At 45.6% G+C, this 135,700-nt stretch overlaps 3 protein-coding genes across 10 annotated transcripts; all 3 read right to left on the bottom strand.

Annotated features, from left to right (window-relative positions):
* Nucleotides 1-14,917: 14,917 nt before the first annotated feature.
* On the bottom strand, nt 14,918-34,218 carry CDC6 (cell division cycle 6). Of its 2 annotated transcripts, none has more exons than XM_083708765.1 (12): nt 34,154-34,218; nt 31,926-32,111; nt 30,659-30,919; nt 29,606-29,805; nt 27,100-27,275; nt 26,277-26,383; nt 25,073-25,212; nt 23,994-24,094; nt 20,902-20,966; nt 19,641-19,858; nt 18,532-18,672; nt 14,918-16,034 (listed from the first exon to the last, which is right to left on the bottom strand). In XM_083708765.1, the coding sequence occupies exons 2-12, from the start codon at nt 32,101-32,103 to the stop codon at nt 15,948-15,950; spliced, it is 1,674 nt and encodes a 557-aa protein (XP_083564891.1). In that variant the 5' UTR covers nt 32,104-32,111; nt 34,154-34,218; the 3' UTR covers nt 14,918-15,947. The 2 variants fall into 2 exon arrangements, with proteins under 2 accessions (XP_083564891.1, XP_083564892.1); XM_083708766.1 differs by having other exon boundaries at nt 34,120-34,205.
* A 2,409-nt stretch (nt 34,219-36,627) lies between these two features.
* WIPF2 (WAS/WASL interacting protein family member 2) lies at nt 36,628-67,344 on the bottom strand. Of its 5 annotated transcripts, none has more exons than XM_083708814.1 (9): nt 67,210-67,322; nt 60,196-60,382; nt 50,612-50,724; nt 50,348-50,480; nt 48,322-48,435; nt 46,064-46,726; nt 44,638-44,850; nt 43,411-43,512; nt 36,628-42,079 (listed from the first exon to the last, which is right to left on the bottom strand). In XM_083708814.1, the coding sequence occupies exons 3-9, from the start codon at nt 50,666-50,668 to the stop codon at nt 42,039-42,041; spliced, it is 1,323 nt and encodes a 440-aa protein (XP_083564940.1). In that variant the 5' UTR covers nt 50,669-50,724; nt 60,196-60,382; nt 67,210-67,322; the 3' UTR covers nt 36,628-42,038. The 5 variants fall into 5 exon arrangements, with proteins under 5 accessions (XP_083564940.1, XP_083564939.1, XP_083564937.1 ...); XM_083708813.1 differs by lacking the exon at nt 60,196-60,382 and adding an exon at nt 65,816-65,910 and having other exon boundaries at nt 67,210-67,317; XM_083708811.1 differs by lacking the exon at nt 60,196-60,382 and having other exon boundaries at nt 67,210-67,344.
* A 1,586-nt stretch (nt 67,345-68,930) lies between these two features.
* RAPGEFL1 (Rap guanine nucleotide exchange factor like 1) lies at nt 68,931-124,448 on the bottom strand. Of its 3 annotated transcripts, XM_083708743.1 has the most exons (16): nt 124,320-124,356; nt 123,014-123,705; nt 100,927-101,005; nt 98,389-98,542; nt 98,067-98,164; nt 96,797-96,909; nt 96,085-96,252; nt 95,121-95,218; nt 93,756-93,878; nt 92,477-92,655; nt 88,142-88,232; nt 83,027-83,077; nt 81,221-81,308; nt 80,445-80,509; nt 74,923-74,977; nt 68,931-72,657 (listed from the first exon to the last, which is right to left on the bottom strand). In XM_083708743.1, exons 2-16 carry the CDS (start codon nt 123,429-123,431, stop codon nt 72,533-72,535), a joined length of 1,905 nt encoding a protein of 634 aa, XP_083564869.1. In that variant the 5' UTR covers nt 123,432-123,705; nt 124,320-124,356; the 3' UTR covers nt 68,931-72,532. The 3 variants fall into 3 exon arrangements, with proteins under 3 accessions (XP_083564869.1, XP_083564868.1, XP_083564870.1); XM_083708742.1 differs by having other exon boundaries at nt 123,014-124,445; XM_083708744.1 differs by lacking the exon at nt 80,445-80,509 and having other exon boundaries at nt 123,014-124,448.
* Nucleotides 124,449-135,700: the final 11,252 nt, after the last annotated feature.

The following is a 135,700-nucleotide window of genomic DNA, read 5'->3' as shown; positions in this document are numbered from 1 at the left end:
TGGAGGAAAAGGGAAAATTGGGAGGTAGAGTGTGGTGAAGTATCTAGCGCATTGTATGTGTGAGAAAGTACAGAGCAATCTGTAGCTGACCTGAGTGTGGAGTGGGCAGTACTTCGGTTCTTAGTAAGGCGACTTCACTAGGCAAGGAAACCCACAAAGCGTGTGTGTGAGTGACTGAGTGGATACTTCACAGGGCCATACAATGGGAGTTGGGGGTTCAAAGGGGGAAAATACACCTCTTGAGTGTATGTTAAATAATTTTAAGAAAGCCTTCTCAGGGGCATATGGAGTCAAAATGACGCCAGAGCGCTTGAGAACGTTATGTGAACTAGAATGGCCGAAACAAAGTACTGAATGGCCATCTCAGGGAACTTTTGATATAAATTTAGTAAGCAAACTTTGGTCTAATATCGCCAAAGAAACTGGAGGGTGCCCAGAACAATTTCCATATATAGATTCCTGGCTGAGCACATTAAATAAAAATCCTCCATGGATAAGGGAATGCAAAGTCAAACGATGCAAATTATTGGCTGTAAAAGCTGAAGCTAGGAAAGGAATCTTGCCAAATAAACTCAAACCCATTTTTGAGGGACCAGAGGAAGAGGTGCTTCCACCTCCACCCTATGCTCCACATCGAAGGGAGCTTAATTCAAACACTCCGCCAGTTGTAACCCCAAGGCAAGAAAGTGGAATGAATAATGGGAGTGGAGTCACAGAGCTTGATTCCTTGATAGATTATGATAAATATCTTCAGGAGGCATTGGAGTCCTATAATAAAGCCCAAGCAGAAGTGGTTATTCCACCTGTGACTCCTAATAGACCTGCATCTACAGTCTCCTTTAGTGGAACAACTGATTGCCCACCCCAAACCCCTGTACATCCAAGTCCTAGAGAATTATTACAGAAGTTACAGGGAGACCTTAATCGGTCAGCAAGCAATACAGCCAGGCGTATAAAGCTGCTAAAAGAACGCCTTGGGACAAATACCATCCCCTATGATTTGAGGCCCCTAGAGCAAAGCGAAGAGAAAGATCACGTAGTAGCCCCTCTTAGAAGAGTATTTGATGCACTTGAGGAGCCTGCGCTGGTTAACGGGCAACCCGGACCACGGCCACCTCGAACTTCGACCCTGCAATATATTCCATTCACAACTACAGATTTGATGAATTGGAAAACACACACCCCATCTTTTGCAGAAAAACCTCAGGCTATGATGGACTTGGTGACTTCAATAGTAAATACTCATAGCCCTACTTGGACAGATTGTCGCCAGCTCCTAAATACTCTTTTCACCACTGAGGAAAGGAGAGACATAATTGAAAAGGCACAGATATATTTGCGTGAGCAGGCCAGAGTGGGAAATATTTTTAATATTGACCGTCATCTCCAAGATAACTTTCCCTTGGAAGATCCTAATTGGGATCCAAACAATGGAATTCATCTGGCCAGACTTACCACCTACCGCCAGACACTTGTGCAAGGTATCCGCAGGGCATGCCAGAAGCCCACTAATATGTCTAAAGTCTCAGAAGTAGAACAGAAACCAAATGAGAGTCCAGGAGACTTTTTAGAGAGGCTGCAAGAAGCCTATCGTATATGGACTCCTTTTGACCCTGAAGCCCCTGAAAACAGCAGAATGATTACTGCTACATTTGTGGCCCAGTGCGCTTCTGATATTCGTAAGAAAATTCAGAAATCAGAAGGATGGGAAGGGATGCTGATGAGCCAAATTATGGCCATTGCACGCCGAGTTTATCGGAATAGGGATGAGGCTGAGAAGCAAGAGAAGAAGAAGTGGCAGAAGGAAAAGATGGTAATGCTAGCCACAGCAGTGAAGCAAGACCACCGCCCCTTAAATGGAGGGAGAGGGCGAGGAAGGAATCCACCACTGGGAAGGAATCAATGTGCAAATTGCAAGAAGGAGGGTCATTGGAAGCGGGAGTGTCCTGAACCCCTGAGGTTGGAAGAAGTACGCCCAGGCCCAGGCCCAGGCTCCGGCCCAAGAAACCAGGGACGGGGACGGGGAATGATCCGAAATGGAAGATATCAGAGACCAGGACAAGGACAGAATAGAGACAATTTCATTGGACTGGCAGAAGAGGATTTTACTCAAGACTAGGAACGACCGGACTCCATAAAGTTAGGCTTCCAGGAGCCCACGGTCACGATTCAATTAGGGAGCCATTTAATAGACTTTATGATTGATACTGGGGCTGAATACTCAGTACTCCCAGAACTATTGCAGAAAAAGGCATCCAAAAGTGTAGTCATTAAAAGTGCCACTGGACAGTCAGCTAAGAGGTCTTTCCTCCAACCTTTGGAATGCCAGATTGGGGGACATCGTTTAACCCATCAGTTTTTGTATATACCTGAGTGTCCAATACCTCTCTTAGGCAGAGATATGCTGTCCAAATTGCAGGCCCAAATCACCTTCACTCCTCGAGGTCCAGAAATGAAACTGCCATCAAAAGCAGCAGGAATAATTACCCTCTCAGTACCTAAGGAACAATCATGGCGCCTAATGTCAGCCCTGCAAGTCCAACCCACATTGGATACAGAATTAAACAAGCTCCTCCGAACTCTACAGGTGCCACCAGGAGTATGGGCCGAAAATAGCCCACCAGGAATGGCTAAGAATATAGCTCCAATTGTAGTAACCCTAAAACCTATGGCTACCCCCGTATCTGTAAAGCAATATCCCTTACCCCGGCGAGCAGCAGAGGGCATCCAGAAACATTTGGACCGCCTATTAAAATATGGTCTGCTTAAGCCTTGCCAATCAGAATGGAACACACCCCTTTTGCCTGTTCGAAAACCTGGGACAGATGAATACAGGCCAGTGCAGGACTTGAGGCTCGTAAACCAGGCTATCGAGACCTTGCACCCAAATGTACCAAACCCATATACCTTGTTGAGTTTGATCCCACCAGAAGCAACATTTTTTACTGTATTGGACTTGAAAGATGCATTCTTCTGTTGCCGGCTGGCACCACAGAGCCAACCTATATTTGCCTTCCAGTGGGAAGACCCTTTGACAGGAACAAAAGGCCAGCTAACCTGGACAAGATTGCCCCAGGGATTTAAAAATTCCCCAACTTTATTTGGCACTGCCTTGGCGAGGGATCTAACAAGTTACCCCTCAATACCGGGAGAAAAGGTGGTTCTGCAATATGTAGATGATCTTATACTAGCGGCAAAGGATTTTAATACCTGTAAAGAAGGGACAGAGGAACTGCTCCACTTGCTCTGGGAAGCTGGCTACCGAGTTTCCCAGAAAAAGGCACAGTTATGTTTAGAAAAGGTCAAATATTTGGGCTTTGACATCTCACACCAACAACGAGCATTGAGACCAGAGAGGAAAGAAGCTATTTGCCTTATCAAGGAACCTACCACAAGAAAACAACTTAGAGGATTCCTGGGAACAGCAGGGTTTTGTAGACTATGGATACCTGATTTCAGCAGTCTGGCCAAGCCCTTACATGAAAGCACTCGAGGTGCAGAAAAGGACCCATTCGTATGGGGACCTGAGCAGAAACAAGCCTTTTTAGTTATCAAACAACGACTTATGGAGGCCCCAGCCCTTGGATTGCCTAATTCGGAAAAACCCTTTCAGCTGTATGTACATGAACAGAATGGGATTGCAGCTGCAGTCCTGACCCAGAGATTAGGAAGTTGGAACCGCCCAGTAGCTTATTTGTCTAAACAATTGGACTCAGTAGCAAAAGGATGGCCTCCATGCCTAAGGGCAGTAGCGGCCACTGCAAGCCTTGTCAAAGAAGCTGATAAATTTACCTTCGGCCAGACGATGTATGTGAATGTACCTCATGCTGTTCTGACACTCATGGAATATAAGGGTAGTTATTGGCTAACGAACCCAAGGATGGCTAGATACCAAGGCCTATTGTGTGAAAATCCCAGGATTCATCTACGAGTAGTGAATATGCTCAATCCAGCGACTTTGCTGCCCCTACCAGAGGTAGATGATGAGGAATCACATGATTGTCTCCAAGTAATGGATGAAGTTTATTCCAGTAGACCTGATCTGAAAGATGAACCATTGAAAAGTCCAGATGTTGTATATTATACGGATGGTAGCAGTTACCTTCATGAAGGTGCCAGACGAGCAGGATATGCTGTGGTCACCAATGAGGAAGTTGTGGAAGCTGAAGCTTTGCCTGCTGGCACATCAGCACAAAAAGCTGAACTTATAGGCTTAACTAGAGCTCTGCAATTGGCAGCTGGATGTAAGGCAAACATCTATACTGATTCTAAATATGCCTTCTTAACCCTGCATGCACATGGAGCTCTATGGAAAGAAAGAGGTCTAATAGGAGCCCACGGGAAGGCCTTGAAATATGGACCTGAAGTAGAAATCCTGTTAGAAGCAGTATGGGCTCCAGAACAGATTGCTGTAATGCACTGCAAAGGTCATGGACGAGGAAGGGATCCAATAACCAGAGGAAATCATGCTGCTGACAAAGCAGCCCGAGAGGCAGCCCAAAAGCCTGTGGGAGGATTTATAGCAGCCCTCATACCAGAGGTAGTTCCAGAAGAAGTTAAACCTCACTATACCCCAGAAGAGAGGAAGTGGGCTGAACAGGAAGGAGCGGTTATGAAGGACGGTTGGATGATCCTGCCGGACAATAGGATTTATGTACCTCATCATCTAGCAGGCACAATTGTAAGAAATTATCATGAATCTACTCACCTTGGCGGTACTGCAACCAGAGAGAGTCTCAGTCGGAAGTTGTATATTATTAATCTATCACAATTAGCAACTTGCATTTCACAGAAATGTGTTCTTTGTGCTAAAAACAATCCCAGGCAGGGACCAGTACAACCTCCTGGAATTCAGCATGTGGGATATGTCCCCATGGAAAGCCTAATTGTGGACTTCACAGAGCTGGTCCCTTCTAAGGGATTTAAGTATCTCCTTGTGTTTGTAGATACTCTTACCGGATGGGTTGAAGCTTTTCCCACCCGAACTGAAAAGGCACGAGAGGTAACTAAGAGACTCCTCACTGAATTGATCCCAAGGTTTGGATTACCTAGATGCATTGGAAGTGATAATGGGCCAGCGTTCATTGATCAAGTAGTACAAGATGTATGTCGAGTCCTACAAGTAAAATGGAGACTGCATGCAGCATATAGGCCTCAGAGTTCAGGGAAAACTGAAAGAATGAATCGGACTCTGAAAACCCAATTGGCAAAATTAACCCAGGAAACGGGATTGGGATGGGTAGATGTGTTACCCATAACACTGTTTCGTGTTCGGTGTGCACCCACAAAAAGACTTAAGTTGTCACCTTTTGAGCTCCTGTATGGGAGACCGCCCTCCTTTGTTCAGGATATTCCAGCTGACCTTAAACAAATAGGAGATCATGTGACACAGGGACAAGTGCAATCTCTCTCCCGTGTTTTTGTTTCTCTTAACAGGTGGGCCCTCGAACGCACGCCGTGCAGCATTGCCGAGCCGATTCATCAGTTCCAGGCTGGCGATAGCGTATGGGTGAAAGAGTGGAAACGTGATCCACTTGCACCAAAGTGGCGTGGACCTTACACCGTCTTGCTCTCTACTCCAACAGCGGTGAAGGTAGCTGAGGTGACCCCCTGGATTCATCACTCTCGTTTGAAGAAGTCCGAAGGCAGTTGGACGTGCAAAGGTGACCCCTCTAATCCTTTAAAACTAACTCTCTCCAAAAACCCCTGTATCTAGCCCTACCGGGAACGGGCTAGGTCACGGGCAACATTTGACGACCGGCCTGCTGCAGCCACAACCTGGAAGCTGGCTGACCTGCGCACGCCTGAAGCTTGAGGAGCGTCTGAACCAGCAACTGTGAACGGAAAGATTCTCTAATACAATTGATTGACTGCCCCCTTGTGGAACAATTATCAGAGATATTACTCATTGGGGATCCTCGGGATATATGTTTTGGTCTTGGTGGTTCCCCATTTCTGTCACTGGGGGAATTATATTGGGGCTAATAATTATTTGCTATCACAATAAGGTAATCTTTTGTGGAAGGAATGCATATACTAGACATCAACATGATTTTATTATTAATCCTGATCCCTTGGGAAGGGGAAGGGTCCTTGAATCTGACCAAATTGGCTAAATATGGATTCAGCCATGACCACAATATGTGGGTAGGCTTAGCTGAGATGGTAGCCAATGTTGCAAATAGGACCAATTGCCTTGTTTGCTCTCTTGGGCCAGATGATTCAGAGGGAGGTATGCCCTTATTACCGATACCATTAGATGCCATTGGTATGGTAAGCGAAATGCCACACCAAACAGAAATACAGAATTTCCCCGGATGGAACTCAACTAAACCATTACGAGTTATACCTGTACAAGGGGAATTCTGTGTACATAAATCATCAGATGCAGCTGATTCTCCCATGATAGGCTCTTCTCATTGTCACTATACTTGGGATTATATTAAGAATAGTCATACCTGGGCACACGGTACTACCTATCGAACTCGGAATACCTTGCCCTGTGCACCTCCTTTTATTCACGCATGGAAAGTGGTGTGGAACATAACTGTGACAGAAAAAGGCAATCTAACATACTGCACTGTGAACTCTCTACCTCTTTTGGTATTTCGCCTTCTGTACTCCACGTACCAAAAACCTCAGACCCGATGGTTGTGGTGGATATGTGGAGAATGGGCATACAAAAAGCTCCCTTCCAAATGGAGTGGGACTTGTTTCTTGGGTTGGGTATTACCACCAATGTGGATTATGCCCACTAGTTCGGCCAGGCGAACACGAAGGAATGCTGATATTTCTCATATAGCAGGAGGAAGTACCCAAAGTTGGAGCGGTACTGATGATTGGCCGCCAGAGCGCATTATAGCCTATTATGATCCTGCCTCCTGGAATCCTGGTGAGCTCATACAAGGGGCACGGGATCCTATTTATAATCTAAACAGAATAATTCGATTGCAAGCAGTAGTGGAACTTGTAACCAATGCAACGGCCCAGAGTTTGAGACTTATTGCACAACAGTTGGATGAAAGTAGAGCCGCCATTTTGCAGCTGAAAATGGGAATGGATTATGTACTTGCCAGGCAGGGAGGCCTATGTGGAGTCTTGAACTTGACAGGGAATGCCTGTTGCTTTAACATTTCTGATAATGGTGAGGCAATCCGTGTGTTGGCCACAAAGATGGAGAATATAGCACATGTCCCAGTACAAACATGGGAAGGATGGGATATGGGATGGCTCACCAATTGGTTACCTAATGTCACAGGACTCAAAGGGATACTATTGTCTTGCTTGTTTTTCTTGACAGTAGTGGTAATGGTTTTGTGTATGATGCCATGTATCATTTCATGTTTTAGAAGTACAATTAGCAAGATGGTTTCAAATGAAACTCTACCTCATATCATGGCCCTATACAGAGCTTTACCTCAGGAATATGATGAAGGTCAAGCTATCAAGGACACTTGGGATGAAGGTCCTTGAGCTTGAAAGGGGGGAATGTGGCATTTGAATATAGACTGCATTTTTAATCAAGACTTATATTGGCTTATATCTTGATCAGGTTCCTAAATTAAATGGGCTTAGATTTTCAAATGTTTCATGCCAGGCAGAAAGAACCTTGGCAAGAGGTTTTTCTCCTAAGACAAGGGGGCCCCATTGATTTATAGTAGAAAAACAATTCTCAAAGTCATAAAAAGGGAGAATTACATATGCTGCCCTTGCAGACTGAGAAAACACAATTAAAGGCAAGGGTAAATAGTAAAATAATACCAATGTGCCTCCCAGTAAAATGAGCCAGATCTTCTTTCCAAGGTTAAAAAGGCCAAGAGCAATGGAGAGGCATCTAGCTGGCAGAAAAAGAGAGCATTTTAAAGAAATCTTTAAAAGCTGTTTCTTTTTCTTAAACTGAGAGAGTTAAAAAGGTTAAATGTTGGGAAAGGCAACTGGCTTGGCTGGAGAAGAAGCATCTAGCTGGCTGGGAAAGGAGGGGGAAAGGGGGGAGGTGTAAACTGAAGAGGCTTCTTTTTAAAAGCTGTTTTTTACTGAGTTCCTTTTTACTTTACAAAGGCTTTATTCTTTTAAAAGGCTACCTATGATAAGTGAATGAAATATATTAGCTTAAATATATTGGCTTAAATGTAATTATGCAAAGGATTTAAGGAATGCTAGATTCTTATTTCATATGGTTGTAAGAGTTGTATTTATCCTGAAATTAAGTCAGCCACCAGCCTAGCCCCCCTGCTAGACAGAAGACGCCATCCAAGCACTCTTGATATATAAGGTTGTCAGGCATTTGTTTAGAAACTTTCAAATGAAGGAAATCTTTCAATATTGATGTGAAATTCAAGATCCTTGACATCTGTTGAACATAAAAATGTAAGATTAAACATTTGTTTTAGAAGGCAATAAGGGCAAGGAGGGCAAGAGGTGAGCTGGTAATTAAGATTCCATGTAAGATATATTATTACTTATTTGTCATTTATATATAGCTCTTTGTCTCCCTTATAAGGGCAAGGAAGTGGGTGTATCTTTTGTGGGTGTATCTTTTGTGATTGGTTCTACCAAACAGCCAATAGGAATTTCAACCAGGCTGATTGGACAGAGGCAGCCACAGGAGGAGCAAAGGGGGCTGGATTAAGGGAATATAAGTGCTGGCCAGGATGGCAAGAGGCCAGGCCAGAGCTTGGTAACCATATACCACTGAGCCTCTCATTTATTTGTCTGACAAATAAATTATTATTTTAATTTCTCTATTGCTGCGTTGAATATTTCATTCCAGCTAAGCGTTAACCACAAGCAGGGTGCTACACAAGCTCCTTGAAGCGGGACCGTTTCCATTTCCCCCTTTCGTTTATTGTGCAAAGCACCGCATGCAACCATGTTGGCAGCGTTATAGAAAAGAATACCAAGATGAGAAACGTTCCTTCAGGGTCAGAACATCCCATCAACTTACCTCTGGTCAAGCCGTCGGGGGGCCTCGTGTATCACGCTCCGATCTCCGCATGATTGCGCTGAAGGTCCAGCGTGGATCCAGTTCAGGGACTGAAGGTCTTGCAGCAATTGGACACAGATGCAAGAAAAACAACCACCAAGAGCCCCGTGCAACCACACCCTCGGCACTTCTTGTTAAAGGAAGGATTCAGCCCGTTCTCCCCCTCTGGGCTTTTAGTAATCAGATTCAGCTCCTTTCTTTTTTTAATGTCTGGCAGATGGAAGGATTATTTTTTCTAAAAAAGGTTGTTATTTTTTTCGCGTTTGAACTCTGACTTGAAATGAGGTGAGAGAGTTTAAGTTTGGTATCTCTGGGGGGGAAAGATCACATTGCTCCTCTCCCTTAACGCACCCCCCCCGAGGTATTCCCTTACGTTGGCTCAGAATTAACTTCTGGGATGAAATTCAACATGCGGGATTTCAGCTGGCAAGTTTTAATTAGCAGCAACAACAATAATAATAATAATAAAGGAGAGAGTGGTGAGCCCCCAATTTGTGCAGAAGCCACCTTCTGAATCCCAGGTGTGTGAGGAGAGCTCTGGGCACCGCAGTGAGAGAAAGGCTAGGTGACAGAGCAACCTGGACCTTGGCAGGAGGATGGGTGAAGCTGACATCATCCCATCCAGTTTCTACCACTTTTCTTTGCCTGCCCACCTTGGCTCTTCTCCTGCCTGTAACAGCTGGAATTAAGGCATCCCTAAATCCTCTGCCCTCTCCCACCAGGGCACATAGTGATAAAAAGAAAGAGAGACAGCAGTCAAGGGACGTTCTGTGTCAGACTAGGAGTGCAATACAGTGGTACCTCAGGTTACATACGCTTCAGGTTACAGACTCCGCTAACCCAGAAATAGTGCTTCAGGTTAAGAACTTTGCTTCAGGATGAGAACAGAAATCGTGCTGCGGTGACACGGCAGCAGCAGGAGGCCCCATTAGCTAAAGTGGTGCTTCAGTTTAAGAACAGTTTCAGGTTAAGTACGGACCTCCGGAACGAATTAAGTACTTAACCTGAGGTACTACTGTAATCTGGAGACAAATAAAATGCATAGGACCAGCAGCTCTTAAAATAGGCACACATTACTCCACAACTACCTCATGAGGAGAGAAGACTCCCTGGAAAAGATGCTGATGCTGGGAAAGATTGAGGGCGCAAGAAGAAGGGGACGACAGAAGACGAGATGGTTGGACAGTGTTCTCGAAGCTACGAACATGAGTCTGACCAAACTGCGGGAGGCAGTGGAAGACAGGAGTGCCTGGCGTGCTCTGGTCCATGGGGTCACGAAGAGTCGGACACAACTAAATAACAACTCTGCAACCCCTGCTCCCATCAGGCACAGTGACCAATACGCCATACTCACTTGCCCAAACTCTCATCCCAGGTTGCCTCAAATGATACCTCCGGTGCCACACCCAGGGGAGAAATGAGGCTGATCAGTCTCTCACCCTATAATAATAATTTATTATTTGTACCCCGCCCACCTGGCTGGGTTTCCCCAGCCACTCTGGGCGGCTTCCAACAAAGATAAAAAATACTCTAGATTCCCTTTCCTGCTCCAGTCTCTTACCCTGGAGCCATTTCTCTCACCCTCTTATAAACAGGTGGCTTACAAATCCCAGAATAAAAACAGCTCACACCTTTTGCCAGCAGCAGAGTGTAAGACTCTATAGTGCAGGGGTAACCAATATGCTGCCCTCCAGATGTTCCTGAACTCCAATTCCCATCAGCCCCTGACCAACATGGGAGTTGCAGTCCCAACTACAACAGGAAGGCACAAAGTTGGCGATCACAGATACACAGATGATATAAAGCAAGCTTTAAGATACAGAACACCCCCCCCCAAAAAAAATATCAGTGGATTCAAAATTACAGGCAACCCCCTCCATTTACGTGATTGCACACACATGCATCACGCCGAACACAGAAGTGACCCGAAAACATCATGGAACAGGGCGGAACCAGGTGTTTGCAGGCTTTTCCAATGGTGTTTCGAATATACACAATTTTACTGACGTGCATGGTACCTCGGAATGTAATTCTCACTTAAGTGGGAAAGTTGCCTGTACAAAATTTGTAAGTGTGGGCAGCTGGAGGAAGGGGGAAAGGTATTCACTAGGTGCTAAAAAGACCACAAATGTAATGCCTAGCATGTCTCTCTTTGGGGAGTGTGCACCAGACTTGTCAAACCTTGGCTCCACCAGCTGTTTTGACCTACAACTCCCATCAGTCTAGCTAGTCTAGCCAATGGCCTGGGCTGAAGGGAGTTGCAGTGCAATATTGGGAAGGCACGTTGGGGAAGGCTGTCTGACCATAACCAGGGTGCCACCACTGAGGAGGACTTTCCTCGGGAGACCTCACATGGTGGAGATGGAAGGGCCACTGATTTCAGTGTCTGAGTATATACAAGAGGGAAGTGATTCTTCAGGTAACCTGTTTTCAAGCTCTTTAGTACACTGGAGACCGAGACCAACACTTTGAATCAGGAGTGGAAGCCAACGCAGATGCTAATGGCCTAATATGATCAAATCACCCAGAGCCCATTAAACAGTATTGCTATTCTGGACAAGCAGCAGCTTTCAAAGGCAGCCTGACAAGTAACACATTGCAGTCAAGTGACCACAGTATGGATCACCCAAGCAGGGCTGTATCCAGCAGGTACAATTCATCAGCGACTCCAATATATCCCGTAGTTAATGGTGAACACCTAAAGCACTGATTAGCTGCCCTTTAACCTCCTTGTCCTACTCACAGGAAGGGTAATAAATGATAAGGCAGCATCTCTCCCTTCTTCCAAATCTCCACGCATGCGTTTTGAGTAGGCTGAAGAATCTCATGTAAATTATTGAGTTGGGAGCAAATAATTGGGCGATGGGCATTTATTCTGGATTAAGGCAGAGCAGGAGGGCTTGACCTCTCATGAACGACGCAGCGCACACCAGCAGCAGCTGTAAAACCAAGGTAGGAGGAATTCAGAGCAACCTCATTTCTGTCCACTACCTTCCGACAAGGGGGACACGGAGTCGCTCCAAACTTTACACTTCGATTGTGGAGGCTACGGCCAGAGGCATGTCTGAGCCCTGGATTTCTTTCTCGCTGCTTCATTACCGGGGAAGATGGGAAGACGGGCCTGAGAAGACCAACGGCCCGCTCATTAGAAACTGCTGATGAGGCTGTTCTTGAGGCTGTGTGGGAACCGGCTGAGAGATCAAAGCAAGCTGATGTGATTCAGAACCCAATTAAGGGCTTTGGATGCGGGGAGTGGGGGGGGGGGAGAGGAGAGGGAGAGAGAGAGAGATGAAGATCCCACTTGCTACCTTGTTCCCAGAAAACAAGCAGAAAGTGGACAGAAGCAAAACCACCCCGTCCAGGGTTTGTGGGGAAGACCTGCTTAGGTTTCCACTGCAATTAATTTTTCAGGGAGATTTCTGTCTCTTGATGTGGGCAGACACGCTGCAACAGAGTTGGGAGTTTCAATGTTTTCCATGAAAGCTTAATCATGCAAATGCCTTGAGAGTAAAGAGCCAAACACAAAAAAGTTAAGATTCTTCTCTAAGTGACATTTTCCTTTCCCCATATTTATTTGCCTAGTTAATTAATATAGCTGCTCCATAGCAGAAGTACTTAGGAAGCCCTGCGAAATAGTGGTGTCAGACTAGGACCTGGGAGATCAGGGTTCAAATCCCCACTCAAGTCATGAAGCTCACTGGATGACCTTGTGCCAGTCACTGCCTCTTAGCTTCTTAACCTACCTCACAGGGTCATTGTAGGATTAACTGATGAGGGTATGTGTGTGTGAACCATGCACTCTTTGGAGAAAAAGGTGGGATATAAATGCAGTGAATAAGCTCCCCTGTTTAAAAATGCTGAAGAGATTAGCTAGATGGAGATGTCAGTCGCCAGTATGGCAACCAGAGGTGGTCACAGTTGGACCCGCACCAGTTGCAAAATGAGCCTGGCTAAATTCAAACACTAAAGGTAAAAGTAAAGGGACCCTTGACCATTAGGTCCAGTCGTGGCCGACTCTGGGGTTGCGGCGTTCATCTCGCTTTATTGGCCGAGGGAGCCGGCGTACAGCTTCCGGGTCATGTGACCAGCATGACTAAGCTGCTTCTGGCGAACCAGAGCAGCACACGGAAACAGCGTTTACCTTCCCGCTGGAGCAGTACCTATTTATCTACTTGCACTTTGACATGCTTTCGAACTGCTAGGTTGGAAGGAGCAGGGACCAAGCAACGGGAGCTCACCCCATCACATGGATTCAAACCGCCTACCTTCTGATGGGCAAGTCCTAGGCTCTGTGGTTTAACCCGCGTCCCTTATTACTTCAAACACTGGCCATGTGTTAAATTATCTTGCAGAAAAACACTCCCCCCTGCCCCATAGCAAAAACATTTGAACATGTCCTCAGACGTCACTAGAAAATTAAGTCTCTCCCAGAAAGTGGGCCTTCACTGTACCTATGTGCTCCTCTCCCCTAGCTAACACTCCCTGCTAACGTTTATTCAAGTCTGTGGGGGCACCTCTCATCTATCTTTTCCCTATCCACTCCCAACCCTATAGACTGAAAACATGAATTCCAGATGGAGAAAACATCACGTTGTTTATCTGCCGACTCTCCCCACCCCGCTTTCTTTTCACTCAAAATACATACAGCCCTGGGGTGGAGAATAGATGCCCATGCGGTATGAAGCGCTGTCTCGCTTTCAAGGTCCTGGTAGCTAGCAAAATATGATTTAAAATGCAGCTGCCCATCTGCTCTCAATCCTTCCCAAAGCCTGCTTTCTATTAGCCGTGAATGCTCTAGGCCTTTAACTCTTTGAAAGCTGGCTTGCCGTGGTGCACAGTCTTCCTTTACTAACAATGTTAGAAGCCCAAAGTCTCGATGTGGTTCTCTAGGCCCTACGGAGGACAGCACAGCTATTAAAACTGGAGGGGGAAGACAATTGGGAATCTCGCAGGTTAGCAATACTGAACTTTGGTGGCGATGGGCCTGAGCAGTTTATTCCAGAGGGTACTGCAAAGGGTTAACCACCTAAGGGTTAGACTAGGAGACAGAGCCACAAAATCCCACTCGCCCCCCCCCTTTTATTACTGGGCTGGTTTCTCTTAACACTGTCACGGATTTTTAACACCCGATGCCATTGTGGTTTACAGGAGCCAGCCATCAGGGCTGCAGATGGGTCAAGTCAACCCACTCTGCTGTGTTTGAACAAGCAAGTTGCCAAAGCCACTCTGACTTGCCAAAAAAATACAAAAAATGCATGTAGTACGTCTCCTGGTTTTTCTGCCACTCAGCTGTAAGCAAAGTTCCGCAAACTAGGGTACTGGGCAGCATGGAAACTTAGGGGACAATATGGATAAAATTGAAGGTCCTTGGCAGTTCAACCATACTTGGACTAACTAGACTATTTGCAAAGGGGTGAATGCTCCTAATATTTTGTCACACACAAAAGTCAGACAGAACCAACTGCAACAGATGCTGAATACAAGCACAAATCTGGAAGAAGACAAGGGCAGCATACGGAATGCGTAAAAGCACTACTTGCAAGTACATTGCGACGTGACATTCAAGGCAACACATGACAAGAGCCTAGTGAGCACTAAACCACAATCCGCAGGACTTGTTGCATTTCTAGATGAATGCCAATGTATAATTACCACCCCCAAACGTGCACCCTTGTGTATAGGAAATCTTGAGCGGTTGCTGAAGATACTTGAAACACGATTGCAGCCCTGCTCTAACGGACAAGAGATTAACACTGGGTGCTCCCTCACTTACAGAGCCGCCACTGGGGAAAGCAACGCACCACACGACACGAAGGATGCAACTTAGGAATCCTATGCAAGGGAATCTGTGCCACCTCGTTGCCTTAAAGGAACCAATACACAAAGTTGTGAATCTGAGCCCCAACTAAACAAAATGCACACGCCACACATCAAAACCATAATCAGGACTGTTTTAATCTATAAAAACTTTAAAAAGCAATGGGAATATACTCCATCTGTTTTTTAAAAAAACAAACATCTGGCTGTAAATACGCATTTCAGTACATCTCAAATACTATAAACTCACGGGGTGGGGTGGGAAAGAGACGTTCTGAAATTTCCCTCACCAGGGCTGCAAGCCACTCAAAGAGGGAGGGGCAACATTTCATGTTAACTATAAGAATTTTGAGCTCGACACAAAGGCATCAAACTAAGCAGCCGGCAGTTCGCAGAAGTGGCTCAGAAACGAAACAGACCAGCTCTTTGCCCCAGGCCGCAACCAGTTCCAGCTCTAAGGCTGCATCCACAGTTCATAAACGTTAAGACGCTTGGAGACTTCAGGTTTGTGTGCCTCTCGCTCGCTCGCTAAGCCCCACTGCAGCTCCTGAGATGCTAAGCCTCAGCATGACTGACATCTGCTTCGCGGAAACAGCCTTGACTTCAAAGGAGCCTGCAAGAGAAGCTGCTGCCTCCTTATTTCCTCCTGTGACGTTAATGGTTTTTGTTTCTGGCAAATGGGCTCTCTTGCTGACAGCCTTCATCCTCTTTCATCTTGGGTGCTTAAGACAGGCAGACGCCCCAGGAGTGTCACAAGCAGCCCCAGTATGTGTGCAGGTGGAGGGCGGGCGGGGGGGGGGGAGAGATGTTAACACCATTGGCGTGTGTTTCTCCCTCCGGGATTCATAAAGAGAAAACGGGAAGTGTAGGAAAGGGGACATACCTAGGCAAAGGGTGGAAGTCCAGCTCCTAAAAATTAACTGAGTCAGCTCCATTCCACCCATTGATTAGGATACCTTGCAGTTTAAAAAACACCCACTGGAAAAATAGACAGGGCATCTTTATAACACTAATGCTGCTGGGGCCGGGGGTGGGGTGGGGGGAGGAGGAGGGATAATCATAATCGTCCACCCACTGATATGCCTCATGAAATGTTTCCGGCAAGAAGTTACAGTCCATGCAAGAAAGGAGGTGAGAGCAAGAACTCTTAAATCCCCTCGGCCAAGATGCTTCCAACCAAAACTCCATCCTTGAGGGCATGTTCCACGTCCTTCTCTTCTATCTTCAGGAAGACCTGGGAAGAAAAGGATTTGTCAGGCTGGAAACTGGTAGTCAGCATCCATCGTTGCAAAAAAGCACGGTCTCTACAGGAGGCCACTCCTTGGAGGACGCTGGAAATCACTAGGCCTCCGTAATGGGAAGATGAGGAGAGAGAATGCAGGCACATCTGCTATACACAATGCCATCCAAACAGCTCCGCTTCCACCCAGTGCCCAAATCCCGCATTGCAACGGCAGCTAAATCGTATGGTGACTCTTGCAGAATTTCACAACCTGTCATGGGATTCCCCCATTGCCAATTCCCAAGGTCGTAGAATCAAAGGATTTGAAGGGAGACCTGAGGGACCATCTAGTCCAACCACTGCAAGGCAAGAATCTCAACACAGTCTGCCATCCAATCTGAAAGCATACTAGGGCCTGCATAGCTTTGCAAATGTGCTAGCAGTTTCATTGCTGCGCCACTAGGTGGAAAGTGGAACATTTGTGGGCAGAGGGAGGAGGCCCAAAACCATCAGGTACAATGGGTGTCTTGTATCTTTATACTTCCTTCATCCAGCACATGCTTTCTTCCTCAAGCTGCAAAACAAACCAATTTTGGCCATCAAACAAAATTCAGCCATCACGGCTTCTTCTCTTGACAGCTCCTCACTCCACAGAAGGATTCCCATTGCTTGCATAGATAAAATGCCATCCTGCTGCAGGCATTCCCCACCTTTTCGAAACTTACTTAGCTCAGGGCTAAGGTTTTTTTTTGGGGGGACAGGATAGCAGGGGGACCTCCATTATCTCCGTGCAGCAGAGCTAATGGCTCCATGGAGGCCCAAAAGTGCCCTGCGGTGCTCTTGAGTCTTTTCCCAGCTGCACTGGTGGTGGCAGTTCTTACACAGGCAGATCAACTGATGTCAGGGAATGGTTGGACGCAGAGGAGTGGTGGAAGGAACCCATCTGGGGAACCCCCAAGGGAAGAGAACTCAGAGCCCGGGGAGTGATGGTGGGACAATGCTGAGTGGTCAGAGGGAAGAGGAGGTTTCAGAAGGTGAAGAGGTAACAGGACTTAGTGAGCTGGGAGAGTTGGTGGCAGAGGGCAGTCCAGAATCAGAATCAGAGGCAGAAGCTGAAGCAGGAGAGGAGGAAGGCCAAGAGGCAGAGGTTGGTCAGGCTTGTGAAGAGGCATGGGTGTCTCTCCCACTTGCTGCAACAAGCTCCCCTCCCCATTGGCCTTCCAGAACAAGGAGAGGCATGAAGTGGGGACTCTCTGGCTGCTTAGAAAAAACTCTGAAGAAGAGGAGACACTGCTGGCTGTGGGGAAGCAGGGACTTTTAGTCTTGGCATCTGCTTCATGGGGGCAGTTGTTGTGATCATTAGGCCTGACACTCCTGTGCAGATCCTGTCTTGCTAATAAAGTTATCTCCAGCTTTCTGCTGGCTCGCTCCTGTCAACTGACCTGGCAAGGAACCTCTAGGTTTTGCACTAGGTGCTCCCCTTTGGGCACACCTATATGCAAGAATCCTGACATTTAATTCTCCATTATTTCTACACTTCTCCCTCCTATAGAAGGGTGCAGCCTCTTTCATTAGACTAACAGGAGGGGCTGTGCACTGTGGCTCTCCCACAGAGCTAAAACAAAGGAGAACAAGAAAGATGCGGCAGTTTTCCCACCAACACAGCTAAGGCAAGCTGAGGAGGGAGACAGATGCATTTAAGGAAGCCAGCAGTGAATTTTCAGGCATCAAAGTAGCCTGGCACCCAAAGTTTTCCATAGGAGGCTGGGACCATGAACCGCTGGGGCAAATCATCACTGCTCAGTGTTATTTCTTCCACTATACTGTAGTGGTGGAATCAGCATGTTTCCAGTGACTGTGCTGAGGACCAATGAAATAAGGAAACACTGCACACTGAGTCCTTAGGGAGAGAGTATATTCTTAATCTAAATCGGTGCTTCTGAAACTTGGGTCTCCAGCTGTTTTTGGACTACAGTTCCTATCATCCCTGACCACTGGTCCTGGTAGCTAGGGATGATGGGAGTTGTAGTCCAAAAACAAGCTGGAGACCCAGGTTTGGGAAACACTGAACTAAATAAATGTAAAACCACTTTAAAAGGCAGGGAGCTAATTCCAATGCCATGCATTTCCACGGCAAAGCACACACCCCTTTCTCAAAGGTTTATTTGCTGAGGGACACAAAAATTTTCGGATCTCGGCACACGATTTAGTTCTGATGTTTACTAGCAAACTGCCCCATCAAATATATTCAGCAGCCCCATATGGAGTGGTACTATTGGGATCATCTACCATAGTACAGTCCTTTCTGGGTGGTGGCGGCGGCTCTCTCCTTGCCTTGAGATTCTTTTAGTTAGAGATGATGAGATTAAACATGGGTCCTTCAGCATGCAGAGCACATGTCCCACCGCCAGATTATGGCCCTTTCTAAGAGGTGAAGGGGACCTTGGATACTGCCCTCGCCACCCCTGCTGGAGTCCAGGCCATAGCAAAAGTAGGTCTGCAGTAGTACCTTAGTCAGACGCACTTCTTTAGTCTTCTTCAAGCCCACAATGCCTCTGGATTCCAGGAGAGCCGAAAGCGACAGGCATTCTGATTGGCCAACAGCTCCTACTTTCTGCTTGCGGCAAACCTTGCTGTAGGCCTCATGCAGCTAGGAGGAAATGCCATTGAAAAAACAGTGTTTTTGAGTAGAGGAAACAGAAAAGTGTGCATAATGTAACTTGCTCTCTATGGCTTCCTCCAAGTGCCCCGGGCTAGCTAGATCCCTCTTTGTGACTTCTAACTGAATAATAGGTCTCCTGTTTATATCCTGCACAGCCCAGCCAAAGTTGCTGGCAAAGCAACACACAAGTGCTGCTCCACACCTCTGGCATATGAGCACTGCTACTACAACCTATACTTCCACACCAAGTGGGGGGGGGGGGCAGACCACATAGCTGGAAGGGACTCCCGAGGACCATCTAGTCCAATCCCCTGAAATGCAGGAATATGCAGCTGTCCCGTACAAGTATAAAATCTGCAACCATGGTGTTATCAGCACCATGCTCTAACCGAGCGAGCTATCCAGACTGACTTGATAGTGGAGAGACACAAATCCCTTCCACCCCACAGTAGTTTAAGATGGGTAAAGTAATACTCAAAGAGAAGACAGAGGCTTTTAGGGTGCAATGCATGTAGCCTATGAGGCACCCAAAAACTACTAAAAGACAGTCCAAGCAGTCATTTTCCACTCCGTTCATACATAAAACTTACTTCTGTAAGCAAACAGTTCTCATTAACTCCCATGGCCTTAAAAAACAAACAAACAAAAAACGGGAGACGTAAGAGGAGAGGAAGAGAGAGGCAGATGGAGCCAATTCCCTTGAAGGTTTTTTTGGGGACTCTAGTTCTTTGTGTACTGCACGTCCCGTATAAACAGCCAAACATTTTTAAGTGGGTCCATGGTAGGACTCAGAGAAACTACTTGTGCACTTCTTCCTTTGTGCTCCCGAGGACTCTGGTTTTAAGAGACGAACTCTTATGCTGCAAAGCAAAGCCCCTTGCCAAGTAAGAGTGACATAATACACTAGCAGTGGCAATTTGAAGAGGTTGGGGGGCAGAGAGAATCTGCACACTCACCTTTCCCAGCGTCACCTCTTTGGTTTTCTGTTGCCTGGTTAAGAGCAGCAAAGAACAGACCAAGATTTTCTGCTGCAAGGGAAAGGTATTGGCATCGTCACGGCCTGCACCTGAGGCCAAACGGTCACCGTACACATCAGAGATCACCCGGGATACGTGGGCCAGTCCCACCCGCTGGGGTACTGCTGAGTCTGTGGCTGGCTTAGAAGACGATTTGCCTGAGGACGGAAGAAGTCAGAAAGAAGACAGTGAGCAGCTGAATGGAGAGTAAGGCAGCGCGGGTAGAGCTCAATAGGAGGGTCCTGGCATGGGTTGCATCTTCCAAAGGCAAAGCTTCATTCCCATATGATTATTGCACAATGGTACCTCGGGTTACATATGCTTCAGGTTACAGACTCCACTAACCCAGAAATATTACCTTGGGTTAAGAACTTTGCTTCAGGATGAGAACAGAAATCGTGCTGCGGTGACACGGCAGCAGCAGGAGGCCCCATTAGCTAAAGTGGTGCTTCAGGTTAAGAACAGTTTCAGGTTAAGAATGGACCTCTGGAACGGATTAAATACTTAACCCGAGGTACCACTGTAATGTATACACTCTTCTTGTGTTTATATGCTGCCTTTGGGCCAAAGAGCTCAAAGTGACATTGCTAGAGTTCCCAGGCAGTCTCATACTCAGGAAATGACCAGACCCAGACCAACTTGCCTAACACAGACTTAAAACGGTGTCTCTGCTCTCCATCCTGCTCATTCCGAAGCAGAAGTAACAGATGTCCACACCATTCATACATTACAGCAAATGAGAAAAAGATGAGGCAAGGTGGACCCAAAGCTACTGCAACACTACACATTCAGAGTACAACGTCCCTAAGCTGCTCACATTTTCAGTTCATTTGGGGAGATGCTTTGAAAACCGAAATCGCTTGCTTTTCCACTCCCCGGACGTAGTAGTAGCTTCACACCTGCATTTGCACTGCTCCAGTTACACTTAAAGGCAGTGCAGGAAAGACAAGGAGCAGGTGTTCGCCTCCCTCTGCAGGGCTGACTGCTGGAAAGGGAGAACATTTTTCCTGTACCAGCCAGCTGCACGTTCCTCTCTGTCTCCCTTCACCGCTGCCCCCCACATCCCTCAGCAAGGCCTGAACAAGTCCCTGGGAAGAAACGCTACCAACTAGGGTCAGGAAAGCATTTAATGAAACATGACAGCACTGCACAGCAGCCTAGGACCTGCTCAGGGGGAAGAGTGGGGAGGAAAGCTACTTACAGGCAGGCAGCAGTTTAAGCACAGTTTGACTCTTCACATCTGACTCCACAATTTCAATGGCCCTCCTAAGGACAAGAGTAACATTTCAAAGGCTTTAGTTCCCTGCTAATGCTTTTTATCAATCCCCAACACTGGGCTACTACTCCAGATTTTCTCATTAGGTTGTCCACTGAAAGACCAGTTCCATTGGGCTATCCATCCTTCAACTCTCATCTAGTCCCCTTGAATCGATGGATGGAAGACAGGGCAGCACTTGCAACATAGGAACAGACTGCTTATAGACACAGGTTTGTTTGGACAAATATATTGATATTTGGAACGAGGTTATACAGAATATAGTTGGCTCAATATTTAATATATATGATATAGCACTTTTTCCACTTTATTTTGTACGATTAAAAAAACCCACCACTTTTAAATATTATTAATAATAGTAATAGTAATGATAGCCATAGTGATCATCATCTCCCATCTGGCAGCAGATATTCCAGCAGGCTGCAACAGTGGGAGGCATGGAAAGCAGGGCCCATTCCAGGAGCAGCTTAACCTGTGGTCCTCCAGAGGTTGCTGAACACTATACCACCCATCATCCCTGACCACTGGCCAGGCTGGCGAGGGTTTCTGGGAGTTGGAGTTCCATGACAGGGGGAGCATATGCCAAGCCAATCTCCCCTGGCCCATTCCAGCAGCTCTGTTAGGCTCCTCCCATTTCCATTCTGGCGGCTCATTTGTAAGAAACTAGCATTTTAAGGACTGGCGCTTGAGTTTCCTTATTTTGTCCCACTTCCCCATCCCTTTACAGCTATGGAGGTAGGGAACAAATGGTTTGATTAAGCTTATCTTCCAAAAGCAGTTGCCCAAAAAGATTGAGAGAGAGAAGAAGAGACTGTGCCTGGATGTAACCGGTTATGGCTCCTGACCCATCAACAAAAATCAACAGTCCAGAAAGACTGTGTTTCTAGGCTTTTGTCTGTTGTCATAACAAGGTACCTAACCAGCCCGTAATTTTATCATACCATGTGGCTGTTCTGTCTTTCTCACCCCAATCCTGCTCTCAAAGCAGTGTTGAAAAGTCACAAGAGGGAAAACTATGCAAGCAACCCCCCCACCCCCACACATGGGAGACCTGGAATGGCACATGCATGGCCCATTAATGGGAGCTCATTACAATCTTGCCTCTTAATGAGACTAACGCTCTATTTGTTGTAGTGGAAGCGATGCTGGAGGCAGTTCTCAACCCGAAGCCCCAGTGCCAACCACTGTCTAATTTGGGCACCCCACGGGTGGTGTGGAGCACGGCTAAATCTCTGTTTAAGTTGACAAATACTCAAATCAGACTTAGCTTAGCCAAACAAAACTTAACAAAACTTAGCCAAAACTAAAGATGTTTGAACATATACCCTAACTAGGGTTGCCATATTCACAACTTTTTTTTTTAAGTCAAAGTTGCTGAATTTTTTTGGGACATCTTTTTGTTGATTTTTTTAAAGTGTACCCGCTTTGCCATACATCAAAGGGAAGGGGGGCAAATTAAACTCTTCTAGTTTTCATTTATTTTAGGGAAAGAGAATATATTTAATGCTCCCATTAAATTCAATGGGCTCTTAACATTGGCTAAATGCTCCCCTGGAATCTGTTGTTTGATAGGTTTTGTATCAACTTTAATCAATTCAAGTATTTCTCCTACTAGTTTTCAGTATTTTACAAAATTATTCAGGGGCAAATTTTAATGCGTGGAAGGATAATCTGCCTCTTACAAGATTGCAAAGGTGGGAATCTAACAGGCCTAGCTGGAGGGTGTTGGGAGAAGAGCATAATAAACAACAACAACTTATACCTTGCCCATCTGACTGGGTTGCCCCAGCCACTCTGGGTGGCTTCCAACGGAATATAAAAAACGTAACGAAACATCAGACATTAAAAACTTCCCGATACAGGGCTACCTTCAGATGTCTTCAGAAAGGTGTATAATTGTTTATCTCCTTGACATCTGATAGGAGGGCATTCCACAGGGAGGGTGCCACTTCCGAAAAGACCCTCGGCCTGGTTCCCTGTAACTTTACTACTTGTAGTGAGGGAACCGCCGGAAGGCCCTCGGAGCTGGACCTCAGTGACCAGGCAGAACGATGGGGGGTGGAGACACTCCCTCAGGTATACAGGACCGAGGCCGTTTAGGGCTTTAAAGGTCAGCAGCAGCATTTTGAATTGTGCTCGAAAATGTACTGGGAGTCATGTACTTCTTTTAAGACTGGTGTTATATGGTCCTGGCAGCCGCTCCTAGTCGCTGGTATGCCAGCCGCATATTGGATTAGTTGTTGTTGTCAACAAATGGAAAGAAAGGGGAGCACCATAAAGTGAATCACACACACAGGCAGCCGGACATCATATATGTTGGGCCCAAGAAAGACGGCCGCTGTTTCCTCCCAAACGGGCTGATGAGCCAACCTCTGAGGTCTGGCAGGGAGGATCCTACCACAGTCTCGTTTCCTTTTTCCAAACCTATGAGCAGCTAAACCCTATTCCACACACACGCAAGAAAGATCTGTGCCAACATCCCTGAAAAGTAACAGCCGTGCCCTTCCTTCTGCCAAGGGGTCACGTCTATCATCAGCATGTGCTGAAGTACATGTTTTTATCCCCCCCCCCAAAAAAAATGTTGCGTCAAACAGAGGAAGAGGCAGCCACCAAGCAAATGCCTGGGCAAGGTCAAGGAAGGCAGGAAGCAACTCCCGTAAAGCCAACTTGCAAGGGAAAAGGAAGTACTTCTAAGCACCATAAAGATGTCTGCTTGAGAACTGTTAATGAGAGCCTTTTGCAATCCAAATGTAATTAACCAATCTATAATCGCAGCAGGGAGGACCAATTCCTCTCACCCTTCATAGGTAATGGGCTGTGAACGTTTCCAGACATTAACACAGTCAGGAACAGGAAGCACCCTCCCCTCTCACCACAAAGGCATGAGGGCTCTCCCCCGCTCTCTCTCTCCCTCCACCTCCCAGGCAGGGGGACCAAACAGCATAATGAAGCTTTAAATCACATCCCACATGCGCTGTAATTAGCTCGGTTTTTTAAGAGTGCTATATATTCTTCACCTGCAGATATCCAGAGCTTTGCGTGCATCCCCAGAGACGGCAGAGACTTTCCGAGCACAGAACTGGATGGCAGCGTGGTCCAGCACCTGCTCCCCTGACACCTAAGGGACAGGGAGAAGAAAACAGGAGTTGCAAGAGAAATCTTGGAAGTTCTGCTGCGTGACATTTTCCTGGATTCAGTAAAAAAAATACCAAAAGGGTTTTGGGGGCATGTGTAAAGGCAGCTCCTTTGTAACAGCCCAAGAACTCTTGTTTTGTCCAACTCACAATCCTTAATCCCCCCCCCCCCGACTTCCGACCTTATTTGTTGCCACCTGGAAGTGGCATAGATACATGGAGAGCAAAGGGATTAGCAAGCAACAAGGCAGGCTAGGACTGATTTATCAGTAAATACATTATCAGCATGCTGCTGCCAAGGGGGCTGCGTGGAGCTCCTGGATGTGCATGTATTGCACCAAAACTGAGGGAATTTAATTGACTGGCAATCTGCTACCAGGCCACGTTCCAGGTCATCATCCATCAGTTGGTTTCAGATGTCTTGTAAATACATTGTCCCTTTTTGCCCAAGCTTCCCCTGATCCACAGGTTTGGACCCTCTTATTACTGAATTGCCATTTTTATCTTTTTTAAAAAAAACAAAAACCACACACACCACTTTTCCACTCTTTTATATGCTGTAACTCTGTTTGTGGCATAACAGCATCTCATTTTCCCCAGATTACTAGCATTCTGTGCCTTCCTTCACTTTACAAAGTAGCCACTGCTTCTCGATCTCACAAGAGGGAGAAAGTGGGCTGGTTCTCAAATGCAGGGAACCTGGAAAGCACCCCTAGTGCCAAGGCACAGGAGAGGTATATATTTTGCATGTTAAGATAATAACAACTTTAGCAGGGTTCCAAAGCAGAAGTGATTGTGCCTTCTGCATGTCATTTAGGTGTATTTTGTATTCTCATTTTGTATTTTTCTGTTGCAAACCATCCTGGGATCTTTGGATGAAAAGCAGAATACAAATTTTACAACAACAACAACAGCAACAACAACAGGGCAGGAATTCTGGAACTCAGCTTCTGAGATCTTACCTGCTTAAGGCGTTCCTGGAGGATGGAGGCAAGCTGGTCTTTGTTGTACGGGGGAAAGTTTAGGAGCTGTGGCCTGCACTTGGGACGGGCTTGCAGGCGGGGCAGGATGCGATCTGTGAGGTCCAGAGCATTAGCTATCCCTACCAATGAGAAGATATACTTAGAGGCCTTGGAGACATCCAATTTCTATCCTTCTATACCTTTCTATCCTTCTTACCCCATAGCTTCCCACTCACATAGCTTGCCTCTTAAAATAGGAGACCACACAACAAAACCAATAATTCACATACAGCTTGAAGTGTTCACCTAGAATGCTGACCTTGCACCTGCTGTCTGAAATACAGCTCCACATACCTTCCCTCTGCATTTGAGGGACCACACGGACTCACAAAATAAGTTCACAAAAAGACCTTATATTCCATCAACGCCTAGCCAATGAATATGACCGAAAAGTGTAGACCTCATATAGAAGCTTAAGAATTAGCAACTTTCTTGTGGCATGCTGTGATAAACTTGCATGTTCCATTAAGCCACCTGGAGCTCCTGGGTTTCAGGCCATTGCTCAGCCTTTGGTCTGTATCCCATAGGCTGGTCAGTGGAAGGCTGGTGGGTGGGTGGTCCTGCATTTTGTACAGGGAACTTGCCCAGGTGGCTTTCCCGTCTCCCTTTGGATGTTCTATTTCTGTCAAAGGATGCACTGAACCGATTTAGGAATAACTCATTCTTCCACCAAAGGGAGTGAGGTGGGCAGTGGCATACAATCCTACTGGAGCAAGTGCCTGATCTGGTTCGGGGAGGCCTTCAGGCCAAATGTCCTCAGCAGGTCCACACGCTCCTCACTGCCTCCTGTTGTTCCTCCTCCCTCTGCCTTCATTGGCCTTGTTGCCTTCGCCATGCCATATTCATGTAGCAAAGATGGGCCGAGTCTGCGTAAAATCCTTGCCTCCAACTAGTGGGTTCAGACAGGTGACTAGGAAGGTGGTGGCTTGCTGCTGCTTTCCAGACACTTGTGTCTTCTGGGCCAGAGAGAGGACAGGCGTACAAGCAGTGAATGGGAGGGACAGCGGCAGAAGCGAGGGCACTGTGGCTGGCAGTGTGTGGGTGCTTGAAGATTTCCAACTGTGCCACCCATCCCACAATGCCAGTCCTGAAGTCACGCTCTCCTGAAACATAGGATTGAGCGTCATTAACTCTTGACACTCACCGATGAGAACGAGCCGGGAGTTGGGGAGGGAAGGCCACTCAAACATCGTGTACAGCACATCCTGTCCTTTGCTGTCCAGCTGATCCATCTCATCTAATACAACCAAACTGTGAAGATGAAAGACGTGAGCACGTGAACACCACCCCAGCAACGTGCTGCGGTAAGAACATGTTTTCTGCCACACTGTCGCAGCATCCAAACACTCATCAAATGCAGGTAGCCCCATGGCATCCTTGGCACAGGACTGAAGCTGCACCTCTCCTGCCAGATACCCTATGCTATTGAGGCAGGGTGGGATAAAATATTTCAAATTATAATCACTACCTTCTTTTTAAAAAAGAAAAAATAGTAAATGTTTCTAGCCCTGCAGAAGACTGAATTGATCTCTCAAATTCTTAGGTCCAGAATCAAATTTACCATTATCCAAAAGACTGTGTGTCCCCCCCCCCCCCCGCAGTCTGTTATCAAAATACGGGCTTTTAGACTGACACTGCTAAACTCTCTCTGAAAGCAAGGTTTACTGCTCAGCCACATATACTGCACCAAGTGCATAGCAAAAATAAAGTGCCCAGTATAATAGGTTTTAGATATTATAGCTGTTGAAGTACTAGAATGACCTTTCACACTAAACCCACATTTCTCAAAACCTCATTAAGAGGCTTTTATGAAAGGTTTATAGCACAAAATGTGCCTTGCCACTCAAAACACAATGTGAGGATGCCTGTCCAATAGAGGTTATGGCTATCCTATGACAGAACAGACCTGCTCAAAACTGGCTAGTTTTAAGAATGCCCCCCTCCTACCACAAAGGGCTTGTACTTACACCATGGGTGCACTTTCTGATGTCAACCGTTTCACCAGCCTTCTGATCACGTCACCCCTGGCTGCTTTGTCTGCTCCAGCCTGGCCCAATTGTTCAGCCATTGCTGGAAACACAGCCTTGGAACTTCTCAGGGCCATGCAGTTTAGGACTATGGTCTGACACCCAGCGAGTTCCGTCTGCCAGAGAGACAAAGGAGTGTTTTAGAGCAGATCAAACTTTGCAATAGAGTACAAGTAGTGCAACAAAGAGACAGGAATTCCACAGACCAGCACTGAGCAGAAGTACCTGCAAGGAAACTGTGGAGGACAGGAAATTACAGGAGGCCACTTTCTTGTGCCTGGGGGACCAATAATCCAGCATGAGGGATGGTCAAATATACTCTCTTTAGGCAAAACTGCTAAGCTGCCCCCATCAGGCACAAATTATAAGCATACCGCCCTGGAAAGGCAGGTCCTTGAAATCCATGGAATAGCCACGTGTTCACATATATCTTGTAGGGGCAAAATATTTTCAATTCAGGCAGCACATCAAATAATATAATAATAATAATAATTTTTTATTTATACCCCGCCCTCCTCAGCCAAGGCCGGGCTCAGAGCGGCTTACAAACAATAATAAAAACAAGAAGAATGATTACAACTTAAAAACAAAAATAAAATACAGCATTAAAATAATGGAACATTAAAATATTAAAATGTAGCCTCATCGCAGGAGAAGGAAAAGAAAGAAAGAGGAGAAAAGAAAAAAAAGAGAGAGGGAGGGAATCAAATTGGCTCCAAGCCAAAGGCCAGGCGGAACAACTCTTGTCTTACAGGCCCTGCGGGGGATCCTGCAGGGCCCTGGTCTCATGAGGCAGAGCGTTCCACCAGGCCGGAGCCAGAGTTGAAAAGGCCCTGGCTCTGGTTGAAGCCAATCTAACTTCCTTAGGGCCCGGGACCACTAGGGTGTTGCTATTTATGGACCTTGAGGCTCTCTGTGGGGCATACAGGGAGAGGCGGTCCCGTAGGTACGAGGGTCCTAGGCCGTGAAGGGCTTTAAAGGTCAAAAGCAGCACCTTAAATCTGACCCTGTACTCCACCGGGAGCCAGTGCAGCTTGAAAAGCACTGGGTGAATATGCTCCCATGGCAGAGACCCCGTGAGGAGCCTCGCTGCAGCATTCTGTACCCGCTGGAGTTTCTGGGACAGCTTCAAGGGCAGCCTCGCATAGAGCGAATTACAGTAGTCAAGCCTGGAGATGACCGTCGCATGGATCACTGTGGCCAAGTCGGGGCGGGAAAGGTAATGGACCAACTGCTTGATGCGGCGAAGGTGGAAAAATGTCGCCTTGGCTGTTGCTGTAACCTGCGCCTCCATGGAAAGGGAGGCGTCAAGGATTACACCCAAACTCTTAACGGAAGGCAGTGGCACTAATTGGGCCCCCGCAAGAGAAGGGAGTTGGTCCCTCATCCCCATGCCATCCCAACCTAGCCATAGGACCTCTGTCTTTGAAGGATTTAGTTTCAATCGGCTCCCACGAAACCATCCAGCCACAGCTTCCAAGCATCTGGTCAGTGTGTTCGGGGTCGAGTCGGTGTGGCCATCCATCAGCAGATAGAGCTGAGTGTCATCAGCATATTGGTGACAGCCCAGCCCAAAGCTCTGGATAATCTGGGCAAGGGGGCGCATAAAGATGTTAAAAAGCATTGGGGAGAGAATTGCGCCCTGTGGCACTCCACACACCAAGGAGTGGCGCGACGACATTTCCCTCCCTAGTGCCACCCTCTGTCCCCGACCAGAGATAAAAGAGCACAACCAGTTACGGGCTATGCCCTGTATCCCCACGTCTGCGAGGCGGTGGTCCAGAAGATCATGATCGACCATGTCAAAGGCTGCTGACAAATCTAAAAGGATCAGCAGTCCTGACCCGCCTCGATCCAGTTGTCTACGGAGTTGTCAAAGCATGGTCTGTGTCAACCGTAGCTTAAAACTCATATCAGTTTGAGCATCCAAATGTTCAGCTAAGCTACAGTTTAGAGTTATTTCTCTGCTTTCATTTCCCCACTTCTTCAGCACTTCCTAAGTTCACTCCTACTTTTGGAAACAAAGCAATGGTTGTCCCTATGGTTTGTCAATTCAGATACCACACCAAACTTTAGTTAGCACAAAACCAAGGTTCCTATACCCATCTTAAACCAGGGATATGATTTGCTGGCCAAATACAAACCACAGTAAAGCTTCCTTAACCTTGTCTTGGGCCGTTAAAAGTGGAAGATACACAGGCAAAAACTCTTTTATGGGAATTGGAAAGTGATTGCAGGAAAAGGTTCTCACTGGGCTCTGAATTCACATAGTTCCCCCACCCCTAATGGCATATGAAAGAATTCTGAAAGAAGAGTAGACGCAAAGCTGTATCATATAATGTTAAATGCCATTTGTCAGAGCTGGGCAATGGCTCTTCTGGCATTATTTTTCATAGCAAAAGTCTGAAAGAGGACCAGCGTCCAAATTCAAATCCAGCAGTTTTACCTTTAAGTCCATCAGGGCCCTGCTGAGGCAGGCAGTTTTCCCAGTGCCTGGAGCTCCAGAGATATAAAGGCTTCCTGGGATCTCCCTAGAGACATGCTCTCTCAGGAATCTATGAAGAACACCTGTCTCTTTCTCCCTTGCATGCAGCTGGTCCGGAACAGCCGTGTGCAGGAGACTCTTTGCCTGCTGGTAACAGGTGCCTGTATAAACAAAATGAAGACAGGTTTAGAACAAATAAAATACCTCAATATACCTAACAAAAACTATACAAATACCAATTGTACAACTCTCTTCCAACAGACACAACAGTAGACAACAAAAAACAACAACCTGGATTTAGGAAGAGGCCTATTACAATAAATGAAAAATTACTTTTACTGTCTCTTTCTAAAAGTTCCTTTTATTGAGCTGTTCTATCGTTGCAGCTTGCTGCAGTTGAAAGCAGATTGCTAGACTAAATAGACCCTTGCCTATTTAAACGAGTCTTGTACTGCTCTGTTTTATACTACTGATGTATTGCCTTGCTTTTTTGAACACTGCCTGTAGTTGTTACGATTGTCGACATAAGAATCAAATAAGAATGTTCAAGAAGGGACGCCATTCTAACATTAACGTTGCTAATAAAACTTACTTGCAATATTCTGACCAGCAATAAATGACTAAAGATGAAAGGCAGTATGTCAAGCCCCTCTGTGATCACAGCTAAACCACAAATTTCAATGGTTTTTATTCCTTGGCTTTCCTCAAAGCATCCTAGGAACTGTAATTTTATGAGGTTGCTGAGAATGGTGAGAAATATTCCAACCCCTTCCATGGAACCACAGCGGGTCTTGCCTGCGGGTAATGTAACAATTGAAAATGTCTGAAAACCATTTTGAATTTATGACACAGCCATGCCTTAAGTTTTCTCATTTTGTGGGAATAACAGTGAACTAGCCTTGGATTCTGAGGTCTTAAGAGACTGAATTCTTTATAAACCCATTTTTAAAAATCCAAGTAACCACAGAAGATGTAGTACCCAGTTCTTCCACCATACACAATGCTATTACATACCTTCTTGCTTAAAGAGACGAGTACACACCAGTTCTTTCCTTGGGTGGCGATGCTGCGGTGAAGCGTTAGGGGTCTCTTGACCACCACGAAAGGGAGAGGGAACCAAATTGCTGCCCTTAGTTGGAGATTTGGGGGTTGAACGCTCGCTGAAGAGTAAAGCCCGGCCCTTGGGAGAAGTGGGTGGAAAGCTATTCTCTTTTTTACCCTGCTTACTCGGGGAGCAAGGCAGCAACTGGGTGACATTGCAGAGATTGTCATCTCCTGTGGGAAACAAAGACACACCATGCCAAGTTTAGAAGAAAGCAGCAGAAGAAGAAAATGAATGTGAAATACAGACAATAACCCAGATGTAAAAGACAAGTTTGTCTGCCCTCTATTTTACCAGAGTTCATGTCTGCCATGCAACATGATGTCTTTAAGATGCCTTTTGTTATTTCATTTAAAGTTTCAGAGCTCTTATTATGATAGGCATCATTTAGGAAAAGCACAAGCACAGGGCCTGTCAAATGCCCCCTTACTCAGAGAAGTGTTGCCGCGCTCTGCCTACTCCTTCCCTCTGGACCCTTTGCAATGTACACTTACTGCATCAACCCTACTTGTTCCGACTTGCTACTGCAAAAACTCCAAATGCTGGGTTTAGAATACAAATAACCACTTCAATCTTTGCAATAAGCCTGTCTGTAGGAATACTATTGAGCAGAGCAATTATTTCAAGCACAGACTCTTCAGCAGTACACAAACAGGCCTGCCCGTGAATTACTTTTTATCTTTCGAGTTGGCCTTCATGGGAAATAGACCAGATGCTTTGCAAGAAAAAAATAGTCCCAATTCCACTCACTAACTCCAGGTAGGACCCGTCCAAAACCCTGCAGCCACTACCAGTCAGTGTTGACAATACTGAGGTACATGGCCTGAAGTTGTATAAGGCAGCTTTTCCTGTGTTCTTAACTCTGGTGTTCAATCTGAGAAAATCTTGGCATCACTTAGCATTCATTAATCCCATGAAGTCCCATTCAATTATTATTAATAATAATAATAATAATAATAATAATAATAATAATAATTTATTTTATTTATACCCCGCCCTCCCTGGCCAGGGCCAGGCTCAGGGTGACTAACACCAAATATAAATTACAGTAAAACGTAATAGGAAAACAACAGTTAATTAAAATACAGCTGGTTTAGTGCCAAGCGGAATGGCTGAGCAGGCTTTCTATATAAGAATGTGTTAGGATAGTTTGGTTTGATGAAGAGAAAGGCAACTCACCAAGCCGTTTACGTGGGCTGAGAGGCAAGACCTGCTTCTGGGGTGAAACTGACAGTGGACTTGTGTCCAGTTTTGAAGGCTCCTCATTCTCTATAGGTTTGTGACATCTCCTAATCGATTTCCGCTTTGGGAATTTGATGGTGCTCTGGCTTTCAGACTGAGATCTGGTACAAGGCATGATGGACACTGGAGCCCAAAGAGAGCAAATGAAAGACATTTAAGTTAAGTGTGCATGCGCGCGCACACACACACTTTTAAATTTCACAAATAGTCTCTAACAGTTACAATTATCCTGTCCCCCAGTGATGCCTTTCCTCCCGCTAGGTGAACAACAAAATAAAGACCTGATTGGAACAGAGTATTTCCCCCTCCTTATTCACCAAAAACAGCTTAAGTCTTACATTTGGGCTTAAGGGGCTAGGCTCCCATACAGGTCTATGAACCCACACCTCTCTTTTTATCAAGTTACTCACTATCGCCAGACGCCCTTGCCCCTAATGATTAATCATGCTCACCTCAGCACAAGCTCTTTATTCCCCATCCTTTGTTCACAACATGTCCCTCTCACACATTCCTATACCTTGAAGGTAAGCTCAAGGTTAAACATTGACGACTGTCAAGGTGATAAACCTACCCACCACCTAACATAAAAATTGTTGGCTGAAATAGTTCCAAACCCAAATTCCTGCTGGATCCTTGCTCTCTGTTCCAGGAGCAGAGGCATACTGCGTTAAACATACTCACCCCAACCTGCCTCGTTTTACTCATTTTGTGGCAACACTGTTGTTCTCTTTTCTTTTTATAGTGATAATTAAAAACAGCAACCCTAAGACTGATTTTGCTTTATCTGTTTTAAGTACTGTAGCCTCTGTTTTTAAATTATTAATTATTAATACTGCTACCTAAGTAATTTGATTCTGTACTATTGTTTTTTTTATTATGTGTGAGCCACCTATTGCTTTATGCCCCCAAATGGTGGCCTATTAATAATTTTTGAAATATTATTAGTGCCCCTAATGGATTCCCTAAAAATAAAAATCCACAATGGATTAGACTAAAGATCCATCTAGCCTGGAACTCTGCTTCCAGTGACAGCCAGGTAGAAGCTTTCTGGACATCATGCAAGCAGTATAAAATGCTACTCTTTCTTTGTTTCTGTCTTCTGGCATACAAAGATGTTGAACATGGAAGTTCTGTCTGACAGCACAAAAACACAAAAGCTAGCAACACAGAACTTTATCTAATTTAGTAGAACTTTCTTATTGCTTTCCAGCTTAACTCTGACACCCCTCCCCCAAAGGCTACCAAGCAGTTTTACAGGCTTCCAATAAATGCTGAGGCTAGCATTACGAAATGCCTACTGTGAGAGAGCTCCACAATGGGGTGAGGGCAGCTACCAAACGGATAGGCTTATACACCACACATTTGTTCTAACTGTTTTAAACAACCAGTTCTGGAACAAAGTTAGAAGATGGCAAATAAGAAAAGCCCTTAGTATCCATTCCTTAAAAGGGCCTGGCAGTAAATTCTGATGCCAGAGTTGCCTGTTTTTCTCTACACTCTCCTGCCTTCCTTTCAGAATTAGGAAGGCCAGGGAAGGTTTCCACTTGCTGATTTCAAAGATAAGACTGTTGCGCATGCATATATATATATATATATATATATATGAAAACAGAAAGAAATGAAATGCAATTTCAAACCTCCACCCAGCCATTTTTAAAATAATAAAAAAACTATTCAGTAACTTTCGGCCAGTCTTCAAGAGCCACACTGAAGGACGAGGTTGCCCATGAGATACGTGATCAGATCTCCCGACTTTTTATTGCGGCCGGGGGGCGGGAGCGGGGAGGAAGCAGAGGGCTTTTGAGTTTAAATGGGAGTGGGTTCAGGGGAGATGTTTTAATATCCCCACTCGCGCTTTACCGCTCTAAATGACTCTTCCTCAAAGTGAGCCAGGTGGGTCTCGCGCCCCTCAGAAGCACATTTGAGCGGATCCTGCACCTTGGCGAGCGTGTCCTTAAGGCCAAAGCGCCCAAAAAGCCTTTGCAGCGAGACGTCTCACAGACGAACCCCCTTTTTTTCCTGCCCTTTCCCTTTTAACAACTTCCTTAATTCATTGATAACAGCAGCAATAACCGCTTCGCCTCCCCCCAGCCCCCCACGAAGCCCCTCTCTGCTCCAAGCGCCTCCTTACAGCCAGAGCCTCTTTCGCGCGCCAACATGCGCACCTACCGAACCTACGGAGCCAAAGGGGCGCGAAGCTTCTTCTCGCAACCAACCCGCTTGACTAAATGAAGCGACTCCGCCTGCCCGCGCGTGGCCAACCGGCCCCGGTCCGCCCATTGGTTCCCCGGAGCGCGCGCGCCGGACCCTCCCAGCCAATCGCCGCTCTCCGCGCCAAACCTGAAACCTTCCGTCTGCCCAACTACATCCCGCCGCAACCGCCCTGCGCGTTCCAGCCAATCGCCTTCTTTCCCGCATCGCTCGGGCTCCTCCTATAAGGACCTGATGTTGTTTCTTCCCCCCCCCTTCCTCCTGCCGAGGGGCGAAGCAGCGCGCAGGGGACCCAACTTCCGGTTTGATTTTGGAACGTTGATCTCGCGCTCTGGGCGGGGCTTCCAAAGCGGCTTCTTCTGATAAAGCCTTTTATCTCCCCCGCCCTCAAAACTCTTCCCCCCATCAGTGGACAACAATCCCCAGAAAGCATTGCTGCAAAATCCAAGCGAGATATTGGGAGGAGCACGCTGGGATATGTATTCCGGAAATGCGTGAGCGGCATTTTTTGCAGGCTGGGAATGCAGACGAACACTTCCGAGGCTTTCCGTGGCTGCGGCTTTCTTGAATTCCACGGCTTATGGAAGAGCAAAGCAAATAATACTTTTAAAGATAGACTACTAAGCCCTCTTCTGTGGTCGGTGAGGCACATGAAACGTTTTCTCCAAATGAGGGATAGGAATACATTTCTGTGCGCTGCATAGCACTGACTAGAATACAGTACACTAAAGGTGGAGTAACAGTTGCTTTGTATTTCAATTGCAATAGCATAATTGAGGGCCACCTAAGAAACGGAGCAGAAGGAATTAAGACAGGCACGTCACCCTGGTTCCTTCTCCTTACTGAGCTGCTTCGAATTCCTTCTTTCCTCACAGTAGCCCTTTAAGACCAATTGAACAGTCAGGAAAGCAGCTTGGTGAACGAGCCCTAAACAATCTTGCACAGCAGCTTCAATCTGGACTTATTCCTTTCCTCTTAAATAGCTTTTATAGAAAGAAAGGGTGCAGTCCAGGTCTTGCAGAGGCACACCTGGGATCCCTTTGTGCCATTAGCAAGGAGTTGTATCTGCAACCCACCCCACAAAAATACCACTGATAGCCACATTAGAATTTACTACATATTATGTGATCCAAGTACACAAAGCTTCCAGAGTGAGGTCGAGAAGGGTGAAAAGTTTGCACAACTTTGGGCCAAGGTGTGACGATGGGAAGCGTCTCCCATGTTTGATCTCCGTCATGATAGAGCCATTGTGCTGCCACACACGTATACATAATAAATTCCAGAGTCTGATAGATCATTTTTACGCCCTCAGCGTGGCCGGTTTCACCAACTCCTAGGTACGCTTTTGAGGCCTTGGGGTATTTCTGTTCAGAGTCTCACATTTCAAGCCGGTGTGTGTGTTTGTGTGTGTGTGTGTGAGAGAGAGAGAGAGGGAGGGAGAGAAAGAATGGAACTAGAATGAGGTGTACTGTGTAAGAAATACGTGTATTTTTGTTATTTATATCTGCCATTCCTCCAGGGAGCTCAAGGTGGTGTATAAGGTTTTCATCCCTCTCTATTTTATCCTCACAGCCTGAGAGACTAGGTCACTGAGTGGGAATCAGAACCCTGGGCCTGTGGGAGAAAAGGGCTAGGTGGCAGTGAATGGGAAGCAAATACAGTGGTGCCTCGCAAGACGAAATTAATTCGTTCCGCAAGTCTTTTCGTCTTGCGAGTTTTTTGTCTTGCGAAGCACGGTTTCCCATAGGAATGCATTAAAAATCAATTAATGCGTTCCTATGGAAACCGCCTTCAGACCAGGTCCGGGGACAGTCTGTCCCCCAACCTCTTCTGAAGGCCTGCGGGGGGCAAAAGTCTTTGCTCCCCCCCCCCGCCTGCCTTCAAAAGCCATCCGGGATAGCGGGAAGCGCTTCCCTGCTATCCCGGACTGCTTTTAAAATGCTGGCGGTGGGGAGCAAAGCCTTTCGGCCCCCGCTGGCCTTCCTGGACCTCTTCTGAAGGCCGGAGGGGGGGGGAAGGCTTTGCTCCCCACCGCTAGCATTTAAAAGAGGTCCCCGGAGATTTCCCTATGGGCTTTCTTCTTGCGAAGCAAGCCCATAGGGAAATTCGTTTTGCGAAGCGCCTCCAAAACGGAAAACCCTTTCGTCTAGCGGGTTTTTCGCCTTGCGAGGCGTTCGTCTTGCGGGGCACCACTGTATGTTTGTTTCCCTTCCTTTGCTTCTTTCAAGGCACCCATATCTAACATAGTGCTTGGAAATTCTGAAGGGTTTTAGTCAGATATTTGTGAAATTTCAAGTAGCCTCGAGTCCACACAACAGAGAAAGATATCAGTATAAAAAAATAAAGCTTCATTGTGCTTACCTATGCTCTACACGTTCAATTAGAAATATTCATCTTGAAGGCAGAGAACAAATTATGCAAACCACTGTTTGTATTTGATTAATTTATTAGATCATGGACACAGACTCAATTCTGCATCAGCAGACGCAGTTACAATTTTAGTAAAGACAGCACCACTTACTGTGGGTCAGGTACAGTGTCTTGCAAAGTATTGAAATAGTAAAAGAGAAGGAGGCACTATCAAACATAGTAGGTTGGGAGCAAGAGTAAAATCCCTCCACCCTCTCTTCAACCGTCCTCTCAAGAGGCTTCAGCAGATACTATCTTCATGTGTTAAACCCTCATCTCTATGGAAATGACGAAGACTAGTCATTTCCCCATTAAAAACAAAGATAGGATTACTGTATGATGAATGATATGGATTTAGGAGGGAGAGGAGCTGACCTCGAAAACAAACATGCTCTGCAGAGTGGGCAGGATACTGTGCTGTACTGGAAGTCTCAGGGTATGTTTTGTAGCACAGTTATTCACTAACCCTTCTCACAAGCCCTCTACCAGCAGTTTTGTGAAACAGGGGAATACAGCTGCTGCTGCTGCTGCTGCTAACTCAAATCTTAAACTACTGCCCTCTGCAAATAAGCCTTAGAGGAAACTGGCAGGAATTGCTCTTTGGAGCTCCCATTAGGAAATAAATTCAGGAAGAGGGATGCTTAGTATAAAAACTGATCACGTACTCCATTCATACGGGAATACCGAAACTGTCTGTGCTTATTGTGATAGCTCACAGTTCATGGAATTTAAGACTCTCTCAAAGCATTCTGACCATTTTAACGGCAAATAAACAAACACCAAACCAAAGGTTTTAAAAAATATCAAGGGTTTCTCCAAATGCCACACCAAGAACACAATTGCTTATCTTGTAATGGAATAAGCAAATTGTGTTAGAATGTTATAACCCTCACAGAGAAATATGCCTCACATGATTCTGCTCACAGCAAACGACTCAAGAATCCTGGGATTCTTCACTTGCAGGCAGTCTAGATGAAGCTTTTCGAAACCTTTACAAAAGCAAAGCAAAGGTCATGGGGCAAATGAAAGGGCAGTTTTATCTTAAAGGCAAAGGGTAGACTTGAAACAAAGTAACAGTGCAAGAGACCAAAATTCTAGTTCTTGAAACCACAAGAAGTGGCTCTCAGTAGTGTTTCTTCACTTAACAGTAATGATACTGTTAAACCAAAGCTTAACATAGGATACAGAGTGCATATAAGCTTGCAAGAGACGAAAGATTGACCAATATCCCATACACACAAACCCCCAATGGGATCCACCTGAGGATAAGGCACAGCAAGTGAAACTCTGAAAGCCTGCTATTCAACAATAGGCGTGTTGCACCCTCCACAACAGCCTCTGCCCTGGCACACTCATGCAGTTTCACACTTCAGTTCCAATGGAAGACTAGTGAGAGAAGGGCTGGGTGCACACACAAGAACTGAGCCAAGATAACTCAAATCCTATACCAAGAAATGTGGAATTCTACAACCTATTATACAAATTTAGCCAATTTGCATGATTCTGTTTCTGCCCCATTTTCTATTTCTAATGCTGCCAGTCATGCGTTAGTGTCAATGAACCACACAGAACAATGAAGGCTTCTCTTTCCCTTGACCGCCAGTAAGCTTATCCAGCTGTTAATACTCCACTAGGCACTGCCCACACGTTTTCAAGCACTTCTTGTTGGCTACAAAGGACTAGAACCATTTTTGCCTCCCCATTCTCAGAAAACAGAGTTCTGCACCAGGACATGTGAGCATCTACTGTACTTCCATGGAATAATGGCACACACAGTACTACTGATTCAGAGTTGTAGGCAGCCAGTCCTCTGAATTTGCATCTCCAATATCGTGCAGTTATTCTTAGCAGCATGTGCGTCTTTCACAGCTTCACAACATAGAGGCTCCTGCATGTCTGCATTGTGCTGCTATGTTCTATCAACCAGCATCCAAATCTGTAAGGCAACCGTTTCAGGAAACCAGGCAGATGAGGCCCAAAAGCTGCAACCGGCATTACACTCTTAAGATTGGTCTTGTCCATATTTTCCATATGAAGCCATAGTTAAAATTACGGTTTAAAATGATGGCTTAGTGTTATGTCTGAACCTACGCCGCAAGCGGTAAGCCAGGAACAAACCTTGATTACCAATCATTGGTGGTTTGAAGTAAAATAAATCAAGATTGTGGGTTTCGACATAATGGTAAGCCATAGCAACACCAGGAGTGCAGGAGCAAACCACCCGCAACTTCAGCAGTGCCTAGTAGCACACTGCATGTTCACATTAAACCACAGTTTATTATAACTATGGTTTAATATGATGTGCAAATCAGGCTGCTATGCATTTTCTTACAGCTAATCCTGGGGGAAAAAAAAAACACTTATCAATAGGGACAGCTGTGGAAATGAAATCAAAACTGGTATCTTGATCACCATTCCTGAATCTTTGTTCAGCGAAGGAAATATTTGGAACAATAAAAACTTATCCTGGACTGTTCTTCAAGATGTATACAGAAAGACACATGCTTCAGTCCTCTTTCTGAAAACAAAAACAAACAAACAAAAAACCCATCCCATGCCAGAAGATGACCAGGCTGAGCATGGTTTTTAACATACATAAACTTTTTCTAGAAGGAATTGTATTCAAATATGAGATTCCTTCATCTGCAGCCTGAAATGGTACAGCCCAGGGGAAAGAAACTTCATTGCTTGACTTTGCTAAAAACAAAACTAACTGCTAAGGGTCTCCAGGCATAAAAGTATGTCTGCCACCTTCAGCAAAACTCAAATACCTTTCGGCAGAGTCAATGATTTGAGGTTTTCATCTTGATAGTGGGTGATGCGAGTTTCACGTTTGTGGTTTTTAAAATGCTATATAAACCTGGTCTGAGGTTTTAGGACAGGATGAAATAGGAAAATGTCTCTGTGTGTGCCAGTTTCCCCTTGTACAAACACACCTGGTCAATAAGGAAATGCAAAGCCACCCCAACCCCCCCCCCCCGGGGAATAAAAACAGATCTAACATGGGAAAAAAGGAAGGAGGAAGAAAGCAGTGCTTTGGCCCAGAACGTGCAAGTATAACACAGGTGCCTCATTTAAGAAGTTTTAATTCCACTGCCATTTTGAACTTAGGAACCCCCTTCACAGTTGCTTCACAAAGGGTTTATCTACGGGAAGCTAACATTATAGGGAACATAATCTTTAATAAAAATTAAACACACACATCAAAAATGCACAGTGCATTTAACTTCTCTTCCCAGCAAGCTATGCTGGGTAAGACTTAATTTTCCTCCAGAAGAAAAAAGGAATTCCTCCAACCAAGCATTAGCCCTCAACATGAGGGACTGCCTGGTCATTAACATAAAAGTGGATGAATTTCCATCATCGTTAAAAATAATAAAAAAAAAAGATTAAGTAGAAGGTGAGGGAGCTTTTGTAGTGTATGGCCAGCAAGCCTACCTTGATCCTATATTACAAACTTTTTACAACATACAAAATATATCAATATTTATGATTATAACACGTATTTCCCAACCCGCAAGTTATTCAAGAGTAAATATACACAATAATTATAACAAATCTGGTACCAATCACATGACAGAAGTACTGTGTAAGGCAAAAAAAAAAAATCAACCAACCAGCTAGCTAGCTAGCTAGGTCTGATGTTATAACCATCCAGTAAAAACAAGAGCAGGGGCCAAGAAGATGACAGGAGTTCTGCTTCTGTTTCAGGATCAATAGTGTTCAGCAGAGAAGGGGATGCATCTACTTCTGGGAAGCAGTGTAGCAGTGATTTCCGAGCAGGCCACCACGCGTGGAGACAAAGCCACACCAAGAAGAACATGTGCAATCTACAGCTGGAGTGTATTTCTTGCTTACTGGTAAAAAGGCAAATGAGAATGCCGCTGCTCTGACCTCAAGCACCAAAACAAGCACTATGAGATCTCCCTCCGATGGCAGGCCAGGTTTTCCGTGCTACAACCAAGACACCTAGATTACACAGGCGACACTTCCACAGGGGGAGCAACAAGCACCCCAACAGTCACGTGCACAGATGGCAACTCTCCTCCTCACGTGCAAGAAGCACCGAGAACATGATCATTTGTGTACAAAATATATTGCATGAAAGAGGCTCTCTAGTCACCCCCAACCTTAGCAGCTACTTTGCTGGAGTATTAACCGTCACAATGATCAACTCCGAGTTAGGAGTGATCAATTTACCGTTTAACCGTTTGCACTTGCACACACTGGCTGGTGGCTGCTGCTTGGAATAGGATACCACTCATAACCAGAGCTGAATGCTTCCCTATCTGACTTCCTTCCGGTGCCTCAGGGTGGGCAGGCAGCCGGGACCCACTCAACCCTCAGCACAATGGTAAGCCCCCAAAACACGCCTGCTGCCAGAGGGCATTAATACATAGGACAACTCCTTCTCAAAGCTACCCACGGCTGAAGGAGACAAGATGGGGCCGTGACTTCATTCGTGGAAACAGTAGGAAGTGATCTTTCTGAAGAGGCAAGACAGTCAATGTCACAGTCTCAAGAACAACAACAACTACAACTTGGGGCCTAAAGTGCACTCTGCCCTGCATGGCCGCGACATTTGCGCCCATGGCTATGCCATACATGTGGCAGTAGCGGCTGACAGATTATAATTGGCATGATTAGGAGTCACAGGGACTTGTACTGGAATGCTAGCAGCCAACACTCAAGGGAAAGATGACAGCTTCAGATCTGCAAGACAAGGAGCGCTGCAGCGATGGAGTGTAAATGTGCACCCTGAATTTCACTTGTGCTACCATGGATGCTGCTACATTTGTATAGCTTTCCCCATTTAGAATTATCTCCAAGCGATGCTGTTTATACTCATTTTCTCCCCTCCTATCTTCAAGTTAACCACAATTTTAACGTGTTAGTATGTAGTGTCTGCATTCAAAAACGGAATAGCTATTTCAGTCCTTCTAATGCTCACCTCTTAAAAAGAAAAAAACCAGAATTCCCCACTTTGCAGGCATTTCTCTGCCCTACGCTAGGCAAAGATCAGTTGCTTCAACCTGGCCCAAGAGATCCAAAACAGTCCTGTTTGGCTTGCGTTTCTGGAAAATATTCACTGGACCCTTGATCTTGAACAGTAGTTGTTTATGAACTGGGGTGGCTCTTCCCTCCATGACACGAATGGCAAGGGAAATGAGAAACCCACACAGATCTGCAGACAAGGGTTCTCACCCAGCTGTGCCAAGAGACGTCCTTTTAAGTCCAGGTGTGAAATGCATAGATGGAAGTGAGTAATGGTAAGTTTGTCCGGGTTCTTGAAACAGTTTGGGGGTTGGGGGAATCAACAGCAGGAATGTATTTTTCATGCAGGTTTCTGAGGGATGGGAAGGGAAGGGAAAATCTGAGAACACAGGTCCATTTTTTTGGTGCTGTGGAACCATGCCCAGCTGCTGTTTTTCACCTTGGGATGGGAGGCAGAGGAGGGGCCCCACGAGTAGCTGAAAAAGAAATAGACCGTTAATGCCACAGGTGCATCACCATAGGAAGTTAGGCTCTACAAAGATGCTGATCACAAAGCAAAATAGATCCCAGGATGGTTTACAACAGAAAATGAGAACAAGGATAGTTCACAATAGAAAATCAGATACAAAATACAAAACAAAACAAAATCAATAACCTCCCAATAATCAATATGAAGTTTCCACATAGCTACCACTATCCCTAGGTAGTCATTTTGCCAGGGCTGAGGAACTTCCAGGTGCAGACCTCATTAGGCCCACCAGGCCTCCCTGTTTGGCCCAGGAGGCTATTTTTGCCAAGCTGCATCCACCTGCCCTACACCTGACATCAAGTGCAGGGCAAGTAATAACCTAGCTCAGCTGAAGGGGGCTTTGCAGGCATTACTGATCAGCTGGGGCTGCAAAGCCCCGTACCAAGTGCTCAGCAAGGCCAGGCTATCAGCTGACAGTCAAGTGTTTTGAAATCCCTTGTAAAGTGCCATGCAAGACCTGCTGGGTGAAAAAAGGATGACCTGGCACCACTGTGATAGCAGGTGACTTACAGGTGGGTGGATCTGTCCATCCATAAAACTTGGTCCACGTGGGATGGGGGAAGGTAATAATTTGCCGCACAAGCCAAATTCAGTTCCCAACCACTGCATGATGCAGATTTGAGTTACGCAAAAAAAAAAATTAAAGCTGAATCCTATTGAATTGTAGTGTTGGAAGGGAGCCCAAAGGACATCTAGCCCAACCCCCTGAAGTGAAGGAATCCTGCCTACAGCCATCCTTAGGTGGGCTCAAACCACCAACCTTCTGATTAACAGCCAGACACACTAACCCGTTGTGCCACTTCAAACTTGCACATCGTTCTCATGTTTTCCAGGTAGCTAGGCTTCTGCATCTTGTTCAGCCCATTCCAGCAAATCCTTTGCCATGAAGAGCAGTGAGTCATCGCGCTCCCACCCCCAGGGCTCCCCAGTCGGTCTGCTTCTGCAGCTGCTCCTGTAACTCCTGCATTCCCTCTTCCTCACAAAAGCACAATGAACTTGGACAAGTCTAAATCAGAACCAGTATTAAATTTATGCAAGACTGCACAGTTGGCATAATTTGAAAAGGCCCGGAAACAGAATGAGGGAATTGTTGATGATTTTAAATAAAATCATCTCATTCGTAATGCTGGCAAGCCATATTTTCAGTCCCACAGAATTAAATTGCTTATCACAACTTGCCAAATTTTCAAGCATGGAGCTGAAAATAGTTTGCTTTATGAACTATCAGCCAGATACCTGGGAGACCAATAAGCAGATGTGAGCCAAATCAGTGCTCACCTCTATTCGTTTTGCTGGGATAAATCTTCTGGAAGTGCTTGAACTCTTCGGGTGCTGGGAAATCTTCCACTGGATGAAAGGAGTATTTAGATTCAAAGTCATCTGCAGAAAAGGAGGAAAATAAGGCCTGAAAACCATTTCTGGTCTGAAGGATTCCCACTGCCCTACTTTTCGCATCCATAAAACACTGAGGCTGGAATGATGGCTAAAATGGCAAAACTTGAAGAAGCCCCACCCTGAAAGTAAGGCACGAGGCCGCTCTCTCCAGGTGCCAAATTTTGGTCACCATTATATGCAAATGACATACTGGGGGCAGAATCCACCAGGAAATCAGAGTCACCTGGTAATAAGAGCTTTGTGCAGAGTGTCAGAATGGGCATGAGTCAGCATTTCAACATTCCTATAGATCTATCCATCTATCTATCTATAGTTTGTGTCACTGCTTCTCCAAGTACCTGTTTGGGCATTCTGTACAAAATGAAATGTACCTAAAATAAACTGGTACAGACTATAAATAAAAACATCCAGCGGATATATAATTCAAAACATCAGATGCTTAACAAGCTGTCAACACCAAAAGCGAGAAAGCGACTCCATCTGTACACATGCTAAGCCAAACCCAACGAAGGATAATGAGGAAGTTCCCAGAGAACTTTGCACCTCCTTTTCTGGGTTGCTAGAAGTGAAGCCACAGTTTGGCTTAGCTTCAGACATTTGGTCTATTTTGCTTCAGACCAACCATGAGATGTTGGCAATGTTTGTTCTGTGGCTGGACACACCGAGTTTGTCTGGAGCAAGAAAAGCCATGAACCCAAATTTAGACATAGCATTAGGGGAGACCATGGCTTAGTTCACAGCAGTGCAGCATCAGCAGGATGAAAGGAGGAGCAAAACTGCAGCAATCTCCTCTCTGGGAACCCACAGGGTCACTCATTCATGCCAAGCCATAGTATGCCTTGGCAGTCTACGCTAACACGTCTGTGCCAGTGTCTTTCGTTTTAGAGCTGCTTCCTAAGCTTGTATGAATGAAGTTTCATCCCCAACACACACACACTTCTTCCTGGCTGATCACAGTATTTTTTATAGCCACCGATACCAGCCAAACCAGCAGAAGTATCGTAATTCTGGGCAGGCTGGTTTTCCTTTGAATCCAGCACATGTCTCAAAGCCAACTTAAATGCACCTGACACCTATAATTTAAGGTAACAGCAGGTTCTTTCTACTCACCTCCTAAGAAAGACCTGACAGTGGAAATAGAGTCCCGGTGTCCATTTCTCATGGGTGGGGGAGGGGGGGGAGGTCCAACTGGCGTCCTGGTGGGTGGGGGTGGAGGTTTCCCACGGCTCGTAGGGTCTGACGTCCCGTGCATTCTGTAGGGTGGGGGAGGCGGAGGCGCATCTCTACCGCCATTTCGGATCATGGGTGGTGGCGGTGGAGGGGCTGCAATGGAAATTTGCCAGGTCAGGATTTCATGAGCTAGCTTAGTAGCCAAAAAAGGAAAAAGCAGAGTTCCCTAGGTAGCCAAGCAAACAGCCCTAGGCCTTTCATCAACATCATTGACTCTCCAGGCCCTTGACAGCCTTGTCTTTTCCTTGCACCTGCTATATAGGGTTCAGAGTTCCTTTTCCTGACCTCCCAACTCTGTTAAGGAATTTTCTTACTTATTGAAGAGGCTAATTCACCTATGTGACCCTTAGCATGGCGAGTTGTAGGCTACCAAGCCCTTGGCGAGCATTGTGCGCAGGCTGAAGTGACTGATCGCGACATACCTGCACCAACTGTCCTCTCTGCTTCTTTTTGGAGGGTTTGCAGCTGCATGGGGAGTCACGATCTGAGCACAAAATAGGCTGATCAGATGATTGTGCTCCACAGTAACAAACACCCCACACTAAACAGGTTGGATTATTTGTTGTCGCTGTTCCGAAAAGCACGAGCATCTACTAATTAATGACCAGCTTTTTAATAACTATGAAGCTGTGGGGTCCTTTTTAGCAAGTCAGCTGTTAGGAGGGAAAGGCATACTCTTCTGCACAACACTGAAAACTAAATTCAATCCCACATGTCTTGGTAGCAAAGACTCTCCCTGTGAAACTTGAATTTATATTCCAGTCTTCCAAGCACCAATAACATGCTATGGTGGCAGTACCCTTTGTGCCTGATGCCTGGGATGGGGAAGCTGGTCCTACGGGTGCTGAGTTGGACTCAAAACGCCCACAAGCCGTAGCCAGCATGGTCAAAAATTGACCACAACTTAAAACAATGGAAACTGCACACCACCATCTTTGTCTTTGTACAGCTCTTTCAAGCCTTCAAATGTTTCACTTGCAGATTTAGGAGGAGTGCCAACTCTTCGTTGGCATCCATCTGCCTTGGGAGACAATAGAAGAAGAGTGGCTTGGCCAGGTGACACCTAGCAAGTTTGTGGCAAAGGTATGGTTGAAACTGAAAACTTCCTAATTCACAGCTCACTCGTAGCTGCCATGCTACAGAGCATGAAACCAGGCCATTCCTAACCTTCTTAAACCCACTGCATACACATCCTGGCACATCTATGGACAAGGCGGCATTTTTTTCTCTTGAGAGATTAGCAAGAGGCTGTCAACGCCAAGACCACTTCCAGTTTTTCATAAACAAGGGTTGGAGATGCTCTTACCTGCGCCCCGGCTTGGAGGGTCACGGGCAGGAGGTGGGGGCCGACTGCTCTGTAAAGAAGGGGAGGCTGAAGGGGGCGGGGGAGGAGCCATACCCCTCCCAGGCCCTGGTGTCTTTCGATGCAAGGAATTGTGTCTCTGCGGAAGCTCGGGAGCGGACTCATTGGTGGGGCTGGCGGGGCCATTGGGTACACCTGGGGGTTGGCGGTAAGGTGGAGGAGGGGGCGCCAGAGACTGGCCCTGACTGCTTGGTCCCGTTCGGATATTCACTGGGGAAGGGGGCGGCTTGATAGGGGGAGGAGCTGGTGGTCCATCCCGAGTCCCTGGGAGCCGCTGTCCTGGCGTTGGTGGCAAGGGCTTTTCGCGGTTGTAGGAAGGTGCTTTGCTGCTGTGCATGGGAGGAGGGGCAGGGGGTGCGTTGGCTCGGCGTCCCGGGGGTGGAGGTGGCGGAGCCGATGAGCTGTGTTTCATGCCGGTGCCGCTGGCGGTATTTGGCCGCGAGAGATCTGGCAAGGAAGGTCTCTGCATGCGCGGAAGTTCCGGAGGGGAAGCCCGGCTGTTGTCAGCGTCATCTTGGGGCCGGCTGCTGGTTGCAGACACCGGGGGCCGCGGAGCTGCTGATCTGGACCCAGGGACCTGGAGGCACTGCTTCCCAGAGGGACTTTCTGAAACCAAGGAAAGCCAGCACAGAGTTGCTTATTAGAGAAGCAAAATAGATCAACATCTCCTTCCAATATAAAGCAACTCCTTTTGGCAAAAACCACCATCCAATTAAGTGGAAACTGACAACGTTTGTCCTTGTACTGAGACCACAGCGAGTGATATACTGTTCATGCAGAGACTATATTCTAAATGACTGGGAGGTTTTCAGATGTCTGGACACAAATGTTTCCCACAGCAGAAGGGATGAACGACACAAGTCAAATTTTAATTGCTGGACACAGAAGGGACATCAGGGGAAAGAAAAGGGCGACTTCTTGATTGCCAATGTAATCCTGGCAGGCAGCTAAAGCTTTGGACAATTCACTCATTTAGGGGTGCAAAATTCTGTTATTCCGTCCATTAACTTCCTACATCTACAGCTTCCTGAACAAGGGTCCTCTGATTCCCTTGCCTGTTCAACCCACTTGGCCTTCCCGGCACCAACAGCACACCACCCCTCATCTCCAGGCACTGTGAGAGGCCTCACTTCCAGCACTTTATCCTTGGCCAACCCTACGTCCACATGCAGCTCCTTCGGAGCCCACTGCCTCCTACTTTCCAGTGAAACTTTTCCTGACTGGATTCCCAGCTTTCAAGCTCCTTGTTGCCCCTTAACTTCTCTCTCTTCTCCCCCATGTTTCAGAAGCCCGATTGGCTTCAACTACAAGTCAAGTTAAGTGCTGATGGTCCCTTGCTGTGGAATGCTATTCCAGCAGAAATTCAGCAGGAATTTCAGCTCTATCATCTCTCCCAGACCCTATTCACTTGCTTATACTTTTCTCCATTAAGTCAGTTTTTAAAAATTAGTTTCCATTTTTAAAATACTATTTTATATTGTGCTGTACTTAATGCATTTTGTTGTAAACTGTCTTAATGTAGTCATATGAAGGGGAGGTCAACAATACATACATATACATATACATATACATATACATATACATATACGACATAGACATAAACAGCAGCTAAATGACAGCGTTCAACCCCAAGGGATTTTCACAGCAGCCAACAACTTAAATAATCAAGTCAAACAATGATCGATATTAAAATTCAGAACAGAAACTTATCAGAGGTAATGTAAACACACACGTCTCTTTGGGGAAGGCATTCCATAGACATGGTGTGCTTCACCCCTACCCTCAAAAACCCTCTCTTGGCCACCACCAGCTTCACCTTAGATGGCCAGAGTATCCAAAGGGGGACCTCAGAAGAAGATCTAGAGGTCCAAGTAAGTTCACGTAGAAGCAAGCAGTCTTGTAATACACCAGTAATACACACAGGCAGACAGGTGGGGGAGGAGACATGGTTTCCACCCTTGATATTAAGCCTGACTAGTCTCAGCTCCACAGGCATTAAGTGCCACTACAAGGCGACATAAATTTTCCTGATTGTTTCAATAAGGAATGGACTTGCTCTCAAAACCAAGTTGCAATCGCTCTTCGTCAGGAGCTAGGGTAGTTGATTACTCAAACACAAGGTTCAATGTCTGCTATTTCACAAATCATGATTTAAACCACTTTTATTCAGTCTAGTCCAGTCCACATTCTGTGGTCCTCACCTGAACTGTCTTTTACTCCCACAGGCCGAAGCTTGGGGACACCACCCTGGAAGAGGCCGCCCTTTGGTGGCAGAGGGGATGCGCCGGAGTTGTAGCCGCCACTGCCCTTGGATTCTGGAAGAAAAAGGCCCCTGGGTTATTTATTTAGTTTCTAAACACATTTTTTTAAATACTACCTCAGGAACATAGGGAATGACCTTATTCTGAGACAGACCGTAGTTCCAAGCTGCTCAGTTCTGTCTATGCCGCTGGGCAGTTCTTTTCTCCAGGGTTTCAGGCAGGAATTTCCCCCAGCTCTAACTGGAGGTGCCAGGGATTGACCCTGGGGCTTTCTAATTACAGTGGAACCTCTACTTACCACCATAATTCGTTCTGGTGGCCCGTCCTTTAGGCGAAACGGGTCGCTGGTACCGTTGTATGCATGTGCAGATGGCAGCAGCCACTTCTGTGCGTGTGCAAACAGCAGAAGCTGTTTCTGTGCGTGCACGAATCACGGCAAACCCGGTATTTACTTCTGGGTTTGGTGTGGTCGCGACTTGGATCGGGCCCAAATAGAGGCAGTTGTAAGTAGAGATTCTACTATACACGAGAGATGCTCTAAAGAGACGCTCTGCTCTCCTCTACACTGAGCTATGGTTCTTCTCTTCTGGGCTTTACATAGGCAGCCTCCACCATATTCTTTTACTCAAGATGCTGCTTCTCAGCATGTGGGCAAGGCAAAGACCCAGAGGTATTGGAGTCATCTCCTCCTGAAGTGGAAGTATGAAAGCAGAGAAGGTAATAACTTTACTGCTCAAGATCACATGGGTGTCAGACAGCGGCTGCTGCCTGAAGAGCTAAGCAAGAATACATCGTAGGCTGTGCATTTACCTTCCCGCCAGGATTTAGAGACACCTGTTTCTGAGGATTTAAGTGTGCAGCTGCCAGTTTTATTTTACTGCTAACTGCAACACTTTATTTCAAGCATTTGCACCACTGGGACCTGTGCAGTTTAGGAGGAAGTTTGCTGCCTTCCTTCAGAGAACAAAGAGAGCATATTTTGCAACTACAAACACAGAGAGGAGAGTGCTGCTTGTGAGCTTCCCAGAGGCATCTGACTGGCCGTGGTGGGAATGTTGGATTAGCGAGACCTTTGGTCTGATCCAGCAAGGCTTTTCTTATGCTGGCATACAGAGGGGGACTGTGCAAGAACTCACACTGCCAAACAAGGAGGCTTCTATGCTTTAGGCTGCCAGAGGGAATGATGGCCTCAGTCACAAAACAAAGGGACTGACTGCAAAGCCTTTCCCCCAACAGATCAAGGGAGAGCACTATTGACAGCTCAGTCCGTAGAGCCTAAGACTCTTCATCTCAGGGTCGTGGGTTTGAGTCCCACATGGGGCAAAAGAGTTCTGCATTGCAGGGGGTTGGACTAGATGACTCTCGTGACCATTTCCAATTCTATGATTTCACAAAGGGATGCAATCCAGACCACCAAGTTCCACAAGCTATGAGTGAGTTCAGCACAGAAGGTACCCTTTGAGAAGTGACCTGAGCAGCGCAGTCAGTAATTGCTACTCCTGCGAGGTTCTGCTCAGGAGTAAAGTGGGGAAATAGGCTGGCAGGTTGAAAATGACTCACGGCATATGCCAGCAAATGACTCCAGATAACTCAAGCGAGTGAACCCAGCCACATGCTGCAGTGCACGGGCCCTTCTGTCTTTCCCCAACTCCTCATACGACACAAAGCCAGATCAAGCACACAGCGTATCAAACAGACAAATATAAGCAAAAGCATCACCCCAAGGGCAATTTTATGGGCCACAGCCCTCTCCCTCCCCACCTGCCTCACCTGATGCCTCTGTTCGTAGAGATTCTAGGCCATTTCCTGCCATACCTGCTGCTGAATTATTTTAAGAGTGAATGCTCAACAGAAGGGCTGAGCACCATCTGGAATTTTTTTTTTGGGGGGGGGGCGGGAATCACCGTGAGCTTTCACAATTAGATAGCAAAGAACTTATTGCAATTGCCCCAGACCCCATACTTACTCTCAATGACGGGTGCACTCCGGTCATTGACTTGGGTCACCTTTTTCAACTTGGCCCCTTTACAGATGTCTTGCAGCAAGGCTCCCCTCCCTCGCTGCTCATCCCTGCTCAGTTTTGGAGGGTCTGTGTTAGCCTGAAAGGAGAAGATCGGCAACCAGGTTAAGTGGAGAAAGGTAAGCACAAGAGTAGTTCTTGGGTGCCCCTGTGAATGCTTCTCAGCAGGGCTCTTTGTATGTGGACAGCAGGGACAGGAGGACCACCTACCTGATTGAAGGTTGGGGGTGGGGGTGGTCCAGGGGGAGGGGGAGGAGGTATTGGCATCTTTGCCCCACTCCCTGCCGACTCAGTGTAAAAAGAACTTTTGGTCACTCATAAACCTGCAATGACAGGGGTGAAACAGAAAACTGTTACGAGGGAGAAACAGCAGCAAATGAAATAGGAGGCAGTGACGGAACCTGGTGGGCGTTGCTGCAGTTTCATATCCACTTCACTAGCTGTCACGAGAGAATGCTATTGAGATAAGTATTTTATTCAGCTGATTAAAAAAAAAAGAGTATTTCATACAAGGTGACAGCAAAGGAGTTAAGAAAATAAATACAATAGAAGCAGGAGCACCACTGCATAATAAACAACACACCAGGATAAGAACTAAAATGCTTTAAAGGCAAGGGGAAACGAAGGTAGCTGCAAGCAAGCTTTGAAGCTGCAGACCCAGGAGACACATGTGCAATATAGACCATATTCAAGACAACATAGGGGCACACATGGAGGACAACAGGTAAATCAAAATTATCTGCCTTAACTGAAAAAGTGAAATGCAGTTTACAAATAAAAATGACAACTCAAGTATTCCATCCTACCCCCCCCAACGGATAATCAACAGAGATTATTATTATCATTATTTATTGAATTTATATACCACCCTATTAGTGATGTGAGGTGAGAATATTCTGCTAGAAAATTCTATGGAGAATATTCTCCACAAACTGCAAATTCTAATGTAAGAACTAGTTTTACAACCCACAATAAAAAAATCTAGTAAATAGTAAGTCAAGTTGTGATATTGCCAGTGTAAGTTAGTGGCAGGCTTAGTGATTGACGTGAGTCATTCATGTTGAATTTTCAATTTCAAGTTTGGTGCAAAAAAATCAAAGAATGTGAATTCAATGCATTGCCCCACTGAATAAAGGTATCTGTACAGTTTTTGGTTGCCATCTAAACAAGTTTACCCATGAATAAACATGCATATTAACAAATTATATCATTTTCAATGCATTAAAATAAATGTTCTCCTATTTTAAATGAAAATTCTCTAATAGTCTCATTAATCGAGAATATTCTCGAGAACTTAACATCACTACGCCCTATACCCAGAGATCTCAGGGCAGTTCACAAGATAAGATTAAGGAAGGGCCTTTTTATATTGTGCTATCATTTAACAATGCTGGCATTCTGAGCTGCTCTCTACCATCTTTTGCATAAGCCACGGAACTAGCCAACAAAATGGAAGGATAAAGGAAAAGAGTGGCAGGTAGAAGTCAAGTGTGCTCATACCTCTGTACTATATACAGCATTTTAGCTATGGTACCCAGATTTCTAGTTTTCTCTATTTATTTATTTATTTATTTATTTATTTAAAAACCCTTTCTCATACAGAGGTACCATACTTTTCCGTGTATAAAATTGGGGACATCCTATACATGGATAGTGAATAGGGTGGACATTTGATTGGTTGCTGCGTCTATTAGTGGCTATTGTGCGTGTGATTGGTTGCTGCATCAATGGGTGGTGTTGACTGGCTGACACTGTGGCAATTGGGCGGGCAATCAGCAACTTCTGCTGGCGAGGGTAACAGACGGGAGGTGGATGCTGTGACACGTGCGGGTGAGCAATTTATGGCAATCCCCCCCCCCAAAAAAAAGCTCAACAACCCTGTGTAATCTCGCCCCATTTTCTGAAATTTGAGTCCCCAAAAATATGGGGCATCTTATCCATGGGGGCATCTTATAGATGGAAAAGTACAGTAAACAGCCTCCTAACAAGTGACACTCTGAACATAGGTATACCACAAATTTAATCAGGTTTGAAAGAAACTCATTTAACTGCCACGGTTCCCAACCAAGGAACCACCCAGACAACTATAGTCTTGTGAAGAGACCGAAGATCTCTTAACAACATACTCAACACTCTTCCAAATCGACCGTTCCAACAGTTCTCCGAAGGAAGCCGTGACAATTTAAGTGATATAAAACTAGTTTTGATTTGTAGAGCAGATTGACTCATAATAAAAACCGCCCCCTGGTGAATATATTTCATGAACACAACTATAATAAGTGAGCCTGGAAAATTCCCAGGATCAAAAGCACTTGAAGTCTGGTGAGGGGGGCGGGGATCAAAGAATTTGACATGTTCATCTCCCATAACTGGGAATAAGAATGTGCAAGGATGCTTCTGACACTTCTAAGTGCAGGCCAACCTATACCCTGGGAAAGTGAACAAGAGTTCAGTTTTAATACAGCAGGCAGTGCTATAGCAGGCTCTGCATAACCTGACTGACAGGCAGAAACATCCGCCACCACGTCACCACAGAAATACTTTGGACGAAGCAGATACAGGAAGAAGGGGTGTGATTCACCCCAGATACACAATGCCGATACCTGTCAGAAGCACAAGCCCAATGACATCAAATTACCAGTCGGAACTATTACAGACAAGCCAGTCTTATGCTAGTGGAATGCACCCGGTTTCAGCACCTGCCCGTCCAAGGAAGGGAGTTGCAGCAGCTCAAGACAAAGCAGAGGAATGGAGTTCTGAGGAAGTCCAACCAAGGAGGAGCTGCCAAGAAAGCTGACTCCCCTGAAACCCTCCTGCAAGGCAACCCATAATAGTACTTAAGAGACCGGATACCTTTGCCAAACCCCAGCTCTGCCAGAGGAGGTGTGAAGCTTTTTAAAATACTGGCTAAAAAGCAAGTCCAATACTGAATAAAAAAAGCTTGTGAGACCGCAACTCCAGGCATCTTCACCACCACCCTAAGAGCAGGCGAAAGTAGGCATTTCCCAGCCAAAAGGCACGATCCACTAAGAAAGTTTCCCATACGTGAAATTAACAGAAGCTGCAAGAACACACATCTGTTCTGGATATGCTCTAGGGCACCTGCAGTTTCCAATGCTGAAAAAAACTTTGTTTTTAAAGAAATGCTTCTGACCTTCGTGGTTACAGAGATGTGAAAGAGGATGCTTGCATCAGCTATTTCCCCTAAAATATAGATTCCCAAAGCGGTGCCCTCCAGGTGTTGCTGGACGACAACTCTCAACATCACTGATCACTGACCATGCTGGCAGAGGCTGATAGGAGCTGCAGTCCACTAACACATCTGGAGGGACCCAACTTGCCTATCTCTGGTCTCAAATATCCAGGGAACAGAAAATATTAGGTACCTCCAATTTCAACTTTCATGAGAGGCGCGCAAGCTATGTGGCAGGAAGGAGCATTTCCTCCCAAATAATCATTTTGCTGTCCTTTCCCTAAGTACGGCAATGACAAACACAGAACTGTAGAGCAGCCTTTCTCAACCTGTGGGTCCCCAGATGATGGGAGTTGTAGTCCAATAACACCTGGGGACCCACAAGTTGAGAACCGCTGCTGTAGAGGAACAGAGAATTAAATGCACTAGGGGGGAAAGCTCAATGCAACATAGCACCTCGCGGCAAGCAATCCAAGTTTGCAAAGATGGTTTCACAGGCTACCCTTAAACAGCTTTTGCAAATAAAGTCATTAAAATCACCAGCCTACTGGATGTTTTGCCCGCCTGTTTGCCTCCACACAACCTTGGCTAGTCACTTGTGGTCCCCCAAAAAAAGAAGGGGGGGGAGGAAGAAGTGTTTCATTCAGGTTTTCCTACTTGGTCTTCTAAGGAAGATTCCTGCTCGCTACAGACAATCTGTCTAGTGGTTGCCTGCCAACCTTCCTTAAACTGCAACAGGCTGTCTAGAAGTCATCACTGGGAATCACAGCTCTGCCTGATTCTCAGCAGCAGTTGACAAGAGATGGCACAGCCAAGCATCCCAAACTCTGGCAAAGTGACTGAGCCTTCGAAGAGATCAACCTGGAGAAGTGCTGCCACCATGTTTCACACCATTAATGAAATGGAAACACTCTCCCTATTGTCAGGTAAATGCTTTTTGTTTGTTCTTTTTGGACCAGTGATATTTTGTTTGACTTATAAGTCGGTCTCCCTTAAAACTGGCTGGGCGATACTCCACAAGAATATACACGCTTCTATTCCACTGCTTATTTTCCTTCTTCCCGTCCCCACTTGTTTGCAAATCGGGCGCCTCTGCCTTTTATTGTTTAGAACAAGCTAGATATTAGAACTGCAACCCAATTAAACAAATGTCAATTCATTGTCAGACATCTTTGCCCCAACCAGCTGTTGCTGAATTTCATGCTACCAGAATCTATGCATCCTCTGCCTCGTTACTTGTGGTCAATGTCTACAAGCTTACTGGTGCCCAAAGGACAGGCAGTCTAACCTAACCTGTCCTCAGAGAGCTTCTTTTCTCTGCCTGGAATAGCAGATCCCCTTATTTACTCAGATCTCCAATTTAGGAATAAAAATGCTAGATACTAACATATTTAGTATGAAAGCAATCAAATCAGAGAAATGTACACCCAAGGCTAGATATTTGCCACCACTGAGTCATGCCTTTTTTTTTAAAAAAAGTTCATAGCATTGTACAATGGAAGTACTAAAAGATCCTCACAACTACTTGAAAGGGAGTAAAATTGGATGAAAAATAAAACATACCTAAGATAGGAGCTTTCAATCAAGAAGTCAGAGAACACAATTTAGTTTGTTTCATCTACTGAAGCTCTGCCTCTCCGATTCCATTCCTGTTCCAACTCTCATCCCAGTGTGCAGTCACACCTGGGTTTACAAGCATGCAAAGACGCAATGCCCATGATGTGACTACAGTGTTATGGGGGCGGTGTGATAGTTTCAAAGCATGGTCACCTGAGGAGGATGGGAAGTGACTGGTCCAAAGGCAGCAAGCACTCAATTAATCACGCAGTCTCTGGGAATGCATGTGCTGCAAGACATGTAAGCTGGCAAAGATAGCCGAAGCTATGCCTAGCATGAAAAACCCTTGATTGACTGATGGGAGTTTGTCCCATTGGTTCACTTGCTGTACATAGTAGAACACTGACTTTTTTCTAAGCAAAACACTGAATCAAGCAACTGTGGAGCAACTTGCCTGAGTCTCCTCTGCTTTTTGCTCGTGAAAATTTGGTGATTAAACTGTGCACATGATTACTGGGGTGGAGGGGAAGGATCTGAATTTAGAGGGGAAGGATTTAGAATTTACAAAAAGCACCAAGTGAAGTCGCGTATATTTGAAACACCATTGAAAAGGTATACAAACACTCCATTCTGCCCCTTTGTGACATTTTCATGTCACTTCCGCGTTTGGCGTGATGCACATGTGCACAATTGCACACATAATGAACATGTGTAAATGCCTGTATCACAATGTGCTGGTCAGCCTTGAAGGTGCCAAAGATGACCCCCAAGGTACTATGTCACCATGTTGAAGCTTACTAGTGACTTGTGCTGGAATTTTTATTTTTTATTTTAATTTTGCTGTAGCACTGCTACTGTGGGAATAGAAGTGATTTAATCATAACAGATGCCCTGGCTCATTAACTTCCCAGAAACACAGTGAGCCAGATATAATCACCCTCATTATTGCAAAAACAAGATGCTGTTTTCTCTCTGCCCAGCATTTACGATATTGACAATTACTTTCCTAACGATGGTCGCCTTTTGCGTGCCTCATATGCCCTAAACGGAACCAAGCAAACATGTTTACTCCCACAATGCAACTTTCTGTGAATGGCAGCAGCGAGAGAGTAATAAATGCAGCAAAACTGTACAGTATTGGTGAAACGCCTCCTCTCTCTTCTAGCTATTAATAGCTAGTAGCAACATGGGGACAGTGATCTCTCAGACATGGGGAGCAGGCTTTAACCCAGGGGTCGGCAAGGTTTACCTCGCCTGGGCTGGTTCACTCCAGCAGAGATCCCTCCGTGGGCTGGATCATGTGGGGCCACAATTTTCGCCGTCTGCGTAGATACGATTTTCGGCGTCTGAGCATGCGCAGGTGCAATTTCCGGCACTGCAGAAGTGAGTCCCCACACCGCGCTAGTTTAGTGAAGTGCATGGGGACTTGCCGAGCAGGCGGCTCGGTTCAGGGGCGACTCAGGAGCTGGTTAAACGACCCCCGTGGGCCGATTGTTTGCCCATGGGCCTTAGGTTGCCTACCCCTGCTTTGACCTCTTCCTAGAGCTCACTATTCACCCAAGCACTCCCTATTCTCAAAACTGCTAACACCTGTTAACAATGCTAACTGTGGTCTAAAAGCACAGGGTGAGACTTCCCTTAAAGGCACCCAGCTAAGGGACTGGGCCAGCAGATTATGCCTTTCCTATACTTTACCAAGTTCAGCCAAGACCATCCTCTGAATGTCACTTAAAACAACACATTTGGAAATCGATGACATGCCAAGAGCCATCCCACTGACAGAACTTCCCCCCTCAGGAGCTGGTGTTGCATGGGGTCTAAGGGACTGAACTATGTGCCATGATGTTCTCCCCCAAAAATTCTACATCTACCATGAACTCACCAAGTCCTTTCTCTCTGCCTCAGTTACCAGGCGGCAAAACGGCAACAGCAACAGAAATTTTGCTTTAATCCCAGCTGCATACCCTCTTGCAGCCTATATTTGAAGTGACTTATGAAAAATCCAGGTATTAGCATGGAACAGTTACAAATATATTGTACTGTGTCATTTGTGAAACTCATCTCTGTATTCCACAAAGAGACAATAGCTTTGATGGAAGTCCCAGTCATGAAGCTTACAATATTAAGAAATTAGGGTAACCAAGAACCTAAAGAAACTATTTCTGGCCAACTTCACCCTGATGGTAGAAAAAAATTAAAAGTGATTTTAGAAGGTGGACCTCCTTTAATCTTTCCATACTGGGAAAAACTGCTTCCATAAAAAAATGTCTTGTCTGCCTAAGTTATTATCTCTTTTCAATTTTTCAGCCCAAATTTTGGCCATTGAATTTTGGATCTAAAGAGGCTTGGGTGAATAAATCTAATCTGTATGCAACAGGCAAAACAGGTGGTTGAAGAACACCAAAAATTAACCTGTATTATGAAGCCAATGAATTAAGACAGGCTAATAACTAGCAATACATGAAAGGCGTGGGTTCAAATGGAAGAAACGCACAATATGGAAATTTCAATAGATGCTATTCTTTCAATGGGCATGCAAATACAGGATGAAAATGTTTCCCCCCCCCCTTTTAATAAGAACAGGCTTCAGTATTGTTATGGCTGGGGTAGGGGAAAGGTTTATATCATTTAAATGAATTTTACTTGAAACTCTGAGCCACTTGGAGGAAGGGTGTTGCAGGAGAAACTTGGAACCCTGGGATGTAATTGGCTGGTGTTGAAACAAACCACCTCTTTTATATCACAACAAGAAATAAAGGCTCAAGCTGCCCTCACTCTCAAAGATTTTGAACAGCTTGTACTTTCAAGTGTTGTTTGTTAACATGAGAGGATGGACATCTAAATGATACAGAACATTTGTGTCTCGTGACCTAAAAGAGTGTTGGGAAAGTGACCTAGGAGATGCCGCAAATGACTCTGATTGCAGGGGGAATTTGCAATAATTCTGTAAGGGCTGAAAGAGCTATGCTCAAAATAGTATTGGGGGGGGGCATTATGCCACCGTAAGATTACCTCATATTAAAAACATCATCTGCAAAATGTTGGCAATGTGGTCAGCATAATGGAATGTATTTCTACCTTTGGTGAGAATGTCCTCAGACAGCCTCCTTTGGGGAATTAACAAAACTGCTCCACACCAGGTACAAACACAGGTACCCCAGAGAGGAAGACCACATCCTGATGAATCACACGCCCCTCCTGAGCCCTCCAGTCTGTCCAGCTTGTCTATCCACGCCTTGGTAATTCATGCCAGGATCAAGTGCTAGATAGAAGCAGGCATGCCCTGGGCTCTGCTCCTGGCCAGGGAACAGGAGCCACTGGCCCATCTCCTGGACCAAGCTGATCCCATATATAAACTCCATTGCTTTCTTTTTTTTCTTCTGTTCCTTTTTCCTTTAATGTTGAGAAGCTTTGGTCTGGGTCTTATATTTTTGTCATCTGTACATTGCTTAGAAAATGTAATGTTCTTTATTAGCTGCTACTGCTGCTGCTGCTGCTAATAATAATAATAATAATAATAATAATAATACAGTCATATCTTGGAAGTCGAACAGCCTACTTGTCGAACGTTTTGGCTCCCAAACGACCGAAACCCGGAAGTGACAGTTCTGCTTTGTGAACGTTCTTTTGGAAGCTGAACGTCTGCCGGGGCCAAGGCGGCTTCCGATTGGCTGCAGGAACGTCCTGCAGCCAATCAGAAGCCGCGCTTTGGTTTCCGAATGTTTTGGAAGTTGAACGGACTTTCGGAACAGATTCCGTTCGACTTCCAAGGTACAACTGTAATGATGGGATTTAACAGCAACATCTGTTGATAGGGTAACTCAAGGGGATGGGGGAGGTAGTGGAAAGCGGGGCAACTTTTATGTTTCTGATCTCCCTTTCCCTGGAATGGCTTGTCTGCCCCCCACTGCCATATCTGCTCCTGCCCTATCTCAAATATTTGAACAGGGTACACATCCCTCCTCCCCAGATACTAATCATGTAGTCCAGGGAAATGCTAACCATTATTTTAAGAATACTGCAGTACTACAGCAAGGCCAGAAAACAGTGATGGTAATGTGACTAGTGCGTATGCAAACCAGTAAAAGGAGCAGCATTAATACGCTGAAGTACAATTATCAAAATCAACACACATTATAGTACTTTAACATATCACTGACCTTCTCCCCCAAAGCCTGTGGTATGGAGAGTGTTAAGAATGCTACCTGAACGGACAGTTGAGGCAAATTTCTTACAACTGCATAATAAGAGGAGCCAAAACACTTATAAGACATGAATAGGTCATAGCAGTCTTCCCATTAACCTCCTGCCCAGGGCAAGTAACTGACTAGCTCCTTACCTGAAACTGCCTTGTAACATCTAGGGACAAGTGTGGGGGCCATCTGGCATTTCTTAAAAACACACAATTTTACTTGATTTTTTGAAAGGCTGACCTGGAAGGCTAGAAACATGTGAGAGATGGGCCTTCCAAGCCGGAAGACAAAACCAGCCCATGATGGAAGTGCTGTAGGAGACAAGCTAAGGTGGCAGGGCCCAAGAGAAAGCTCTCACATTGATCTGAACACACCAAGTAGGGCACCGTCGTGGCTTAAATTGAATCAGCTTGCAACACAAAGGGATGATTGGATTGGCAACATTGCCACGGGCTGGCAGAGGTGCCGCATGAACAGACATGGCTTCTCAAGCAAGGCCTGAGAAAGGTTAAATGGGGACTTTGGGATGCAGGTGCCAAAACCCACAGCATCTTGCAAGGAACATCCTAAACCAAATATTGAGGGGAAAGGGGGAACACTTCAAGGAAGTAGAACCTGCTTCCTCCACCCACTCCAATTTTAGTGCTATTTGTTGCCTAGTCTCCTTTTACACAAACTGTTAGGGCAGAGACAAAACGGAGCAAACAAGCTGGCTCATTCACCTCTAATATTTTTGCTCATTCACACCGTTCCCGTATTTTACATTAAGACCCTTTCCAAGATCTACAAGGAATCTGCAGAATAGGACAGAGTTTTCAAACATTAGTTATACACGGTATTTCCCACACTACCTTTGGCAGGAATATAAACAGTGCTAGATACTTCTGCATGAATTACAATGTGCACATACTTTCTGCTTAAGCATTCTTTATACACAGGAATGTATTCCTCACAAGGCTGCTTGTGTTTAGTCAAGCAAGGCCTTCCTCCATTTGGTTTTCTGAAGAAGATGCTATCGCTTCCTCTCTATGGTGGACCCTGAAAAGGGGCAGAGCAGACTTATCTTTTTATATTCTGGCAACATTTAAATAACTGTTCCAAGGTACAAGGACATGTTCTTCAAACAACAATCCATGCTCCTGCTTCCCTCCTTTATTCATTCAGTAGAATGGACAGCAGGTATCTTGTGTGCGGTGTATGGGCGTGCGTCACATTTTTTATGCTCTCCTAAGGGAAAAGATCCCTGAAAATATAAAAACAGAATAGCAAGCAAAGAGCTCGGCTAAAAAATTTGCTTGTTTTCTATTTCCAGGGAGTGGGTGTTGTTTCACACAGGGGGAAGCATTAAAAAAAATGTTATCCCCACCAGCATTCTGAAGTGGAAAAGTTCACCTTATTCTGCCACATTTGTTGACCCAATCTCAGAAAGCGCACTTTGCAGACTGTATATTTCAGAACGTAAGGAGAGGAGAAAAGGTTGAATACTCGGTCATAAAAGCTCTGCACCTGTGAAAAGCCAGCACATGAAGGAGAAGGTGTCCAACCTTAACTGTGAAGGTACATACTTTCTGATGTCAGAGAATAAACATACAGTCCCTAGCAGCATTCCCAAGTCCTAGGAGGAGTATACAGTGGGGTTTTTTCCTGAAATGAGCAGGAATTAAACTACATTAGCAGTTGTTAAACTGAAATCATTCAAGTAATGACTCCTTCTCCCACAATTACAGAACAGGGAAGAAATGCAAACCATCAGTGCTGTTCATACTTGTTCTTATAAGAACTAAATCTATCCCTAAAATAAAGGATGCTAGCCAGATGTACACACTTCAGTGGATCAATTTACTCAATTTATTCTGATGTCATTGTTATATATTCAAACACAGGGGGAAATGCAACATCCACTTCATATTCCTCGAAGGAGATTGATTAAAACTTGAGAAAGCGCCAATGGAATCAAAATGCTCTAAATAGCGTTAACCTATCAAGCCACACAATTTACTTGAGAAGAGCACTTATCTGGCCTTGTGGCCCATCCTTCCGCCCTAAACCTGACATACCATAGGTGTGTGGTGACCTTGAGTCACTCTTTCACAACCTGTGAATTCATTTCCCTCACATACAGCTACTCAGTGATCCAAACCCATCAACATAATCCCAGACTAGACTGTTACATAGACTGCCCTCAGTCTCAGGCATGAGCCCAAAATTACCATCGCTCTTAAGGATTTTGTCTACCAATATGAGGCAGAACTATGATTACAACCCCACAAAAAAACCTTTGACACTTTTTGTCTGGTACCAAAAATTCATAGGCCAGGGGTTGCGAAAATCAGTGCTATAAAGGAGGGTAACATTTGGAAATTCCTAAGAAGAATCATAACGACCACCATACATACTGAATCATGACATGCCTAGATGGCCATGTGAATGGATTTCAGGCAATCGTGATCATTCCACACAGAACAGCTCATACCACCACTGTGGTGCTTAATCCTCATGCACAGCTACCATTACATTTGTGGATAAATGAGCACACACATCACTACACTATGCAAACTTGTTATGGCTGACATACAACAGTGCTTCCTGAAAAGTTACCATCCGCCTCAGTTAATATGCCTCAATATATTAATGACTTGTTTCTAAGTTAATTAATAAGGAGCTGTTTAAGAGGTTTCATCAGGATTTTCACCTTCTCCAGCTCCACAATTTACTTGAGCTTTACCTAACAGCAACATATTATTTCCAGGCACCACAGCTATTTTAAAAGAAAGCCACCTAGAAATCACCTTACACTGTAAGCCGACTGTTCCCTATGCATACCTTTATATAAATGACTATTATCCACAATGCAGAAAGCCCCTTCTATATCCAATGATGCAGGCTCTAGTGCATGAAACATTGTGCAGTAAGAGATGGAAAGTACTATAGGAATCTTATTTGAGGGCTAGTTTTTTGTTGGTATAACCAATGCTAGTTCTGGCTCAAGGCAGTAGTTAGCAAGCTTTCTACATCTCTGTAAATCTCTTCCACACTGCCCTGTCTGCCACCATTCCCCCAAGAAACCTTGCACGTTGCAGAGGATTGAAATGTTCAAGGCAGATCCTCAGTCCACGAAAGTGCTTCCCAGGCTTGTCGGACTTCATTGTAGGAGAGCGCCTGGAACACACCCAATACTCACCTGCAGATGTGTATTAAGGGATAATCAGCAGTGGTTGGTAAGCTGCCTTTTGGGGAAGCCTGTCTGCTTGTCTTGATTTACTCTTTGAGGAATCTCTGCTATAAGCTTCCAAGGAAACCCAGGGCTCCCCAGAACATCATTTGAAAGTCACTGGTTTACTGAGAATATTGTTTTGTTGGTTTCACTTGATTTTGTGTCAAGTACCTGAGTCATTACAAGGGGGAAGGTGTACAGCAAGCTGTACAATGTGAAGCGGTGGATTGGTGTAATATTTTACAGGTACCTCATGCAAAGCTAACATCCCTCAGGCATTCATAAGTTACGGTTCTGCTGTATGCACACTTAATACAGAAAACAATCCAAGCTTATTTAATGCAGTACTTTGGGGTGGATAATTCCGCAGAAACAGGTATATTTTTCTGCAGAATTCTTTTTGCCTAAAAATGAACTACAGTATTTTAGAAATCCAATTAGCAACGTATTGAATGGATACAATGAGTTGTATTCAGCTAAGTTCTGGGTGAGATTAGCCCCATTAAAATTAATGAACCAGTTACATACATTAACTTCAATGGGTCTACTCTGAGTAGCACTAGCACTGAATATCATCCAATACCAGCCAAAATGGCATTTAATAAACTTTTTCTCCAGGAAGCACATTTTTTTGTATTATATGCCTATAGAATTTAGCTATCTCCAAAAACATCATCAATATTCCCATATTGCATACAGGGGAAACAGACTTATATAGGGGACATATATGGCGCTGTGGTCTAAACCACTGAGCCTCTTGGGCTTGCTGATCAGAAGGTTGGCAGTTCGAATCCACGCAACAGAGTGAGCTCCCATTACTCTGTCCCAGCTTTTGCCAACCTACCTAGCAGTTTCAAAGCACGGCAGTGCAAGTAGATAAACAGGTACGGCTGTGGCAGGAAGGTAAACAGTGTTTCCGTGTGCTCTGGTTTCTGTCACAGTGTTTAGTTGCACCAGAAGCAGTTTAGTCATGCTGGCCAGATGACCCAGAAAGCTGCCCGTGGACAAACGCCGGCTCCCTCAGCGTGAAAGCGAGATGAGCACCGCAACCCCATAGTCACCTTTGACTGGACTTAACCATCCAGGTGTTCTTTACCTTTACCTTATCATAGGGGAAACAGAGACTGTGAGTGGCATGCCAAACGTAATCAAGTCAGGGGTCCTTAAAACCAGGGTGGGGGAACCTGTAGCCTTCCAGATGTTGCTGCACTACAACTCCCATCATCCCTGGTCGCTGGCCATACTATAAGGTGAACAGCATCTAGAAAGCCACAAATTTATTGACCCCTGCTTTAAAAATTACTGGAGCCAATCTGCTTTTCCATAAGTGGCTTCTGTATCAATGAGGTAATGTTTAAATGACCCTATCCAATGGATCCTTCCCATAGTATTTCTTCTTATTATTATCCTGCCTTACCCCAGGTGCCTTACAAATAAAACAGGATAAAACAGAAAATATGGACGTTAAAAGTAATGAAACACTTACAGAACTGAAACACTACAAAAATATATATTTGAAAATATAGCTAAGTGGAAGAAAACAAAACATCACAGCATGAGCCCTTTTCCCAGTCAGTTCCTAAAGACCTGCTGGAATAATTGGCCTCCCTTCTCAGTGTTGTACCAATTACACTGACCAGAACCCCACAATCAAGTTTAATCACCTTGAGGCCTGTCTCTTGCTCCATTCTTCTGCCTACTATAATCAGAAACAAGGAGGACTAGCATCTCTATACAACAACAGATTTTGGAAGATGGAAAATGGAAAGGCCAAGGACAAGACTACAGGTGGAGAAAGCAGCATGTAGAAAGGAGATACTGTAGTTATTGCTCAGAAAAGAAACACATGCATCATTCCAGAACTGGCACCAATATTTATTTTATTTATTGGATTTACATCCCAGGACAGCTGACACAGTAATGGCAAAACATATTTTTAAAATCTAAAAGCAGTTTAAAAACATTCTTTAAAAGTTAAAAACATTCACAATCAGTGATCAGGGTTGTCAGCAACAGTTTCCTTCTGTCATCAAATGCTTTGGTAAACAGAATTTTTTTTTAATTTCACCTGAACTTCAATAATGAGAGAGAACACACCTCACTAAGGAGGGCATTCCAGGGTCTGAAAAGGCCCTGTCACCGGTCAGGCCAGCACAAGAACAAAGAGCAATACTCTGGCAGGCAGGTGCTAGAATCAAACCCAAAATTGGGACCAAACTAGATTATCCAGGTGGGCAGAACAGGGAACATGGAGCCTTCCTGATGCTTTTCATGACTACAATTCCCATCCTCCCCAACTACAGACCATGTTGACTGGGGCTAATGGGAATTAGAGAGTCCAACGTCTAGAAAGCACTGGATTCCCCATCTCTGCAGTAGAGCCTTCTCATGTTTACAGGGTATCCTGTACCAAAAGTAATCCCTGACAGATAACTGTGCAATCTGTCCTGTTTTATAAAACTTCAAAGAAGGTTCCACACATTTTGGAATGACAATTACCCATCACAGGCATGCAAATAGCAACACATTTAAGAGGGCAAGACATGCAAACCAGGAGTGCCATGCAATGTTGACCGCAACAGGAACAAGTTACATTGCAGTCTTAAAACGCACAATGCTTTGCAAAGTCAAGGACCATATCCAATTGAGAACACAGTGGTACCTCGGGTTACAGACTCCGCTAACCCAGAAATAGTACTTCGGGTTAAGAACTTTGCTTCAGGATGAGAACAGAAATCGTGTAGCAGCGGTGTGGCAGCAGCAGAAGGCCCCATTAGCTAAAGTGGTGCTTCAGGTTAAGAAAGGACCTCCAGAATGAATTAAGTTCTTAACCCGAGGTACCACTGTATAGGGAAGCTGAAAAATTATAAATTGCCCAAATCCATCATTTTACTCCAGCAAGCCATCATAGAACCGAAGCAGAACATGATCCCCAATGAGCAAGGACTGCAATGAAGGAGGAATCTAATGGAAAGAGAAAGCTCTATGGGGGAAAGGTATATGCAAACAACTGTTCAGTGAGAAAGCTGTATGCCAGCACGCTGTCTTAATACATAATCCCACCCCACCTAACTGCACTCTCCACTTCCAAGTATGTTGAGAGTTTTGAGAACCACACATTTAGTGAACAAATACTACAGTCAGACAAGCACTGATAACATTCTAAGAAAAGCAACTGAGGAAGGCAACTCCACCTGCAGAAAGGTGAGTGCACAGTTCCTTGAACTAAAGTTATTCACTGACTTGACAACACATACCTCTGAAGGAGGAACGACAAGGAGACCACACCCAGCATATGCCCAAAAGGCCATTTACAGCAAAGGGAAAGACAACATATAATCCGGAAGAGGCCCTGGTTTGGAATAGAGCAAAAAGGAATAGAGGACTTTGGGAATTAAGCAGATGCAGTTTGCCTGTAAGCATCTCAGATTCCAAGCGCATTCAGCTCATATTCAAAGAACATACTAAAACTCCCTCAATCTTTATGTGTATCTAAGTTTCGAATACCTCATTTGGAGCTTAAGAACAAAATATTATGGCTGACACTCCAAAGAAACTCATATCCCTCCTCATCACCAGTTCTTGTTGTGTCTGACCCTCAACATCCAGCAACTTAGAAGAATAAGGAAGAAAAAGGGCAGTTTCCTCAATGCCACACCCTCAATCACCCTCTAAATAACCTAGCCCCCTTCCACAGATACTTCTCCATGCCACCATTTCAGCAGCAAAGTATATCATGTATAGCCCTCACAAAATTCACAGCAGCTTATGTAAACCTCCCTCCCTCCTGACAGTTTGTCACCTGCTCCTATTTTATTCACCCTCAATGTATCACCCAGATACATAAACCACCACATATTTATCTGCTTCACCTGTTCAGCTTACGTCTAAATCCTCAATCACCCGCAGACAAAAACCTCTGGCGCTGCAACACACCCCTTCCCCGGAAAGCACCTGCTCAACACCAACTACAATATTTCAAACCGGGCTAACCAAGCCCCGCAATGCTCTCGACCCACCTCTCCCATAAATTCTCGCATGCGTAACCCTCCCAATATCCTCAGCCTGTACACACACCAAGGGTCTCTCCCCCCCCCCGCCCGCACTCCTCTCTAGCAACCCCTGGCTTGAAATAACCCCAGTACCTAAACAAGCGGCGACACTGGGGGAAAATAAAATTTAAATACAATTTACCAATCTCTCCTCCTCCTCTTCCTCCTTCCAGGCCCCTTTCTTTATACTAAATTTCTCCTGGTCAACGAATCAAAGTATCCTCTTACCTTTGCTCACCCCAGAAACCCTTCTTCTTCCCCCTCACCTCCCCCAGCGCCCAGGGGCTCCTACCAAAGCGCCCACCCCCTTCAACAACAGGCCAATGGGGCCCGCCCCTCTTCTCCCCCCTGTTCCCAGTCCCTCCTGCTGGGCTTCCTCCTCCCGCCATCACTTTGGCCCCTCACCGCCGAGCCCTCTCTCTCCACCCCGCCCCTGCTCGCCCACTCCCCAGCCCCGTGACCTCCGCAGGAACACGGGTCAAATGTCAGAGCGCAGCCCGCCCACCCACCAACCCACCCAAAGGGTTCTCAAGGAGGCCACGTATCCCACACCCAACCAGCCGCCCCCCGTTGTAGATTTCGCAGCCCTCTTCGCTTACCCACAAGCTCCTCTGCCTCTCTGGTCTTCTCTCTCTCTTTCTCTGCTCCGGGGCCTGCAACCCGGAAACAGCCGTGTGCCCGCCCGGCGGCCACGCAAAATGGCGTCGAAGAGCACTCCCCGGGGCCAACGCGCACGCGCAACGTGGCCCCGCCTTTTCCCGTTTGGGGTAGGTGGGAGGAAGTGAGGCTGGGTGGGTGGGTCGCCATATTAAGAAGGTCCAAGAGGCCTGAGCAGAATCGGTGCCGCGCTCGGCCATGTTGGGAAGGGCACTGGAAACACGAAATCATAAGAGTCGCAACTTTCAGGCTCGTAATTCCAGCGCCCGTGAAGGGGATTTCTCTCCCCGCCGCCCCAATATCTCTTCAGGCCTTTTGTTTGCTTCGCCCAGCAAAGGAGGATAGCGGCAGGTTTAGGCTGAGGATAACTTTTGAGTTTGCAAGAGCTGTGCAATGCACGACGTAGCCCACCGTTTTAAACTGTAGGGGGATGGATGTTGGACGGGGTTTTGCGGCAATTCTGGATTGTTTTCCACTTTGCAGGTTGAAAGCCCTTGCAGGATTAGGCAGGGAAGGTGGCTCACGACAACCCTGCAATGTAGTCCGGAGGCGGCGTGTAAATTAGAAACATCTAACCACATCGAAGTAGCCACGCCGCTGTACAACAAGAATCATGAAATCTTAGGGATCTCAAAGATCGCCCGGTCCAACCTGCTGGCAAACGGAGGATAACGTCCCCGAAAAGCGGCTATGCAGCCCTAAAAGGTTCCTTATATTTTGTATAATACAGCGGGTGTTATACTGCCCATTATTTTGTGCCTAGAGACTTTCTGAAGTCTTCATCTGTAGCCTGTAAATTACAGTGAATCTCGACTGCATATGGGATGTGTGTGTGTTTTGCCGCCCTCCAGTGCATATCTGCAGAATGAAGCCTCCTTTTTTCCCACATAGTAGCAGCTGGGCCAGCTCAGTCGGCGAAGCATGAAACTCTTGATCTCAAGGCTTGTGGGTTGGGCAAAAGATTCCTGCATTGCTGGGGGTGGGACTAAATGACCCTCAAGTCCCCACCAACTCCACAATTCTATGCATTTGTCTATGCAATCTGTTGATAACAGATTGTAGAATAAGCATCATCATGATTACTGAAACAATGAAAGATGGGCTGTTGAATGAATGAATGAATGAATGAATGCAGCAGACTGGTCTTGGCATGAGAATAGGGGTGTTGCTAGCATGCCCCGTTTGCTTCTGTGAAATGCTGGAGGACAGAGGCCATGATTAAAAGCCCATAGTTGCAAGCAGGAGGATTCCCTGTTGTGCTGGGGTTGTTCTCACACTGAGGGGCTTTGTGCTCTTAGAAGCACAGCAGTGATACCTAGGCATAATTCCTTTTCTGGGTTAAAACCAGAAGCTAGTTTCACCCTCAAATTCAAACAGATTTATATATACGAAAGATGGATGCTCTATTATCAACTCATGGGTTGCTTCCACGTTAGAAGTTTACCTGTCTGAAATTGCCATCCTTTGTTCACTCACATTTCATATGAAGAAGTCACAATATTGCTGCCCTCTCACTGCATTCCACTGAATTTTGCATTTTAAACTACTCATTTTTCTTGTAACTGTTTTTTTAGATTGTATGCCTTGTGTGCAGAGCCACATACATGGATGGCACTATATAAAAGAATTTTACATAATAATCTGTATAAAAGCCGACCACTGATTTTATTTTTCACAATTATTTATTTCCACCATTGGCTTCTCACCCAAGTGCTGCAGTACCAAAACAATAACAACAATAATTATTATTATTAATAATATCAACAACAGCCAGACCTTCCCCCCCCCCCCCCAAAAAACATAAGCTTCCCCAGAACAACACAATACATCTTACATTCCACCTCGCGGAAGCTTGTAGGGTTATATGTGTAGGCAAGCGATCCCCTCATTCCAACAGTAGAAAATTCACTGTACAATTGCCCAATGATACAAGGCTCTTCTTTAAAAAATAAATGTACAATTCAAGAGTGTCTTGTTAAAAATATATATAAATATATACACATCCTCGCATTAGGACCTGAAGCTCTCACCGGGAGAGAGAAAAAGAAATATAGACAAAAGCGAGAGACCCTGAAATGAAAAGTCCCTGAACAGAAAGCCACTAGATCAGGTATGGGGAACCTGAGGCCTTCCTGATGTTGCTGGAACCCCATCAGCCCCGGCCAACGTGGCCAGCAACAATGATATATAGGAGATGGAAATTCAGAAACATCCAGATTGCCACAGGTTCCTCATCCCTGCAAAAGAGGCAACCCCCCCCCCCAAGACACACAAATAAGAACAACCCTTATCAAAGAGAAGGGAGGAGGTCAGCAAAGAGAAAAGCCATTTTTAAAAAAAATGAGAGAAATTCTTTACAACACCTGCTCTTTGATACCAATTTTTGACCTAGTATTAAAGCTGTTAGAAACATGGTAGGGAAAGCAGTTCATTTCTAAAAAGAGAAGCAGGCACCTTTCTCTCTTGACCTGAAATCCCTGCCCCCTAATCAAGAAATGTGTGGGAATGGGCTGTGGTTATTCAGTAGTGTGGACAATGCACTCTGGACTGGCTCAGAGGCATTCTTATTATTACTTCACATTTCCAGGATTAGATCATGGCACTGGAAACAAATTCCAGGGGGAACACACAGCTTTTGGGACGTAGCCCTGAGATATGATTCTTCCATGCAGAAGTTATAGGGCAAGACCAAGAGTTTTTACTTGGTATCACAGGGGTTCCCTAAGCTCAAAGCAACTTTTTAGATCTCTCCAAGTAAAACGAAAATAAATAATTTACCTGTGTTTCTTGAAAGATGCTAGGAGGTTCAGTACTTTTGCAAGATAACAGGACTATCCCGCTACAACCCACTGCTGACCCTCATAATCAACTTTAGGGTGGATTATAAATTCTCTATGGGGGAAAGGGCTGGCCTATATATGTGTTTGGCAATCTGTGTCACAGAAAGTTGGTTAAAACCTATTGGGAGGGTCCACTAATTTCTATCCAGTTGTCCCAGATTAAATAATCCAAAATAAATAGTATCTCTGGTTCTGATCTCACAATTACCAGCATGGATTAAATTGAACACTTTTGAGAACTGAAGTCTTTCTTTGAGGTCACTTGACCTTATTCGTACAGTACACTTCAAATCAACTTTTTGTTCACACAATTGGAGGGGAAGTACAGAAAAAGATCATCCCTCTTCCAACATGCTGTTTCCATAAAAGTTTATGGAAATCTTCCCCAGTCTTGTATTAATCTCAATAGTTTATTCCAGATTAACGTGAAGATAGATTGAAATCAACACATTGCATCCTTTAAAGGCACTTTGGAGAAGTGAGAACAAAAATTGTTTTATCACTGTGTAACCATCAAAACTGTGTGGATAACAAGGGACAATATAGTTAAGTGTTATTGTGAACGTCCCTGTGATATTATAGAAAGGGGAAACCCCACTATCCTATCCTGAGATGGAAATCTCCCTGCCCCTCCGAGGCTCTTCGAAGTTGCTGAAGGACACATCCCAGGACTCAAGAGTGACCTATATCTAGAGCCCAGTTCAAGAGGAAGAGACAATTGGTTTCTTGCCAACCCCCCCCCCCCCAAAAAATAACCCCACCTAAAAATAAATTTATTCAACACAAAGAGATGTAAAAAACATTCGGACAGCAGCCAAAACCAGAAAATGTGTATATCTAGACTACAATTAAAACTGTCATGGCTTCCCACAAAGAATCCTGGGAATTGTAGTTTGGTGAAAGTGACGAGGATTCTTTGTTAAGGATTCTTTCTTTAGCCCTAAGTCCCCGTCAGAGAACAGCAGTACTGTGGGGGCCTGAAATGACTTTTAGGCCAGTTAAGTTTGTAGCCCATTTTATCCTCACAACAAACAGCCCTGTGAGGTAGGTTAGGCTGAGAGACAGTAACTGACCCAAAGTCACTGAGTAAGCCTGAGTGGGAATTCGAACCCTGGCCTCACACACTGTAACCATTATACCGCACTGGCTCTGCCTCAATAAGGAACTACGACAGCCTTATACCGGTAATTTTGGTGCCTGTTTAAAGTTCCTGTAGCTTAGGTCCCAAAGAATGGAAATCTTTGAATACTGTCTTATCCGTCACAGCCAATCAAAACTGAATTTTAAGAAGTCCAGGGAAAAATATTTTCCCACTTCAGTTTACCTGGACCAGCTTTTTAAAAACAAAGCAACGTTCTGTGAGAACAGAACCCAAAAAATACTTTTGAGAGTCTCCTGTGAATTATTCTTAATAATAATAATGTTTCCACATCAAACCTTTCTAATACAGAAATAAAAATGCCCACTGATAAAGAGTAGTGTAATAGGAGAAATGAAAGGTAGAAAATTGACATTTCTTGACGTTTCTGCACACACTGCCTCTGGCAACTGTACTATGTCCGACTCATGAGACCGGAAGCTTATTTTTCTGATTCACAAACCGTTCATTTTCAAGGACTTGTTCGATTACGGTTGGGGAGGAGGCGGGAGGGAAACTGCCAGAAAGGGCATTGGCAGCTAGTGTGAGTTGTCCCACAAGCAGGTCAAGATGTCCTGCTTTGTCTTGACCTCCTCCACAAAACACTGTTCCATCTGCTTGGGCCATTTTGGGTTCAGTCCTCCAAACCGCTCTACACTCTGCCGTGAAGCAAAGTGAGATAGTCACCTCAGGCAACCGATTTGGAGCGCCGTTCCAGGTGGTGGAGAAGGAAACCAACAGATGGAGCATTAGGGGCCCCAATACTCCCTGGGAGATTCTTCTACACAAGTCCCTCTCACGGGATGCTCTGGCGGAGTCTCCCTTCCTTTAAATGAAGCTCACACAGGAGACCAAGAGAGCTCTGCCAATGGGCAAAGGCAATAGATTTGGGGGCATGGTTAAAAGAGCAGCACATTTTTCGGTTACTTAAATAGTTGTTTGCTTTTTTACTGCTGGGGGAGGGACGAGGGGACAGGAAGGTGCTAGTTAGATTTTCAATCTCTGGCATCGAAATTATCTCGGGGCCAGCCCCGGCAGGAGAACTCTGTGGTGAATTGTGTCCCAAGCTCAAACCGTAGGAAGGCGAGGTGCTGTTTTGATTTTGCACCTCAGTCACCAGGATTTCTTGGACCAAGCTTGGCCATCCCTGCCATTTGGCGACTCCGTGCTCTCCTCTCCCAACAGGGTCAGACCCTAAGGAGGAACCCCTGTACATCCAAAAAGTGCTCGAGTATTGCGCAGAGTAAACATTCTTTGCTAGTGACGCCTGCCCTGTGGGCATCTGCCTCATTGGCTGTTTGACTCCAGCTTGTGTGAGAGCTCAAAGAGCAGGTTCTGATTGTCAATAACTTGGAACTGCCGGACGTAAGCTTTCGTCTGCAGCTGTTGGGGAGATGACTCCATTTCCAGGCCTGGGGGAAGAAGGAAAAGACAGTCATTTGGGAAGAGACACCATTCTAAAGCTAAACACAAAAATCATGCCTAGCATAAGCAGATACTCTAAAGCAGGAACAGGGAACTTGTAGTCCACCAGATATTATTGCATTCAGTCTCCCATCATCCACACACAATATGGTCAACAGCCAGGGACCTTAAGAGCTGCAGTCCAATATACAGAAGGCCACAGATTCCCCATCTGTTCCTTAAGGAGTCCAGCATTAGCCCCACCTGATAAGATCTTGCTGTCCCGAATTGTTTCATATTGAAGGCAGGGGAAGGAATGTGTGCCCCACGTAAAATTCCCCTCCACACCCAAGACCTGTGGATCAAAAGACTCATGTCTGACTCTCTCTGACATGATAGTTTTGTAAGATGAAATGAGAATATGATGGGTAGGAGCATTTGCGCACGATTCCCATGCCTGAAGAATGAAACCATCCAACAATAGATACCTCAGATATGAACTTCTGCTCATTTGTTTGACGCTCGTATCCTGAGGATTTTGACACTCAAACACGGCTGGCCAGACAAACCCAGGGTGGTGTGTATTTTGCAAATCTACAGCATCGCTCAAGTATGGAAATGAGTGTGAGGTGCAGAATCTTAAGGAAATCTGCAACTCATATTTAAAGTGAAAGCAAGTTTCTTCAAAGTTGCAAAGATAGACTTAAAATGTGATATATGGGCATCGATGCCGAATGAAATCTGGTGACAGCTTGGCCAACCCCAAAAATCTCCTCATCTCTGTTGCTGGGATAGTTCAGTTGGTAGAACATGAGAGTCTTAATCTCAGGGTTGTGGGTTCGAGTCCCAAATTGGGCTAAAAGATTCCTGCACTTCAGGGGGTTGGACTAGATGATCCTCATGGGTCCCTTCCAACTCTACAATTCTGTGATTCCACAATTCTGCTTTATGTAGACTGTAAGCTCTCTGGAGAAAAGACCGTGCTTCTTCTATGTTCTCTGCAGCAGCATTTTCCAACTTGTGGCTTGTGACCCGCAAATGGGTCACAAAGCCTGTGTGAGTGGGAGCTTCATAAGTAAACCCTAAGTAATTATTGTTTTTGATTTTTTAACAGGTATGATGAATACCTTGTGCAATTTTTTGTTTCGTTGGCTTATTACAATACTGCGTTGATGCTTGTAACTGAACATCAGAAAGGCTTAAATTTTACACCTTAACACTTGGGAACTCCTCACTGGCAGCTGGTGGCAGAGCCAATGACAGTTTACAGGGAGCTGTTTTGAGTGACTATTACAACTCACCTTTGATGCCATTTGAGTAATAATAACTACTCAAAGCAACTCCCTTTATGAGGACTTTAAAGTGAGCTATCCACAGATATGCTGCCAAGGTTAGTTAATAGTCAAGCCAAGTGTGATTTGAGATTTGGTTAGCAAAAATAAGAAATACAGTCGTACCTTGGTTTTTGAACAGCTTACTTCTTGAACGTTTTGGCTCCCGAACGCCGCAAACCCAGAAGCGACTGTTCCAGTTTGCAAACAATTTTTAGAGGGGCTTCCGTGGCTTCCAATTGGCTGCAGGAGCTTCCTGCAGCCAATCAGAAGCTGTGCTTTGGTTTCCGAACGTTTTGGAAGTGGAACAGACTTCCGGAACAGATTCCATTCGACTTCCAAGGTATGACTGTAACACCTTTACCCTACTGTGTCCATAATGATTTTGGATGATGCCTGAGAACCAACAGAACTACTCGGTGGCAAAAGGCAAACTCAGCACCCCACCCCCACAACAGTTGCTAAAATGGGTTTTATCATGAAGAAAACTATCACAAATATCCATAGTTGGTTATATCTAACACGGCTCGTGTTTTTAGAATAAATTTTTATAGCTTACAAAGCATGATTCTGCAATCTGACGGTTGGTGTTCTTATTCCCATAAACATAACTGAGAATAACTTTTTAAGTACTGCACATATTTCAACAGTTTCCACATTGATTTTTTTTTTTTTTGCTTAGATGCCTCAAGTAAGGGTTATGAAACAGGCAAACTCGCAGTTATAGTGCAGAAAACTGACAGCTGCTGGAGACCTGTTCATGTGACAATAAAACAATGGGTCACCATACCAAGTGAATTTGGTCTTGTGGGTTGCCATACCAAAAAGGCAGGCAAGCACCGCTCTGCAGCACCTGGTACTGAGCACCTGTCAAAAAAGAGTAGCAGTGAAGTAATTGCATTGGCTTCCCTTAGCATCCTTGGTGGGGGCATGGATACTCACAGAGGGGCCGGCTCCGGCACTTCCTGATTGTCCGAACTTTCTCTGCTACTGAGTGCTGCATAAGAGAGGAGGAGAGAGAGATGCTTCAAATCTGCAGCTGGGAATCCCATTCTGCAAGAACCTTGGTGTTACTGTAGCTAAGATCTAAAACAGAGAGCAGCAGTGTTGTGCAGTGGCTAGAGTGTTGGGACTAGGAGCTGGGAGACCAGAGTTCAGTTCCCCGCTCACTGAGTGACCTTGGGCCAGTCATTTTATCTCAGCCTAACCTACCTCGCAGGGTGGTTGTGAGGATGAAAGGGGAAGGGGAAGAACAATGTTCACATACCACCTTGAGCTAAACATAAATGCCATAAATAAACAAATGATCTGGCACTGCTTTACATTTTCCATCAATATTTACCAACTGTTCAGTAACACCACAGAGAAATGCTAAATTTCACAGCCACAGAAACACCTAGTACGTGAGTTGGACAGGAGATAAAAATGGATGTGTCCGAAAGGTCCATTATAAAAATGTAAGAAGAGCCTGTTAAGGAGGCTGATTAAAACTTCTACTTGTTGAAAGTTGGGGTTTAGGGGACTGGATAGCTCTGGGCCACTTTGCATGGCTAGTAAAACCAGAGTTATGCAGAATAATAAAGGTGGGAAAGCTGACTAGATTCTACAAATTAAGAAAATGCACATCTTTTGCTCTGATTTACAGAATTTATATGGTCACAGAGTTTCGCTTTCCTGGATGAAATGTAAAACATAATATTCATGGAGTACACAGGATTAACTCTCAGCAGGGGAGAATTAATATAATAAGGAAATTGCTTTTTAAAAATATACTGAAGGATATATAATTTCAATTATTCGTTTGCATTAATTGGCCTGTAGTTTCCAGTGTGACTAGGACAGGGATTTCAGTGAATGAAATAAATCACACTTTATTATTAATATCGTTAACTGCCTCAAAATTATACTGTGCTAGAGGTCAGCAATTAGAGGCCCAAAGGGCAGATCTGTCCCCCTGAATAGTAGCAGCAGAACTGCTGCCAACCCAAAAGCAGAGAGAGAAGAAAGAGGTGGTTCTGGGGGGGGAAACCTGTTGGCAATCTACTTTTGAGGATGGATTATCCTTTCCTCAAAGCACAGCTGTTGTAAAATTAGTTGCTGACCAGAAAGCTTGGGTCTCTGCACAGTTATTGTTATATGCATAAGGGCCTTGAGAGACGAAGGCTTTTCAGCAGACTATATAAAATGTCTTTATAGTTGTGTACCAGTAGAGGGCGCCTAACACCACGCTCTCCACTGGCAGAGGTTTTATGCTGATATTATTTTCCATCAAGCTATTTGAAATTGTCCCTGCTGGATATATTGCTCCCTTTGCCATCAGATTCCAAGGAGTAAATTTAATAAGTCTGACTTTTATGCTTTTTAAAAAAGAAGACACTCTTAACTTGTTAAGAGTGGGGGAAGACAGGAAGAAACCTTTCAAACCTTTTAAAAGGTGGGGGAAAGTGAGAAAGGCCAAGACACTTTCTTAGGCCTCACTCATTGCACCGCTTCAGGGGTACAGAAGATGTAGCCCTCCAGGTGTTTCCAGACTACAACACCCATGACTACTGGCCATGCCACTTGGGGCTGATGGGAGTTGTAATTCAACAACATCTGCAGAGCCACAAGTTCCCTACTCCTGGGTCCAGTGTGTGTGAAGAAAACCAAAAACATTTTAAATGGGGTGGGGGGGCATGGACCACATTTTACTTTTGTATTCTGAAGCCGATTCACTTAGTTGCCGTGATTTTCTACAACACCCAGTGGTTAAAGCAGTGATTTGTTTTTTTAAAAAAACCTCTCCTGCAACAGGGTCCTCAGAAGCTAGTCAAAGGGTTCCTCAGTGGGGAGATCAGTGGACAAGCTTCGCTGAAAGACTGTCTCACTCACCTACCCCAAGCAATCCCTACAATGTGCAGAAGAGAACTGGATGGTGTTCTCAGAGTTCTTGAGGGAGGCGGGCGTGGAGATGCCTCACCACCAAATAAAGAAAACCAATTAATGCCAAAATGGGCTTCTAAGCTATTTACGAAGTACGAAAACCAGTTAGACGTGCATAATTAAAACACACAATAAAACAATCCCATTAAAACAACACATTAATTAAAGCAGGATGAGATCAAGAAAATGCCTATGTAAACAGGCATCGTCTAAACCCCACCTGATCCCAGCCTTTTCTCCCTCTGCTGCTTCTCCTGCCAGGTGAGAGGCAGCACCTGGCTTGCTGTAAAAAGACAGTGCTGTTGTGCACTGCTTCTGACCTGTACGAATGGCTGCTTTCTGTAGAACTTTGCAACCAGCAAGTTTCTGCTCCCGGCAGCTGAGAGTATTATTCACGGAGGACAGCTAATGTTGTCATAGCTGATCTCCTTACAGAAATATGTAACTCGTCCCAAAGATCAGCCTCGCTACACAGGGACTGGAAAACCGGCCAATCCTTTTGAAAAACACATTAAGCAGGAATCTGGGAAATTACAGGCCTGCCAGCCTAATGTCTGCTCCAGGAAAACTGCTGGAAAGGATCATTAATGATGCATATCTACTTATCACAACTGTAAGAGAAGTTAGGAGAGGGAAATGAGGACTGCATTTCCCCTGCAACAAATATGACTATTTATGGCTGGTAAAATATTGTTTTTCTCCTGAGAGATGCCTTTCTCAGTGCACACGCATATATATTGCTGGGATTAACTGGCCATGCTTCCATGTTTCAGCTGCTAAGATATACTGAGGAGGGTAGGTTTGGCTGTGATTCCTCCAGTACTGAAAGAGCATAAGGGGTTTGCATGCGCACAAAGTCAGCCCTCTATTTATCTGCATCACATATTTTACAGGTTGAGCCTTGGTACAGAAAATCAGGTTCCCAACTAAACTTCAGTGAAACCCCGATTTAAATGAAGTCCCACTTATGGCTATCAAATGCCGGGGATTAACCGGGAGCAAACTTGTGCCTTTAGACTGTCTGTTAACAGTCTAAAGGCACAAGTTTGGCTCAGTTAGTTGTTTGAAGACAGAATGCTGTGCTTAGGGGAATTACTGGGGTGCCACAGCCAAAGTAATTGTGTTCTTAACGATTCCCCAGCAAAAAGGATTCCTGGAAGCTCCCCAACACATATTTTGAACTACTGAAGACCTACAATTTTATGATTTACACATCAGGTTTCTAGTTCTCATTGCTCAAGCTATCAGCAAAGCGCCTCTAGCACTCTAAGGATGGAGAGTCATTGCCTTGCACGACTCCCTTATTTCTTTTCTTTAATCCCTTATCCTCCCACATAGCTGCTTGCTGCTTCTCCCGTATTCACTATCCAGTTTCTTCCCCCTACCAGAGAAACCCCACCTATTTAAAAACACACAGGGGGAAAACAGGTTCAAAGAAGAAGTAGACAAATTGTCACATTTTGTAAAATAAGCACTTTTGTAGAAATACCCTTGTTTGGAATACATTAATAATTATACGACTTTTATTTTTAATTGGAGGATATGAATGTTTATCACGGGAATAATTCTGTCTTCTGCACAGTGTGGGGTTGGGAAGGAAATTAGAGCTCAGCTGACAGTGACGTAGCTTCATCCCTCTCCCCCCCCCTCATCCCCTCCTCCCTAGAGGCCAGGAAAATCTGGGCCAACTCCAGCATTGATCTCACATACCGCACACAGACGCACAGATGCACACTCGTCTCTTGACAAGGAGAGCTGGAGGAGCTTCTGTGAAGCCATTGCCATGGCAACCTGACTGTCCCACTGGGCTAGAAACCATACAGAGGACGGACCAACCAACCGCTAGTTAATCCCCACCACCACCACCACCGCGGGGGGAGGGAGATGGCAGAGGGGGTGGGGTGAGAGAGACCACCTGAGCACTGTAGATCCTCACAAGGTCATGCTGCATTTGCCAAGCAGAGCTCAATGCTCAAGCCTGCCAGGCCATCTCTCCTCTTTCCCAGATACACAGCAGGGACAAAATTCAGGCTAAAGATCCTTTGCTGCCTCTCTTTAAAGCCACTCTGGGGGAGCAGTTTGAGAAGGAAAGGGGAGGCAAATGGGAAAAGGGGCAACAGGAGGAGGAGGGCCACAGTCTCCTACAAATCCCATCAGTTTCCCCTGAAGGATGGGGAGGGAGAGGAAGGCCTCTGGACACATAGCTAAAACACACGCAGCTCCTCCAGATTGATTTGGGGTCTCTTTTCTTTTTTAAAAAATTCTGCAACATGTCATTGGTGCAGCTACAATGCACAAGGGGTGCATTCGTCCTGGGCTGTCTGCAAATTGCTCCATTTCACAAGCAGCTCTGCATTGCTTCTCCAATGCCGTCACACGGAGGGGCGCTTCTGCACTATAAGCGTGGCAAAAGCAGAGCCAAACACAGAGCCCAGCAAGAAATCTGGCACCAACTCAAAACCAAAGGAGGTAGCATATAAATGCAACTTATTGGAACCTAGGAAGCTGACTTATATTGGTCCATCTGCACTGACTGTCAGCGGCCCTTCAGAATCTCAGGTGGGGTTATCTCCCAGCCCTTCCTGTATTTGCTGGGTTTTGAACCTGGAACCTCTCTCTGTATGCAAGGCAAGGTGTTCTACGGAGAGACCATCTTTCCCTGCTACCATTAAAACAAGGGTGGGGAAAGCTTTCCAGTCTAAAGGCCACATTCCTCCATGGGCAACCATGCCAGTCGTGGTGGGTGGGGCTCCAAGGCTAAAGGGGGTGGAGCCACAGACAGAACTCTTAGCTTTGTAGAGTTGGCAACATTCCAGCTGTGCAAAAGCCAGAGGTTTCTGGTTTCTATGCAGACACACACACACACCTTCGTCTTGCCAAGCCAACAACGTTATCACAGCTCAAGGACTCGTGTCAGGAGGGCATGGGACAGGGAAAGGGAGGGGTGTGGCCTTGGGGGAGAGGAGGGAGACTAGGGGAAAACCCCAGAGGTAAGGTAAAAAAGGCTAGGTGGGGGGTCAAATCTGACCCCTGAGCTTGAGGCCCAGGCAATATTATTGGCAGTATTATTCGACACTTTCACTAGGGAGATGAAAGGGTCTCTGCAGGACAGACAGACAATTCTTTACAGCACCTCCTATCTTCGATTGCCTTCAGTTTCTGTATCCCCCCCCCCCCAATATCTGAAAATAAACATCTGCAGCTGCCCTCAGGAGTGTCTCTGGGGACAAACGTTTCATTTCTGCAGCAGGTGGTCAGCCCTGTTCCTGCTTATTCCCGTTCAAAATTTCTGCAGTCGTTGCAGTGCTTTTAAAAACTGCCCGATCCTTTATCATATGGATAACTGCTTTCCTATTTAACTTCACAGCCTTCCACTTTGGGGTACAGATTTGTCTCATGCAACAGGTTGGAATAGATGGCTTTTGGATTCCTCCCAGTTCTCTGGTTATTATCCCCATTGTAGAGATTAAGTAATTGTGCTCGGCACTGAAGACAGAAGAACATGCAGGGGCAAAAGACTTGGAGGGGAGGGATGTTCTTACCAGCTTCTCTACATTGACTAGTCCGTCCACCAAGGTTTTGCTAGCCTCGTGCAAAAATGTCAGATCTGAGTGTTAGAAGGGGAAAAAAGAAGAGGAAAAGTTTATGAGAGGAGAGAGGAGGAGTGGTAGCCTGGCAACAGTTAAATTCTATTTTTTTTAAAGGTGCCTGGTTGTAACTATGGCCTGGAAGCGCTTCCCTCCAAGCCCAGGCACCCAGGATGGTTTGTGGCAATTAAATGATGAGAGAAAGGGGAACTCTGCACATGCTCTTATGACAGCGTCTGTATACAGTGTAGGGAGGGCTTATAAACTGCAAGGACTCATGTGACAGGGGAGGTGAAGTGTTTGAAACACACCGTGTGTGCACTTGCACACACTCACGATCCCATCCAGTGATGGCTGGTTAAAAACTCATCACAACACAGACCCCAAATCTATCTTTCCCATAGGAGTAAACAGAAAACATTCGTGTATAGGGAGGAAAGACAGCATGCACTCGTGGTTACATCTGGCGTGAGTCAGACATGGTCACCCCTTTCATTGGGAATCGAGCCTGGCCCTATTTTGCATAGCCCCACCCTTTCTGGTTCAGGGTTCTCTTTCTTGGTCACACTTCAGTGTGACAGGACACTGCAAGCGAGCTTTTCCTACAGAGGTACATTGTTTTTTCAAGTGCCCCTAGTTCAAATTAAGTCCCGACCAGGATAGCCAAGACAAAGCTTTCTACACACCCCAGTTCAAAAACAGCAACCCCCGCTCCAGCGGGTGTGACTCACCTTTTAGGATGAGGGGCACGAAGGGGATAATGGGGGGCTTCATTCTCGAGAGGACTTCTCTGTAGCTTTTATGATTCCTGCAGGGGTCCTGCAAGGCGAAAGAGAGAGAAAAAGACGCTGTTGTTTCTCGGCTGGAGGAAGATACAGAAAAACAACTGCTGCCAAAGTACAGCTGGGGCCATAATACCAAAAAGTTAACACTGTTAAGTGCAGGTGCATCTAGAGATGGGACTTCTTAAAATATTATTTTTAAAATATGAAGAAAGTCTGGACTAGAAACAAAGGGCTTTTAAAAAAAAAGGAAGGTGAGAAAAGGAAATTGAGGGGGAAAGGAGAAGGGAATGGTCACAATCTTTTATCTGTGTCCTCCTGACGATGAAAACCCATCTCCTTGACTAATTAATTTATCAAGGTAGTGATTTCAAATCTCCCTACCAGCAGAGAACTCTTTTCACACTAACCTGCATGCTGTGGAACCAATACATGGTTGCAGAGCATGAAAGGTCAGGTTTGGGGGACACTCACTTCAGTTGCACTAGGCCTCTTGGGCTTCACTCACTGCCCTACCTCAGAGATGAGGAAGCTGGACTCGCACTAGGCAACTCTCCACTGGCCATGATGGCTGAAGCTGATGGGAGTTTTAGTTCAACAACGTCTGAAGAGCCATGAGTTCCCTGCTCTTGCTGCATCTGTACTGAGAGTGTAAGCTAGAACAAATCTAGAAATCTTCCGCAGCTGCATGCTGTGCAGGAGAAGATCAGAAGTAGTGGGCCTATCTTTCAGGGAATCTCTCTACTGTCCCCAATCTTCTCCATAAGGAGTTCCAATGAGCTTCCCCAAAGAGCCCCAGGGTTCTCTGCGGCACAGTCTGGAAACTGCTGCATTAAAGAAGTAGAAAAGTTTTTTCCTGCTAGAGGACAGCAGTAGGTTGGTAGGGTATTTCATACCACAGATCTGAGATCATCGAAGGGCAAAAGACCCATGCCATATCCTGATTGTTGAGGATGGAAGAGCAATACAACTCTGTATTTACATAGTATATTTCCTAACTGGATCAAAAATGCTAGAGATATCTCAGTGATCGTTATTACGACCCTGAAATTTAAATATTATATAAAATAAGGCATCTTTATTTAGCATTTGCTTGCACAAAGCTTACAAGGTGGTTAGACTATGTCTAATCTTGATTCAACATTCTTTCTGATTTGTTTATAGGGTAGTTAAATAAGGTTGCCCTACATCTGGAATTTCCTGGACATAGCCAGGATTCGGCCACGGAAACAGTGTCCAGGAAAATCTGGACATGTGGCAACCCATGTCGGAAGTGTATATTTTGGTGAATTTCCATAAAAATAGCCCAAAACTTCAATTTGACACAGCTTTTGTGTCTGGATTTTCACTTTTTGAAATATGGAAACCCTAAGTTACATGAGTTATCATTCATCCTGCATCCATCCTCACTTGGTTGTGGGATATTTATAGGTCTCCTATAAATTATTGGTTCATCTCACACTTTTCAATGCATTTCTACGTCACTTTCCTAACAGCAAATGTCTGTAATTTTTAAAAAATTGGATTTGTGGAACTTTTGGAACAGAGAACTTTAATCCACTTCATCTGCACAAACCTAAAGTTCTGGTCCACACATGACTCCTTCCCACAAAACAGTGACAGTCAGGAGGCACCATAAGAAGAGAGATAAGGGTTTGCTTAAGGCTAGACAGAAAATAGTTAAAGCAGAGAATATTTAGAGTGCGGGCCTCTACTTTACTCCAGCTCTAAACAGAGGAAGTGCAAAAGGCTTACCGTTAAGTTCTCAAATTTCCGGAACAGGTTTTTAAATTTCCCTGGAAGCTTCTGGAAAAAAAGCAAATGAAAAAACTCAGTTCAAAAAAGTGACTTGATAGGTCTTGTTTATTTAGGTCTTATTTATTTATTACATTGATAATACTATATTTTCCTCCAAGGAGCTAACAGGGGAACGCAACATCGGGGCAGGCCGTATGAAGGTCCTGAGCTGGGCTAGCTGCAGTGCAGGCTTCAACTCTGTCCAAAATGCAAGTTCCAGAATGGGACTGGAAAACCTGCATTCCATGGATCTGGATTTGAGGTAAATAACAAGTCTATGGCCTCAATGGTGCACAGTTATAATGCATACCTCCAAGGCTATATGAATAGGCCTGGTATTAAGAGCAGTCAGACGTGTATGTGATGGATTTACACGGAGGGTACAGCTATCAATGCCCACTGTAGTCATTGTGGCTATATACTGCCTTCAGTATTAGTCAAGGCACACTAGCAGCAGAGGGCTAATTCACACCTCACTGGCCACTGTGAAAGCAGGGTGCAGGACCAGATAGGCTTTTGGTCTGATCCTGCAAGGCTCATCTTAGGTTCTTATGGAAGACCCGTCTCCCGTTTGTCTCACAGTAACCTCGTTGCATATTTTGGGGAGTGGATGAACCAAAACCCGGGGAAATGTGCCAAACATGATTTGTCTCATGCAATGAGTCAGCCTAGGTGTTGGTGCTGAACTAACTCCGATGGGCAGCATGTCTGGGAGCGCACATGCAATGTGCACATGCAATGTGCAGCAACTTGCCTGACAGCAGGCACTGCCCTCAGCCCTCAAGGGTGTGGCAGGCTCAGTTTAGGGAAAAGGAAACCCAAGACTCCCCAGCACCAAAACATGTTTTGAACTATTGTGAATCCCGCCCCCCAAAAAAAATCTTTTAACATTTTCCATACTGTATTTCCACTTCGGAAAGCCATCCAAGGGCTTTTTATTTTTAAGCAATATAATCATCTGTAGGGGCACTGTCCCCCGTGTTATAGAGACCTCAACCAGAAGCCAGACATTTAGTGTCACTGGTCCCATGTTATGGAACACATTCCCAGTAGAGATGCGACAGGCACCCTCGCTTTTGACTTCCAAGCATCTCTTGAAGACTTTTCTTATGCCAACAGGCCTTTGCAGCTAACTTCTCTTTCTTCTTATTAGCCAGTCACTTTAAGGATTATATGTATTGTTTTGAATAGTTCCTTATGTTTTAATGTATATAATGATAATACTTTATGATACTGAGGTACGGAAATGCTTTTATAAATAAATACGATTAAGTAAGCAATAAGCAAACATGAACATAATCCAGAAAAACCTAAGAACCGCCTTCGTGAATCAGATGGTTTTGATGACGTTTGATGATACCTTGGCTGAACATGCCAATATATGACAGAGCCCTTATGAATGGGCCTTTCACCTATATAGCCCCTTTGCACCTCCCTCCCCTCCCTGCAAGTGAGCAAAGACACCACAAACTCTTCCATTAACTACAGTTTCACATTTCACTGTAGCCTGAAAACAGCTTTGGAACAATCCAGGATATTAAATCTACTTCAAGCCATGGTTTAGGATCCTCCAAAGCTGCTGTTGCTGTTATTTGTTTATTTGCAATATTTATGTTTCACCCGTTAATGAAAGTTCACTGGGTGGCTCACAGAGTTTGGGCAAAACAGGAAGCTAAAATCACTGGGGAAATTATTGATTTGTTTGCTGGCTCGTGTAAAAGGGAAGAGAGCAAAAGGGGATGCATGTATAGGCAAAAGCACTTGCCTGAGGGAGAAAATCGCATCCTGCCCCAGTTCTGTGTGCAGACGCCAACCAGACTGATAGCTGGATTATATTGCAACACTGGTGACGCGGCAGAGTCCTCCAGCACAGGGCAGAAGGCTCACTTTTACAGGGTGCAAGGCAGGCTGTGTGGCACACCTCACTGCTCCTGCCTACCCTCTACCCCCAGCAATTGCCACCAGACGCAGCCAGCTCACTCTGCCTAATGACAGGGCCGGCCCTGAGCCAAAAGCTCATTCACACCTCAATTTATTATGCTAAAATATGGTAATCCATCCTCTCCCACTGAGTCCAGTGTTGTGCTTCTAACAGCAGCCTGCTAGCCTGATGCCTCTTGGAGCCCCCAACCAAGCACTGCAAACGACATTCCAAAATCACCTAGTATTCAGAAGCGTTTTGCCCCTATACCCGGAGCTCGTGTGACATTCATTTGTCACAGCTATCAGCCTCCAAGTGAATGCTTAAGCTCTTTTGAGTCTCATTGATTTTCATCAGAAAGCAGTTGCCTAACTCTCTCCGACAGAAATCAACGAGACTTAAAATGTTCTTAGATTTGGCTGGGGTTGCGCCCTCAAAGTGGCACGGTAAATACAGGTATTATCCTACAAGCCATCTTAAGCGCTGGCTTTGGCGGTGCAACAGCTAAAGACCTAGCCAAACAAGAATATATTCACTTGACACCCAAGCTTAGAAAGCATATAATATGGTGACGGGGCCAATCCACCTGAGGTGAAGGAGAAAATTGTCCCTTCCCCATTCCATTCACAGAAGTTGATTGCAGCGGCCGCTGAATCTTACTTCCACGGGCTTGTCCACATTTGAGGCAATATAACACTTTGTGTTATAGAATTCACTCAGGGAGGCAGCGGTGGCCCCCAATTTGGATAGCTTTAAAAGAGCATCAGACAAATTCATGGAAGGTAATACTATCAGTGGCTACTAGCCTTGAAGGCTATGACCTGCCTCCACAGCTGGAGGCAGCAATGCTTCTTGAACGCCCAGCTATGTTTAGCCAGGATCAGGACCATTTCCCACAGGGGAGGATCCTGTTGCTTCCAGAAGCCTGCCGGCTCCTTGTTTATCTCCCTCCTCAGGGATGATGACCCAGTTTGATGGCAAAGATTATGTGTGAATTCTTAGGGAGGAGCACAAGAAAGGAAAGGAGGGGAAAACCCTTTCATAAAAGTACGTGTACCCACAACTCCTGGCAAACAGGAAAGACGGCAATTGCAAAAGGGCTGGAAATACAGAGAAAAGGAAAGAGTGTGGGTGGGTATTAAAGAGAAAGTGTGTGTGTGTGTGTGTGTGTGTGTGTGTGTGTGTGTGTTTGTGTGTGTGAGAGAGAGAGAGGGGGGGAGGGGTTCTGGAAAACTGAACCCAACCCACACATACCAACCTGAGAGCTGTGAGTGTTGCCTTGTTATGATCCACCTTGGCTTCTGAGAATCTGTTCTTATTTTGGGTGTTAACATAAAGTGTTGCATTCATTCACTTTTAATTATTTTTTCTAAAGTACCGTATTTTTCCCTCTATAACACGCAGATTTTTTCTCCTAAAAAGTAAGGGGAAATGTCTGTGCGTGTTATAGAGCAAATGTGTGGTCCCTGGAGCCGTTTGTCCCAAGTGCATGGCAAAAATCAGGCAAAAATCATATTGTGCCATCACGGAGGAGAGAAGGCTGCTGCTTTCCTGCATTTTGCCTCAGGGTCTTACTGCCCACCCTGTTCTGTTTCAGTTGCTGTTTGCTCAGACGGAACAAAGAGCAGTGAAATCCCCTCCAGGCAACCCCTCCCCTCCAGGCAAGTAGAGAGGAAAGCAGAGCGTCCGCTCCGGTGCTGCTGCTGCTGCTGCTGCTGCGTCTGGGGACTCGGCAGGCAGCGGAAAACATGCAGATGAGAGAGAGAGAGAGGGCTGGCTTGAGTGGGTGGGTGGACTTTTGCCTTCCTTCCCCCCCCCCTTTTAAACCCCTCTCCTGCATTCTTAGCCAGCTGCTTCTCCGCACACCCCTCTCATGCTCCTTGTCCCTTCTATATTTTTCCTTCCCTCCCCACTTAAAACGTGGTTACAAAGCACGGATCCACATGGATCCACATGGATCTTTGCATTGGGTCATCCCAAATTCACCATCAGATCACATAGCAATGATCTGATGCAAAAACAGGGCTGCAATGGTGCAAAAACGTGGTTACAAACATGGATCCACATGGATCCTCAGGATCTTTGCATTGGGTCACCTCAAATTCACCATCAGATCACATAGCATGTCCATGGCTACAGCCTGCCCCCCCAAAATCACGCACCCACTGTTGCCTGGGGCTGCAATGGTGCAAAAACGTGGTTACAAAGCATGGATCCACATGGATCCTCAGGATCTTTGCATTGGGTCAGCCCAAATTCACCATTAGAGCACATAGCATGTCCATGGCTACAGCCTGCCCCCCAAAAATCACACACCCACTGTTGCCTGGGGCTGCAATGGTGCAAAAACGTGGTTACAAAGCATGGATCCACAGGGATTCTCAGGATTTTTGCATTGGGTCACCCCAAATTCACCATCAGATCACATGTCTGTGGCCACAGCATGAAGCACAAAAATGATACATCCACTGTTTCATTCAGAATGTTTTTTCCCTTGTTTTCCTCCTCTAAAAACGATGTGCGTGTTATGGTCAGGTGCGTGTTATAGAGCGAAAAATACGGTATATACAAAAGCATAGCTGCTTCCACAATTAGATCCTTTTAGTGTCTCTGAAGCCTTGGTTTTCTTGCTGGTTCATCTCGAGTTCCCGGGTTCTGCAGAAGTGCTTTTGGTTCTCCAGTGTTTCTGCATTGTTTCTAAGCTGCTTATTATATTACACGTGTTTTACGTTTGTTCATTGCCACAAGGCCCTACTCTTGGCTGAACTCGTAGGATAAAGGCTACAACCACCCTGCCCCAGCAGCGGCCAGTGGGGAGAGGGCAAAAGACGCTGGGGTGGGGCAGGACAGTGATGAGGTTGAAGCCAGAGAAGGTACTGCCCTGACCTTACCAGGGCCTGGCTTCACCCCAACTCTGCCTAGGTAAGCTACAATGACAGCCGTGTCAAGAGGACAGCTCCACCCCACCAAATCAGCTCTTGCTGTTTTAAATAGCCAACGAACCAATGTGTAGATTTTGGGGTTTTGACTGTATAAGAGGAACTGTTTAGTTGCAGAATCTGGATGGGGTTGGGCGGGATTACACATAGCCCTGCCACCCACCCACCCCCACATACATATGTGAACAAATCAGGCTCCCTGGTTCTTCTTACCTCCCAGGTGAGACGCAAACGGCTGACAGGTGCGTTGTTGAGCCCTATAACCACGGCATAGAACGTCAACATGTCCTGGTTCTGTTTACATCTGTGGGGAGGGGGAAAAGGGGGCAGGTAAGAAGTCAGACACTGATAAAGCTCAAGCCTGCAATAGCCTCTGCTGGGATAACTATTGTAAGCTCTCTAGAACAGCAGCCACTTTGCTCCTACGTTCAGCATCCATCACCTAGCATCCTCTGGACAGAAAGCAAATGCAAATCAGTAGTAACTGAATTATGGAGGGTGCCGGAGTGGTTCCCCTTAAGGAAACCCACAAGCCCCAACCCGTAGCTCCCACCACCTGTAGCAAATGGGGGCCACTGCAAATAAATAAAAACCAGGAGGCCACAAGCCCTCTCTACAACCCAAGCACTTCTGATTCATAGTATTCAAGACCAGAAAGCCTAACCAAACCCGCTTCCAAGTACATGGCTCTGCTCAGCTCCTCACTCCAGCCTCCAGCCTTTCTGGCCTCCTTTCCCCACTCCTCAATGCAGAAAGCAAGCTGAGAAGGAAGCCGAAGCAATAATACAGCTGTCGTGGGCTGTTAGAGTCACTCTGGGTGATGGTGTCAAGGTTGTGACTTCACCAGCCACTAGCGCCCAGGGAGGCGGGAGGCAGCCTGAGCATGCGGGGGAAAGGCAGACAGGGATTCCCAGCAGCAGCTGAACACAACAAGACCAGAGCAAAGATGGGAAGGCAGGGGAAAGCAGCAGCAATTTTGTCGTGTAAAGGCATCTGCAGACATGAATATTTCAGGGTGAATTCACAGAATTGGAAGATGACCAAAAGCTGACTACATGGAACATGGAACCACACGGGAAGGTGGTCGCCTGTAGTCTCTGCTCACGAAGCCCCACACTATCCCTTCCCTGCATCTGCAGACCATTGGCTTCACCGCTTCATGGTTTCTCCCCCATACTAAACTCTTAACCCACCCCCTTTCCCCAACATCTTCTTTCAGTCTCCTTTTCTCTTTCATCTTTCTTTCCTTCCTTTCGGTGGGAAAGAGTGACTAGGAAACAGCTAACCATAAAGGTTCATACATAACACAAAGCCACAGTCTGCTTAGCTGAAGTATGGCTTGTCCGAATATTTGAAGTCAATCCAGCAGCTTGTATTTCTGGATACAAGCCATAATGTGAAGCCATGGTTTGTGGTTGGCTTACAAACCATGATGTCATTACCATGGTTTGGCATGTCTGAACCCTAACAAACTATGCTTAACTATGGTTTGTTTGGCTACTTCCCCACCCCCACCCCACACCCAATACACTAACCAAGCTACAGAGGCACAAGGCAAAAGCAACTGGGAAGCAAGCCAAGCTTTAGAGAAGCAAGGCATGGCTTGTTTGCTTATCTGTGAAATCTGTGGTTTGTTGAACAAGTCATGGGGAAGCAAACCATAGATTAGTGTTCTGTGCTAGTGCAGCCAAAGTGTTTTCAAAACACTTGGGACAGAGCAAGAATCCTGCACTGGAATACAGTTAGAAGAAGAGTCTTGAGATTGATTGATTGATTGATTGATTGATTGATTGATTGATTTATTAATCGCCAAATGCCACCATGCTCAGATCTCTGTTTGACAGGCACCACCCTGAGGAGGTACGGTACAATTTTAGCATGGCTGGGGCCATGTGCACTTTGTGCGAAGCAAACAAACATAAATTAAAATTCTAAATTCTACAACATGTAAAAATTACATAAATTAAGTACATTTGCACAACTTATTCTGCAATTCCCCTCTATTTTGCAGGGCACTGAAGCCCCACCCCAATCTTCATCCAGTGAAATTCTCGTTCAGCCCAGTCTCCCACGGATTTCTGGCACTGCACTCTGGTAGTCTGACTCAGAATAAGGAAGCTCCTTATAGCCTCTTTGCAAACAATTGCACATCTTAATAAAACATTTCCTTCTCCATGGATTTATTTTCCTCAAAGGTTTCAGATTACAACTTTGCAAACCAAGCCTATGCAAATGAACATTATGCTTCATTATCAATTCCAAACACAAATTTTGCCCAGCCCTAGTTGTAAGCAGTTTGACAGACAAGGGACTTGAGTAATGCTGAGGCATTACTTTTCTGCAATCGCCTGGAAACAGAATGAAAATGGAGGTTCAATAGGCTGCTTAATATAACAGGACAAAACCAGACCCCCAGATCAATATATTTCTATACTTTTTACTCAGAAGTTAAATCCTGTTCAGCAAAAACACCCTACAGCTTTAATTAGAAGCTTCCTTTGTGCAGTTTCTGCTTCCAGTTTGCTTCCTCTTGAGTGCAGCCAAGCTATTACTGATTAATTCCCCTTAATCAATCCGTTCCTATGCATATCTGCTGATAAACAGGTTAATTACAGTCATATTTTCATGGCCATCATTTGCTTTGTTACAAAAGGTAAGAGAAACTCAGGCATTAACCCACCCACATGAGGAACAGGACTGACTGTGGGGAAATGAAGGGGCAATTCACCAGTGTGCTCCGCAGGAAGCAGTGAGGCAAAGGAAGCTATTGCGTCCAGGTGCTAATCAAAGCAGGGGTGGCTAACCTTTTCAACCCAAGGATTGCACTGACAGCTCCCTAACTTTCTGAGGGCCATGTCCAAGTGGTGGGCACGGCTACCACACATACAGACTCATGCACCACAAATGCCGAACATGCATAACACACCCTCCCCATATAGACACATCCACACTCACCACACAGACACAGTGGCCCTGAGCAAGCTGCCACTACTGCAATTATGGTGGGTTGAGTGGCAAGTTCTGTAGCAAAGCTGAGAAAAGCCACCACCGTGGCTGGCTGGTGGGAACACCCTAAAAGCAGGAAGGACCGCTCTGATCCTCTCCAGTGTTTCAGCAGCCCTTGGGAAACATCGGAGGAGACTGGAGTGCCTCTCCGCATTCCCAGAGCACTCCAACCTGCTCTCAATGTTGGCCGCTTGCTTACTCACTGCTGCTGCCAAAACCACCTCAGTCATTCGATGCCGCTGCCACTACCAAAACTACGGTGATGACTTGGAAGCAGTGGGTGGATGATTGTGGGTTCAGATAGCTCCAATTCTTCTGGGTAGGATTTGACACCTTTTTCTTGGTAGGGCTCCAATGCTTGGAGCAGTGGTGGAATAGGCAGGAATTTGGCAAGTGAATTTCCCCCCACTGTTGCCTCTCTGTGCCTGGAAATGCCCCCTGCAATGGCTCTCTGCCTATCATGCAGCCCTTAAGGATAGAGGAGCCTCAGAAAGAAAAAGGGGTGGCAAACATAATTTGAAGGCTACTTTGAAGGTAACTTACTGGTGTGTGGGGCACTTTTGCTCAATAAAACATGATCGTCCATTCTTGGGGAAAAGATTTTAGCGGGTAAACCCAACTACATTTAGCCCAAATTACTGCACAGACACTGGCGGCCATTGGGACTGGTGAGGAGGAAGACAGTAGGCAGACTGGCAGTAGGCAGGCAGAGCCAACTAATTCTAGCATTGTCCCCACCCTTCTCCCTGCTGAGTTCTACAAGGGCAACAATGGGACTAAGGAAGAAGCGGCCAAGCAGTGTCACCCACTGGACTGGTTCTAAGAAAGAAGGTAGGGAAGGCAGGGATTGGTTTAAAGCAGACTGAGGTTGATGACACAGTGCCCCTTTTGCCCTATCAGAACAGCCTCCACTTTGGACAGAACTGAAACTGGCACCCCATGCAAGTAAGGCACACAATCTCAGAGAGGGGATTCAAATTAATACATGCTATGTAGCAGCCACTTAAGAGACTTCTCAAATTGTGTCTCTTACTGCATGGAGAGCCAGTTACATGTCCAAGCGGCGACAAAGCAAATTTCACCAAAACCATTGCAACCCTGTTTTCTCAGATTTTAGAGTAGCTGCAGAAACGCTGTTGGACAGAGGCGACTACTTTGTAAACTTGAGGCTGGGTGTGCAATGTGATTCTGTAGGAGTGCAGAAAAAGCACAGCAGGTGCAGAATCTCAGCTTTCAGATTTAGTAAAGTTCCTAGCCCTTGTGATGCTGGAAAATGTGTGGACAAGCTCCTGCTCAAATCTCAGAAAGCCAAAGGTGCACCTGAGCAACATTTCTAACATGCAGAGCTTCTGACGCAACTCCGTAACTTAGTGACACCGCCGTTAATTGGGAAAACGGGGGGGGGGGGATTTCAGAATGCATTGTGAGAAAGAAGAGAAGCTGTTCAGGTTGTGCAAAGTCTTCAAACAGTCGCCAAAGGCTTGATCTTTGCATGTCTCTACCCTGGCCCCAGACAGAAAAGAGTTAAGATGCGGCACTCACACGGCTGCCACCTTGATGAACTTCTTGAGCAGGTGGGCCCGCTTCCCCAGCGACTCGCACAGCAGCACCTCCGTGGCCACCCAGTGCTGAACTTCACTGCAGCGCTGCAGCAGCAGCTCTAGGTTGGCTGTCTCCCGCCGACCACGTTCCCCGTGGAACACGTAGTCCACGAATTCCAGCTACAAACAAAGATGCCAGAGCAGAAGTTAATAGCCTGTGTGCCTGTAGCCCTCCCCTGGCCTGTAGTGAAGGGAAAGGATGCCTCACTCTACACAGCAGGGGTAGCCAATGTGGTTACCCCCCCCCCCAATATATATATATATATTAATTACTGGGCTACAATTCGCATCAGTTTCAGCCAGCACTGCCAGTAGTCAAAGGTGACAGGAACTGTAGTTCAGCACCACTGGGCAGGGGACACATTGAGTGTCCCTGCCTTCCAGCCACAACACCAGCTATCCGGTTAAAAGGAGTGGCTTCATCCTTCAGTCCTCTTTATATATATCAAGGATGGAGAAGGGGCAGAGGAGTGATTACACAGAGGGAACATAAGAATAATAGAATTGAGGACCTAGTTCAGATTGAGATGATCAAACCATGTCTCTGGGCTTCACCACTTCAGAGGGGTGAGGGGCTCCCATGACTGAATGCTCCTTGGGATGGGGCAACGGTGGAATTCCCTCCACATAGAAAGCTAGCTGCCAAGGAGACACCTATCCCTTTCCCTGACATGCTAATTGTCTCCTGAATCGTGCACTTGAGGGCAAACCATGCGATTAATATCCCGTGCAGTTTGATCCTTCATTTGCGGCTGCTCTGAATGTGAAGGCACCACCCTATTAGGGCAGGGACAGGGAACCCAGGGGCTGACAGCCTCTCTATCTGGCCCTTAGGACTCTTCCCCAAGCCACACCCATCACCAGCCTTGCTCTGCACTTTCCTCAAGTGCCTTTGCCTTGTGCGTGGCTCTTTTGCTGAACCAAGGTAAGGCTCACAACCGTTGCTCCACCCATTTTGGCTTCTGCCCTGCCCACCATTGTCATGTGACTGCCGCTCAAAAGTTGCCCATGAAGGAATGTGGCCCTCACGCTGAAACAAACTCTTCACCCCCTGAATTAGGGCATCCAGCCTGTAATATTGGCCCCTAACCTAGCTGCCAATCACTTCTGAAGGCCATGCACATCCTTCTTAAGTGGCAACATTTTCAGATTCCCAATCCAACTCCCTCACCCAGTTTCCTCCGTGCTCACTAGCTATGGGGCAAATTCATTTTTGTTACCTCATGGACACAGCGGAACAATTCCCAATGGAAGGCTGTGAGGTGATTCGCCACGTCCTCAGCTTCAACTCGATGGATCTCCGTGTCACCTGGCGACACCTGGATTTCCTCAGGGAGAGGGACCTGGGGGAAAGGCCGAGTTTGTGGAGAGCAGGGAGAGAGATTCCAATGTATGTGTTAGAATCAAGAAGAAAACCTGGGTGTTTTTAGAGCACAAGGGGGGGGGGGAGTCTTTCTGGCAACTGCAGCTCCCTGATCCCACAGAGGCACAGAAGCTCACAGTGGGGCAGGGGCTGGGAACCTTTTTCAGTGCAAGAGAGGCGATGTCGCCTACCAGATCCCGCCAGGGTGATTGAGGGGACCTCCTCGTTCTGGAAAGTGAATGAGTTGATAACAAGGCTTTCAGGTTTTACTAGTGATGGTTTAGGACAGAGGAAGTGCAGATAAATAATCAAGCAGAGATTGAACACTTTCCCCCCCTTTTCCTTGAGAGGGTTCCTACTCCACACTGGCAATTTAATGGTAACACTTCTTTGCAGGGTTGTTTGCACTGCTAATTAGAATCTAAAGGCTGCATTTCAGCTGGCTGAAGGCCTTTCATTAAAGCTCAATGTGTTCTACAAGCTGAATCTATGCAATTAGAAGTACACGGCCCTGAGTTCAATGGCGCTTACTCTCAGGGTAATTATGCATAGGACCGTAGTCATGCCAACTGGCTGATCAGGGATGTCAACCCAGGTCTCCTCAGCCAAATTCCAACATACTATCAATACACCACCCTTTGCTAGCTAACAAGACCCCTGGACGGTTAAGTCCAGTCAAAGGCAACTATGGGGTTGCGGTGCTCATCTCGCTTTCAGGCCAAGGGAGCCGGCATTTGTCCGCAGACAGCTTTCCGGGTCATGTTGCCAGCATGACTAAACCGCTTCTGGTGAAATGGAACATTGTGACCGAAACCAGAGTGTATGAAACACCGTTCACCTTCCCATGAAGCGGTACCTATTTATCTACTTGCACTGATGTGCTTTCGAACTACTAGGTTGGTAGGAGCTGGGACAGAGCAACAGAGCTCACCCCGTCACGAGGATTCGAACCACCAACCTTCTGATCGGCAAGCCCAAGAGACTCAGTGGCTTTGACCAAAGTGCCACCTGCATCCCTAACATGCCCTATGACTGTCAGCTGAGCCTGATAGATTGGGTATTACACAATATACTGCTATAGGAGCTGTCATGAAGAGCTCCTGCACATCAAAATTTACCTCTACACTACTGCTTACACCAAGAAACACAGCACCCGCATGACAAAAAGTCCCTGCCAGCTGAGGGAGGAGCAGGGCAGAGGGGAAGAAAGGAGCTCACTCACCAGCGATGGGAAACTCTCCTTAGTGCAGGCAAAGAGATGGCTGTTTATCCCCAGGGTAGTGAAAACACACTCTTCATTGGGCTGTAGCACAGATTTTTCTGGCAAAAAGCAAGGAAAGAAAGAGTTCCTGAACAATCTGGAGCAACAGCAGGAACATAGCTCAAAACAGAGGCGTATTATCATTTATATTGTGGAAACGTTTTATATATATATATATATATATATTTGCAGGTTTTGGTGTCCTCGGGTGTCTTCCCGTGTAAAAGTTGGGGTGTCTAGGCGACGTTTCGACGAGGTCTCACTCGTCATCTTCAGGCTGAAGATGACGAGTGAGACCTCGTCGAAACGTCGCCTAGACACCCCAACTTTTACACGGGAAGACACCCGAGGACACCAAAACCTGCATTCCTGTACCCGTGAAAATCTACGAAAGCAAATATATATATTTATATATATATATATATATATATATATATATATATATATGTGTGTGTGTGTGTGTGTGTTTTTTTTCAGGGTCTGGTAGGGTTTTTCCTCAAGTTCAAACTGGACAGGGATTCTTGCTCCCCCACACCCCAAAACACCCCTTCTGCTCTGGCATGTAGATCACTTCTTTGAGGCATATGGAAATAGGGCATTTGCTCACAGTGCAATGTGGCCAGGATTCTATTAGGGCAGAGGGTCAGAAACCCATGGCCCCTTCAGATATTGTTGGACTATAGCCACATTCACACATACATTTAAAAGCATTATGATACCGTTTTAAACAACCATAGCTCCTCCTAAAAAATTTGGGAAGCTATAGGTTGTTAAGAATGCGGAGGGTTGTAAGGAGACCCGTATTCCCTTCCCAGAGCTACAATTCCCAGAGTTCCCTGGGAAGAGGGACTGATTGTTAAAACCCTCTGGGAATTGTCACTCTGCCATTCTTGCCTTATCCCCTACCCCAGCTCTCGGGAGTTACCTCCTGAGGACGCTACTGCCACCAGGATGAGAGCCTCCTCCCGGGTGGGCTGCTCATCCGAGTACTGGAGCTTCTCAGTCACCGAGGCGAGGATGTCCTGCACGGAGGCCGAGAGGCGGCTGCGGATGGTGACATATGAGTGGTCTGGCATGTAAACACGGCAGAAGACTAGAAAGAAACAGAGCCGAGAGGCTGGAGGTTGGAATCCATAGCCGGCAAAGGACAGCCATGGTGAACAAATACACTTAGGTTGGGAAAAACTAAAAATAACAATCATCCTGCAATAAGGAGGGGATTCGGGCTACTGTCGCTGTGGGATTCAATCCCCTCTGTCAATTCATCCTCATAACCTTGAGGGGCTTCCCAGAGGCTCTTCTCCAGCCCCCTCCTGTGAGGGACACTTGGAGGGTGATGTCAGAGGGAGCATTCCCAGCTGCAGCTCCTAGTCTGTGGAAGGCTCTCCCCAGTGAGGTCCGCCTGGTGCTTTAAGCACCAGGTAAAGGTTTACCTTTTCACTCAAGCTTTTGAAGTGATTTTGTTCTATTATTTGTGTGCTGCCAAAGCTTTCTATGGTTGTAATTTGATGAGGAGGATTTATGGGTGGAATTGCAGGACCATGTCTGCAGCTGCGCTCATCAGCCCTTTTAAAGACAATCCAAGCGGGAACCCCAACACGACCGTCACCAACGCCCTCATCTCCTTTAATACTCACTTTCATCTGAGCCACGGAAAGCGACCCGTGTCTGGAGGCAGGAATCTATGCGCCGGAAATGCCTGAAAAGGGGTTTGACTTGCTTGCTGGGGGGATGGCTTTCTTCAGTCACCCTGTGGCCAAGAAGGCAAGATTTAGAAGCTAGAAAAGGGGCAAACAACATAGGCCACAATGTGGGAAACTTTCAGAGGAGCAGAGCATCCGTGCCATTCTGTGAGGGGTTAAGGAGTCTGAATTTCTGAATGAAGCTTCTAAGGAGCATTCAGGGCAGAGGCAGGGAGCCAGGGGTCCTGCAGATGTGGCTTGACTCCCATCATCCCCAACCACTGGGCCATGCTGGCTAAGGCTGATAGGAGTTGGGAGTCCCACAACATCTGAAGGGCCACAGGTTCCCCAATCATGATTTAGGGATTTCAGAGGCAGTTTGGCCAGGGAGATTGTTGTGAGAGTAGGCTGCTGCTTGTAACAACCCACCATTAGACAGCTGGCCACTATTAGAAGAGTCTAAACATTTACCCCAAGAGTTGTCTCCTGGACCTGGAAAGCACAGGGCAAAAGGTAAATATGGAAAAACCCTAAGCTTTCTATGTTCTTATATACATCAGTACCATGTAAGGTATAAGTAAGTTGTTTGGGTTGCAAAGTAACAAGGATTGCGGTGACCTCGGCTTTATGAAAGCTTCCACTATTCAGAACTAGGTATAGCATAGTGGTTAAGAGCATGGTCCTCCTTGATTTCTAGTTCCAAGGAGATGACCTCTTAGTCTGCAACCTTTGGGGAAGTTCATATCATCCCCTCTAAGCAAAGAAAGAAAGAAAGAAAGAAAGAAAGTGTGTAGGTGTGTGTGTCGCAGGACTGCACAGGAGGGATCTGGCCCTGCACACCACCAAACACCATGTTCAAACGTTCTACTTGGGTGCCACTGTATGCATGTAGCTCCTCCATATGGAGAGGGATTGTGATTGCATGAGGAGAACAACTACTGACACAGAAGTTTGAATTCCTGGAGTCCTGGGGCTTATTTAACCTGAGCTATCTTGTTGAAACTTTGCGGTGACAGAGGAACATGGCAACTGTGGAAAGTGGCAAAGTTTGTGCAGGCGAACCTCCACAACAATTGTTTTGCCAAGATGTGGAGGAGGTTATATGAAACCCGTTCTTGTGAATGCAGTACCGGCAACATAATGCACTTAGGAAAAGCAGCCTGAGAGGTTTCCCCATGCAGGAGAAATTCTGCATTCCATATTCCAACTCCCCCTCTCCCCTTACTTGAGTTCAACTGTCTCCACAAGCTGATGAAGCTTCAAAATTTCATCTTCCAGTTTGTGATAGAGGGAGGAGTCCTTCATAATGAGCAGATACAGGTCCTAGGAGAAAAGAGAAAGTGGCCTGATCCATCATGCTCTGATATAAAAGGAAGGGGTATCTTCTATTTTGGCCCCCCTGGATCTATGGCTATTTGCCACCAAGTAAGGCAAAAGGACATTGGGGCGGGGGACTGTGGCTGGACTAATACTTTGCAATCTGTTGCTATTCTTCTTAAAAAGTTTCTCGTTGTAATGAGAGTAGGGTTAGGGGTGTCATCGTGTACCTTGATAACTTTGCCTGCTTTCTCCTCCTCCTGCAAGATCCCCTTGTACGTCTCGAGGAAGTGAAGCAAAATAACCAAAACTGCTCGCTTTCGGTGCATGGCTTCGCCTTCCTTCCAACATGGCGGTGATGGGATTGTCGATGCTGTCATGAAGGTGACCACATGGAAGTCAAGGGAAAATATCGGGGCTGCGGCCACAGAAGGGAGTGGTTGGAAGAAAGGAGAACAGCCGAAGTGATGAGGTTTGGAATGGGGTGGGTTGATTCTGGGTCCAGATAGCAAGATGGCAAGTACAGATCACAGAAACTGCAAAGGTCACTAACGGGCCAACAACCCCATTCTCTCCCTGCTTGGCAGGGAGTTGGACTCGATGGCCCTTGTGGTCTCTTCCAACTCTATGATTCTATGATCTACCGCATTTTTCGCTCTATAAGACGCACCAGACCACAAGACGCACCTAGTTTTTGGAGGAGGAAAACAAGAAAAAATATATTCTGAATCTCAGAAGCCAGAACAGCAAGAGGGATCGCTGTGCAGTGAAAGCAGCGATCCCTCTTGCTGTTCTGGCTTCTGGGATAGCTGCACAGCCTGCATTCGCTCCATAAGACGCACACACATTCCCCCTTACTTTTTAGGAGGGAAAAAGTGAGTCTTATAGAGCAAAAAATACGGTAGTTTGCATATCCCTCAGCCATCCAGGAGGCTGTGGACTTTGGTATCTTTTGGTGCAGAATTCAGAATATGGAGAATCTCAATTTATGTCAGTGGTGTGGTGGTTCACATTTCAAACGTGAACCAGGAGACCTGCGTTCAGATCCCCACCCAAGACATCCAGCTCACCACCTGACCCTGGGCCCAGTCACTTTCCATTAGCCTAACCTACCTCAGAGGGTTGTTGTGAGGAAAGACAAAAATGGGAACTAGCGCCATGTAAACTATCCGAGCTCTTTGGAAGAGAGAGAAATGCAAATGAAAGCAACAATGGCTGTCCCTGCAAGCTACGTAGCCTGGAAATCCCAGTTTATTTAAGTTCAACTGTCTCCACGAGGGGGGAAAAGAAAGCAAGTTTCGAGATTTTGTGGTTGCAGAGATGAGATGGGAAACAAACAAATAGGGGTAACTGAGATGGCTGATAAGAGTAGACAAAATGTCATGTACAATTCGCTCCTAAGGAAATGCAAAAAACCAGGGCTGATTTTTTAATGCAGTGTTATATGTTTGTGTGTATGTCATCACCAGAAACTCACAGAACCAGAGAAGGTCACATTCCGCACACCCACATCCACACCCCCTTCAGTCTATCAATACCAGAATTTGTGATGGTGGTGGGAGCTGTTAACAGGGAGGAGCAGCTTAATTGCTACCTGTTGGCTGAAATTAACAAAGTCCACCCAGGTTGTTTATTTTTTCAGAGCTGTGTAATGTTATCTTATTCTCTCGAGAGCCCTGTGTGACAAGAGAAGTTGACAGATGAGGCTAAAGGAGAGAGATTAAGGCTGCAATCCTATACACCCTAAGGAAGAAGAACTTAGTTCTGAGTAAACTTGCGGAAGATTGATCGGCAGACCCCAAAATGCAACACACTAGAGGCTGAGATTTAATCTGCCTGGCAAATGATGTGGGATTGAGCAGATTTCTTCATAAGGTTATTATTAGGTGTATGGTTCCCATCACCATGACCACCAAAACTCCAAAAAGTTCAAGGACACATACATAGGAAAATAAACTAGGACTGTATCATCTAATGTTATCCTCATAGCAATACTGTTAAGACTGCTTAGGGTAAGACCCAAAGCGCAGGTGAGTGGGGACTGGTGGGCATCATCAATGCACATCTCCCCATGTGATGTCATTATGCTAGTATTTCCTTGCTTCCTTCAAGCAGCGGCCAATAAAGTGAAGCAGGAAGTGAAGAGATGCTGTGACATCATATATTTTCTTTCTACTACATATTACCAAGAACACACTGGAAAACACGTGGATCAGCGGTTCCCCCACACGTCTTACTATAACGTGCTGCTTGGAACCGAAAGGGTGATTTTGCACAACAACAATAAGAATTCACACTATCAAGAGGTTAAATTTGTTCTCCAAAGCCAAATTTCTGCATTAGCACATTCTGCCCACTCCCTCCCATTAGAAAACTGGCAGGCACCATCACTGTTACATTGCAGATGGTTTCATTTCAGAAGGCCTTTGCGCTATATAACATTGCTCTGTTTTCTATTTTTTTGATGTAAAAATCTGTGCTGTACATTTTGCACGTTTTGTTTCTTCTTCTGCAAGCTGCTTTGAGACACACAGTGAAATGCGAGGTATGAACCTTTCTTAAATAAGAAAACTAATAAATAAAACCTGTGGAACTGCAGAAGCCACAGGGTTCTATGCAACAAGAACGAGAAATGTGAGGTGACCCGAACAGAGTTTCTCCTGCAGGAAAATGTGTCAGAATGGCATGCATTCCTCCCCCACCCCCACTTCTTCCCCCAACCCTTCGACCATTATGGGACGTTCCAAAACATCACGCAGAAAGGATATTGCTGGTGCAGCTGGTGCAGGAACTGCTCTGTGGGCAGGAACAGCGAGTGGGTGAGGACGATGTCGTCTAGCAGCAGGTCTGAGAAAAGACAAGGAAGGAAGAAAAGAGGGATTATACTGCTGTCCCGCCCTGAGAGTGCAAGGCGACAGCACTGACAAAGAATTCGGTCCACCCTTCCTTTTCAGTGATGTAACGGGATAGGGCACGTAGGCAGATAAGCATGGTCACAAGGAGTTTATAACAAGGCCCAATCCAACTGGTTACAAAGGACCCGCCTCCTGTATCCCAGCACTGGGGACAGAGAAGGCTTTCAGGTTAAGGCAGCGTTGCAAAACCTTCATCTCAAATACGGAGGAGGGAAATGCAATCTCTTCCCGCTTTCCTGTTAGCTCTTTCTTCACGCCGTCAGAAAAGTGGCGCGCTGTGGTGTGACCCACACCTGGAAACTATTCCTAATGTCCCATCTCACACCTGGAACAGGTTGTCTCTGAACATGTGGCAAAATTGTGTCTATGTAAGGCAGCATGGAATGAACCAGAATCAGCTCCTGTGTATTTCACGTGAGGGTATCAAAGAGCGCAACTTTTAGGGCAGGTGTGGGGAACCTTTTGGCTCCAGGTGTTGATGAAGATTAGTAATGTCCACACTGCCTTGCAGTGGCTTCCCAGGGTTTCTGACAGGGGTCTCTCCCAACCCTACCCAGAGATGCCAGGGAATAAGTGAACCAGGGACCTTTGACAAGGAACAAGTCTGCAAATAAATCCACCAAAGACCAGAAGACCTCCCTAACCATCCATTCCTAAAATTCTTCTGTTAATAAAATTCTTCTGTCTACATATCCCTCCCACAATGAGACTAAAAATCAAAGCTCCTCCACCTACCGTATTTTTCGCCCCATAGGACGCACCGTCCCATAAGGCGCACCTAGTTTTTTTGGGGGGGAATAAAGGGGAAAAAATTATTTCCCCCCCAGCCCCCAGAACAGGCAACTCTCCACAAGCCGTGGGAGCCCAGTGCGGGCTCCCACGACTTGCAGAGAGCTGCGCGAAGCCTGGAGAGGGAGAGGGGTCGGTGCGCACCGACCCCTCTCACTCTCCAGGCTTCAGCGAAAGCCTGCATTCGCCCCATAGGACATACACACATTTCCCCTTCATTTTTGGAGGGGGAAAAGTGTGTCCTATAGGGTGAAAAATACGGTATATAATAACTACCCCTCACCTCCACCTATAACCAACTGATTTTTGTTGTAAAACAGAAAAGTAATAAGGCCTCCTAAGCTGCCTCTTCCTTAAAATGCCTGAGGGGGAAAGATCTGATAACAATTAAGCAGCAGAGTTCTCTTAACAATTGTTCAGCTTCTTCCCAGAACATTTGCTCCACTAATTTTGAAAGCTATTATCTTACAGCTTGGCTAATGTATCAGCAAGATGCTAATCAGAACCAAAGCATCTAGCCGTTGAGCCTGAAAAGAGTCTGATTCCTCATGTTTTCCTCAGTCTGTTTCTCTCCCCTCTATCAGAAACCATCCTGAGTCTTCTCTCACTGTCCATATAATGGCCAACCAAAACATTAGAAAACTGTATGCAAGCTTGTGAGCTCTCCAGAATTCTTCATCCAGCTAGATGCATGATGAAGCTGAAAGTAAGAAGGTAGGGTTTTTGGGCTTGTGTTCAAACCATCCATGTTTGCATCTAGTAAGAAACTGAAGATGGAGTGTAGGAGGTAACAGACATTCAAACGAGGTCCTTTTTAGGTTTAAAAACTGAAAACATAGTTTTATCAGGGGCTGGAGAGAATGTTCCCTTGGAGAACAAAGTTCCTAAAGCCTAGATGAGGTTTAGGTCACATCACACCTTTTGCAGACCCCCCGCCCCAAAGTGTACCTATTTTCCAGGGACAGTCCCGGATTTATAGAAGCCATCCTTGTTTCTGATTTGATCCCGGAATGTCCCTCTTTTCCTTAGGACGTCCCTATTTTCATCAGAGAAATGTTGAAGGATATGGTGTTATGCGATGGACAAGCCAAGGAGATAAGTGACTATACAGTGGTACCTCGGGTTAAGTACTTAATTCATTCTGGAGGTCCGTTCTTAACCTAAAACTGTTCTTAACCTGAAGCACCACTTTAGCTAATGGGGCCTCCTGCTGCTGCTGCATCGCCAGAGCACGATTTCTGTTCTCATCCTGAAGCAAAGTTTTTAACCTGAAGCACTCTTTCAGGGTTAGCGGAGTCTGTAATCTGAAGCGTATGTAACCTGAAGCGTATGTAATCTGAGGTACCACTGTACAACTTTTAGAAGACATCTGAAGGGAAGATTTTTGTAATGATTTATGTTTTATTATGTTTTTATATATGTTGGAAGCCGCCCAGAGTGGCTGGGGCAACCCAATCAGATGGGCGGGGTATAAGTAATAAAATTATGATGACGATGGAATAAGACGTCCTGGTTTTCATTGGAGAAATGTTGGAGGGTATGCTTTTGTTTCTCTACACCAGGGGTGGAGAACCTCAGGCCCAGGGACCAAATGCAGCCTCTAAGCCTCTCTATCCGATCCTCAGGACACACATCCTCACCGGCACAGCACAGCTTTGCACCCTCAAGTGCTTCTGCCTGGCTGGAATGTGTCTTCACACTATGATATTATCTCTTGCTCGTCTGGATGGAGAGACTGGTGTAGGTGTGCAGACACCTCTGGCTTGTGCCTGGCTGCTGGAATACACAGGCAAGAGTTGCATCTGTTGCTCCACCCATTTTTTGTCTCTGGCCAAGGCCACATGTGGAGGGTTACCCATGAGGGAATGCGGGCCTCAAGCTGAAAATGTTTCCCCACCACTGCCCTATATATTCCCAGGGAAGAGAAGGAAGAGGAATAGACAACAGTGTATAACTTTTCTATCCCTTCTGTTTTGTCCTCCAAGTTGTTTCTCAGCTCTCCTACTGGAGATTTTGTGTGTGTTTGTGTGTGTGTGTGTGTGTGTGTGTGTGTGTACATGCGGTGTCAAGTTATATGCAAAACATATTCCCTGCCATTAAACTATGGGTTGCTTAAAGAAATTAAATAGAAAGAAGAGGTTCCAGTCAGAGACACCTGGGATGTTTGCTCTTATGCATCTTTCTCCCGACAACACCACCTGATTATGGCTACTGCTTGGGCTAAGGCATATGTTTTAATTTGTCCGTATCTCTACCTCCTCTGCACAGCACCACACACACACACACACACACACACACTGGGAAAGGGAGTAGTGTGAACTTATTGCTTCCTGGCAAATTTAGCATAGCCCTCGTGAGCAAGAAAATCCTATTGGATTCACTTCAGTATATTGGGGGCAGGGAAGAGACAGAGAAAGGAGGCCAGCATGTTAATCCCTTGCATCAGCCAGACATCAAAAGACAGCGGGATCTTCAGAGCTAGGCTCCCAGACAATCAAAACTGTCTGACTAGGAGAGAGGGAGAGGGAGAGGAAGAAGAAGAGGAAGTTAATTAGCCACCTTTGTGCTGTGCCTTTGCTAGCGACAGGGTTCTAATCCGAGGCTGACACCCCCTAAATAAACCGTTAAAACGTACACAAGCTTCTATATCAGGAGCAGAATGCCTCAGGGTGGGCTGGATTAATCACTGTGCTAAGTAAGGATGTATTCAGACTAGGAGGTTATTGTGCTAGCATGCCTGTTTCTAATCTGTCACAGTTTCTAACGCTGCACTTACACTGCGGTACCAGTTGCATTATGGAACTGTGCCTTTTTATATATCTATCTACTGCCACGTCACACTAAATTTCACTCAAACCGGGCATGACATAGCAGCAGGCGTCGCTGGGCATTTCACCACCCTTCATGCACATGAGTGCTTCTGTTCCCCCAGGATTCACCCATGTCAGGAAATACCAGGATACCGCCCTGAATTTTATCGTCCAAATTTTGTAATCTGTGTAAATGGCGGGAAAATCATAGCAGAAAATCCCCACGGATTTTCCAGGCTAACAGGGTTTGAAATGGATTTTGTTTTTGTTTTTTTCTGCAAGTGATTAACAAAGAAAGAAAGTGCTAAACCTCCACTAGATTCTGCTAGATTTCCAGACATCATCAGGCAGGTAAGGAAACTTCAGAAAAACATAACAAAATTCTGCCTGAATGCACCTTAAGTCACAAAACAGGGTGCTAGCCTTCTTCCCCGCCATACTGTGGTCTATCTATCTACAGAGTTGACTCACCTTTTGGCCCTGTTTGGGGCTCTTCAAAATGTCTAGACATCCAGAATTTCACTGACAGCTCCTCTTCAACAAGTAAAGGTAAAGGGACCCCTGACCATTAGGTCCAGTTGCGGACGACTCTGGGTTTGCGACGCTCATCTCGCTTTATTGGCCAAGGGAGCTGGCGTACAGTTTCCGGGTCACGTGACCAGCATGACTAAGCCACTTCTGGAGAACCAGAGCAGCGCACGGAAACATCGTTTACCTTCCCGCCAGAGTGGTACCTATTTATCTACTTACACCTCAAACTGCTAGGTTGGCAGGAGCGGGACTGAGCAACGGGAGCTCACCCCGTCACGGGGATTCGAACCGCCGACCTTCTGATCAGCAAGCCCTAGGCTCTGTGGTTTAACCCACAGCGCCACCTGCATCCCTTCTTCAATAAGTAACAGCTCCTTAATTTTCTACTAGTGAAAAATACTGTACTGTTCTTGCGGGTGTGCATTTCCAGTGGGGAAAAGTCATGAGAACATAAGAAGGGCCTGCTGGATCAGGCCAGTGGCCCACCTAGTTCAGCATCCTGTTGTCACAGTGGCCAACCAGATGGCTATGGGATGCCCACAAGCAGGAATTGAGCAGGAGAGTACTCTGCCCTTCTGTGATTTCCAGCAACTGGTATTTAGAAGCAGGCATACCAACTCGATGGAGCTGAGGCCTCTACAACTCCCCCATGTCCACTGGGATGGGGCTAACCCACCTACCCCAATCTTGAAGGGGGCAGAGGAGGGCCGGTGGGATGTTGTCCCAGGCCAACCAGCACAGCCTGGCGTGTGCATAGGGCCAACCAACAGGCCAACCAGCACAGCCTGTTGCATAGGGAGGAGGCCTGGTAAGCCGATGCAACAGTCATCATGCGCAAACGCAATGTGCATGATATCGTGCACGCACGCACACACAATTTTGGGCGCATCAAATGCAGCACCCAGTTAGCTCAGAGAAGATTTTGCAAGCACTGCAGCTATGCACATTGTCAGCGCACACAGAAGTCTATGTCCACCTGGCCACAAGATAATTGCTTTCTGAACTGGCCATTGATATGTGTTTATACTGTGTGTGTGGCAATCACCTGGTGTGCAACTCAGGAGATAATAAAAGGTATTCTTAATAATTTAGATTTCTCCTATTAATATTCCTTCTGCAGCAGAGGTTGTCAGAGGTTACATGCACACACACACACACACGCGTTAAGAAATAGAATATATTAAATAACACTTTCAGTAGGCTGAGAAACACTACAAAAACGAATTCTGGCAATTATGTCACCCATGCTGCCGCTAATTAACTCCTGCCAAGAGAGCTTGAGGACATCTTCTAAAGAGTTGATTCTGTAAGTGATCATAAAGATAGAGATTCTTCATGGGGTGGGGGCAATGCATAGTTACCGCAGTTTAATAAAAAGGAGATATTGTGAACCAACACCCCACTGCTACAGTGCACACAAGGGCCTTTAGGCTGGAGACATAGTCATCACACCACTAAAAGGTGTTTTCAGTTTTGCTCACCAGTGCGGAGAGGGGTCCAGCATCTTCCCCAGGAGGGGCAGAAGGTCTCAGGCAAGCGCTGGCCACGGCTAAACACCATTCATTCAGCAGAGCTGATCACAAACTCTGCAATCCAGTGGGCTTGCCAAGCTGGCTCACTGCCTGCTACTGAGCTAAGCCTTAATTAATTGGAAAGGGAGAAACAGTCCATGGAGAGTGACGCTGGGAAAGAGATCCCTGCCTCCACTGCACCAGACAGTATCCCAGAAAGGATGATAAAAGCCTGAGCGAGGCAAGAATCCAGGCCAAACTGGCCAGGGTGCAGATTAGCAACAGAGAAGGGAATGCCCCATCGCTGATGCCCACTTCAGCCTAGTCAGCTCCAGCCAAGCACCAATGTAGCAGCCAAACTGACTTGTTGCTGGGAGAGGAATTTGATTCAGTTTTTGCGTTAAAAGGCAAATCCACCCGGTTTGCTCTTTCCAAAACTATACACAAACCAAAACACAGTGGTTCTTTGAAAATCTTGCTTCTCCCAATTTTGCAGGGCGTTTTCCCAGAAAGGTAACGTGCACAACGATGCACGCATTAGTGAAAATAACATAGAGAAATGGACTGCATATGGGAAAACTGCTTTGCAAAAACGTGTATGTAAAGCCAAATTGCATACAAAAATTTGTATGTCGGGAGAAATTCACACTGCTTATGAAATTTCACGAGGACTTTAAAAAAAAGTGCATAGTGATGTGGAAATGTGGAGAACTGAACTTGACTTGAAAAAAATTGAAACTAGGACAAACCAATATTGTCACATTTGCTCATTCTTACTAGTTGCTGGGAAGGAAGAAGTCAGACTCGCAGATAGCCAAGTGTATCATCTCCCAAACTGAAAACCAATGCTTAATTCATTTCTGAATTATAATTGGAGGCACCCTTCTCTACTGTACCCTCATGAGCTTACTTTCAGGTGGTGAAAAAGTTGTAAGAATAAGCAGCCCTTAGAAAAGTCTTCGGTGTGAGTTGGTTGAATGATCTGACCATACCTGATAGGCCCAAGAATCTTGCTGTTTGAGGGTGGGGAGGGGGGAGCAAATGCTGTTTGTGTCCCCACCTCCATGTTAGGGTACATAATACTGAAGGCCAGCCAAGTTATTTTGGAAACTGAGGCAGAAAAGTCCACAAGGACCTCTTGCTCTCATTGGCAGTAAAAATAAAATAATAAGACATTATTATTGGTATAGTACAATGCTGTCCTTTCATGACACTCAAAACAAGTTGCCTCAATCTGGCCAACAGCACAGCCGGCCCCATACATGATGCAGAGATGGGGCAGAATATGAGCAACTTACAGCAGAGGTTGGTTGGAAATACCGTAGTTGAGACCAGAGCAGCAAATCATGCAGTGATACAGCAGCATGTGTGGGTGAGGGTGACACTGACAGACACACACACACACACACACACACACACACACACACACACATCAAACCTTTCATTTTTCTTGCTTTTTTCATTATACAGTAACTGTTATCTTGCAGCACAGTGTTTGGGAATAATTGAACTAATGTTAGGAATATGCTTTTGGAAAGAGGCAGCCAGTGCTCTCAGATGGACATTCACTTTCCCCTTTATGAACATACCCAGATGGGATCTTTCTAGCGGTTACCAGATGTCACTTTCCCACTACCGTATTGGCCCGAATATAAGCCACACCCGAATATAAGCTGCACATTTAAAAGTCATGGGGGGGAGGGGAGAGGGGGAAAAAAACAATAACCAAATATAAGCTGCTCCCTTCCTTGCTTTCTCCCTTCTCGGCCTTGGAGGAGAGGACAGGGGACTACGCGCGGGGCAAGCACCACTTTGTCACGTGCCTGGCACTCCTTGCCCCACGATCCTGGCTGCATACTGGATAATTTTTGTAAGGTCGCGAATATAAGCCACACTTTAATTTTTCACGGTCGGAATTGGGGGGGGGGGGAGTGTGGCTTATATTCAGGCCAATACGGTATTTGCTGCATGCAGAATAATGGAAAGAATGAAAGGGTTTTATACTGCAGGAGGAGATCTTAAACAGGGAATCTTATCTGATGCAACAACAGGGCAGCACCAGGAAGCAGGTCGAGGTTTTCCAAAAGGGTGGTCTGAGCAGCCATAAAATGGCACCTCCCCTGTGCTGTTTTTGGCCTCACAAGATTTTAGGGCCCTCCAGACTGGGGTTGGTTTTTAGGGTGTATTCCATCACACATCCTTTGGTTAATTGGTTGTTCTGTGAGGCTTCCCCAATGTTACCACATTATTGCCATCTGGAAGGAGCCGTGGAAGGTGACCTTCTGAAGTGTGGAGCATTCTGTTTTTTTTATAATATTTTTTATTAGTTTTATAAAATACAGAAAAAAGAATAAAGAACGTATTATAAAAGTAAAAAAAGGTTACAAATTTTTCTTACTCCTTTTTCCAAATCTGTTGGACTTCCCCACGGCCTCCCAACCCTGCATTCTCTGTGATGCATAACGTCTGCAATTTGTTAACTTATTTCAATACTTATTATATCTTCCTTTTTATCATGTTACCCAATTTCAAATGTATTATAACCCAAATCATGTACATTTTCATTTTAACACAATAAAGTTGTTTCATTATTCTATCTCTGACTCCTTGTACCTTAATTTCCATTTCTTTAATTTAACATTACTGAAGCTAGAATTTCCTAAAGGGTGCGTTTTTTAACATTCATACAACTTATAATGTTTTTCCAAATAGTCTTTAAATTTTCTCCAATCCTCCTCGAATGTTTCTTCTCCCAAGTCTCGGATTCTGCCAGTCATTTCGGCCAGTTCCATATAGTCCATCAACTGCGTGTGCCATTCCTCCAGTGTGGGTAAATCTTGTGTCTTCCAATATTTTGCAATCAGAATCCTTGCTGCTGTAGTAGCATACATAAAAAAAGTTCTGTCCTTCTTAAACACTCTCCGGTCCACCATGCCCAGAAGGAAGGCCTCTGGTTTCTTAGGTAAGGTAAATCTCAGTACCTTTTTTAGTTCATTATGAATCATTTCCCAGAAGGCCTTCATGAAGTGTGGAGCATTCTGCACTCCTGAAAGCTCCCCATGCATTCAGGAATTCTGAAAAATCAAGGTTCCAAAACATGTGAGGAGCCTTGGCGGATACGGAAGGCTTCCTGCTTCAAAAGGCTGCTGTTGAATGCCACCCCAGTCTCCGAGTGGTGCTAGATTCCAGGTGCAAGGTTCCAGGCACTTACCCAGGGTTTGTGTTTCCACTTGGAAATGAGGCACAGCAGAGACTGTGGTGTATTTAGGATATATAGTTAATTTGCACATGTATACAACCTGAACCTACGATGGAGGGATTTACAGCATCAGCACCTCAAATGGGTCTTGTTTCTCCCACAGTTGCAGCCTTGGATTCAAGCAGACATCAAATTCTATGCTTTTTTAATTCTATGACCATGCTCTGCCCGCAGCCTTTTCCAGCCTGCAACCTTTAGTCTCCTAGGTCACATAACAGCCAACTCTCAACCCTGGCTTTCTTTTCCTAACTCACTCTGAAATGATGGAGGGGCTCCACCCACTTGGCCCAGAGCCTTTGCTTTCTTACTGGCACATTACCTTTCCTTGGTTGTCTTAATGGCCCATCTCCCAGATGATCTCCTGAACACAAGAAGCTGGGTCCAGGAATTAGGAGTCTGGCATCCAGTTCAACCCCCCAAGTCTTGATTAAATTCTATCAACTATTGGACCCAGAAATTTAGGGGAGTCTGGCACCCACAAACTCATAACATTCACCTTCCATGAACTGGAGGGAGACCAAAATGGTGTGGACGGGGGGGAGGGGTGTAACATTCTCACTCCTGCAGGCCCACTCTGCACATTTATTTAAATACATATGATAGCCTGCATATTGTTTTTGCTTTGCTAATATATCTTTAACCAGAAGAAACCCTTTCCTTTTTGCGTTAAAACCAGCACAGGACAGGCTATTGTAAATTAACAAAGCAAGTGAGGTGAGGGGGAGTGTGAGGCATGAGGACTGCAGACTCACACAGTGAGCCACGGTGTGAGAGTCAGGAATGACGCAAGCAGACTTGTCCTGATTTCCATCTGTGAAATGATGGAGGAAATTATCGCCCGAAAGGTTCGCCCAGCGTCTTCATTTTATTTTCATATTGCGCCCAAGGACATGTGATTTGATCTGATTCCGTAAATCAGACTGAAAGAGCCATCTAAGTCTAGCAATCAATGCATACCCAGATCATCTGAGGACCTTCACAAGCATGACAGCATGGTGGGAGACAGCCATTGTCTGTGTTTGCCTCCAGTATATGTTCGTTAGAGGAATCTGGGCTCTTAACACGAGAACCAATGTGGTATGGTTGTTAAATACTGGATGAGAAGAGGAGACAACCAATTTCAAATCCCCATTTAGTCTTGGGGTTCACTGGGTGACTCTAGCTAAATACATTCAAGCACAATTCCCACCACCCACCCAAAATAATTCTGGGAATGTTAGTGTAAATGCTCCTGCAATCTGCAGCCCAAATGTTTTATAGATCGGGCCCCACTGGCGACTAAGTCCAGAGGTCCTTTGGGCTTCAGCCTGTGACACAGCTGGGAGCTTTAAATTTTAACCACCAGAGCAAAACAAGAGATACCACCATACACCCTGTTGCTGGAACGGTCTGTGCAAATGAGCACAATATGACAAAGGAGTACTGTTAATAACACTTAGCATTTTAAAAAGTGCTTTAAAGTGGTCAGCCCTGTAGAGCAGGCCAGTATTATTATCCTTAGGGAGCAGATGGATGGGATGAGCCTGAGGAAGTGATCCGCCAAAAGAAGGAAGGTACAATGGTACCTCGGGTTACATACGCTTCAGGTTACATACGCTTCAGGTTGCACTCCGCTAACCTAGAAATATTACCTCAGGTTAAGAACTTTGCTTCAGGATGAGAACAGAAAACGCACACCGGCAGCACAGTGGCAGCAGGAGCCCCATTAGCTAAAGTGGTGCTTCAGGTTAAGAACAGTTTCAGGTTAGGAACAGACCTCCAGAATGAATTAAGTTCTTAATCCGAGGTACCACTGTATTCCTAATTTACAGCTCAGTCTCTTAGCTACTGTGTCACATGGGTTGTACAAAGTAGTGCAGTTTCCCCATGTTTTACCGCATTTCGGAATTATTTATCCCCGTGACAGAATTCAGGGTTCCAGGTCAGCAGAATCTGACGGTCTGGGATGGTTTATGTGTAAAATCCCAGGCAAGAAGGATGGCCAGTCAGATGAAGCAGGAGGAGCGACGTGAGGTTGGGACAGTGATTCGCCAAGTGCAACAGCAAGCCTGACAGCAAATCACAGAAAGGGACGACAGCCCTGGATATTGGCTTTCTTAGCTCAGCAATGCCAGCCCAGTGTGATTAATAAGCAAACGGACACCGAAATGGCCAGCCAACTCTGGCAGAGAAACTGCTCAGAGATTGGAGAGCAAGCCAACAGGCTCTCGAGACTGCTCTACAGGGGAGGGATTAGCAGGCAAGAATAAGTGTCACAGAGTCACCCCCTTCACTGCAAGGAACAGCATGCTGCCAGCTGCCTCCAGGGCACAGAAGCCTAGAGACGAATGCTGAGCATTAGGCAGGGTCCAAGAAGGAGTAGGAAAAGATGAAGACAGACAGCAGTGGCTGGATTAGGGATAGGTGAACCTGTCAGTTTCCATTTCTCTTGCATTTCTGCATTTTCCCAGTTTTAAATTCAGCTTGGCCCATTTCTGCCTCGGGTTGCAAACATTTTTTTTTAAGTCTGCATGAAAATTTGTATCCATTTCTGTATGTACTTCAACTAATATACACCTTTCTGCATTTTGCACATTTTTTCATTAACAGATACATTTTGGTGCACATTTCCCCCAATATATCCTTGTATTTTTAATACATTTTGCTGGAGGGGTGTTTGTTGGCGATGGTTGGAGAACTGCATCACAAAATTCAGGGAGGTGCAAATTTCAGTTTGTGCATTGGTTTGAGAGCTGTGAATTGGGTAATTTCGCATTAAAACACAAACTGAATTAATTTCTCCCCTATCCATAGACTGGATAACAGTCAGAGAGCAATCACATGCACACACCCCTTTTTTGTTACTCCTGAATAGTTGCATAGCCCCAACAGAGTGCCAGAGGGCTTGCAATCTATGGCTGTGAGCACGTTACAGTTTACTCTTATACTCCACTGCGCTCCCACTGCTGGTGCTTGAATGTACACATGACATTAGCCACAATCCATACCTATCATGTAGTTTCTTGAGAAATACTGCCACTTGGTGCATTTCCCCCTCAAACCAGCTTCCACCTGATTTGAAAATGCAAGCCACGTTCGCTTTGCTGTTAAACTGAGGTGTGTACATCTGAGACAGTCACTGCTTGTGTGCAGATGACAGTTCATGCCCGGGTGACCCCTTCATGAATAAGAGCGCAGGGGTGGAGGTTGCAGGCGTGGGGAAACCAAACAAATAACGCACATGGGGTGAAGACATTCCCTGCCCCCTCTCTGGTGTGTACAGCAACATGCAAATGTGACTTGAAAAGCAACAGGGAAAGAAACGACCTCACTGCAGTTTAAACCATTAATGTGTGCACAGCCTACTGTATATGTGAGTCTGATTGCAGGGTAGGGAGAGGAGCAGTCACAGATGGTCAAATAAGCAGCAAGCATGAGATCAGGGAGAGTCAAGTGACTGTGTAGGTAAGATGCGGATAAAGTGGTTCAGCAAAGCTTCTGCTGGAGAAAAGGATCTCAAGGAAAGACCTCCAAAGGAAGAGAAGGAAACAGCTCAGTGAATGGAAAGGCTATCCTGGGTATAATGAACAGACAGACTGGGGGGAAAGGGGGCAAAGAGAGGAGGTGGATGATGAGTTCGTAGGAGAGCTGGAAGGGGAATATGGCAGGCATGTTAACAGTCATCCTGCCGGGCGGCCCCTAACAACTGAGAATTGCCTCCAGAAACTTCACCAAAGCTGGGCTTTTGTCCACAGACAGACAGGCATGTTTGGACAGGCAAACTAATCTAGATTTTTAGGGCCAAGTCACTTGGGCAGGCTTAACAGGCAAGGCTATGTGGTTTCTGATGCTGATGAAGGAAGAGGTGCATGCAAGAGGCAGAGAGGGAACAGTTTGGGAAATGAGAAATGGATGCTTATGCCACAGAGGGAAAGGGAGACAGCAAGAGAGGGCAGGAAGCCACGGCAGTCTTAGATGGAAAGTGGTGAGGAATGGATGCCCCAAGGCCCATTGTCTCCTATTAGACCATGGGGAGGGCAGCGAATCAACTATCTCCATCATGCCCTGCTTCTGAGCATCCCAAGGACATTAGCTGACCAGGGTGCAGTTGGACCAGATGCATCCCTGGCCTAATCCAGCAAAAAGATTGTCGCTTGCCTTCTCTGGCTCAGATGGGTGAAGCTGCCACTCTTCTTTCACCGGTGATGTGTGTTGTGAGCCACCGGGAGGGAAAGAAGTGGTGAGGCATGGGAAATCCTCCTGGCTCCAGCAGAGAGGCACAGGCCTGGATGTCAAGCTCAGATCAAAGCGATTCTGGGCTGCTTTGCGGGGAGGGAATCTTGGACAAGTGACTGCGGCAGGGGCGGAGGCAGTGCAGTGAGGAGAGGATTAAGGAAATCCTTGGCACAATGGGGAGCCATGCTCTGCGGCTGGGGTGGTCCTGCAATTAGCAAGGATGCGCAACAATAAAGGAAGGGAAAAGCAAGCCTCGTGGTTTGTTTTTTTCTTTTCCCAGGCGCGGCAGGCCTGTGCAAACATTTCAACCAGCCCTCAGAAGCCTACAGGCCTTGCCTTTCTTTTTGAGAGGGAGAGAGAAAGGGCATATAATTATATCCTAAGGGGGAACAACATAAAAGGAGGTTGTGTCTCCAGTGGTTGGAGTGGGAAGCTGGGAGCAAGGACGACTGGAGTCTAATAAATTAACAACAAGAGGTCTTGGAGCCAAGAGTTCTGGGTTGCACTCCACACCCTCTGCCAGAGGAGGAGAAGGGGTGCCCACAGCAATGGGTGGGGGAGGAAGGGAAGAAAGGGGAGAATCTCTGTGGTGGCGGGGTGGGGGTGGGGAAGGATGCAATTAGGCTTCTGAAAGGAGCCCTTCTAGGGCACAATCCTCTCTGAAAGCCACCCACCATGACCTGGAAGCCCCCACTTCCTCCTAATCCAAAATGCATAGGAGGAGCAGACTGTGGTTAGCCAGCAAAGACTGGAAAAGAACTCTGCACAGGCTCAGAGAAATTCGGCTCCCCACCCCCATTGCAATTATGATCACTGCTGCCAGGTGTATCCATTTCTCCCTTGTTCAACACGCCATTTTTTCTCTGAACATGTGCTGAACATTTTTGGTCAGAACTTGCTGATTTGCAGGAATATCAAACAGTACAGACTCCTGTCCTTAGGAGTCTACCATTTTAGGGTGAATTTATGCATTTTGTACTCTGCCTTGCAGGTCTTTAAAACTGAGCATGGAAACCTCAATTCCTTTCATCCAGCTATTCATGGGAGCCAAGTTTGCTTTACTGGAAGTCTATTTTCATCTCCCAGCAGTTCTAGTTAAAGGGCCCTGGTTAGGACTGGGAAAGAAATTCTGCCCATTGGCTTGCAAAACTGGGTTTCGGATAGGCTACCAGCAGTTCCACTGAAGGGCTAGACAACCCACTGGTCTGAGTCAATGTATAAAGTTGCTTTTTATACCCACAATTACCACAATTTGAGAGCCCTGGGCTAGGGTGGAGGGTTTGCGCTGTTTTCCACAGGAAGATCAATGCTCTAGTTAATTAACAGCCTCCCCACAAGGCAAAAAAAAAGCTATCTTCCCACCCTCCTTTCCATCACACAGTATTGTAGAATCTCAGATTTTGTTGTAATTATTGCTATTTTTAAAAGCAAGTTTCTAGCTCTCATTGTGGCTGAGCAAATGTTTTAAAAACAAGCTCTATCCCTTGAATGCTCAAAGAGACATCTTCAAATAATTCTGCCTCTTTTTGTGGAACTCTAATCCCTGGCTTTACATACACACACACACAATCGAGGGGCACCCATGTGTTAGTTTTGAAAGGAGGTGGATATATTCATAGTAAACCAAAGACTCCTCTCAGCCTCAAGCTTCAGTCTTCTTTAATTTCTACCTGTCTCCACCAAGACAGGAGGTGGAATGTAGCCAGCAAAAAACACACACACACACACACACACACACACACACACACACACACACACACACTTTTATTGCTAGCTTAGGGGCTGCTGTTTGAATTTGAGGGGAACTGACACTGCTTTAAAAACCAATGCTGCCTGCCCACTCTCAAGCTGTGAATGTGCCATGTCAAGGTCAGGCTGGGGCTGCGAACGACCCAGGAGAGAGCAGCGTCTAAGGCCGAGCTGCGTCTACAGCTCAGGGCAGTTGCTGGATCAACCTGAGCAATAAAAGGCACCATTACTGGTGTTGGAAGCCAGAGTAGAGGTTTTAGCTCACAGGACAATCCCAGGTCTGGGTGGAAGAGGAACGAGGCAAGCGGCAGAAAGGAGAGAGAATAAGCAAAAGAAGGCCAGAAAGGGGGAAGCTCATTGTCACCTGCTAAGCATTTCTCTTGTGTATATTGCACAGACATACACATTTTGAATTTGTCAATGGCGGCATCAAGACAGACATGTGTGAAGGAGCCAGCACAGATTAACGGCTAGAAAGAGAATTTTCATAGCATTCAAGACAAACTGAAACGAAATACTTTTCGAGGGATGCATTTCACACATTCAGCTGAGTCACTGGGTACTGTGGAACTGTGTGGTGGCTGGGTGTGTTTGCAGTACAAATCCGCCACAGCACTCCTGTCCTTAAACTGAGGTAGCTTTTGCTTAGCTAGCATCAATGTGCCATGAAGCAACGCATCTTTAATAGACTTTTGATGACTGGTGGCCACCAGAAAGTAAAAAGAGTAAGAATGGCAGATGAAGGTGATGGACTATATGAAATTGGCGGAAATGACCGGCAGGATTCGAGACCAGGGAGAAGAGTCAGTGGAGGAAGATTGGAAGAAATTTAAAAACTATTTACAGAGATATTGTAAAATTAAGGAATTATAGAATAATGTTGGATTGGAACTAAGTGGTTTCTAGCTGTGATGGGTTAAAAGAATATGAAAAAATGGGTTTATATAAGTAAAAATCTAAGATTGTAATAATTTAAGAATAAGATCTGGGTAGTAAAAAGAGGGAAAGAAATTGTTGAATTAATAATTTGATTTGGAATACAAAAAAGGGTGGTATGAGGAGGTCCGAGAAACAAGTAAATGAAAAATAAGGAGATGGAAAGATTGATTGTTTTTAACAATTTTTGTTTGATATTTTTTCTTTTTTCTGTTTTTTCCCATTTTTTGTAATGTAAAATCCTTAATAAAAATTATTATAAAAAAACAGAAAGTAAAAAGAGTATATGAGCTGAGAACAGTGTTTCTTCTTTTTTTCTTTTTCTTTTTTTGGCACAGGGCTAGAAAAAAAGCTGGTCTATATAGTCTATATAGTCGGAGCAGAAAGCAGCAGCTTGGATTTTTGCAGGTGGTTGGGTAGGATGTAGTGGTGCTCCCTGCTCTCACATTCAACTTCTCTCTAGTAACCTCACAAGGAAACTCCCCATGTAAAAGCTCTCCTGAAATGGCCCACATCTCTGATACAAGTTGGGAACAGGAAACTATTTCAATATCATTCCACTCCACCTGATGTGCCTAACTCCACCCAGAAGATAATGCAATACGATCAAAGTCTGCAGCAGCAATTATTCCATATGTAGGAGGAGTCTGAAGTACACAATACAGCTCTCGCTTTCACTTCCTGAGTGTGTCCTTCTTGTTTTAACCTTTGTACCATCAAGATTCCTGCAGTCCTCTGCTTTAAATACCACATAACTCAAGAAAGAAATAATATACATCTTCCAAAGCTCTCCAATGAGCACTGGGAAGGGACATAAGCCAAGCGCTGCTGCAACCTAAAAAATAATAATCCACCAACAGGTAGGAAATGAACACCTGAAAGGGGCCTCTGTTTAATGAGCATCCTTTCCCAGACAGAGCATAGGCCTGGTGTTAAAGATTAACAGAGAGGTTCAGGGACTTGGGGCCTATGATATCTGTGTTACATAGGACACAAGACTTGAAACCAAAGTCCACTCCAAGTCATCTGGCTTGATACAGTTTGTGCCCACCTGATCTTTTATTGTGCCCAAATAGTAACTGAAGGAAGTATGCATGTAGCCACCCACTCCAGGCAACTTTGATTTCCTCTGCCCCGTTGGTCCCTTTAAACCGCAGCTGACTGCAAATTTCTGCTTAAGATTTGAAATATTCACCACCCAGAGGCCAATCTCTAGGAGATCTCAAGCTTGTCTGGAAATTTTGTTTTTTATATATAATATTTTTTATTAAGTTTTCAATTGTACCTTTCAAAATAAAATATTTTACAAACTTTAAAATATCAAATGACTTCCCTTCTTATCCTTCCATGCTTCATTTTACATGTCATACATTCCTGCACATTTTACTATAACCATTCAAATCAGTTTTCCACTTTTACATCAATCGAATATTATTTAAGCCATTGAATTTATCTTAACGCTGCCAGCGTTTTCAGCTGTATACAGTAATTTTCCATGTATTCAATAAATGTTTTCCACTCTTCTTTAAATATATGTTCTTCTTGCTCTCTTATTCTATGTGTTAAATCTGCAAGTTCTGCAGATTCTGTCAACTTAAGTTGCCAGTCCTCTATAGTTGGGACATGGCTCGCTTTCAATTTTGGAGCTAACAAAACACAGGCAGCAGTTGCTGCATACATAAATCACCTTTTCTGACACCTAGCAATTTCTGTCTAGCTTATTCCCAATAAAAATGACTCTTGGGAGTAATTTTAAGCATTTTTTTCCAATTTGTTATAGATCATTTCCCAATACAGTGGTACCTTGGTTCTCAAACGCCTTGGTACTCAAGCACCTTGGTTCTCAAAAGCCGAAAATGCGGAAGTAAGTGTTCCGTTTTTTGAAAGCCAAACATCCGATGCGGCTGTCGGCTATTGTTTCTGGGGCGCCTGCACCTATCAGAAGCTGCATTTTGGTTTTCAAAAATTTTGGAAGTCAAACGGACTTCCAGAATGGATTAAATATGGCTCTTTTGTTTTTGTTATTTATTTTGCATTTTTGTTTTTGAGGCTTTTTTGGTTAATTTGTTTTTGTGACTGTGTGGAACCCAGTTCAGCTACTGATTGATTGATTGATTGATTGATTGTGTGACTGCAGAAATGGATAAAAGCCCCCCATCCAAACAATGGCTATCATCAGTGCAGGTAAGAATTTTTTTTTAATCATCTACAATGCTGTCTTATTTTATAGCACAATACATTGATTATTGCTTTCATTTTATGGATCAATGGTCTCGTTAGATAGTAAAATTCATGTTAAATTGCAGTTTTAGTGGGCTGGCTTTTCAAAGTCTGGAACGAATTACGGTAATTCATTTTGCATTACTTTCTATGGGAAAGCGCACCTTGGTTTTGGAATGCTTTAGTTTTGGAACGGACTTCCGGAACAGATTAAGTTTGAGAACCAAGGTACCAATGTATACTTTTACCTTTTTACATTTCCACCCTTGCTTGGAAATTTTGTGCCTTCTGACCTAGAAGCCCTTCCTTCTATTCTCAGATGTATAGTCAATCACACAACCCAAAAGCACTTTGCACATGTCCAGAAAGAATTTGCATATTCATTCTTTTCTTGCCTGCAACAACTGTTCTGAGCTTAAGTAACTAGGCATGAAAAATCCAGCCAGAAAAATTATCTCACTGCTAAAATTAATACACTCCTAATTTTTAAAAAATAGTGAGTAGAAAGTCCAGTTCTCCTCAATAAAAAAGGAGAATTGTTCCAGTATCCTGGAGGATACTTTCATTAGGGAGCTGGTGTAGTGTGCTATAGTCCAACTACTTCTGTTTACCAAAGGCAGTCCTTATTTCCTACTGCCTTGGTGACACTTCTAAGGGCCTTTAAGCTAAGTATGCTAAAAGCATGAAGTGGGAGATTGAGGCCTCTCATCTCCCAAGTCCTGTGCATGTGCCAGAGACTTTGGGGCAAATGGACCACAAGTAGCAAACACAAATAATGGCTGGATACCAAGAATGCCTACTCTGCAGCTGAATGTCAAAATTGTTACACAACACACACACAAACAAACAAACATGTACTGACAATGCTTAACTTTTGTTACCTTACAGACAAGTAAGGAAGATGGTAGCATTTTAATGAATGGCTCATGTACAGACCTTTTATATATATATAGAAGAGCTTTGCACAGAACACATAAAAAAAATTTTTTTTAACTGTTTCTCTTTGATTTTCATCACCAGAGTTTCACATCAGTGAATATAATTCTAGGTTTGATTTTCCAAACACTGAAGATAAGCCCTACACACAGAGATAGCTATTTCCTTTTTAATGCATTCTCATCAAAATTTGTGGTGTGTATCTGGCTATGGCTTGATGTGAACAAACAAATGTACGGGCGCCCAAAGTAAAAAATGTGGCGGCTTTACTCCTCCTTCAATCCGACTGCTGCCACGCTACCTAGACTTAAGCCATGGTTTAGCACAACGTTCCACCAGTCTGGGAAGACAAACCATGAACCCATGTTCAGACTTAATGCTAAACCAAACCACGGCTTAGCTCTGCATAGTGCAGCAGAAATAAGGCTGAGGAAGAAGCAAATTAGCCATGATTTTTCTCTGAGTACCCACATGCTTGCTTGGCCATGGTTTGCCTTAGAATTATGTGCAAACTGTGCCAATGTCCTAATGCCACTTCAAATCTATCTCTCCAATATTCATCACCTGAGGGCCGCAGCATCCAGCAATGACTACAGTCCATGTGTGGATGAACCAACATGGATCTAATGCAATGGAAAGAACTTGGATATTACTTTGCATCACCTCACATACAACGCTTTGCAATGGAGCCAGTTCACACGTTCAGCTGCCAGGGGTGATGTACATGCAAGTGTGAACAAGCCTGAGTTCAAATGCCTGCTCAGAAATTGACTCCTTCTCTCAACCTTGTTTCTTCATGTGCAAAACAAGGATAAAACAGCCTTGCAACTCAGATCACAAAGATTACAAGTCCACATTTCAAATTAGTTCTATTATTAGTCATTCAGTGGTCTGAAGAGGGGGAGGCTTCTCTCTCTCATCCCTACAAACACATTCCTTTCTGGTCACTTGGAAGTGTTTCTTACTCACCACAGGTGACTTGTCAAGCAGTTATTTACAAGCGTGCAGTAAAAGTCAACCTCTCTCACGAGGCAGGACAGATGTGAGAATAATCGCTGTACTGTAATACATTTTGTACTTAAAAAAATCAAAAACCTAATTACAGTGGTACCTCGGGTTAAGAACTTAATTCGTTCCAGAGGTCCATTCTTAACCTGAAACTGTTTTTAACCTGAAGCACCACTTTAGCTAATGGGGCCTCCTGCTGCCGCCGTGCTGCCAGAACACGATTTCTGTTCTCATCCTGAAGCAAAGTTCTTAACCCGAGATAATATTTCTGGGTCTGTAACCTGAAGCATATGTAACCTGAAGCGTATGTAACCCGAGGTACCACTGTACAGAGAAATTAACCATTACAAAATATTTAGCAGTTATGTAGCACTTTTTGCCAAAGGGTTCGAAACCCTACATACTGTATGCTCATTCACTAACCTTACAACAACACAGCAAAGGAGACCAGAGATTATTGTCCCTATTCCCATAGAAGTGGGGGCTGAAGCTATGAGTTGCTTGATGCAAGTCAATGATTCCGGGATCAAACAGACCTGGCACTTTCTAGCTGACAGTTCACCCTCTTAAAACTCCACTAGCTCCAGTACTAAGCTCTGGAGAAGCCACTCACCTCCTTTACCCATTTCCTAGATGTCTTTTCTCTTTGACCCCAGACCTTCTTCCCCAAAACCCCTACCATACAACTAGCTGTGAGCCGTCCAAAGTGACTGGGGAAACCCAGCCAGATGGACAGCGTATAAATAATAAAGTTGTTGTTGTTATAACTTTCACTGGAAACTTCACCATGTGGCAGAAGCTCTTTTGCATCCATTTTCACCTTTAAGCCCCCCAAAGTTTGATCCTGCCACATAGTCTCCACTGAACTCCTCTAGGCAACCCCAGGAGCAGGCAAGCCTTCAACATCATAATTCCACCCAACCCCAATCACGAGTACCCCTTACACCAGGGATATGGAGTCTGGAGCCCTTTAGGGAATGTTGAACTCCTCCTCCCATCAGCCCCAGCTGGCACAGTCCATGGTCAGGGATGATGGGAGTTGCGGTCCAGCAACATGTTGAGGGCCACTGGCTCTCCACCCCTGCCCCAACACAAATGGTCCATCTGCAGCATTCCTGCCAGCAGAGAGTGCACTCAGCACTCAGTCTGCTCTTCCTATGTTTGCCATCATCCCTTAAACAGGTGCAGTCACCAGGCTGAAGGAGAGGGAAGGCCCCCTCCTTAACTTTGTTACTGCCCTCCCCACTCCTTCACTGCCCCACCCCCCATAAAAATTATTCCTCCATGCTGGGCCTATTTCTCCAGATCAAAGATCCCAAACGGAGATGATACCAGCTGATTATGATGGAAAGGTGAGAGAGTCTGATCATTCCGAGACCATATCCTGCTACCTGATTCTGTTCCCTAAAAATGAGGCCCTGCAGACCCTCTCAAACACAGGGTAACATGCTTGCTTGGAAATCGCACCTGGAAGCTCTGTGCTCAGTTTGGATTCTGGAGAAGCGGGAGGGAGACAGGATTCAGTTACTGAGGAAAGGGCACTTTGCACATGCTCAGAGACACACTTCAGTATTATGCCACATGTTCTTGGACTGATTCACAAGATCATAGAATTTTAGAATTGGAAGGGACACTGAGGATCATCTAGTCCACCCCCCTGCAATGCAGGAATATGCAGCAGTCCCAATACAGGGATTGAACCTACAACCTTGGCGTTATCAGCACCACGCTCTAACCAACTGAGCTATGCAGGACAGATAAATTGGTTCCAACTTCCAGGGCCCAAGTAAAGGCATGTCCATCTGATTCTACCCTTGCCAGTCCCTACATCGACCTGTATTCTGTGCAAAAATGTCAGCTACTGCTGCTGCCTTTCCCTATGGCACTATCAGCCCCTGATATTCGAACTGTGAATTTTCCTTTCCTTAGCTTGGCACCTCCCACTCTCGTTCCAGGGTCCCAGCCTCGTTCCCTACCTGCACCGCAGCCATGCCCATGGGGGGCTGTCGGGTCGCCTCCCAGCCTCTCCAGAAGTCTCCCCAGCAGTCGATCGGGGCTCTCGGGTTCTGCCAGTGGTGCCCAGCAGCAGGTGGGTACAGACTCAGGGCTGAGCTGGGTTTCGCCTCCTCCGCCACCGCCTGGGGACAGCTCCTCGGAGGAGAAGGACGTTGGGGAGCGCAGAGAGGAATCGGGGGGCCGCAGCTCCAGCCATCGCCCATCGCCAGCAGTGTCCGTGCCTCCTTCGGGGGGCTCTTCGGGGGGCTCCTTGAGGAATCCAGGCAGCAGGATCTTGGAGACGCTTTGCCTGCGAGGCAGCTGCCCACCAGCCCCGGGGCCAGCCCGGGCAGCCAGGTGAGACCCCTGCTTCTTCAGAAATTTCTCCAAAGGCTTCATCCCGCCGACGGCAGTGGGGGCACCCAGGGGCTCAGCTGGGCCCCAGGACGAGGGGTGATCCAATGTGCCCTTTTCAGCTTAGGCCAAAATTGGGGATCAGGGGCGGCGCACTCTGCGTGCCTGCGGCGGGGGTGGAGAGACGTGCGATCAGAGAGTCATGGCTATGCCAGATGTTGGAGGCAGGCGAAGATCTGGCCAAGAAGGTGGCAGGGAGCTGCCTCTTTGGAGAAGGAAAACGTGTCCGGCGTTGGGGAGGGGGTGTGGAGCGGGGGCGCTGCTCTGGCCAACCTTACCGAGCGTGGAAAGGCTTTAGGGGGCGGGGTGCGCGGGGTCCTGCCTGACTCTCCCTGCAGGGGGAGTGACCAGAGGCGCCTCCGGTGGCTTCGCGTCCTGACGCCCTCCTGAAGTGGTAGGCGGTGAGAGGCAGACAGGTGGATTGCCGTCTACTCCAGTCTTCTCTTCGGCCGCGCCAGAAACGTGGCGAGCGTAAATCCCCTTTGGAGAGAGAGAGGGGTGGAGATTCTTCCCTCCCCACCTCTGCGCCCAACAAAGCGAGGCGCGTGCCCTTGGCCCCCGCAGGGCTTTCCCCAAGCCGACGAAGCGTCCCGGCTTGCTTGCAATCAGAATCTCTCCTGTTCCTCCGCCAGCCCGCAGCCTCTGCCTCGTCTCCTTCGCCTTTGCCACTCCGTGCGCCCTGCGCGCGCGCGCCCTATTCGCCAGGCTGCTGCTGCCGCTGAAAGCAGGATCCTCCTTTATGGATGCTCATGACAGCGGGGGAGGTAGCTACTGGCAGCAGGAGCGGGGGCTGAAGCATGCCTGCCTGCCTGCCGGGGAGTTTGCATGGGGGAGGCTCTCTGCTTGACCGCCCCCGCCCCCTCCTGCAGGAACCTCCCCTCCTCCTTCTTCGTGCCTCCTGGCCTGGAAAGAAGCAGGCGGAGTCGCCAGTCGGCAGGCTTCTCTCGCAAAGCAGCAGCCAGCCAGTCTCTTTCCCTCGCCGCCTCTCCTCCGGAGGGGAGCAAGCCGAGCCCCGCCCCGCCTCCTCCGGCCCCTCCCCCGCCTTTGCACCGGTTCCTCGCCCACCCGCTAATTTTGCCTGCACTTGTTACGCGGGGGCAAGGAAGCCAAAAATCCACACCTTAATCTTGGACTATAACTGGGGGGGGGGGGGACCCAACTAAAAACAACAAGCAGGATGGTGAGAAATCAGGCTGGTTGGGCAATGTTGCAAGATTAATCGGGGCTTTATTTGCATCTTGATGCAAAACATTGCCCTCAGCTTGCTTGGAGTGAAAGTCAGATGATTCATTTTGGGTCGTTGACGCCGGCTGAATTATTAAAGATTTTTATTCTATTGCACACTCAATTTCATATTACTTAATGATTGTGTCCATGTGTGTGTGTGTGTGGTTTAATGGGTTCAAGTGGAAACAGCACGCACAGACACCAAAAAAATATAAACTTTTGAATTCCGGGATGCTTTTTAAAGTGTGGGAGAGGGAAATCTTATATCTTCAAGAAAACTTCAGGCACTTCTTGCCGACCATAATGGCTCATGGCACAAAGAAATGTTGTAGTCTTTAAGGCAGGCACAGGCAAACTCCGGTCGTCCAGATGTTTGGGACTACAATTCCCATCAACCCTAGTTAACAGAACCCGTGGTCAGGGATGATGGGAATTGTAGTCCCGAACAACTGGAAGGCCGGAGTGTGCCTATGCCTGCTTTAAGGGCTCACAAATTTCTTGGTTATTTCTGATACATTCAGAAACATCCAGGTGGATAAATATTGGTTACACTAAATAATTTAAAAGCAGTGGTTTCTTCTTCTTTTTTAAAGAGTTCTAAATCACCTTTATTCAACTGTGTGTGTGACCCTGAATGTCTGCCTTTTTCCTACTTGGGTATATACGCATCTGAATGTCACTACAGCTGGCATCCCCCATTACTACACACACACACCCTATTCAATTTATTTACTGTATGTCTATATTTATAGGGCTCCTTTCTGAATACAGTGGTACCTCGGGTTATATATGCTTTAGGTTACATACACTTCAGGTTACAGACTCCGCTAACCCAGAAATAGTACCTCGGGTTAAGAACTTTGCTTCAGGATGAGAACAGAAATCGTGGTGGGGCGGCAGCAGGAGACCCCATTAGCTAAAGTGGTGCTTCAGGTTAAGAACAGTTTAAGGTTAAGAACAGACCTCCGGAACGAATTAAGTACTTAACCTGAGGTACCACTGCACGTAAAAGAAAGGGCACCCTTCAGGGAGGAAGGGCAAGATATACGGTAAATTGAATTCATCAATACACAAATGAACACACATATGAAGCTCAGCTGCCTTATAGGAAGGAACGCGGGAAGGTGCCATGCAATCCCACCACTGGTCCACCTAGCTCTCTGCTGTCTACACTGGCTGGCAGTGGCTCTCCAGGGTTTCAGGCAGTAGCTCTATTCTGGAGATGCTGGGGATTGAACCTTTTGCATGCAAAGCAGATGCTCTAGCACTGAGCTACGTGCCCTTTCTCATTGGTCGGTCTATTCTAGCCCAGTGTTGTCTACTCTCTGGCACTGACATCATCTCTCCATGGTGTCAGGCACCATGTGCAGATCTTGTGCAGCCCTGCTGCCAGCAGCAATCCTTTTAGTGAAAGATGCTGAGAACTGAACCAGAGATAATGTGTGCACAAAATGTGTGATCAGCCACTGGATAATATCTAAACAGGTGGACTCAACAAGGAGCCCTCCTTTTCTTTAAAAAATGTTTAACATGGACTGGTGCTCCCACCAAATGTCAACACTGGACTCCTGAGTTTGTTTGTTAATAGATGTTATCTTGTATGGGTTTTTGGGGCAGAATACATCTAAAGTACGTAATTTGCTTTCAAATGCTTAGCATGCAGTACAAGTTAAGTCATATTGTCACAAAGCATAAAGAAAACTACATCAATAATAAGCTCCACGTATAAAATAATAACAATGCTGTTGAATTCTGTTCTAATCTGTTAAAGTGTTTCCGGTGTCTTTTTTTTTAGGCTTTAATTGGTAATAATTGCAGGTTGCTTTATGGAAGGTTTTCTCCACCCCCGATTTGAATGTTACAATTTTAACTGCATATTATTTTTGAAATAATGTAAGGACCCTGCAGGACCAAAAGGTAGGATATTATTTATTTATTGTATGTTATTTCAGTTCTAGACTGCCCTTCTCCCGGTGGGAGCCGAGGGCAGTGAACAACGGAGGAAATGCAAGCTGTACAATAATTACAACATAGAAAAACGCACCTCTAAAACCAAAACGTATGCAAAAAAGAAAAGGGGAAAAAAGAACACCAGCTGCTGAAATGCCAATCAATATTCATGCTTCAAAAGCCCAAGCAAACAGATATGTCTTCTTCAGTTGGCACCTGAAGGCCATCAGTGTTGGGGATGGATGCACTCCTGGGGAGGGAGTGCCATGAAAGAGGCCCTGCCATGGGGAAAAGCCCTGCCATGAGTTGCTGCCCCATGGGCCATACTCATCAGCACCATCCCACAGATCTCAAAACACAGGCCAGTAGATATTAGATGGAGGTGTTCCTTTAAGTACTGGGGCCCTGAGCTGCTCAGGCCTTTGTACAACAGGACCAGAACCATGAATTGGGCCCGGAGCTCACAGGCAACAAGTGCAGTGTTTTCAGGATTGCTGACATGCTTCATCCTGCTGCCCTGCTTAACAGACCCATTCTGCACCAGCTGCAGCTTCCGGACAGTCTTCAAGGGAAGGCCCATATAAAATATATTACAGTTACTAGAGCATGGACTACCATAGCCAAGCTATCCCGGACCACGAATGGCCATAGCTGATGAACCAGCCGGAGCTCGTCATAGGACTCCAGTGAAGCCACCTGGGCCTCACACTCCTGAGCTACACACCTGCTCCTTCAGGGGAAGTGCAACCCCATCCAGAACAGGTTCTCTCTCTAAATTCCTGGGCATGAGAAAGGCCTCACCACAGCACCATCGTCTTATCAGGAGTCTGCCTCAATCCATCACTGGAAACACAGGCAGGCTTTTCTGATTCAGAGGGAATAGACTAATAAAGCTGAATGTCATCCGCATGCTGATAACACTACGCTCCCAAACCCTGGATGGCAGCTACCAACAGCTTCCTCTTAAATGGCATAAATACGATGGTTATACACGTACATGTGCAAACACCAAGTGCACAGAGCACAGAAGTTGCATAATTATCCCTCAAAGCCTGATGGAAGGCCTACGTTTTCAGCAGTCTTCTAAAGAAGAAGAAGAGGAGTTTGGATTTGATATCCCGCCTTTCACTCCCCTTCAGGAGTCTCAAAGTGGCTAATATTCTCCTTTCCCTTCCTCCCCCACAACAAACACTCTGTGAGGTGAGTGAGGCTGAGAGGCTTCAGAGAAGTGTGACTGGCCCAAGGTCACCCAGCAGCTGCAGGTGGAGGAGCGGAGACGTGAACCCGGTTCCCCAGATTACGAGTCTATCGCTCTTAACCACTACACCACACTGGCTCCTAAAGCTTAGGACGGTGTTGCACGGAGGGCTTTGCAAGGCAGAACAGTCCACAACTGTGGGACCACCACCAAAGGAGGGGCACCATTTCAGAAAGGCAAAGTGGAGTGGGGCTTTTTTGGAGGGGAGATACTCATCAAAGTCTAAAGGCTTTCACCAAGATATATTCAAGTTTAAATTGCAAAAAAAGTATGTTTGTGTGTGTGTGTGTGTGTGTGTGTGTGTGTGTGTGTAGTATGAGTATTTATTTTCCTTTACACCTTAACGATTGTGAGCTTACCCTCTCAAATGAAACTGGCAAGAGATCTGTGCCTTTGGCATCCATACCCAATTCACCTGCTGCTTCCTAGGGAGGGGTCAGTCCTGTCCCCCGTGCCCCACCGCCATGGCTGAATAACAGCTTCCAAAAGGGTTGCTGTGACTCTGGCAGCAAAAGGCAACAAAGAGTATTTTCACATGCATTAAAGTGTCTATGAGAGTTTATGCCTTAATAAATGTATTAAAGGTGCCACAAGACTCTTTGTTGTTTTTATTGCTACTACTGTTACTGATCTGTTTTATCCATTATAGTTTGATTCTTAACTGGATATTTTCTGTGCCTGTTTTCAACATACCTGACTACTCAGGGGCAAGATGAATAAGTGCTATTTTTGGGGGGGGGGGGGGGACTGTACATTGACATAGTCTCATCTTAAGATGTTCAAACTAGTATTTCAATTGGAGGCATAATACCTGACATTTTTATCTGCCCTACTTAGGGCAGCCTTGATAAAGCCCTGCTTATCATTATTCTATTAAAACATTTTAATTAGAACATGTTCCGTTCTGGAAAGTGTGTGTGTCCTCATACAGCAGGAGCCACAGAGGAATCTGCACATCAAATTTGTTAAATTGGTTTTAACACATTTAACAAATATGTGAATAATGCTGCATTCCTTCTTACCTAGGAGGAAGCACTATTGAATTCAATTACTTCGGCATTGCTGCCAGCCAGTGTGGAAAATACTGAACTAGGTGAACCAGTAGGTCCAACTCCATACTGTATAAATCAGCTTTCTGAGTTCCTTTTCACTGCATTTTCCTTCCAAAAGCTCGTAGCAACAGCAGTTGCTTACACAGAGCCAGGGCCTCAGAGGTTAGGAGAGTACAAATTTTTCACTAAGCTCAGAAAAATGGTCCTGAGGTCATGACCTGGTTGTGGGTCATGAGCCACTAGCAGACAAACAACAGCCAAGGGTACAGTGAGTTCTCTGCTGTTTGCCTTTGTTATGAAGCAATACTTAAATGGCCACAGACATCACCATGGACCAGTCTGAGAAGCCTGGAGCTATTGCTTTGCCTTATGCTGCTCCCACGGGTTAGGTTCCCAAAGAAAAAGAAAGGAAAAGAAGAGGTGTGGGGATGGGGAGAAATCAAACATTAGAAGCTGGTGATCTCTGAGGAGTAGGTCCTTCCTTGCTTGCAATATAAAAGTGCACTCAATTAAAAGGAGTGGCAGCAAAATAACCAGCCAGATGAACCTGAGGAACTGCCTGCAACAGGATGTGGGGAAAACCACAAATGCATTGTGATTTAAAGAGAGATAGGGCATCCCTAATGATGATAAGAACTATAGTATTCTAAGATGGCAGAATGAGGGCAGCCAAATGTCTGGAATGCATCCTGGAAAGCAACAAAAGGGGGCCCAAAAATGAACAAGAATGTGTGCCCCCTGTGTCCTTTTTATTATGCAATCATGATTATTTGCACTCATGATGGTGTTCTGGGGTGCTTGTTGTGCTGTAATGCAAGAGTTCCACCTGCCCCCGGTGGCAATAATGTGGTAAGATTGGGGATAGCATCATGGACCAACTAATAAAGCAGTATGATGTGGAGTCGGTCCAGTATAAATCCACCACTAATGTACGTACTATTGCTGTGTCAATGCCATGTTGCAGAACACATCTGCAAAAACCAAAAGCAAAAAAACCTCCACCAATCTTGGGTTGGGCACTTTTGTGGTATATAAAAAGTTTGAGGATTTCAGCAGGAAGTTACAAGACACACACACTGACCGGAAACAAAGCAGTATTGGAAGCAGGATCACATATACAATACTGTAACTGCCCCAGTGCCATCATGAGCACACACTAGCAAATTAGCTACTGAGCTGTTCAAGGTGCTGCTTCTAGGGTATAAAGCCCTATACCGTATAGCTTGGGACAAAGATACCAAAAATAATAATTAAAAAATATAATCTTGTTCATTATATACCAAATCAAACACTGTACTCTGCAAGAGAGGGCCTCTTGCAGATACCAGGAGGTCTGTTCTGCACAAGGAATCGGGCGTTCCATTACGGACAGCCCACTGAACTTACACCAGACACTTTCACTCACGGAGACCTGGGATGGCCCTGTCTAGGTTGCTGGCATCGCAACTGTGAAGCAACACCCTCCGTCAGTGTGGTGCAATCTGACAATCAACCAAGATAATCAACCAAGATTAAGAATTAATAAGATGAAAACTAATAATGTTGATGAAAAACATACTCTGGTTGGGCCAATGCTCCAGAAATGCCATGAAATGTACACTCAGCCAGGAAAACCACCTCCAATCGTATAATGCATGTGTTCGCACACACTTGTACAGCACATTCACAAATTGCAATTTTAGCCTTTCCCTTAAAATGTTTTAGATATACGTAAAAATATACAGTGCTGCAATCCTCCTGCAAGTTATCCTTGCACAACCTTTGCTGAAATTATTTATTGCACGGTTGTGCAACACATAGCTCCTATGTATTCCAAAGTAGCTGTCCCAAGAGAACTTCTGGGTGGGTTGCATGTGTGGCCTCAGTGTAACATGATCACAGTGTTCATTAATACAATAAAAGACCATTACTGTTTGCAATGTCAGCAACACCATGAGATGCTTTTCCCTTTTTGCTTCTGTAAGGCTAAATATTTTCCAAATGGCATCCATTAAAAAAAAGGAAACCTAAAATCTGAATCACACCAAACTACAGACAGACAGAAACACACACAGACAGGGGATGGGGAAATGTACTTATCCACTCCTAAAATCCTTCCTGATTTTTGAACATGTTAACAAAGGACATGCTTTTACAACTTGCCCATACCTGTAAAGAGAACAGGGTGCACACGCCCAGTTTTGAAATTCATGATCAACCTTAGGTAGTCTGAAAAGCACCATGAATGGCACCTTCCTCAGTCTTACCCAGAGGATGCAACTAGAGTCAGGGTGCAATGCACACCTGAGTGTCATACCTTCTCCCCCACCACCAAACTAAGACATATTTTACTGCAGTAGCATCTCCTAGCAGTGCCACAGTGTGGAAACTACTGTTTCAAAAGACCCTTCTGCAACCTGGTGCCATCCACAGCTCACAACAACACAACATCCATCATCCCTGACCATTGGCTATGCTGGCTCCAACCCCTATTGGCATTTGGAAGCCACCAGGTTGAGGAAGGTTGCTTCAGAGCAAATATAGTCTTGGGCAAAGAACTTATCCATCCACCTGCCTGTCCATCCATCCTGCCATCCAAGGTCCCTTTTCCAGCGTTCTGTCACACTCCAGCAAGCATAACCAAAAAAACAGCACCCATGGTGGGTTTATGCAGCTAAACTGGCTACAGTCAACAGCCATAGGGAAGGATTTTAGCACTCGCATTCATTCGTATAGAGGTTAACCTGGAAGAAATGCTGCAAGGAGTGTAAAACCTACACATCACAGGATAGCATCTGACTGCTATCCTGCAGCTTACAGAGAGGCACACCTCCCCACAAGAATACTTGCAAACATACAAGTCATCTTAAGCAGGGTTTTTTGAGCAGGTACATGGGGGAACTGAGTTCCCTTAACTTTTTAAAATTAAATAATTAAATTCTTTTTGTCAGGAGGGGGCAGCTGGAACAGCTATACACCCAATGCCTGAGCCAAAAAATCCACCTATGTCTGTAATCAATAAAGTTGTGGCCATTTCGAATCCAGATCATTGTCTGCTTGATTTATTAATCACATCTTCCATTTAGCCACGGCCCGGAACTGCAACGGGCCCTGCAATAAACAAACTTCATGTTGAGTTCCCCCACCTTCTTCCAGAAAAAAGCACTGATTTTAACTCACACACTGTTCAATGTAAGGATGATTCTGCTAATCTGTATCTGTGGCCATCCAGATATATTTGGACTACAGCTCCCAGCATTCCCTGCCCTTTGGCCAGGGTAGCTGGGCCTGGTGGGAGTTGGTGTCCAACAATGTCCAGAAGGCTAGGCGTTCCCCATCCCTACTTGACGTCATCATTCTCATTACATTCAATAGTGAACTTGATGGCAGTGCCTGGTTCTTCAGATTGGATGGGCAAAATACCCCTAGCGTGTAGGACACCAAAATTGTCTTAATGTATAGAAGGCCTTGCCAGGTGCCCAGTGATGCTGGTCCCCTAGCTGCTTGGTAGTCCTGCACCTAGTCAGCCTACTTGTGAGTTTCCCCAAGTACATGCAGGTGTGGAATAATTTAAATAAAAGAAAATAAAAACTCTAAAATATCCTTATGGAGACTGAGGATGCTCACTGTCTCATGGTAGACAGTAAAAAAAAAAAGTTAAGAGCCTCACTTTAAAAGGAAAACAAACACAATCAAAGCCATGTGTGCTTGACTGAACCTCTAATAACCTACAGTATCTTGGAGGAGGCGGGTGGCATTAGGGTCTTTCCCTCTGGTCCTAAATTAATTCCCCTCTGAACTATTATGTTTGAAGAGGTTGGAGCCCTTAAGAGCTTACAGCAGCTGACCCTGATTCACCTTCCCTCCCGTTCCAGGTGGTATAAGCTTTTAAGGGTCATTCCCCCACCCTCATTTGGAATTTATGGGTAAGGTTTCCAGTTCGCAGGGTAGGAGTTTGAGGTATGCTTGAGACATCGCACCCCTGCAACTCCCTGCATAAATTAACCGCTGTCAGGGGAATTTAGAGCCACATGGGTTGGAGAGTCATTACTTTCTAGAGCATTATGTGCTGGTTTGCCCTAACAGCTCGCCCCACACAAATATGATCTTACTTGTACTGTATTTCGGAGTCAGATTTATTGAGTACTACCTAGATATCAGAGCTCCCAAAGCCATTAACAGAACACGGTTCAGACAACAGAACTCAAATTCACAAACACTTAGCAGCAGCGATAGCAACCATGGTTTTCAGAAAGCCTCGCAGACTAAAAAAAACCTCTTTACGGGTTTCTTAACGGTCATAATGGAGTGAGCACAGCAAACATCTCAGTGAGGAAGCTCCACATTGTGGGGCACCACTGTTGACAAAGCTCACTTTATCGTCTTTGGGATCCTTTCTGCTCTGACAAAGAGAAAAGATGTGCTTGAGCTGGATAATCCCTTCCATTTGCCAGCTCTCCTCCCCCTGTTACTGTTTCTCTGGCCGTTCCACAGCATCTCCCAACCAAGAGCAGGTTCAGGCAGCTCCTGTCCCTGCCTCAGCCTCCTTTGTTGGCTTTTGGGCTTTCCTCTCCTTCAAGGTGAACGGAGCCAAGCAGAACAGGTGGTTGCGTGCCCCCATGAGGCAAGGGCGTGGGGGAACCGGAATGTCAAGGTGGATGAGCAACAGGGCCAGCAAGCCCCAGCAAGCAGTGCAAGCGAGATGTGCCAGGGCAACCTAGTGGCGGCAGCAGCTGTGCCAAGCAGAGGCAGAGCAGGTACTGGTGGGAAGGAAAAGTAGGGCCCACACAGGCCCCTAGGTGGTACAATGTGATGGGAGGCATAATGCAGCAGGTGCCACCTCTGCCCTGGATTCACTATGCCACCTTCAGCAATTCTCCATCCCTCCATATATATCTATAGCACACATATTTATGGTGTAATTTCAGCTGAGAACTACCCTTCGAGAACTGCAGTTCCCTGAGGTGATACAATGACTGTTAAGACATGTATATCAGTAGAGCAGAAACATGGTCAGGATATGTATCAGCACATATAGAGTAGATATGGCTTAGTTATAGCCCATCTGTAAAATAGGTATAATGGTAACTTAGCCATTGCTTAAGCTCAAGAGTTAGGGGGAACCTCCCTGTTTTAAACTGTCCCTGTGCAGGAGCTATAGAACAGAGGAGGGTCTTTTCTCCTGTGGCCCCCGTGTTCTTTATTATTGTTGGCAGAATCCCTGTTCAGCATACCTGTGTAGATTTGAAACACAGTGAAAGCACTACATAGAAGGCTAATCAAGGTCTGAGCATTTCACAGTTGTGTTGTTTATGGTTTGTGCTTACAGATTGTTTTCAGTCTTTATAATGCTTGATTTTATCAGTTGATAGCCATCTTGAATTTACAGACACATAGTCAGCAGGCTTTTTGGTTTAAATCGCATAGCCGAGCTAGTGCGTTGGACTCAGACTAGAGAGAGAGATTCAGATTAAAAACCACACTCATCCATGAAGGTCACTTAGTGACCTTGGGCCAATCAAGCATGGGGCATTGCATGTAAGGGCAAGTTAACTAATAGGGTAAGAGTTGGAGAAGGTTGACAACTTGATAGCCTTTTGGTGGAGACGTTGAGTGTTTTTGAGTGTAATAATTTACAAGATAATGCAGACCTATATATGTACTCCTGCGAACTTTATGACATCTGTATGGTCTATCTGACTATATAATGAAAGTGTAATGATTCTTTCTATACCCACTTATTTGTTTTATATATATTCAAACTTGTTTACTTGTGTGTTTTTTAAATGTGGAAGTATATCTACCACCTCCAGAAACTTGGAGGGAATGCTATAAATGTGGTAAGCACATTACTAAATATTTTTGACCGTTTTCATCAAAAGGCACTGAGACCACCCAATTGCAAAAAAAAAAGGGGGGGAGGAATCTATTCAAAGCCTACAATATACTAAGTCAGAGGAAGGGGGCAGTTTCTGTTAGGCTGCTTACAGAACTCAGATTTCCATTTCTAATTTCTGATAAACCACAACCTCTAAGTGCTAAACTGCCCCAGGTCAAGGCTGGAAAGCCTCTGTATGTCATCAGAGTAAGGTAAGTCAATGGCAGCCATAAGAATTGTGAAAAACACCTTGGCTGGGATCTCTGACATTAGAATCAATTAGCCAATAAGAGAAAGGTAAAGAGTGCATCAAGAGGCAGAGATCGGAATGGTTTAGTGAGTGCATGTTTATCAACACTCAGTACCTGTTGTATTGATAGCCCATTAGTAAATCAATAAATCACATAATGTGTTGTTGGGTGAGCATGAGGTAATGCTGCCTGAGGTTTCTGCAAGTCAAAGCTACGTGGTACCTAAGACTGGTCAAATTATTTTGGCATCTGAGACAGAAAACCTCACAAACACCTTTCCATCTCCCCAACAGTAAAAATACAACAATATTGTGAACAACTCACACTTTACGTGTTTGTTTTTTAAAAAATATATACTCAGCTCTGCCTAATGGTAGAGCTGGGGCCTTTTGACTTTGAAGATATGCTTACAAGTGTGTGTACACTGCACAACGCCTGTTGAAACCTCAAGATCCAGAGTGAATGGTTAAATGCCATTTCCAAAGATTGGAGCTGGGCCTTCAGTGTTCTGAAAAGCTCCTACCACTAGCAAGACCAGAATCAAATAGGCAAAAAGAAGATAAATTATGCAAATCTGCATATATTTTTTACAAGGTCCCATATTTCAGCTGAATTTTAATCTTTCAACACAAAGTTCAAACAGACGACTTGGAGGCAGG

Source organism: Podarcis gaigeae (assembly GCF_964106915.1).
Source record: "Podarcis gaigeae genome assembly, chromosome: 13".
Classification (NCBI taxonomy): Eukaryota; Metazoa; Chordata; class Lepidosauria; order Squamata; family Lacertidae; genus Podarcis; species Podarcis gaigeae.
This window is presented reverse-complemented; position numbering and strand designations above follow the sequence as displayed.

Bases quoted from the DNA above. Each gene is read 5' to 3' on its own strand.
- CDC6 (XM_083708766.1), bottom strand. From the start codon at position 34,147: ATGTTGGCGCGCGAAAGAGGCTCTGGCT. The intron at 27,276-29,605 runs GTAAAACTGCTG...TCTCTCTGGCAG, and splicing joins GGGCCCTGATGGACTTAAAG to ACGGAACTCGCTGGGTGTCA. The intron at 26,384-27,099 runs GTAAGTACAAGC...TCATCTTCACAG, and splicing joins TCAGAAAGTGCACCCATGGT to TTTGGTTGTATTAGATGAGA.
- WIPF2 (XM_083708811.1), bottom strand. From the start codon at position 50,668: ATGCCAATACCTCCTCCCCCTCCCCCTGGACCACCCCCACCCCCAACC. The intron at 46,727-48,321 runs GTGAGGACCACA...CCTTGGTTTCAG, and splicing joins GGGAGTAAAAGACAGTTCAG to AAAGTCCCTCTGGGAAGCAG. The intron at 44,851-46,063 runs GTAAGAGCATCT...TTTCCATTGCAG, and splicing joins CCCTCCAAGCCGGGGCGCAG to CCCCTCCACCGCCACCACCC.
- RAPGEFL1 (XM_083708742.1), bottom strand. From the start codon at position 123,431: ATGAAGCCTTTGGAGAAATTTCTGAAGAAGCAGGGGTCTCACCTGGCT. The intron at 101,006-123,013 runs GTAGGGAACGAG...GTCTTTTCTCAG, and splicing joins TGGGCATGGCTGCGGTGCAG to ACCTGCTGCTAGACGACATC. The intron at 72,658-74,922 runs GTGAGTATCCAT...TTCTTCCCCCAG, and splicing joins GTGCCGGAGCCGGCCCCTCT to GCCTGGAAATGGAGTCATCT.